General features: G+C 36.5%; 1 long non-coding RNA gene across 3 annotated transcripts; it reads right to left on the bottom strand.

Moving 5' to 3' along the window:
• Window positions 1-4403: 4403 nt before the first annotated feature.
• Window positions 4404-96120, bottom strand: LOC128853820 (uncharacterized). 3 transcript variants are annotated; one of them, XR_008452600.1, is made up of 5 exons: window positions 96003-96120; window positions 95630-95715; window positions 50767-50835; window positions 17465-17542; window positions 4404-4491 (listed from the first exon to the last, which is right to left on the bottom strand). It is a non-coding gene; the product is annotated as an uncharacterized LOC128853820 (long non-coding RNA). The 3 variants fall into 3 exon arrangements; XR_008452605.1 differs by lacking the exon at window positions 17465-17542 and having other exon boundaries at window positions 4409-4491; XR_008452604.1 differs by lacking the exons at window positions 4404-4491; window positions 17465-17542 and adding an exon at window positions 46956-47734.
• Window positions 96121-144179: the final 48059 nt, after the last annotated feature.

The raw sequence follows: 144179 nt of genomic DNA on the forward strand, positions 1-144179 counted from the left end.
GAATTTGGTGTACCACCACAAGAGAGACTACAAGGCTGTGTCATGTCCTGATATGCACTTTATGTCTGCTCATTTTATGCAACATGAGTTATACTGATTCATTGTGGCAAAAATCCGACTGATTTCCTGGATTAGACTCTTAGTGCATCTTTATGAGCCAGAGCAGCAGTAAATCAGTATTATCTCAATGGATTTGGAAGCAGATAAAAAGAGGGGAGAGAATATCACAAAGCTGAACATAAACAAGTCTTCAGTAAAGATCAAGATTTCAGTCCAAAACCCCTATTCTTCTACTGATCGTCCTATTAAATGTTCTTCTGTTTGAATGAAAATCTATCTGAGTTCTCAGTTTTACTCCTGAACATATCAGAACTGCCCCTTTCTGTGATTTCCTGCTTAGGTCTCATTACAAATGCTTTGTTTCTATTAGAGACCCAACTTGGTCTGTGTTTCCGGAAGACACAAACATTTGGAGAAACAGATCATGAATTGTTTCTGATTTTATTTAGAGAAGATCAGTTTGTGTCTACAGACACTGTCATAGCTTAGTAGCTTGAAGACTGTAGTAGATTCATATAAATAATAAGAATGAGAATTTCTAAAACAGAGTTCATTTGAATATCTGTCCCCCGGAATAGAGGAGACTTTCACCACTGATATTCAATGTAGTACTGAATGTATTTAAAAAGCCCTCTTTACCTCCTTAACCTATTTTTTTGAGGAGGAGTGATAGCAAGACATCAGGTAGGTAGTAAAAGTCAGATATTACTTTATGCAAGATTTAAAAAGCCATATAGGAAAGAAGAGGGAAACAAAATATTGTTGCTCTCTCCAAATGACAGTGGGTCTGCAGCCTGGAGAGAGTTCAATTTTCCCCAGACAGGAGTTCAAGGGTAGAGTAGAAATTAATGCTTAAATGCAAAAATATTTCATGAGCCATTTGTTTGCTAACATAGATAAGTTTATCTCAAACACAGAAAAGTAAAAGCAGATCATTTTTTTCTTGAAACCTCAGCTAAAATATCGTTGCCCTTCAGAAAGTTTCTGACCTTTCGGCAAGCGCTATCAAACTCTTAAAATAAACTTAATTTTTCTAAAGTGTATCTTCTTTATTTTTGTGACACCTTTAATCTAAAGTGATCTTTAAAGATTTATTGTTTTAGTATGTGAACTATAACTATTAAGATGAGCAACATTTCTTTGAGAACAGATTTCCTGAAGAGAAGTGATATAGAAAGAAAGTGGGCTGCAGGGAAGAAATATGAAAGTCATCCAAGTCAGAAAAATGTATATTTAGCTTCAAAATAACAATTAATTTTGTTTTTTTAAAAAAAAAATAAAATACTATTAGGAGCACTCCATAGTTGTTTTTCTTCTAAATTCATTAATAATAGAATCTAGGACACCCCCTTCTCCAATGTTACAGTCAAGCAGATAGTGGACAGATCCATTACGTCCTCTCAGATTCTGCTCTGCTTTTATATTCTCTTTGACGAATTGAATCAAGCTTGACTCTTTTAAAATATTCTTTCACTTTTTTCTTATTGCACCAAACCTCAAAATGTGGCTAGCCTGCTGGAATGCAGAGTATTTACAGGAAATATTACATGCTTAACATCACATAGACCTTGTAATGACTGGGTATAGGTACTGGAATGTCCCTCTCAGTTTGCATCTATGGACAATGTCATATACAATATTTATATCTCATTGTTTCATTTTAGTCTTTACATTAATATCATTAGTCTTAACAACAAATTTTCTACAATAGAGAGAAATAGAAATAGAGAGAAAAGCTTCTGAATAGAGGGAAAAAACTTCTGATCCTATGGGATCAGAAGTTCCCATAGGTGGAAAGTTTTCAAGTTAAATGTGATCTATTCTCAAATTTTAAATACAATTTTACATTTTTTTCTGAAAAAAATATTTAGATATCTAATGTAATAAAATGTCTTTGAATCTTAATGCCTTAAAGACAAATGGCTGTTAATTTTATTATTTGTCTAATGGTATAATTACAAGTCCCAATTTCAGGTTATTCCTATGCTTTGAATTGCAGAAATACATAATAATTAAAAGAAAAGATCCTACCACAAATAAACTTATAACATTAAATTACATTGCAATAAATGACAACAGTAAAGCAATGAAAGGGACAATAGTCAAAGCAAAGCTGAATTTTACAGTATATTTTCCTGAAACCAGTGGCCCATGTAAACGCTGAATCCACTTATGTCTCGAGACAGGCCAGTGAGTTCAGTCAGTAGAAGGTTCCATGTCTTCTTTTCATTCAAATATTTTCTGTATTTCAGCAAGTAGAAGAATCTTAAGCAAATATAGGCAGCTTGATGACTAATTTCAAATAACTAGATCCACTCATGTTCAGCAACTCATGTAAGGGAAGAATTCACATCTGATTTGTACATATGAAAGAAATGCAGTTTTATTTATTTTGTTTTCTGTTATTTACTTGTGTCCCTTCTTGCAACTTAGGTTATCATCATACAAGTCATATCTTCTGGGGATATATTTTTAGAACTGCTATTAGAAAAATAACTCTTATGCTTGAAAAGCTTCAAACAAATAAGGAACCCTGACAGATATGACAATCTGCATGAGACAAAGTTGTATAGTGGAAAACAATACCAAACTGAAAGGAAAATAAAAATAAAATAGCTAATGTGAAGAAAAAGATTGTACAAGTTTCCTACAGCTCTACATAATAAAGCTTTTGAGGAAATAAGAACTTCTTTATTCTTTACCACAAAAAAGCCAATTCCATGGTATTATGAAGCTAAACAAATGTTTTTTAACTAGTGAATAGACTGTGAAATAAAAAGAATTAAGAAAAGAAGTTGCTCTTGAGATTGGGATTTGCCTTTGTGTTTGACTGATTCAGTATTACATATGGCATCTACCAAAATTATTTTAATTAAGTTGAGAATATAAAGTCTGATAGAGCCGTTTAGGGATTTTCTGTCAAAGTACAGCATTATCAACCCTAAAGTTTAAGAAAGTAAACTGAAATCTGCTTCCCCTCCCAGTTAATATTTTTTTTTTTATGGCTATATTATAAGGTTTTCCCTGAATAGCTTTTTCAAAATATCCCTGGGCCAACTTCAGAACATGTGGAAGCCAGAGTGGTGCTCATTCTTTCAAATTTGTATGTTAAGGAAAGTTAAACTTTCACTGAACAAGCTCTGATTCATTGCATGATATTTTAAAACATCACTCAAACCATCAATAGAGAGGAACCAGAAGACCCTATCTTCCCCAGCCTCTCCATTGTAGCTCTGCTCCTGGAGGACAAATATCCATCAATATCATCGTCTCTTCACCACCTGAGTAGTGAAATATATAGCTCTGATTTCTCTCTGTTTCTTTTTTCAACTTTTCCTCTGGAAGATATTCACCTATGTCTTCCAAACTAGTATTTCAGAGAAATAAGAGAGAGAGAACAGATTATCTTCACCAGGTTCCCTTTGTTCCCTCTTTCTCCTCTGTGAAAATAGCAATAGACAGTTTCCCTCTCCTGTCTGTTTTCTGAAGTTTTCTTTCAAATGCTGAGGGAGTAAGAAAAATCTTGACTGTTCTTCCAGCAAAATGTGGAAGCAATCATGTAATATCATATGTGCATTAAAATAATGAGTTCTGACAGTAAAGTATCAATAAAATAATGATTTTTAAGTGTTCTGGGTTTGTGCAAGTACAGTTCTCAGCTCAATACATCCTCTCTTGCATTTTTTTCATGTTTTTTCCTCTTTTGTCAGGAGTACTTCCAGCACACCCCTATAACCCTTTACAGTTTTAAAGGCACTTCTGTGTGAAGCATTTCCTCTAACAGTACAAGAATATAGTCTTCAAATTATCACCACAAAATACATTTGTCCTATGAGACAGGAGTTTTAAGAAACCCCAGGTGCAACATTAAAGAGATGTTACAGTTAACCTCCCATAAACTGTACTTATCTTTGATTAACTAAACTAATCTCCTAGGCCTTTCTCTGGAGATATTCGCAGTAGGACTTACTCAGACACTTTCCACAATGATCATCTCCTCCTCACATCAGGTTTGCTTGTTGCCAGTACCTTAGTTTCTTGTCACCTGAACAGATTTCCCTTAGGTCTCTTCATTTCTTGCTCTTCAGCACTGAGTAATTGTCATATAGAACAGCGGTATTAGCTTTCTCTCTTGCTTTTCTTCTGAATCCAGACCTGAGATAAAGTTTCTGCTGCTCTCCTAACCCTAACCCTAAACCTAACTCTTTTCCTGTCCCTAACCTCCTGCCACACATCACGTGAAGTGTCCTGTTTCTCCAGCTTTGACCGTCCGAGGGAAAATCGTTGAGTTTTTTTGAGTTCATCCTAGAAATTTTGTTGTATCCTGTTTCTTACCATGGATTTCTTGCTGGGCCTCACTGGATTCCTTGGGTAAACAGTTTCTTCTGTGCAGTGAAGGATATTAGTTGCATAGAGGGCAAAGTGACAGACCTGGTGGTGAGAAGCGAAATTATAACCTCGATAAAAGGAACTGGATTTCGGTGTGGATCCGTGATTGGGCTTTAGAAAATAAAATAATTTGATTATCATATCTTAGTAGAAAAGATAATTAGTCTAATAATGGATAATAGTTACAGCAAGGTATTTTGATTAAAAGAAGAAATTAAAGCAAAAGATAATGGTCATCATAAAAGAAAACATTTGAAGAGCAATTTTATTGTTAAAATCTAAAAACATTACCTGGTAAAACATGCATCTCACATTAATTTAATTCTGTTTGATAACATTTTCCACTGACTAATAAATGATCAGAATATTCATTAAAAACTGTCAGTTTGACACAAAATGTTAAAACATTGCTGCATGTCATCAATAAGATTATCATTGCCTCCCTTTACGAACATAGCCCCATAGTATTTTAGTACATTCATCCTCAGAAATTATCTTATGAATACAAAATATGGATTCAATGGTCCAAATAAGCGTGTAGGTTGGCAATCCTTGGGTGAACCCACCAAGGTTGGAATTTAAGGCGGACACAAAATTAGTTGCAGTTTTTCTCAAAATTTTCCAATAACTTATATAAAACTAGAGTGACAAAATTCTGACATATCTTCCAAGTTCTTTTTGTCGTTCTCCTGTAGGAGGATTGCACTGAATCACTTTGGAAAGGAAAACATTTGAACCTGACAGTTCCCTTACGTTGGATAAGTCCCCTCTTTTCTGTGTCACCACATGAAATGAAAGTATTCAGTAGGAAGAAGAACAGAAACTCACATTGTTGCATCTACTTTCTGAATCTGGATAATTTTTGTCTTAACACCTACAAAAAGTACCTGAAATATATCTATCAGTTCAGAAGAGATATTTTGCACAGCTGGAAATAAGTTGCTGGACATAAGCCCTGATGTTCCCCTTACTATGCTCTCAAATGTCAAGAAAATTCTTCTTCTTTAATTCTACTGGAATATTTTATCCTTCTTTTTGGTCCCTAACACAATAAAGTTTTAGATTTTTAATTTAAACTCATTGGAATGGGAGTTATATCTTCTCATACACTAGTGAATCCACTACAAAAAGAAATTATACTCTTCGTGGTGTTCCTGGAGATCTACCATTGGAAAAAACAGTGTTGATGAAATTTAACAATTTTTTCAAGGCATGAAAACCTACCAACCTGTATTTTCTTGCTTGATTCCCATTCTGGATTGCGGCTAAAACTACTATCTTAAAATTAGCAGTATTAATAATGAGAGAATTTAAAACTTTTCTTTATCATAAGTACAAAAAAAATATCCATGTACAAAATGCATATGGAACGCAGTAGAGATTTCAGGACAGAAAAAATAGGACGAGTACTGGAGCTTAGTTGCTGCAGGTTTCTACTGCTTATGAGAAGATGCTTTTGCATTGGAATAGTTTAGTAGATATCTCAAATACAATTTAAAAAATACAATTGAAAACAATCTTCACAACAGGTGAATATTTTTATTAAGGGCAAGTATTACATATAAAGACATTACTTCCATCTAACACCAGCTAACAGCAACTAGAAATAATTATAGACTGAGATGCATGCAGATAGACAGTGACCTCATTAATCACCATGATAGAGATATTGGTAGCTCCCTGCAGAGAGTCATTATAAAAGAGCATCAAATAACAAACAATGACAGCTAGCTTGTAGTGAGTGAAGCCTGACAGATGCTCAATAAATTCAGAACTGACATATTTTTGTAACTAAAAGGTAGGTTTGATGTCTTTTGGGGTTCAAACAGTGATTCTACTGATAACCAAATGTGGGTCATAAAAGTTAGCATCCAGTTTAAGGCCTTTAAAGGTAAAGGAAAGGATAAAAAAACAAACCCTCTAGAGAGTAATCAAACCACAGTATGCGTAAGTTTCTGAATATCAGTGACACTGTTTCACTACTATTAGAAGTGTTGCATCATTTCTAGTCTGCCACCACACCATGCTGTGCACCACCACAATGCATTTTATGCTAATGTGATGAGACATCACACAGTTTGATATGATGTGGAACCACACAGTGGTGAAAACTTATGGACCAACATAATTACTTTCAGATAAGAATTATTAACTCAGCTGGCGGAGTTCTGAACTAAATGTGCATGATCTGAGGATAAATAAATAGATTAGATAGATTTACTCAGAACAATTTGCAAGAATGGATATTCCTTTGTGTCTGACTCTGCACACAGTTCTATTTAAAGTGCTTCTCCCCATACAATAGTATATACATGTATTAATCTCCTTCTTGTCCTTTTAAAAACTGCCTTCTTTTATTAATATTTGCTTGTTTTCCTGGCTTTACCCTTTATAATTAATTAAAACAAACATTTTGGTCTGTGTTTGCTTTTTTAAGTAGATGAATTGGCTAACACGTTAATGAAATAAGTTTTTGGAAGCAGTGTTATTGAAGGAGTAATCACAAAACTGGTAATTAAAAATAGATGTCTAGGTCCTCAGCAGGAATAAAGCAGATTTAAACTCTGAAACAGAGCCTGTTTCGTTTTCTGAAGAGTAGTCCCTGTAGTTCTCATGACCTGTTTATTGAGGGAGTTATATTGGCCCAGGGAAATGCAGCAAAAGAAAAATTACAAAGCATGCTTGCAAAGAACAGCGCTTACCAGTTAATTTGGTTTATATTTGCAGGGATTTTTCTTGCAAGCATTGAAGAGGGTAAGATTTTATTCAAAATTCAAAACCAAAAAATGAAGAGAACACTTGTGCAGGCACAAATGTGCAAGAGAGCATATGAATATAGATACTGTGTTTTCAAAAAATGAGAAAAGAAGGGAAAGAACTACCATCGAAGCAAAGAAAGCTAAAGTAAACAATAAGCAGAAGTAGTGGAAGACAGAAGTCACAGAGTGAAGTAATGCCACCACAAGATTTCAGTGTGGTCCCATATCCCGTAAGACACTGAGGACAAAGTGTGCATCTGGTAATTCCACTGATTGCCTGAACACAACTAAGCACTGACAGAAGAGATGACCTTTTGCTTTTATTTGGTTTGGAATACCTAATGGAGCAGTAAACAGTTGTTCTCTAAAAGCTGAAAGAAGAAACCTGGTACTAACACATTCAATATGAGACAAAGACCACTGTGCACATTTATGCTGTTAAGAATAGAGAGTAGCTGGGTGACAGCATGACGCTAAGTAAAGAGCAGAGTATTCAATCTATGCCCTTCTTCGGTAGATATATAAAAGTGACCTGCTGTTTCTAAGAGGGAGAAATGACACAACAGCTCCTTAAACACTGGCGTTTCGTTCCAGCTACAGAAAAAAAACAGGTGAAGAAAACACACACGTAGCTTCAGCTTTCTTATTAGAAATATGCTTGGTGTGAATTGATGGGTTTTAATGTGATGAAAGAAAACTGAATGAATAACTATAGTATTATAGGCTGTTAAATCTGCTTATGAGTTTCATAGAATCTTGGAACCATAGAATCATAGAAGAGCTGGCCTCTTCTCCCAAGTGACAGAGGACAGGACAAGGCACAATGGCCTGAAGCTCCGCCAGGGGAGGTTCAGGCTGGATATCAGAAAAAAATTCTTCACGGAAAGAGTCATCGGGCACTGGAACAGGCTGCCCAGGGAGGTGGTTGAGTCGCCTTCCCTGGAGGTGTTTAAGGAACGGGTGGATGAATTGCTTAGGGACATGGTTTAAGGGAGTGTTAGGAATGGTGGACTCGATGATCCAGTGGGTCCTTTCCAACCTGGTGATTCTATGATTCTATGATTCTATGATCCCCAATCTTATATTGAAACTGTGGATTGCCCCAGTCCAGATATAAGACCTTGCACTTGGCCTTGTTGAACCTCATAAGCTTCACACAGGCCACTTCTCTTGCTTGTCCAGGTCCCTCTGGATAACATCCCATCCTTCTGGTGTGAAAACAACACCACTCAGCTTGCTATCTGCAAACTTGCTAGGGGTGCTTTCACACTCACTGTCTATGTCATCAATGAAAATTTTAACGAGCATTCGTCCCTGTGTGGACCCCTGAGGGATACCATTTGTCACAGATCTCCATCTGGACATCAAGCTGTTGACTACTACTCTCTGCGGCCATCCAGTCAATTCCTTATCCATCTAACAGTCCACCCAACAAATCCATATCTCTCCAATTTAGAAGGAAGGATGTAATGGGAGACTTTACAGAAGTCAAAGTATCAAAGGCTTTACAGAAATCCAAATAGGTCACATCCATTGCTTTTCTTGTGCCCACTGATGTGGTTACCCCATCATAGAAAGCCACTAATTTGGCCATATTGGACTCATCCTTAGAGAAGCCAAGCTGGCTGTCTCAAATTACCTCCCTGTCCTCCATGTGATTTAGCATAGCTTCTAGGAGGATCTGTTCCATGATCTTCCCAGGCATTTAAGTTAGGCTAGCAGGTGGTTCGTTCCCATGGTCATTTTTTCTACCCTTTTTAAAAAATGGGGACAATGTTACCTTTCTTCCAGTCACCAGGGACCTCTCCAAACTGCCATGACTTTTCAAATATCATGGAGAGTGGCTTGGCAACCACATCTTCCAATTCACTCAGGACTCTGGGATACACCTCATCAGGTCCTATAGACTTATATATGCCCAGGATCCTCAGGTGGTCACGAACCTGATCCTCCTCTACAGTGGGAGGGAATATGCCCCCCTGGATGCCTCCTTCTTGTCCATTGACCCAGGAGGGGTGAGGAGAGCAGTTGTCAATGAAGACAACTTCTTCAGTGACTGACTTCTCCTCTTTGTCAGTGAGGCAAAAAAGTCGTTGAGTACCTCAGACTTTACCTCGTCTGTTGATATGAGGTCACCATTTTCATTCATCAGTGGGGTTACGCTTTATTTAACCTTCCTTTTTCGGTTGATATACCTATAGAAACTCCTCTTCTTATTCTTTGCTTCCCTTGCCAAGCTCAGCTCCAGTTGTGCCTTGGCCCTCCTGTCCCTATCCCTACACAACTGGGTAGCATCCCTGTACTCTTCCGAGGTTATCTCTCCCTGCTTGCGCTGCCTGTACAATTGTCTCTTGTTCTTCAGTTTGACCAGAAAATATTGACTCAGTCTCTCTGGTCTGTTCTCTTCCCTGTCTGATTTCCTACATTTGGAGACTGAGCACTCTTGCGCTTCATGGAAAGCATCCTTAAATATTTGCCAGCTCTGTTCTACTCCCCTGTCCCTGAGGACCATGTCCCAAAGGGTCCTACTGACTACCTCTGCAAAGAGCTAGAAGTTTTCTTTCCTAAAATTTAGGGTCCTGACTATACTCTTCACCTGTTCCATATCCCTCAGGACCTTGAGTTCCACCAGTGTGTGATCACTGCAGCCCAGGCTGCCTCTCATCTTGACATCACTGATCAGCTCACTTGCACTGATGACCATCAGGTCCAGTATTGCTTCCCCGCAGGTGAAGGTGTCTTAGCTGGGTTAAGAAATTTCCTTCAATGCACTCCAGAAGTCCCCTGGATTGCCTTCAATTTGCTGTGCTACTTTTCCAGCAGATAGAAGGATGGTTGAAATCCCTGAGAAGGATGAGAACTTGTGAGTGTGAAGTGCCTTGTAGATGAAGGAAAAAGGCTTCATCCATAGGCCCTGCTTGATCAGGTGGCCTGTAGTAGACATCACTACAAGGTTTCCTTTGTTGCCTTGGTCTCTTATTCTGACCCATAAACTTTCAACCTCTTTGTGGCTATTCTTCAGGGACAGCCCTTCACACTCTGTCCATTTCCTCATATACAGGACAATGCCTCCACCCCTCCTTTCCTGGCCTGTCCCTTCTGAACAGCCTGTAGCCATCAATAGCCACACTCCAGTCATCGGATTCATCTCACCAAGTTTCTATAATATCAATCAGATCATAGCTTTCAAGCAGCACAGTAGCTTCCAACTGCTGTTTGTTGCCCAGGCTTCACGTTTTTGTGTAGAGGCACTTCATCTGGGCTGTTGGCCATATCATCTTCTTAGTGGAGAATCCTTTATTTCACTTCAGGTGTTTTATGGAATTTTCCTTGCTGGCTCCTACTACCTCAGCAGCCCTCAGCTCATCTCTACAAAATTTCAGCTGTGTTGCAGCATCCCCAGCACACCCTGCGGCAACAGGTGGAAGGACCATATCAGCACCCCGTCCCTCTAACTATCATGCGTTCTCACATGGCTTGTCATAGTCAAACCTGATATTATCACCCTCCCCCTATACATCTAGTTTAAAGCCCTGTTAGTGAGCTCTGCATGATCTTGAGCAAAGATCCTCCTTCCCCTTTGAGAAAAGTGACTCCTATTTGATGCCTGTAGGCCTGGTGCTGTGTAGGCCATCCCATTGTCAAAAAAAACCCAAAGTTGTTACATGACACCAGCCACAGAGCCATGTATTTAAATAGACTGGGTCCATCTCTTCCTTCTAATATCACTGCATGCAACTGGGAGGAGGGAAGAAGGAGGAGAGAGGAAGGAGTTTCGTAAGATATTTTCTGTATCTGGAATCCATAGAAGAGGGTGTCTTCGTTTGAGCTAAGGGAAATCACCAAAATATTTTGAATATCCTGCAGTACCTTCTGCCTGTATATTACCTCTATCTGTCTTGTCCTATGTTATGAGAACAATCTACTCTAACCACTCCTAATGATGAGGATCCAAACTGCAGGATTTTTCTGCAGGATTTTTTCTTCAGACACAGTATTTCGGATAATTTATTTCATCTCATTAAGGACCAAAAGCGTTGTCATGTGACACAGGTAACTATTCATGCAACACAGAGAGAAAATTACAAAAAACTTTTAGGGAACTGTTGATGAACAATAGATACACAGCAATTTGTCCAAGCAAATGATTCATTCACCAATTACAAATAATAACAAATCCGGGAAAATTATGACTTGAACTAAAAATCCAAAATCAGATAAAAGTTAATGAAACCATAATTTTAAGTAGTGAAGCAAAAACAGAACCAGGTCTTCTGACAATCACTTATCACCCATTGTCGATGACCCTTGCTGACTTCTACAAAAAAGGAGCACTTCAAATGTGTCTGCTTTTGAAAATCACTTCCTTGCTTTGCATTTTATCTTTTATATTTTCATTCTCTATTTGTTTCATTTGTGAACAGTTTCAATAAGAACTATTTGCTTTTAAAGGAAACACTATTTCAAAACTAGACTAGACTAATGGACAGAGAAAAAACTAAGTTGCTTACTTTTTTTCACTCATTAATGGTAAACTTTTTCTTCTTAAATTATTAGCTATTAAAGAAAGAGAAAAGAACAGAAAAATCTTGCCATCTTCCTCCTTCTTATTGCTTACTCTAAGCCTAGTAATATTTTTGTAGGCTATATCACAAAATAACTGTAAGTAATAGAGTGGTTAAGGATTTCTTCAAACAGATTTTTATGAAAATGAGTTGACCTCATTGCCTTTTGTCAATAACATAGGATATTACCAAGAGGTAGCTTTTGCAATCATATCTGAATTGGTTTTCAGGCTTTACAGAAAGGTCAATTCAAACAGTGACAAACACCACCTTGGTAGGTACCATTACCTACTTCCAATTCGGGAAAGCTTTTATTAGCTTACATTCATGCAGAGGGTCAGCTTTTCAGTGCTCTTTTCTTAGAGACCGAGGCATGAAAGCTCTTGAAATCTCCATTTACTTAATGAAAATAATATTACAAAATGAATGATAATCAAGTGATGGTTTCATTATGGCAAGTAAATTTCTGCCAGTATTTCAATGCTTCTTAGCAACACGTGAGTCCCTTTACAGTAACTCTCTCAGTCCTGCAGAGGGTGTCTTAATCAGTATGGGAGGGTTAGTCATTCAAGTAGCTTTCTGGAGCTCTCTCTATTGCTCTGCTCCTCAACAGAAATTTATCTGTAATTTTCATTTTTGATATTTTTTTTGTCTGGAAAGTACTGTGTCTTTTATACAGCCACGTTAAGGGAATAGAGTAGCAGTACAGGAGTAGGGTTTTACTGAGTATAACTCCACTGTTAGGGAGAGACGGGGTGGGCTTCACTGACAAGAAAAGAGCACTGGGAGCTGTGGGCAGCAGCATGGCAAGCAGGGCAGTGACCTGGCCAGCAAGGGACACAGACCTTGTGCAAGGCAAGCACAGCAAGTCCCATGACCAGTAATCCAGTCAGACAACATTCTAATAGGTAGGCAAGTCCATGGTGATGAGATAGATCCAGGGGCAGGGCAGGAATTCAAGTCAGCAGGTCAGGGAGGATCAGTGAGAAGTGTGGCCAGTCACCACAGCTCAGGCAAGGACCTAGGTTGTGTGCCTCAGCTTAAAAACAGCTCCTGAGCAAAGAGGGGCCAGAACACAGCTCTTTTCCCAGTGTTCTGACCCAAGGTCGCAGCTGCACCACTGGCTAAGAGTCTTCTTTTTAGATATCTCTTAGAAAGACACCCATTATCTGTAACATTCACATGTAACGCATTAGGCCCAAAAGAAGGTTATATAGGATCCTAGGGATGGAAACTGGTGCTTCTGGCAAAGAGAGATAGTCAAGAGGATGCATAGACTTAGAGGTTACATCAAAAAAATGAAGAATTTGGAGAGTAATGTTCATGACAGTACTTTGTTGAAAAGAACCGTGTTGATAAAACAGGACTTTTCTTGGTTTTCCATTGACTTAACTGAAAAGAAGTCTTTCATTTCATCTAATGATAGCCTTTCTGAAGCCAAGGGCTTCATTTCATGCATAGGACTTGAAAAATAAGATTTAGTCATGACCTATATAGTATTTTATAACACCATATATTTGTGGAAAGTATTTGGTGTGAACATAAATATTCCTCGAAGAACTTAGAAATGTTTTATGACTTTAAATAGTGTTCGGCCAATAGTTTTACCCTCAAGAATGTAAGAAATTATTTTTACAAAGAGGAAATATTTAATTTCACAATATTTGCTTCTATTTTTCTTTTGAAATATTCACCTAGAAATGTTGTTAAATATAATTTTAAGAAATAATAGATCATGATAAGAAATTTTAAAATTAATTGAAGCCAGCAGAAATCTGTTGTGCAGAGTCTCGCATTTTTATTGGCTTTTCAGCATTGCAAGGAGCATAGAGAATTGTCTCATACTTTCCCATGAAATTTTAAGTTCGGCAAAAAAATCACTTATTCACACCCCTCTAGATAAGACAAAAATACTTGATGAACAATATTAAATATGTTTCAAATCTATAAAATCTTAACACTTTTCTGTTTCACAGTCTGTTTCACAGTTTTAGTCTTAAGAAACAAATACTTATGAAGTGCTAGGTATAATAGCAGACTAAGATTCCCTCATGAATTCAAGAACTAGTATAAGCCTTCTGACTTTTGCAGTGCATTTTAGCTCTGGAAACATTCTATGAATTATATTAGTACTAATCCACTGTGGGATAACAATGTAATAGAATATGAAGTGGTGCAATTATTGTTTTCTGTATATAATTCAATAATTGCAAAATACAAGTGCATCTTTTTACAGATTTAGATATGCCTTACTCCCATAGCTTTAGGGTTTATTGTGAGCACAGAAATGTGCCATAGTATAGGTTACATCAACATCACTGATGGCTCTGTAATGTAACTATTTACATATCAAAGTGTTAATGTGAACTCATTCAGTTTCCCGAGAAGACAAGTTACTTCTACTCTACTAGATAATTTATTTAGAGCTTGTAAAGATGCCTTTAAATCACACTAAAAACTACAATGTGAACATATCAATATACCAGGACTGTTTGGCTGAGCGAAATGGTTGGAGAAACTGTGGTGAAGCACATTATTTTAGGCCGACATGTTCGAAAGCATAATAAATACGGACATCATTTGGAGCGCTGGTCCAAGTCTAGCAGGTTTTTTTCAGGCTTATCCCACGCAATCTTTTAAAGCTCATGTTCACAAAATTATATATGCTACTTGTCCCAGAAATGCTAGCAACAAACCCAGAAGTCAAAGGCTTAGAATAACTAATGTGACTGACACTCTCAATAGGACACTTGAAATGAACTGTGTCAGGGATTTGGATGAATTAGTTAATGGATTAATTAGTTAATATTATACCCCAGGGAAAGTATTACTAGTGGAAACATGGGTGATGTGTCTAAGACAAATGTAATAATTAACAATAAAGATAAACAAGAAATGTCCTTTTGTAACTGCAGAAAATAATAGCTGGCAGTAAAAGTAACTTGATAAAAATGCTGTAATACCAGCTGTATTGTAACTATTAGCATGCACCAGCTCTGTCAGCAAATGCTTGGTGCTGGGAGCCAGCCAGACCATTTCGGCCAATCTCTACACAACACTGTGCAATGTAATTTGGGAACTACCATATGGCAATAAACATGGCTACACAGATACGGCGCAGCCCTTATATCACAGTGTTATTAGGCGCTAAGAGCATTATGTGACAAAAAGAGCGCAGACTGTCTAGGATTGCCTTGCTGCTGCCTATATGTACGAAATATGCTAGCACAATGTTTTGCTTTGCAGCCTTAAGAGAGAAAAGTACCCTTTCTGAAGTTGAATACACAAATATTTCATTACTTTAGTCAGTTTTCATACACAAATACTTTTGCGTGTGGTTAGAAAGAACTGATATGAGTTTGAGGGATAAAGCTGAAATCCTGAAATACCTACACAAAACCTCACAGTTTCTTACGTAGTTAGATCGGTCACATTTTCTTCCACAGAAGAGATCACTTAGGCCATTCTCACGTATTTGGGAAGACTGAAGAACTTGGGTTGACATCTTTAAAGTAGAAACATTTTTAGCTTGACAGAATCTGATGTATGAGCTATTCTTTTTTTTTTTTTCCCTGCCATGCACAGCTGTTGAGAATCTGCGGTGTGCCTCTAATAACAAACTGGCCTCTGTTTTCTTTTGGCTTTCAGTATTGTGCTTAAAGTGCAGCTACCTGCCGAGAGAGTAAACATGAGCTCCCATGACTTTTTAGTAAATGACGCTCACTTCTAAGGCCCCAGGGTACAGTCAATCTAAAATATAGATACGAGGGCTGGAATTAGAAATTTCGTGATCAGCCAAGGGTACTTATAGAAGCTACATTTTGAAGGGGCATTCTTTCATCTTATTAATTATATTCTGCTTCCCCCTCTCACCAATGCTAGCAACTCATCATTTTACATATTTAATGGAACAAGACTAAAAATACATCAAAAAATTAATTAATTTCCAAAGTTACCTTTTATTTCTTTAAGATAGACTGCTAAGTCTTCAAAATCTAGAAACAAAAGGAAAGGACTTACAAAAAAATTATGATGACAAGATAGCTGGAGGATATAACAGAAAATCAGTGTTCAGTGCATAGCGCAGTGCAATATGGAAAGTAATTTCCCAATCTTTTTCTGAATCTTTGACTGCCTACTTCCTTACGTGTCATATGTCACAATATAGATTTTGCAATGTAGATTGCACAGTGACACTGCCAGCCTCCCCAGGCCTCATCTTTAAAGATAAAAAGATATAGAATCGAGAGGGAGAATTCTGTTCATTTGTTTTAGTGATACTTTAATTTTGTTGATCCCTCAAGATAAAGAATACAAAAACTGAGACTAAGTAGAGCAGGGTATACTATAAGAAAAACTCATTATCCTACTACAACTTTCATACTGGATATATCAGTTTTTAGTTAAAAAGGTATGTCCACTCCCTGCATCTGTGGAAGGCTTCTCTTATAAAGTTTTAAAATGTGATTGTTAATTTTGAGGACAAAACCAGACTTAGTTGTTTGGGTTTTTTTAAACAGTAGTTGAAAATTAATCAGGGAGAGTTTTTGATCCTAAAAGTGTCACTAATGTGCAGTCAGGAAACTAGAATATACAATAGCCTGCACTGGAATTAAGACTTGTGGAACGTGAAAAAACAAAGAATTTGTCCATGGTGATTTCCATTTTAGACAGCAAAGTTGGAGCAGAATATGTTCTAAAAAAAGAAGCTGTGCTGCTTTGTAGAATGGTCATTTATAATTTCTGAGTAACATTATGAAACTCTAGCAACGTAATCTCCTATATCATGAAAGGTATATGCACTTTTGCTGAAAAGGCTACTCGCATGCATATATCAAAATTGGAGAACAATAGAAAATATTAATTACCGTGCATGGAATGTACTTTAAAAATTGACTAGAAGTGAGAGAATATTTTACTCTTCTCTGAAATCTATGACATAGTATAGAGTAAAAATGAACAGAAGCTGCTTGAAAAGTGTACAAAATTTGCGTATTCCATATGGTAGGTAAAAGGAAATAGACAATGAGACTTTGGTTGCCCAGATGTGAGAGAAGAGGAAGTATGTAATGTGGTTTTAAAACCAGTGAAATTTAAAGAAATTGTGCAGAGAATGAAGAATTCTCTGGTTTTCTGAAAGAACACATTCTCAAGATTTTCAGTCATCCTGGAAGGTATCATTGCAATCCAATGAACACCAATTACTGGCAAGAAAGCTTATACACTGAAATGCAGGCAAAGTAATATTTTTGCTAGATCTGTGGATTTTCTGTGACTCTTTAGAAACTCTCTTAATAAGTTTGTGTCTTTAATTTACCTGCCATGTAATGTTGAAGAGTTAAATCATACCCTAAATGCTTTTTCTTTTAGCATCCAGAGCAATAGATATAACACAAAGACTAAAGCTTTCAGAAGCAGGTAATTTAAGAGTGAACCTAAAGATCAGAAATCTGCAAAAGAACTAACAATAAAATGAAGTATTATTTGGAGAAGAAACTGGAGCTTCACCTTTCTAAGTGCACCAATCCTCCCATGTTACACTACATAGTTTCTCCTCTGGCTCTAACCTTTTGAATCCTTAACTACTATATGCAAAGTGGAACAACTTCAAAAGCAGGAAGCCAGAAGAACCTTCCTCCAAAAAAAACCCACAAGCTGGGTGGTAGGCATGCAAAGAAGAGATGTTCATACCCTCAGGATCTCCTAGTCAGGGAAGAGACAGAGTTTGAGCCAGCTGCTTTCAGGTGAGCGTCTTGGATACCTGTGGGGCTGTTGGATAAAGGGAGAGACAATCACTCTGTGTATTGAACTATTTTGCAAGAAAGTGCAGAAGCATGCTTCCAGAAGAAAGCCACTTTAGATCAAAGTAAAAAAGTTATGTCCACATTCATTATTTTTTAACACAGTCTTCTGTAAGAAATAATTTTAGGAAGAAAGTCTTCAGGAATCATTTCAGATGTATGGGACTCATTTCCAAAAGCATTTCAGAATTTTCAAAAGTGATGAATATATATTATTCTATATTATATCCCTTAGTATTTTTTTACCTACAACAAAAACCGTACAAAACAAAGCAAAATAATGGGTTGAGATTGGAAATTGAAACAGCAGGTGATGAGTCTTCCGAAGTTTATAAGTTTTTTGGAGAAGACTGCTATGAACATATTACAGAACACAAGCCATATCAGTAAACTTCAGATTAGGTAGAAACCAAATAGGTTATTTCAAGGACGCATAGAAAAGACACATGGAAATATCTGGTTTGGGGACATATGAGTGGCTTAACTCATAAACTGAGGAAACTTTACCTTTGTATTCTAGGACAGTGCTCCGTGGAAACCAGGATGCAAATAACACTTTAGGGTATGGTAATTCATACCCTTTTCTGTTATTAGCATCTAAAATATTTGATAAAAAGATTATAATCCTATAACTTATATTACCATTACTATTATTACTAGCCCAAATGGCATAGGGTTTTAATGTTTATGATATAAATTGCCACCAAAACCAGGTTTTTCTTTGTGGGAAACCTAGTGCATTATCTCATTTATTGCTAAAATTTATTACAATAGTATACCACACACTTACATTTTAATAGGGATAATTAAACAAAATGTCAATCTTGTTATCTATTCCTAAATTGTTTGGAGGATAATCACTAGGAGAGTTACATGTCTAAAGTAGGTTGCACAGGAGGATTTTACATTGAAAATAAAATCATATATTATGAAATACAAATGTTCGGTTTGTCCACTTAAACATGTATCACAAAGTTCACACTATTATCATAAAATTGTTGAATGTAAAAATGTATTATTTCTCTACTAGCAGGTAAATGTCATAGTTAAATTTTCTATTATTTTTTTTCTTCCAGTTACATTTCAGTGCCCCCTTTCCAATTCCTCTCTTTACTATTCAACAAACTATGCCTTCACCACTATCCATCAAATCCCTACATATGCCTGAAAAGGTACTGCAAATGAAACCAGAATCTAGAAACAATAAAACTGAAGTAGTCTCCAGCTGGCCAAACATTTATATTTTCAAGAATTTTGTGTTAGTGCATGAGATTAATTTATTAATTGGAAAACATATCAGAGCTGTGGAAATTTTCAAATAGGAGTATAGTTATAGGACAAGGGGTAATGGTTTTAAACTAAGGGAGAGCAGATTTAAACTGAATATGCAGAAGAATATTTTTACAGTGAGGGTAGTGAAACACTGCAACAAGTTGCCTAGGGAGGCAGTGGAAGTCCCATCCCTGGAAATGTTCACAGTCGGGTTAGATGGGGCTCTGAGCAACCTGGTCTAGATAAAGGTGTCCTTGATCCTGCAAGGGGGGTGGACTAGAAGACCTGTAAAGGTCTCTTCCAACCTAAAACATTCCATGACTTTAAATCTCAGATTTATATTCAGTAGATATTTTTTAAAATTGTCTTTACTTTTGCACATAAAATCTATGAGGATTTATTGAGAGATTTAGGATTTTTTTATATTAACCCAAAATGTTAATGTAAAATTCTGACAAAACTCTCAAACTTTAGGTGATATTCACTCTAAAATATTAATTAATCTATGGCTCCTCCAGTTTGATAATAAGATATATTGTTAATCATAGTTATCTTCATAGTTATTGCTTTTTCTTAGAAAGTTTTCATCGGGCTTTATTTTGAAGTCTGCTTAAATAATCACTGTATTGTCCTCTGGTTATAATAAGAAAAACAGCAAATACAAAATTACTTGTCATGTCTGTGCACTCTACAAACTCTCTGTAATGAAAGCCCACATCACTTAAGTGGATGACAGAGGTTAAGATAAGCGTTTTAGTGAGTTATACTTGAAGTTTCCACAGTGCTAACACTTGACAACACCTGAGATTTAACTTAGACCTACTTGTCTGAATATTGACATTTACTAAATAATTTTACATGAATATATGTTAATACTGTGAACTGCTGTGTGAAAATTTTACATTTAGAAAAAAAAAGAGAGAGAAAAGAAAGCCAAAAGATTGAGAGAATAAAAGACAAAAATCAGAAAGAAAATTGATAAGTAAAGTACTAACTGGATGTCCAATTACTGGCCAAAGACCAACAAGATCTGACAGGAGAAAAAGAAAGTTTTTCTTTAACTTTTTGAAATATGAAGATACAAACTGGCATTGTGCAGAACTAGTGAAATGAGAATCCAAGGTGGTCAAGGTAATCCAGTGTTTAAGAAGTCTGGTTCCCAGAAGCTGCAAAAAATGATGGGATTTAGGCTTTAAGCAAGAATCCAAATGAATCTAACATGAAGTGAATATTTCCAGAGGAAATGTGAACAATTGGAGATATAAGTATGAATTATATGGATAAGATAAAAAAGGAAAATAATGTCTTTGGATGTTTTTTCAACAAAGAGAAGAAACATGGCACTTTGGATTGCAGGCTATGAAGTACAATGTTGATGTTTAAAGTAGACACAGTAAAAACTAGGTCTCGGAACTTCAAGCCCAATTCCATGGCTTTCTAGGCATCATGGGGCCCTTCCTGGAGGCAGATTTTGAAACATTGTACTTGGAATACTGTAACTGAAATACCAAATTCATCATAGTCACACCTAAATGAGCATTTAATTAATTATTTAGTCATAATTTAGCACCAATTGTATAATAAAAAAAAAAAGGAATAATACAACATATGTTACATTTGGCTACTACGTTAAAGTCCTCTGCTATGATTAGAAGTCGTGACATTTGCTACAGTTTTGTGTGTGTATGAATAGAGTTGCTATTCACATATTGCCATCCAAATGAGGCATACTTCTGTGTGCAAATGCAAGTTTCCTAACTATAGTATTATTATGTCTATTTCTTACAAAATTTCACTTTGAAAACTGCTTTTCAAACCATTTAAATACTGTACTATATAAATTAGAAAACTGCAGAAAATACTCAGTCCAGTGAAGGGTTCTCTATGGTCTTGGAAAGTGTGTGTTTCTAGTTGATCATCCAATGATATTGCATTGCCTACTTTGTATGACTGGTGGGTCATTAATAAAGAAAATAAATGGACCCGGAAAGGGAGCTCTTTGACACACCCATGTTAATTATCCTCCCACATGAGTACTTATTTATATAGGTACTTTGAAATTTTTGTATGACTTGCAAGTACTGTTACAGTATTTGATCATGTCTTTGAAGATTTTCACTAAGAATATTGTCATTCCTGATAATTTTCCCAGTCTCAGAATAAAAATTCCTTGCAACTTGACCTTGCTTATACTGAAAAAGAATCTAAAAATTCACTTTTATGACTCTCTTCTTTGACAAAAATAACATTTTTTGCAAAAAGACTTGAAGAAAATTGAGAATCAAACTGGCTTTAATTGTCAGGGACGGCTTGAGATCATTTATTTGAAGACTGGTTGTATTAATATAACTTGGAAGATGAGGGAATTTTATATGATGAAATGAAAAAGTATAACAAATAGCAGATGCTGTCAGAAGAATGGAATAGATTTTACACACTAAAAAATACCACGTTACATGGACTAGAAAATGGGTCACAATGATGGCAGTATGATCAGCAAAATGAAGAGAAACAAACGCTAGATATTTTCTACCTTGTAATCTTCGGGTTTTAGAAATTGTTCCTCTGAGTTTTCAGGATTAAACCCTTTGCCAGCAAGAAATTATAAGTATACCTCAGCCACTAGAGAATAAGCAGTCTGAAAGTCATATACGTTTTTCTGTCAAAAGGGGACCCACAGAGATTTTCCATGCAACCGACCTCCTTAGAACAGCCAGCCATGTGCACTGTTTTTACATAGAGCTACAGATACTTGCATTTCTGGCTTTCAATGCCAAGCTATTACATGTCAAGGGAAGCAGAGGGATGAGTAAATGAATGTGTACTTCAGTGATCAAGAACAAAACATGTTTCCCTAGGAGTGGAAGAACTGTGAGATTTGCCTCCTTAAAGCCTCACATTTTTGCCAAGATTATAGGCAGAATTAATGGATAAAAGAGAACACAGTAGACAATAAAAGACATCCTCTCTACAATTTTCTTTTGCCTGGAGGATGAATTGCTCCAGTGGATGGCCTCCCTGCCTTTCACGATGAGGTCAAGAAACTTGCTGTCACTACCGCTGTTATGATTAATGATCTGACTGGTAGTGACAGTAATCAAACCATAGTCACTGGAGTACAGCTTGTCTGTGCTAGTTTCCCAGTGGTCTGAGTCACTACACTGGCAGGGGATCTATCTGCTTCTGCTACAGGCATGTCCTTGTGTCCTTCTTGAAGCAACTTTTCATGAAAACACAGGCAAAACCAGAATGAGTCATGCCTAGTAAAAAGAATAAAACATGAAATTATTTTTTTTTAAAAAAAAATGACAAAAGCCTTTGTAACAATTGAAAAAAATATGGCATAATGAATAATTAAACTATTCATGATATAATCCTCTTAAAAGCATAAAACTGCTAGTTGAGAAGATTAAGTGTATAACAGCTTTCAGTACAATGAAAGTGTATTAAGGGAAGAAGCTGAGTTTCCTTCTGCCTTTCTTCCTTCTCCTTTTTGGAAACAGATTTTCAGCACATTCACTTTAATTATATTTTAATAAAGGTTCATTAGTTGAACATACAAAAAATCTGTATCGAAGGATTACTACGTAAAAATTTAATATAAAAAAATATCATTTTGGCTAAAAAAACGGCAAGAATTATAGGGTTAAATTTTGAAACTGGGATAAAGGCAAAGTCCACCAAAAAACAGAAGGTGAAGACAGAATACAGAAAAGGAGATGACAGTCGAAAAGGAAGAGACTGATAATAAGGTTATACAAAAATAAAAATGGAAAACTCTATTAAACCCACTGTATTCTTAGAAAATATTTTCAACTTCCATCTGGTTAAATATTTTCTAAATTAAATCAAGAAGAAGATGCAATACTAGAATTAGAAAGTACTTGTAATATTCTTGTATGAGGTTAACATGTCAGGTCCCAGTTTCTGTTTCTCAGTATTTGAAGTTGTCTCTCCAAGCCTATCCACTAGCAGGAATTTTAACACATCATGCTGCCATGAAAGACACTAGGCTTGAAGGAAAAAATGAACTTTAGCATTGGCAACTTGAAGGGTTCACATGCAGAAAATTGTATTGTATTTTTGGAGAGAGGAAGTGAAAGAACATTGGAGGCAGCCTAAAAGACTAAACTTCACAGGCTGCCCAGGAATAGCTTCCAGTTTTGTTTTGCATGGCACAACTTCATTAATACACATTGTCAGCCACAGATGTAACTCTTGGATGGTGAACTTCTCAGCTGTATCAGGAAGGAGCTTGGCTGGATTATAGGGAAGACTTAAGTGAGCTGTATAAAGTGGGTTTTAATTGTAAGAGTGTGGAGAAGTCCATAAGCTGTGTAACTCCCGGTTCAGGGAATGGTCACTCTGATCCCTGGCCTTGACAGAATCAGTTAGCTGCTTTTTATTATTTTATTTTATAATTATAAATAATTTTTATTATATAATTATAAATTATTATTATTTTATTTAAAATGCTTTATTAATTTATTTATAATTACAAATAAAATTAATAAACCCCTGTTCTTACCAGGGCTTAGGGAAAAAAAGGACAAAAAGTTACGATACTCAGATCTCTAGGTGTAACATTCTCTTTCAAGGGCAATCAAGGTCCAACAAGCAGTTTAGCACCAAAAAAAATTATCTACAAACAACAACGGTTTTGATAGCTTTTACTGCCATGAAGAAAAAAGAGTGAGTTAGATTTCACTGTAATTTTAAGCACTTGCATTGCAGGTCAGAAAACAATTTTGTTTCCTCTCATAGCGTTTTACTTGAACAATCATCTACCAGATAGGCATCTACTACCTTGTCATAGAAGGGAAGAACACATGTTTCACTTTAACTTAATCTTATCAGTAAAACATTAAAACATATTTGCTGCTAAAAACTAGCTCAGAGAAGTAGATTCTAATCTCATTATAATTTGACCTTCCTAAGTTTATTGCTCTGTTGCTTAGCCCTTTTTGAATGTCATGGAGAGAGTGGTTGCTTTATGTTCTTAACTTTAAGTGTACTTAAGGCATGCAGAAGAAGACATGCCGAGTCAAGTATTTAGTTTGCCTAGATAAAATGAAGATGGGGATGGGGAGGGAAGTGAAGGCAAGAGCAATAATAAGCTTTAATATTCCTGTGAAAATAGCCTTCATAAAACAAGTATAAACAACACTGCAGTCTAATTTACCCCCACATAAAATGTAAAATAGTACTCCATATCTTTATTGCCAACATAATCTTAACTAATCTTTTCTTACATTATTTCTATAGTTGCAGACATTCATTTGCATGAAATTTGACTGAATAAGGTTAGCTTTGCAATTGAAACCACACAAAATTTCCATCCCTTCTATTCACAAAATCCCTCATTATTATTTGCGTATGTTCCTAAGTTAGTCCCAGGCAGGATCATCCTCTAGCCTCCTCAGAATGTCAGCAGCCCAAAACAGTTTTCTCCTGAACATCCCCTTCCTTTGTAATACTTAAATACAATCTTCTGGGGCTCTGTAATTATCCAAAATGAGCTTTACTATTGAAAATTACAGCAGCACCCCTATGATTTGTCTGTCGTAAATACACTTTATAATATTTATATTCCTATTAGAGCCTCCACTAACAATGAACTGACAGTACATAAATATTTACATGATAGTACATGGACAAATGTTTGATGCCCTTACATTAGTTACATTTCTTGTTCTCCCTATCACATTAAAAAAAAAAAAATCTAAAAATTGGCAATTTGCCATGTTCACAAAAATACCTTTGAAAATTACTCAGAACATTAGCAAAGCTTCACATTTGCCACACTTTTCTTTAGAAGAATGGCATTCCTTCATACTTATGCAGACTGGGTTATTGCTTCTTCACATTATGCATCATTACTCTGAGTAGGTGTCTTATCAGCAGCTCCAGTTGTTGTGGAGACGATTGGAATTAAGCACTGGAAGCTTTTTATTTATCTTACATGCTTTATTCCTACAAGATTTTCAGCATATAAGCTTCTTTGTTCAGCTCAGAATTGGATACATTGCCAGGCATTGTAAAATTCATATTTTTCTTTTTTTGTATTTGTTCCTAAATTGGATTGAAAACAAAGTATAGCTTTAATTAAAGCTCTGCTTAGCAATTGAAAATTTTTCCATGCAGTGGAATTTCTGATCAGTCGTGAGGATTTTGCAAAGGCCTAATAGATGACATTCACCACTGAGCTGCAAGTAGAAATGCAATATACTTACCTGTGCTAAATGTCTGACTTAAGAATACTCACACAAAGAAAAATGTAATAATTCTGTTGAAATACTGACTTAGCAAATAAAAGCCATGGAATTTAAAGTGAAAGTTGCTTTAAACTGTGTATGATACATAATACCTTTCAAGTTCAAAGGATAAATGTAGAGATTTAGAGAAGACAAAGGAAAGAAAGTGAAGACAATGAAGGAAGGACTGAAGGAATAAAAAGAGAAGCAAGAAGGGAGGGAGCGAGGATTACCTAGTGTCTACCATTATCATCAAAACACTTTTATTTAACAAGAACATTCACAAAGTTTGGGAACACAGAACTAAAAATAAATGTCAACCTTTCTTTCAAGATTTATTCTATGGTACATATACTGTAGGTGACAAAATGTTGAAAACCAAAAATCCAATCAAACTTACTGCTCAGATGCATGCAATTGCTTGGAAAAAAATTAAAATGTCTGTTAAAAGCTGTTCAATAAATGTCCTCATTCCAAAGAGTTATTGAGGCATTCTTCCTTTCCTCAATACTTGTCAGAAGTTGTCTAGTTCAAACACAAATTTGCCTTTGCCTGATGGAACTGAAGTTACTTGTTGTTTGAAGTAATTCCCAACAATATTGTACTTATCCTAGAGGCGATAAAGTGTAAGAAAAGAATAGACACTTCCCAATTCTGATTGAAAAAAAGAACCAATGATAATATCTTTCATGTGATAACAAAGTGTATTCTATTGCGTGGAAAAAAATGTAAGATAATTTTTGAAGTATCGAGCACTTTTCTGGTCTGTAACAACTGCCTGATACTGTCTTTTTAACTGGGTTTTACTGCAGATGCTACAGTAAAAAGAAATATCATCATGCTGCTGTATCAAATGAACAAATTTCTCATCAGAGACATAGCTCAACTTAAAATCAGGTCAGTGTCCAGAACACTAGGCTGCACAGGCACTACTGCAAGAATTAAGGACAGGACCTCTTTTCTCTTTCACTATTTCTATGTAAATTTCATGTATTTTACTCTCTTATCTCTGCTTTAACAAGAAAAAATTAAAGAATGTCAACTTCACGCAAGTAAAATGAAATGAGATGTGTGAAATAAGCAGTAAACATGGCTTTACTACATGTTTTTGGTCCAGAGAAGCACTAGAAGTATTTCATTATACAGCAAAGCTGTATAATAATAATAAAAAAAAATAATTTCCACTTAGCTGCAATACAAATAAAACCAAATGTACCTTAAAAAATCACTTCTAAAAAAGTACAAAGCGTGTAATTTTATTTAGAATATTTTTAGATTAAAATATGTATATCCTGCTTCTGTAACCACTTGTGCATCACTTTTACAATAACACCTTAATTTTTCTAAAACATTTAGGGTGACTCCCTCTTTCCTAAAATTTCTTTCCTTCATCCATTCTGCTGTATTTAGTACAATTCGAAGACTAACAGGTGTCATGTTGTTTAAGTTTTATCTTCTGTTCAGATGAAACACCTTGTCTTTCTAGCAAGTGTCTTTTCACATAGGTATTGTAGACCTAAATTATCAAGGTCTAGGAAACTGTTACAAATAAGAACTGCAATATTAAATCACACTCACAGTTCATTTAGTCCTATGTCTTTTCTCCTGCAATGGCGTACATGAAAGTTAAACACACAGTAGATGGAGGTCGTGTAAGCTACTGCACTTATATCTTCTTGAATTTCAAATAGCTACAGATTGCTTTAAACCTTGGAAAAGGTGAATACAGTGGCTACCAATTTCACACGGATGCACAGAAACAAACCAAAAAAATCCCCGTTTTTTTTTAATGTGAAGAGGTTTTTTATTGCTTAAATGCAGTGAGAAAAGATATTGGATTACATTATAGATAAATCAGATGCCAAACATAATTTCTGAAATTGAGAATATTTTTAGATTTTATGACAGAAAAAAATGGCTCTAAAATGGGTAATCTTCTATTTCACTAAATGTGCTCCCTGACTGAGACCATGTATGCCAAGCTTCAGCCTGAAGCAAATTGTTATAGCTGAGCTATTAACTTCTAAAAATAGGGAGCTGTAATGGAAACATTAAGAAATCCGCTACTGGGCACAACCACAGTCCAGGGGAGGATGAAACAACAGTCCTTTTCTTTTTCTTTCTTTACCTCATCACATTACTGCAGTTTATGGCACTGAATTGTGTCTATGCCAAATGTGTTTTGTTTAGATAGTTTCCTCCTAAGCAGTAGCTTATGATGCCGATATTTAATCTCTCTCTCCCTCTCTCTCTCTTGTTTTTAAAGAAACTTAATAGCAGCCAAACACTTCAGGTCAGGCTCTTGCCATTTGTGACTCAGCACTTAGGAAAAATACTACTTCCCGTGGGAGAGAATAGACAGACTGGAAGATTGCGAGAGTGATCTGAAATTAAAATGCTTTGCAAAAGGAGGTTTTTGCATTTTCACTTGAACTCTTTTGAGAAACAGAATAGTAGAGTGAACATTTTGTAACAAAATGTGCAGCAGTGATTTACTTTTCTGTCATGAACTGTGCATTCTCTGTGTTTTATTGCAGTGTACCACATTTCTCATCATCTGCTATTTATTTTACATTCAGCACTGTAAAATGAAAGAAGCACTGACTCACAAGTCAGCAGGTGGGTGCCCCTCTTCAGAGGCTTTCCATGCTTTTTTGCCAAGCCATTTAGCACATCTGTAGCCTTCACTAAATCATTTTAAAAAGTAATATCGGTAATAAGAGTCAGAGAGCCTTGAAAGGTACGTGTGGTATGTGTTCTGCAAACAGGCTCTCAACAAAAATCCCCAGAGGTAGGAACAACAGTAAAAATCATCTCAAAGGAGCACTAGAGAGTGGAGAAAATGGATCTTGGTATAGAGGACATGCCATTTATGGAGGTCAATCTGCATCAGTGCCATAACATTTCAGGGCTATTCAGCTATAAACACATTCTCATAAGTTGTGCAGGGTTTCAAGGAAGAGATCAAAAGATGAGCACACAAAATAAGTGTGTATGAGTGCTTCTATCCCAAACCCTAACAGATTGTGTTTCTAGTCTGCCCACAATAAGGTACATTACAGCAGGGGCAAACGCAAACTGGAAAACAGGCTTTAGCACTTCAGAAGAACTGACTGAATCAGTACACTGGAGTCCCATAAAATGCATTTGCAATGCAGGAATTTTCAGAATCGTCAAAGAGACTTAGAAGGTCTCTAGCACCCATGCTCCTGAGCCACCTGCAGAGTCCAAAAGTCACTCCAAGTTCTCCTGCTGGGCAGAATCCTAATTCTGCAAACATTTCACTGGAGGTAGATACCTGTTTCTGTGCAGACAACCTGTTACAATCAAGCTAAAGTCTCTTGGAGCGTGTATGGCATAAGAGGTTTGTCCTTATGCAAAAGCCTGCAGCACTGCACAATTTAGAATTGCTAAGATCGATAGATGACTTCCTGGAGTGTTTTGCTTGCTTGTGGGGACAAGAGATTAAATTTTCAGAGTTTAAATGCCTAACTCTATTTGAATCCTACTTCTAAATATATCTCAATCCCTTTGGTAACACTTTGGTTATTTGACAAGCAGGGTAATCTTTCGTCGTGCCAGACTCTCCAGTGTGTTTTTCAGAAACCTTACTGGCTTCTGAAAAGACATTTTCTGGAAGTTTTTTAGCTTCTGAGGGTGCTGTTCTCTAACTGCTACCATACTATGCTTCTAATCATCTGGTCATCTCAGCAAGAGTGCCTCATCATTCTCTTGCCCAAGAGCGGAATGTCACACAGACACAGACCAGAAACAGCATGTGAGAACTGTAAAACTTCTTCTCTTGATTTCTGCCGCTACAGTCTAGACAATACATGGAACAGTTCCCCCTCACAGTTTCCATTTCTGCTCAATCTCAATAATATGAATGTTTATCTGCCTCCAGACTGTTTCTGGTTCTAGTCCTTTTGGCACCAGCAAGTTTCAGGGTATCTGAGAGTGGAAAATCACTTCTTGTATGTGACACGGAATTTGCAAAGTTTATCGAAATATTTGTTATCTCCTGTTTGAAGTAATACCGTCCAAAGCTCAAAATACTGCAACTGTTGGCCTGGGTACTGGATTTCAGTAAATATGTAGCCCTCCATGTGTCAAAAAGATTATATTCTATAGACAGAGCCATTCTACTGTTTCAAATACTTAAAGTACTTTGAGTTCTTTAGTGTTTTATCGGCATTTCAGACAGGGCTGCCTCTTACCTGTTAGTCTTGTGATGTCTAAAAACCAAAGTAGATATAACAAAGCAACTAAGTATTTTGATGAATTGAACATTGAAATACCAGATATACTTCATGAGTTTGAATGTGATGTATATGACGTAAGAGATATAGAGTCCACAAAATAGTGTTGAAGACAAAATGTTGAAAAAAAGAAAATAAACATTAGAAAAAAATCCAGAAATTCTGGACAGACACCAAAAAATAACGTGAATGAAAATGGAGAAACTGGAGAAGCCAAGGAATGTTAATGTACAAGAAAAAATGAGTTGATTTTTAAATAAACCTTAGCTTGGCAAGTTTAGTGCAATTTAAACAATATGCTCCAAATTCACCGATGACATGGTTCCACAAGGCAATTTATAACAGATAGGTGTAAATCAGTTTAGTTAGCTGGAAGCAATGGATACGACAGAGCTTATTTAATAAGTCAAAATATAAATAGAAAACTTGTTCTGGTAATAACAGATAATAATTGATAGGCATTTCCCTAGGAGGGATGGGTAGGTAAAATAAAAAGAAAAAAGAAAAAAAACAATAAACCACTTTGCAGATACATTTTCAGAAAGACCAGAACTATGTGCTCCATGTGAGCAAGACAGCACTGCAGTTTTATGGGGCATAAGACACCATGTTAGCATACAGGACATTCACTCTAGTTAGTGCAAACAGATTTCACATCATGTCCTTTTCCTTCTTGCTTCCTCTCATGCAGCAGTGACCAAAAAGGTACAGAAGAGCTCCATTTGTGTGCTGTTGTTGCTCATGATCCTGACAATAAAAGAGTTCACTTCCTGGCAACTGGTTCTGCTCTGCAAGCACAACAGTAGAAATTTGTCTAAGGGAAGAAAGAAACACTCTGAAAAGGATCCTGGAGTAATATAGTCATGAGAGAAATAAAAGACTCTTGAGGCAAGAATTTCTTTCTGTTGCTTTGAAGAAGAAATAGTATTATCATAAACATTTCATTTGGAACACAGAATGGATGACAAACTCAAAGAATTTCACCCAGTAAACAGCCAGTATTAGTAGTGATTTTGCTGTACAGGACTTTAATGACTCTTCTAGCTGTTATGAGACATTTTTTGTTATTTCAAGTTCTCAGGTCATCCCATCAAGGTGCTACCACTCCTCACTACATCCTGTCTTTTTAAAACTGGCTTCAGTTTTTAGACATAATCTGTGTCTCCTTAAAACCTTGCAGCTTGTACTAGTATTTATGTCTCTACAAATTTAGTCCTGTATATGCAAAAAATACCTCAGACTGCCCTGAAGAGATTCCCTCCCTCACTATCATTATATTTATGGAAAAGATATCAAGCAAGTACAATCATCTTGGTGTCACTGAGCAGGATAGCTGCCTTCAGTGATTCCTGAAGAAGAACGGATAGCTTAAGTCTATTTGTAAATTGATTTTGGTGCACAAAGCAGTAGCCCAAGTACAAAATGAATGTACTTCCCATTTGGAAGGTACACAAGCACTTTAGGAGCAATAAGGGCACCTTTCCCTTTCCAGTCAGTTAGCTGATTTGATCAGACGAAGTTTTCAAAAAGTAACTTCAGGGCACAAGCACCATTGAAAGCCCACTGAACTTGTGATTCTATTCTGCTTAGACATTTTTGAAAAACCAACCCTCTTAAATAAGTTCATACTTATCGACTTCGCTCTGAAGTTGCTTTTTGAAACCTAAGTTCTTATTTATGTCAGAGAAATCCGAGTGTCTGACTGTGACTTAATATGTCTAAATAGAGTGCCTAGAAGTTGGTAAGTCTCATATTCCACACTCAGATACTATCTTGTATTGTAGGAGTCTCATATCCCTATGGTACATACACTTCTGATACACAGAAATTTGTCGTATGTATTTGACCAAAAACTGACCTTGCTGAGTGTTTTAGAGCCCTGGGTGTCCCCTTGCACTCAGGAAGATTTCACATCCATCTCCTAATGGAACAGTTTAATATTCTATTGAATATAATGAATCAATTAGGCAAAAAGAGAGAAAGACAAATTCTTAACTTTTGGCTTTCTTGTTCAAACTCTCACCTGATTCTTTGGAGGGCTATGGGGTTTGGGTTTGGTGGCTTTGAGTGGGTTTTGGGGGTAGATTTTCTTTGCTTATTTGATTATTTAAAAAAAATATAATAGCTCGGAGAGGGAATAATCAAATTATTCATTCCGCCTAGACTGTTGTTTTGTGCTTGGTTTGGGTTTTTTTTTTCCTGGGTTGTAGAAAACCTTCTAAAAGGTAGGAAACCTGAATTTATGTTTCTACCTTTTAGAAGGTTTCTAAGATAAGCCACAGAGACTTGAAGATAAAGCTCAACCTTGTCCCAGTAAGGGCTGCATTGGATATCCATAGGTGTCAGAGAAGTCTTTGCCTGCCTCCCAGGAGAAAGAGCTAGCCATAAGTACTTAATTCTAGAAAGTTCATAGCTGACAATCTGTTATGAGAGGGATTTCCACTGGGAAATCACTGCTTTCCTGTGTTCTGGAATATGATGTCTGACCAAATTCAACTCTCAGAGGGTAGGTCCTGTCTCTATTTTCAGCTTCTCAAAACAGCTAGCCTGCTCAAGCAGTTAAGTCTTGCTTATTTATTTTTAAGATTGTCTCTTATCTTGTCATTGTAGGTAGAAAATGCTTGTGGATTTGCAGGAATGGGAAGGGTGTTTATATTTTGAAAGTCTATTGAAATTGTGGGCCTATCACTCTGTACTTATCTATCGTCCACATCTGTCTGTTTTTTTTCAGAAGTAAATACAGAGAATTTCTAAAGAACTCCCATTTTGTACTGCTGATTGACAATTTTGCCCTCAAAACACAAGGCCATATTTCAGTGTATCAGTGAATAGTACTTTAACACTCAGCAGAACTCGGTGATCTGTTGCAGAAAAGAGTCCTAACCTCTCCCAAGAGCACGTTGGGGCAAGCATGGCCAAATCCCTTACTTCAAGTTTAAAGAACAAGTAGGTAGAAGCACCAGAGCATTTCTACCCTAAGGATAAACTTAAAGAAAATCCAGTTAGGTGTACAATGCAGATGTTTACAGTTCATGTAACAGAGACACAGACAACATTTCATGATTGACATTGCCTAGCCAAAAGGTGGATTTCTTTGAGTAGTAAGTCTTTACCACATGCTTCCTCTCCAGTCAGTCTCAACAGAGAAAGACATTGCGATCACCAGGCAGCACTTCTTTGGCTAGGACATTGATATTCAAATCTGAATCTTATATTCGTAGAATCATAGAATCATAGAGTAGTTTGGGTTGGTAGGGACATTAAAGTTCATCTAGTTCCATCCTCCCTGCCATGGGCAGGGACACCTCCCACTAGATCAGGCTGCCCAAGGCCCCATCCAACCTGGCCTTGAACACCTCCAGGGATGGGACATCTACAACTTCCCTGAGCAACCTGTGCCAGTGCCTCAACATTCTCATAGTGAAGAAATTTTTCTTTATGTCGTCTATGATGTCTTTGATCAAAATGTCAAAAACATATCACAGTTGCTTCTGTGTTTCGATTACTGTTAATAGGATTATTCTGTACATTATTATTCTAACTTGCAGAGGATCATATTAACAAGCATCTAATTTAGTAACAGAATTTATCTTACTAGAATAGTATTTAAAGATTTAATGAAGCTATTAATCATTATTTTTCTGGCACCCATAAAAATTTTTTTTTTAGTAAAAAAAATAAACCAAAGTTATACAGTATTCATTATCATCTCTTTAAGTATAAAAGCACCAAAAAGGTTTTTTATATAACATCAGAAGTAATAAAAAAGCAAAAGTGTTTGGATAATATTGCAGAAGAAACCAAATATTGTGAAGCATGGAATTACACACCAGAAACCTCATATAAATTTAAATGAAAAGTTCTAATGGGAGACCTTTTAATCTAATGAAAACATATGAATTTGCAAAGGAAAACGTCTCTCATTTAAGCTATCAAATTTGATAAAATGGTCTCAGAAAGTTTTAGGTCTAACTATATTTTCAAAAAAAATAACACTTGACAGAGGTACATAATAATCTTATTGAAGAGAACCAACAGAGAAAATTAATTAAACCGGATGATACAGCAGAGAAAATGAGGCTGATATGCATCTTATTTACTGGAGTAGAAGCACATTCAGCAAAGTAGATGCTGAAATATCAGACTTATTTTATCAGTGTTCTTTCATCAGTATGTCAAATATTCAAATGACTACTTCTTGAAATATCCTTTCTTTAGTACTCAACAAGTTTAACTATCTCCAAATAATCCAACACGTATATATAAGCCAATGTAACACTAAACAATGACTGCCTTCAGATACACTTCTTTCAGTGACAAATATTCTTATTAGTTAATTAATAAATTAGACACTGTTTGGTAAATGAGCTGACATTATTTATCCTGCTAATAGCAACGATAAATTATACACTTCCATAATTCTATATATTTGGATCCTACTATTATTTCTTTAGGTTTCTGGCAAGGTTAAAAACATGGGTTTTTAATTAATTAATCTTTTCTAAACATGTCTTAACAAAATGAACGCAATAATTGATAACCCCTGATGATGTTATAATGCTATTTATCATGTTTCTTAAATAAGTTTGTATTACTCTGTTTATAATGGACAAAAACTATTTGGGGAAGTGAACAGTTCTGTGTGAATTCTGCACTTATTATGTGAATGTCTCCCTTTATTCTCAAAATATGAAAGTATAATTTTCCTTAGATAAAAAAAAGGAAAACAATGCTCCCTTTAGCATTATGATGCACTAGTCTAGTTGAGACTTTAGCACATGGTTATACATTAACTACACTATTTCCGATGTGATTAAATATATGTTGTTTGCTCCCAGTCTTTTACTATTTTTAAAAAGTGCAAGGAATATTTGGTTTTTAAAGCAAATTTGAAGAAGTACAGGCACTATCCACTTTGTTCTCTAAAACATCTTAGAGCTAATTTTGACTTTAAGCAGACTTCTGATACAATTAGCTATATGAGTTTTAAATATCAAAGAATATTCCAGACTTATTCTGTTTGAATTATATACCAGGTTTAGAAGAAAGTTTTAAAGGACTTAGCTCATTGGAAGTCATTATGCTTTTCATGGGCAGTCAGAACAAATGTTATTAAAATGAATATCTCAGTGAGATTCAATTATTTATCACAGGTTTTGCTTATAATGATACCACTTTCCTTTTTTAAATCCTGACAAAAATTTGTATGAAATAATAGTTATTCAAAAGTGAGTATTATATGACTTCAGCAAAGAAAAAGATTTTCCTTTGCCTTACAGACATTTTTTTCCTTTTGCTGTGCTTTCTAAAGAGGGATTCAGATTTCGTGTTGAAAGGGGTTTTTCAGAATTAGGTTTTCAGAAGCAGGTAGTAGATGTGAGTAATTTGAAATTAACTCTTTCTTTCTAATGCCTATAGCTGGACACATTGAGCTCAAGTCTACAAAATCAAAATTCACTTCAGGAAAAGCGTAGCTCAAAAGCTCCAAGTATGCTTTCATGAAACAAGATACATATGTAGGTTCCCAATTACATATTCTCCAGGTTTAAGGTGACTGAATATGCTTCCTTAAATTTACTCTACAAATTACTTACTAAGAAGAATGAAGCAAAACTATTGTATTTTTATAAGCAATGTTCTTATAGGATTTTAGCTACTTTTAAAAGCAAGTTATATTTTGTAATGTCCATTTCCAAATATGAAAAATAATGCTTAAGCACATAGAATTGCTAGGTTGGAAAAGACCTTTGAGATCATAAAGTCCAACCATACCTGATCGCTACTAAACTTTATCCCTGAGTGATTCATCTACCCATCTTTTAAATGCCTTTAGGGATGGTGACTCAGCCATCTCCCTGGGCAGCCTGTTCCACTGCCTGACAAACCTTTTGGTGAAGAAATTTTTATTGATGTTTAATCTGAACCTACCCTGCCACAACTTCAAGACATTCCCCCTCATCCCAACGTCTGCCACTTGGGAGAAGAGACCAATATACACCTAGTTACAACCTCCTTTCAGGTAGTTGTAGAGAGTGATAAGGTCTCCCTTCGGCTTCCACTTCCAGTCTAGACTTACTAACCCCAGTTCCCTCAGCCGCTCCTCATAAAACTACTCCCTCAGCCCCCTCACCAGCTTCGTTGCCCTTCTCTGGACATGCTCCAGGACTCCACTGTCTTTCTTGTAGTAAGGGGCCCAAAACTGAACACAGTATTCGAGGTGTTGTCTCACCAATGCCGAGTACAGGGGGACAGTCACTTCCTTTCTCCTGTTGACCACACTATTTCTTCTACAAGCCAGGATGCTGTTGGCCTTCTTGGCCACCTAAGCACAGGGCTGACTCATATTTAGCTGACTGTCAACCAACACCCCCAGGTCCTTCTCTACCGGGCAGCTTTCTAGCCAATCTTCCCCAGACCTGCAGTTGAATGGGATTGTTGTGTCCCAAGTGCAGAACTCAGCTCTTGGCCTTGTTGAACTTCATACCATTGATCTCAGCCCATCAATCCAGCCTGTTCAGATCTCGCTGTAGAGCCTCGCTGCCCTCAAGCAGATGGAAACTTCCTCCCAGGTTAGTGTCATTCACAAACTTGCTAAGGGTACACTCAATCACCTCATCCGGATCATCAATAAAGATATTGAACAGAAATGGAACAAACGCTGAGCCCTGGGGAACACCACTTGTGACTAGCCTCCAACTGGTTTTAACTCCATTTACGACAACTCTTTGGGCCTGGCCATCCAACCAGTTTTTTAATTTCCTTTTAGTTGCCCTTAGGTTTCCTGTTGGGATTTCAGTACTGCCTACTTGGAAAATCAATAGGGGATAATAATCCATGGGCCTGATCAGAGTTGGAAGTTTTCTTTCCACACCCCAACCAAGGTTCCAGGTAGGCAGTAGACTTCTCTATGTATTGGATCCAGTCTGCGTATTGGGCCTTCTGTTCCCTTTAGGGGGGAGTCCACCTATGACAATGACCCGTGTTTTCTTCTTTATAGAAGCCTTTTTGATGGATGGCTTAGAGTGTCTTAATCTAGGGAATGTTTCTTAGCTATGAGACCCATCATCCACATTAAGATTTTGTCCCACTTGCAGAGCTTCTCATCTATTGTGCAAGGGAACCTGTGAGGCTGAGATTGAAATAACGGAGACATATCCGCTCCACCAGGCAGCAACCAGCTGCCAGCCCTCACTATCTCCTAAATTTCTCTGTTCAGCTGAATGGAAAGAGGACAGGGACTGCTCTGCTACATAAGGCATGCCTGCCTCTCAGGTCTGAGACAGGGAGCAAGGCTGTTGTTCCAGTGGTCAACCTCCCTCTCACACTCCCTGATGGTCTTCAACCTGCTCACCTACTCACTGAGTTCCACCACCAAGCAAAGGAGTTCCTCCACCCAAGCACACAATCCACAAGTGAATTCCCCACTGGTGTCCAATACCAGTGCAAGAGGGGAGCACACCCTGCAGCCCGGCATCTGGGTGGCAGCATTCACCTATTGAGGCTCTGTCTGGGAGGCAGCATCAGTCACAGCTGGTGCGGAACTTGGAGACACTGTTCTTTTCTGTCAAGCGAACACCACAGATCCCTGGTTCTTCTGGCCAAGATCCAGCACCCTGCCCGCACCCTTGCCTGCTCAGCCTTCCTGTTCAAACTTCCTGGCAAACTGCCTTGCCACAGCCTCCTGATGCTCCACACACCTGTTTGCCTGCTTCTGTTCACCATGCTTCTGTCACTCACATTCTTTAGGGAGCATTTAAATCTCCTGCAGATTCTTCTGGGAATGCCTCCCTACATCATGTACCCATGTGCAAGCTGCCACTTCCACAAGTCAGGACCCGCACTCCTCTAGTTCCTTCCTGGCCTTCCCTCACTCCAGGTACTCTCTGACTGCCTCAATCTAGTGTTCAGCTGCATAGTTTACAATCTCTTCCACCGATTCCTGCCTAATGAGAGAGAATATAACCTTTCTTTGCATTCAGTTACTCTTCCCAGTACTTTACTAAATATCAAGACTTCCTAGATAGTCCCGTTCATCAGATCAAGAAGCCCATGCTTCTTAGCAGACCTGTACAGCTCAGAGTCCTTTTTAACAATCCCAGAAAAACATTCAGACAGAGGATAAATGTGACCTAGGATGAATGGCCACATCCCAGGTTCCGGATGAGTACTTTCTTACATGACAAGAAAGGTTTGGATCCAAAAGCCACAGAAATGAACAGAAGTTTTGCAGTGCGTCTTGAGATGCCTGAACAAATCGGAGGAGAGTAGTGCTTCACAAAACCAATCTTAGCTCAAGGAGGCCAATCTCCTAGGACTCCCACTACAGCTGGTGGAGAGACAAAAGTATTTGTATAGCTAATTCAGGAGAGGATTCCACAATCCTCAGGAGATTAATTTTGAATCTAATTTTAGATTCTGCTCTGCCCTTAGCAGGAACATCCTGTTTCCTGTTGATTATGTTGAACCTGGGGAGAATAGTCACCAGGGACAATGGGTAGTCTGTATGTTAAAACCCCAAAGTTCACACTCTTCCACTGTAACTCAGGTGCAAGATGATCTAAAGTGTAAACTCATATGTTGGTATCTGTAGGAGTTGTCTTATCTTATTTTTGCTTATAAAATTGTATAACTTGTAATATTAAGTATAATTATTACCTGGAACCCACCCAGCAGTGATAAACAATAAATAAAATAACAATATATTAAGACATAGTGTCATAGTAATGCTGTATGTGTACGCATGTATGCAGACTGAATTTGGGAAGAAAAAAAGAATTTTTTGCAGGTTTTTGTTGTGTTGCAAGTAATTATTTTCTGACTTTCATTTTTCCTTAATCAAAGTAGTTTAAAGAGGAATTTTTACATCATCAATGCAGGACTTCTTGAGTAGGATAAATTAAAAAGAAAAAAAAAAGTCCAAGTAGTTCTACTCTTAGAGAATTTCTATTTCTGTTTATTTCGTTCTCTACATAAGACTGGGACATTTAATGGACATTGACAGCACTGCAACAGTAACAACTACACCTCAGCAGTCACCACAAAAGAATTCTTAGTGCTGGAAATTAATTTCTTACAAGGTGACAACTCCATTTTATTTTCATTTCAGCAGATGAAAAACTTACTGCTCAGTTTTGGGTGCACGTAACAAATAGTACCATGAATATTCTGTCACTATGGCATTCCCTGTGGTCTGTGCTAATAACACTGCAAATGGCAGCCAATTTGGCAAAATTTATGAATGATCAAGGTTAAACATGAAAAAAGATCAAATGACTCTCTAACCAGTCTTGCTATCAGTTGATCCAGCCTTGTTCTACAGAGCGTGTTTTCAAGAACTAATGTCTCAAGCAATGTAGCTATCACAACTGCTCCTTGAGGTTACCCACAGCTAAATATGAAGCATTCGTTCATATTTAACCTACATTTTCTTTTAATTCAACTGTTGTGGCAGGTTGGCTTTGGCTGGATTTGCTGACCAGCTGCCAGACACCTACCCAGCCGCTCTTTCATTTCTCTTCCTTAACAAAATAGGAGAGAAAAAAAGATGAAAAATCTCATGAGTCCAGACAAAACCAGGGAGATCATCTATTACTGTCACAAGCAAAACAGAATTCACTGGTTGAAGACTGCTTTATTTCTCATTAGAATAAATTAAGTTGGTGAAAAACAAAGAAAGACAAAAGCTAAAAGCTCTTCCTTCCACTCTTTTTCACCAAGGCTCCACTTCTCCCATTCACCTTCTGATCCTGCAGCTCCTAAAAAGCACAGGTGTTGGGGAACAGCCCATAACACCATGTCTCTGCCCATTCCTCCTCCTCACACTTTTCTTTCCTCCTGTAAGAGATCTTCATTATCAGCAGTTCCTTCAGGGTACAACAACCTGCTCTAGCATGCAGTCGGGTCCTCTGTGGGCTGCAAGTGGATATCTGCTCCACCATTAACCCTCATAGACTGCAGGAAGACAATCTGCTTCACCACGGTCTCCTCCACAGGCTGCCAGGAAATCTCTGCACCAGCACTCAGAGCACGACTTCCCTCTCCTACTTTTCTCACCTTGGAAAACAGTCAACAGGTCTGTTCTCGTTCTTCATTGCCTCTGCAGCTTTTTGCCTTCACCTTGGCTGAGGGGCTCACCTAATGACCTGCGGTATCTCCATTGAAATCAGCTAGAACCGGCTCTGTTCAGCAAGAGCCAGTCCCAACCTCTCCTCACAGAAGCCATCCCTGCAGCCTCTCTGCTGCCAGCACCTGGGCACCTGCACCAGGTATGACTGTACGCCCTTCAAAACTGTAAAAGAGTCTTCAACTCCTTGGTGTCAAATCTTAATCTCACTAACATCCATGGCAAAACTTTAGTAGTATTTTTACCCGTAGCACTTGGCTTTGCTTAATCAAACTTATTTAATGTTTATAAACTTTCCTTATAAAGAGGGAACTTACATATTTTCTTCTTTATAAATTTCTCTTTTCTATTCTTCCAACAGCCTCGCTATTACTGCACTTGGAATTGTGACTGAAAGAATGAAAATTCTTAAATTAGCAACTAGCTATATTACTGTTTATCCTTACTGTCTTTTGCTTATAATTTCTTGGTTCTCATCCTACAACAAATCATTTCTATTGATCTAAATTTGTTAAGTATGATTTCATGAAAGTTTTAATCTAATGCCTTATTAAAATCCTTTTATATCACAGCTAACCTTTCATCTTCAAATTCTGAGCAATTTTGCCCAAAATCTTTCATCTTCTAGTAAAGTACACCCTTTGTATTTCAAGGATGCTCATTACTCTGGATTTCAGTTAGCTTTTTTGGAGTTGATGTTCAATAGTTTTAGCAGAAGTTTCATTTTAAGAAACAGTAATTCAAAGTAACTGGGTAATTTTATGCCAGTAGTACTGGAAACCTTGGAAACTAAAACTACCAACATTTGAGGAAAAGGCTGGTGAGCACAGACAAGAAAGAAGGCATAGACGGAAAGAAAAATCATGAAGATATGAAGAAGAAGAAGAAGGAGAAAATTCCCACCTAAGATAAAGAATAGACTATCAGTGACTTTAGTTAACGGAATGGATAAGGATGACATTAATTTGGAATGCATGAAAAAAGTTGAAGGAGAAAGATAGTTTATTCATGTTTTGCCCACAACTAATTTCAGAGAATAATGCAATTTTGTCTGTAGTTAGATAAATATTATCATATAAAATAAAATAATTAATACTTTTTTTTTTACATTATGAATATGTCTAAAGTCTGTTAAAGAAAAAGAGATGAGAGAAATCCATAAGGATGTATTTTATAATCTTTAAAAACCTGTATTAAGACCAGTGGTTTTATTGTCTTTTGCTTAAATAACTCTACAGGGAATGTTTTTACATGACTTGAAAGAGATGAATAATAGTGGCCACTGACAGAAAAATTGGTTGAGAATTATTCAACTACTAGTCATACATATAGACCTCTTAGAGGACCTGAGTTGTCATGAGTCCTCAAGTGAGGATTTCAGAGACAGGTTTAAGGACTACAAAGCACAGGATGCACTTTACCTTTAATAAACACACATATCATTAACAACCTGTCATGTAACGGTTGTAGGGCTCACAACAAATACTTAGAGACACTACTCCAAAGAGAACAAGTCACCATATCATTTGTCCTTTCAATACACAGCTGTAATTAGAAACCTCGCATTCATTTTATGTGGGAAATGCGGCTTTATGATTATATCTGTTCTAGGAGCAGTGACCTAACTCTTGTAGGCATCATTCTGTGTCTTTTAGTGTTTTACATGTAAAAATTAAGAGAGAGGTCTATTTTCATACAAACGAAACAAAGATGTGAGTTAAAGATGACCTGCCGCTTATTTTTAAGTAACTAAACATGTTTTCTGTGTGCTGAGTGTCCTAAATATCAAGGGTAATGGGAACAATCCTCAAGTAAATAATTTATCTTTCTTTGCACCTATACAGCACAGGTCCCTTGAAATCCAGAGTAAGGTACACATTACCTGATGTACCATCTTTCCTGTGCTTTTCAGTCTCACATCACACTTAGAAAGGAACCTCTGTTAACCATGATGAAAGAATTTGGATAACTAAAGGAATTTTATGTTCATCAAATTTAAGAGTCTCATGTCTACTTCAAGGTCCAGAATGCACTTTGCTGATAAAAAAAAATATGCTTTATGGTCAAGATTTTATATATTTATGCAATGCATCAAGTTTAAAAAGACTATAGAATTCAACCTAGTAAAGTTCAGAAAGTTTCCTGTCTCTCTCATGTTTTCAGATGCTGAATCACATTTCCTTGTGCCTATGACTAGGTTATCAGATTATCCAGACAGAACCTTCATATCCAGTTGCTAATTAGTGTCTATAAGAGTTCATATTATTTCTAATATTTATGAGCAGTTTTCAAGAGTTATAATTACTTTTATTACACCACCATTACCATTTCATTTACCCAGTGGCCTTTTATAATCAGGGAAAAAGAAGAATAAGAAATTTAAAAATCATGAGAATCATGACATCATCTCAACAGTTGTCTTTCTAAAGAGCAGATTGTAGAAAAATTTGTAACAACACTACTATAACTTACAGATATTTTTATGTGTGTGTTAACGGAAGAAGAGCCTAGGCATGCTTACTCACCCTGAATAGGGCCTTGAGCAGTTAAATTCTACCATTTAAGGCCACAATTGGTTTAAGTTCATTAAAACCTTTGAGCAGTAACAGTTTAAATGCTCTTTGCACAAAATACAGTAATTTGATTTTCATACAGTCTGGCAGTTTGTCTCATTATGCTTCCATCACTGTGAAATTTACAACAACTGGCAAAGAAGTTTCCTCGTATACAAAACGCATGAACACTATATAACGTACATGACATTATTCATAAAAAAAGGCTGCAATAAACTAGTATTTTAGCAGTTAGATAAGGAATCTACTGTCTTCCTTACTAAATTACAGTACACCCATTGGCTTTGTACCACAGTTAAAATTATCCACAGATTATATGCATCATATAATTAGTGCTCAACAGCCTTTTGTGTGATTTACTTTACTAAGAGAAATAGTTCTGACAAAGATGGACAGAATCTACAAATCAAAGAGAGAGCAATGACCATTGTTGTCATGTTACAGTGATAAATTAAACTAAAACTGCTTTAAAAGTTCCAAGCTGTTCCGCTTCTGGGATCACAATCTTTCCGCCATGGGTAAAATCTGTATTCACAGTTACTTAGCTAGGAGCAGAGGGATCTGTGCTCTGGTTTTCCAGGAACCGCTTACATACACAGTGGATAAAATATATTTTAGGCACCCAAAGGAAGAGTTGAACACCCAAACATAAAGTCTTCTGGTATATTGAGACACTATCTTTTAACGCCTATTTTTTTATAGGCTATAATAGAGTCATTCTTAATCTTCCATTTGGTAAGAAAAATAATCTCAATATTAGGAGTTTTTCACTTTGCAATCGCTTTCAACTGGTTTAGTCAGTCCTGTGGTACTTCTCTGGATCCCTTCCCATTTATCATCATGACATTTTTTGAGAGGACATTTGAGGATTGTCTTGCATAATAAGAAAAAATTCCAGTAATATTTGAAATGTGATAGCCTGAGGCTTCTACTTTATGCCATTAAGAATGAAGTTCCCTAGATCACAGAAGGTTACTTCAGGTTTTTAAATTCTTCCTGAATTTTATAGGTATTTAAGGAGTCAGTCATCAACTTTACAGCATGATTTGATGATCTGGTATTTATAAATTTGCTTTATTTGCATATCTGCTGAGTTGCATGTATTTGTAGATGCTATTCTTTCTCAACTTTATTCATATAAAGGTTGATTATCATCCCTTTTTTTCCCCAAATTCTCCCTAACTCAAGAAAACTTAGAATTGTTGGGGATTTTTCTAGGGCAAAGTGCCACTCCTCCTACTATTTTCTTAAACGATCCTTCCTAAAAGAAGCATAAATGTTGATTTTACCATTATAGTCACATGAATCATCTCCTCAGATTTCTGTAATACCAACCAGGTTGTGTTTATGCTCATAAATAAGCAATTCTAATTCTGTTTGTTTATTACCCAAGATCCTATCATTGGTGTATAGGCAATTAAAGATTAAAGAATTTCTTCTCTCTTCATCTTTTGGTGTCTTGATTAATAATGTTCTCAGCATCACAATTCTGTGCTGAAAGTTCATGTTTCCTCTTTTCACCCTTCTCTTTTATTTGATGTTATCCTAACTACTGCAGAATACTTCTTTGGTACTTCTCTCAGTGATGTTTTCTAAGGAACATTAGAAGATTCTAAGGACTTCCTCATACCTATGCTGAAATTAATTCTCGTAACTGATTGCCATTTTATGAGCACTGTGACACCTTAACAGAAATACGTCATTGGCTGGCAAAGTAGAATGCCATGCCTCTGTGTTTACTTCTGAAAGAAGCAAATAATCTACTTGAGGGTTGTTGGTATTGTGCCACGTTTCATATTTTTTTTAATCAGAAAAAGTTTCTGGTACTACAAAACACTTTACAGTATCTAGGAATCCACTTGAAGTTGTGTTATCTACTGACTTTTAACTAGGGTGCTACTGGACCATGCTAGGGCACACTGAATCAGATGTCACTTTGTATCCATAAATATCATGCTCAAATTTCTCTTATGGCAAAACAAAATAAGTTGTGACCTGGTGATAAGGATACGGAGCTGTTGGAACAGATGAGAAGGGCTACAAAGATGGTTGGAGGGCTGGAGCACCTTCCCTATGAGGACAGGCTGAGAGGGCTGGACTTGTTCACCCTGAAGAAGAGAAGGCTCAGAGGAGATCTTATAGGACCAGAGGGAATGGGTATAAACTGAAGAGGGGCAGATTTAGACTGGACATTAGGAAGAATTTCTTCACTGTGAGTGTGGTGAGGCACTGGAGTGGGTTGCCCAGGGAGGTTGTGGATGTCCCACCCCTGGAGGTGTTCAAGGCCAGGTTGGATGGGGCCTTGGGAAGCCTGATCTAGTGGGATGTCCCTGCCCATGGCAGGGGGAATGGAACTACATGAACTTTAAGGTCCCTTCCAACTGTAACTATTCTATGATTCTATGATTCTATGATATGATTTCCTTTCACCGAGCTGTCAGGCTTCAAAAATTGCATGATTCACAAAAAAAAAATATGTTCATAGGTAGTCATTCTCAAGTATGTCATTTCTTAGGAACATTTTAAAAATAATTAGAGTTCAGAGTTGAGTTAATGTTTAAATGATCAAAATATATTTCTGCTTAAGTAATGATGTTATTTTATTAACAACTGTTTTACTACCATGAAAATCACAGAACTAGATGATCTTTAAGGTCTCTTCCAACCCTAACCATTCTATGATTCTATGATTCTATGATTCTATGATCTAAACGAACTTGAACTACAGACTGGTCACTATTTTTTTTCATAGGCAAATTCAATTTCTTTAATCATGCAAGCAAGGTTTACAGCACATCTCTTGGGAGTATACAAAGATCTTAATCAACCTCAGTTATGACTTTTAGAGTTAGCAGATATTCTTAGGACTGACACATATGTCCTGATTCAACTTTTGTAAAAGTTGATAAATTATCTTCTCTTGCTGATGTTTGAAGGAAGAAAAAGTCCCTGCTAAGCACGCTCTTGTGGACTTCTGACAGGATATTGTGAATAACATTTTGCAACAATAATGACCATAGGGTATAATTCCTGCTCCATGGAAATCGGTGAAACTTCTCGCTCCTTACTTCACACATGATCTCTGTCTTAAAAGATGTGTTTTGGTTGTCCAGATAAAGCTAAACATTATCATTTGTGTCATGCTTTCATATTGCAAACGATCATCTCTCAATTCAGATGTAGGGAATTGAATCCAAATAGCTCCTGTCCTGTATCTGTCAGTCCCACATGAATTAATGAGATGCAGGATACCTAAAATAGCACTAAATGTCTCTTTAGGCCACTGAATTTTACCCAAGGCATTTATTTACCTGGGACTTATGTATGTAAGTTGTGGGGAAGATGAAAGACAATTCCATTTTTGTATACATATTTGCATTTTAAATATAACTTTAGTATGAATTTGTCATTCAAGCAAGCCTTCTTTTAGCAGCAAATCCTTAGGAAAGAAAAAAGGAATTGAACTGAGAGACTTCCTAAGAAGTCTAAATTTTCTTTTATTTTTCATGGGATGTAATGAATACTCTTTCTTCTATCTTTCACTACCAAATAAAATATTTTAATTTGCATTTATTTGCCTCTAAATCACCTCTATCTATTTTCCTACCTTTTCTTAAAGTACTTATCCTCCATTTTCTCATTATAAGGAGCTAGCCTTTAAATTTGAGTTCTGTTAATCTGATCTTTGATATATATCGTAAAGCAACTCAGAGTTAATTTCGGTCTCAGTAATTTCAATCACATGTACAGATGTCTTTGGCTATAGATGCAAAGTCAAGTATTTTAAAATCTTCCTTTAAAGTGAACCAAAGTTATGCCTTCATGACACAGAACTAGGTGTTTCTACTCAAACTACCTCTGAGTGAACCGTGTGTGTATATGAAGAACAACAAGGTATCATGCAGACACTATAGCTAAAGGCCTAGGAACTCTACAGGCACATTAATGTAGTGCTGGGACTCTTGTTTCTATTGTTGTCCCATCGTTTTTCCAATTGTTATATCTTTTTTTTTTTTCCAGTGGAATTCTGAAACATCTGAGACACTTTCTTTCAGACATCTATGTTCTTCCTAAGGCATTCCATATTATATAACCAAATTTTTGCAGGAACATGGGTTCCCACTATGAACACTATGTCACTCTCTAAAGGGCGAAAGAGACAGGAAAAAAACAACTTCAAAATTGATATCTAGCACTTTTCTGATCTTCTGATTTTGCTTTTGGGTTTGTACTGTTCTTTTTTTTTTTAAAAAAAAAAGATCAACCAGCAATTCTGAATTATCAGATAGCATGCTCCACTGATAACTAGTTTCCTTCAGACAAAGGAGGGTGAAAATCAGCTTTACATTCTAGAAAACACAATTTGAGTACATCAATATGTCTCCATATGAACTAAGAGTTCAAGTTCCTAGTGTAGTTCATGGAGACCTACTCAAAGTAGCAAGTAGAGTCCAAGGAACCAGTCAAATGACCAAATGTAGGTGACTACTTTAGCATGCAAAGACATGCTTTCCACTGACTGTACTGTTCAGTTTCCATACTGGCAGGTGAATACCCACCTATTATGCAGGCAGAGCGTTCTTAAGTATAAGGACTGAAACTGAGTCCTTGATTCAGCTTCCAGCACACAGGTATTTAGTACACTGAGATAACCAGAGTATCCGAAGAATTCATGCGAAGGCAGCAAGCATAACATGCAAACATAACACACAAAGTCTGCACCTGCTGAGAGGCAGGTGGGGCACTGCAAGGTATATAAGGTGGCATTAGACAGCTGTGTTTAAGCAATGAATGGAGCCCATTGCATCTTGCTGCAAAACTTTGACTAAAAATGTTTCTGGGTCTTTATAGGCAGAGCAGAATGCAGGCTAGTCTAGGTTTTAGTTCCATGATTATTATTGTTGATTTTAAAGAAAACTGTCCATACCATGTCAATCTGATTAGTCTCCAATATAGTATAAAAATGTATTATTGACAAACAATACTCGAAATTTACAATGAAATTCTAAAAACAGTGAAATGGTTATTAGTGGCTTTAATGAAGATTTTATATACAGGGAAACAAACTTCCAAAACATAGCAATTTATTTTCTTTCAGCAGTAAAAATATATTCTTGTAAATTGTAAAAGTTCCTGTACTTGTAAAGATTCATTTTTAGCAAGTGTATGTTATCAATAAGAAGCTAGTAATCTCATTAAATGACTGCATTTACAAGCATCCTAGAATGTATTATTCCCATGATCCAAAAATTTTTGAACTAAAAGAGATTAAAAGGAGGCAGAGTGAGGCATTAAAAGGAAAGAAGCAACTGCTTATATTTCAGATAAATCAAATTTGTTCATCACAGTGTTTTGCAATATTACAGAAATGGTGGTGATCTGAAGATATATGCAGTTCAGGGTTTCGAGGAGCTGGTCTTCTTAGTCCAATTGATAGTGTTGGAAAAAAATTTCTACATTACACAAGGAACTAGCACTTAGTTTTCATGGGGATGCTAAGTTCCTAGAAAATGCCCTAATATTTTGCAAGATTCTTTTGAAGGACAAGTGATGACATGTACAGAAAAAAAATGAATTATCTGTTCTTTGTCTCACATTGTTACTTCATGATTAAGTCATGATTAAGAAGAAAGTCACTTTGTTGTCCTCCTGGGATACAGCAATCTCATCTGTGTATTACTAGGGAAAGAAAAATAAAGTTAGCTTTCTCTTCCAGGTCTGCAGTGTGCTTACTTTCTCTTTTTGCTGATTAAATGCTTTCTTTACTTTTGAAATAATATTAAAAAAAACACACTAAAAACTTTAACTTTCTGATTTAAACCAGGTCATTTGTCTTAACATACACAGAAATGGTCATCCACAGCCCCCAAAAAACTTCCAACAAACAAATTCAGCAATAGCTGCCATGAACTAAGAGTGTTTTACATTTCCTTCAGCATAAAGCAGGGAAAAATAAAACCCATCACTAAGTAAATGAAGTGGATCTCAGCGTAACCAATCTATGAGATGAAAATTAGTTTAATTCCCATGGTAGGAAAGTTAAGAGATTCATAGATTAAAGGGCCAAATGGGACCGTTGTGATCAAATTTATAAACTTATGCAGAGATTTTCAAAGGCACAGAAGACATTTGAGTACCTAATTCCCACTGACTTACAAAAGAAGTTGGATTTTAATTGTAACTTCATTTAAAAACGTGCCTTTCAAAAAATAGTAGTTTGACCAATACGCTGAATCCTAAATAATAATGCATAATAGTCAACTTTTCCCAATAATTCAATTAAAACTGTCTCAAAGTAGTTAAAATGCAAACAAACTGTAGCACTCTCAGAGAGTTGTGTTTTCCTGAAGAGGATTTAAAAGAAATTTGATCATTAGACCTATCCACAAGCCTGGGCAGATGGTGAACGTATCTATATATTGAAATCGGAAACACAACTTTTGGACCGTTTCCATGTAAAGTAAGAAGAAGTACATTGAAAATCTTACACTTGAGGGAAAACACATTATTGGATTTATTTGATGAAACTATTCTTTCTGTATGCAAGATGACATGATGACTTGACCGTGTAATTACAAATTACAGGTATTTGAACTTACTAAAGCACAGTCAAGATCTGTTATATTTAACTTGGTAGGGGTTAAATGCAGTCCAGCAACTAAAAAGGGCTATCTTTGAGCAGGAAATGGCACATTCATAAAAAAAATTCAGGAAATTTGTTCATCTCTTAGAACAAACTGCTTCTCCATGGTCTACTTCCTATATTTAAATACAGTTTATCTTAGTTTTAAAAATAGTATGCTAATGTAACAACAGGGAATAGAGGAACAGAGGAAGTGTTATGTGGATAAGACAGTGATCCATCTATTCCTAGTATCCGGTCTCCAACAGTGGCTGTTAACAGGAACTCTTTCTTTTGTTAAATATATCTGTTGTCTCTTAATGGAAGTTTTAAAACTCTAGTTGTATTTCTCTTCTGTTAAGTTTTCATTTTTTTTTTTTTTTTTTTACTTATTTCACCATTACTGGCTATGCTTTCTGAAGTGTTGCCAGAAACGTAACTGCATACTTTTTTTATTCTAACTTTGCTGGCTCTGAAGAGATTTTTCCTGTTGGTCTGAAGGATTCTCTCTAGTTTTGGAGACAGAAAGAGAATTTATCTAAGACTGGGAATACTTACAGAACTGAAATTTTCCTGACATGGAAGAATTTGTTTTCAGTGCATCTGCTGCTGCTGCTTCCTTCCTAAGGTGACTGACGTGAGAGCTCTGGCTGCTAATATGCTGACCTCCCAAAGAACAGAAGAAAATAAATCTCTGCATTGTGTATGGTTTCTAAATATCTGCAATAATCCTATGCTCTCAGAAGCTGAATTGAAAGAATTTTTTTAAGTGTTAGTCAGTTCCTTCTACAGTCTGGTCTTTTTACTTGTATGTGCATTACTGGAATTAAGCTCTGAAATTGTGCGTTTGAGTAGTTCTGGCTAACAGCTACTTTCTCTACCAAATGGAAATAAACAGAAATTGATCTGACTGATGTGTATTAGTAGAGGAAAAAGTAGTGTTATCTTTTCATTTTTTCTGAGAGTCAGGTTTTCGAGTTGAGTATCCTATGCAAAGAAGTAGAATTTACTGGCTCCAGCAGACCATACTGATGCCTATTTGCAAAGTTCATGCATAAACAAACTAACAGTTTTGAAATGGTAATGAAATTACTAGAAAGAGGTGGTGTACTTTTTATCTTCTCCAACAAGCAACAGCATATTGTCTCCCTCTGCTATTGCTAACAGGAATAATGATGAAGAAAGCATAATGCAAAACAGAAAAAAAAGTTGTTCACAGACTTAGTTCTATATTCTTCCATGAAACAGAAACAGTTTTTCACTCAACCTCTCTTTAAATATTCATGCTGAGGATTGGACAAAAAAACTTTTTTTTTTTGAGAGAGAGAAATGATTTCTTATGTTCATTTTAGCTAAAAATTTCCTTTCATTATATAAGGATATTTCATATCACTGATATGAGATTATTTCATTTGAATCTCCCACCATTGATTATTAATACATGGACTCTGTTATACAGCCCAGATAACACTCCCCAAGCTGGATTTTCACCAGGCTGCTGCCACCTTTGGCTTCTGTCATATTGAATTCAAGCCCTTTTAGGCTTTCTTTGTCCCTTTTTTTTTTTTTTTTTCTGATTTCCTTACACACTTCCTCAGCACAGTTCTCTGTCCATTCTGCTTCAGAGAAATGAGATATAAAGATCCGGTTGCCCTACTTTTCCCTTTATCCCACCTCTCTTCTCCTCCATTCACTGTTGACTTTGTGTGGACATTCATGCTTCTTAAGCATCCTTTTTTTTAGGAGAATCACAGAATTGTTTAGGTTGGAAAACACCTTTAAGATCATGAAATTCAACCATGAACCCAGCACTGCCAACTCCACCATAAACCATGTCCCCAGCACCAAATTCACAGGTTTGTTAAATCCCTCCAAGGGTGGTGACTCCATCCCTTCTCTAGGCAACCTCTTCCAGTGCCTGACAACCCTTCTGCGAAGAATTTATTCCTAACATCCATTGTAAACCTCCTGTAGCGTAGCTTGAGGCCATTTTCTCAGAGATCACCATACCTGTGGTAGTAAAAGCATACAGATTTTTCAATGTGCACTTTAGAAGATACAAGTATAAAGAAAATTAAACATATCTTACCTGACTTCATCTCCTTATTGCTCTTGGTCCTCTAACTGTCCTCTTGCTCAGTCTTCCAACTTGCCTCTGCTGAGAAATATTCAGACTAGCTTTATTGTCTGTTGGCTTCAAAATGTTTACAAACATCACAGTTTTTCAAAGGTAACTGCAAGTTTGCATGGAACATAGAAAGATTCAACTCTGAGAAGTCACTCATTTTACACTAGAAATATTTTTGTGATTAAACCAGTATGAGTAAGTATCAAACATTGCTTTGCTGATCTGGAAGGAGTCAGCAACATTCAGGAGGAGAACCTGCTAACAGTAGGAATCTCTTTCTTCTCTCCCCTCCCCCTTGCTTTCTTTCCTTATCTACTTTTTCTCTTCACTGGATCCAAAAATACTGGAGTTTTGTTAGGATGAAATATACGCTTCCAGGCATGCCTTGAGTAAAATGCTATTGTGGCATCAATGTGTCAGTGTCGTTACTTTATATAGATGCTGAAACTTGATTTCTTAGGCCTTATTTAAGCTCGCCATGTAAATAGGTTTCTTTTGATCATCTGACTGTTTCTTGAGAATCCAATATTTTCCTGCTTGCTTCATGTGGATGTAGAAGCTGAGCTACTTCAGGGCAACTTTTGTGCTTACTAAGTAAGATAATATTGTTTCTGGAATTAATTTCTAGAAGAACCAAGAATAATCACAAAAACTGCAAATGTGAGGTTCAAAGGCAAACCCCACTTTTTTTTTTTTTTCACTTTGGTTGTAAGGACAGAAAGTCAATATTTTTGGAAAACAGCCACATAATGGGTAATATTTAACATATTTTTCCTTGGGGAGCTAGGAGATGTATTGATAACAAATGCCCCAGTTTACTTTTTTTAATCATGAAAGGTAATCAAACATCACAGCAACAGCAATAAGTTAAAAATCTCTGAAGAAGAAAAGCAATTAGAAACTTGCAATATACCTTAAAATATATTACATTTCTCTTATTATCATTTTACGTGAGAACAGAATGCACACATTGCAGTGGAAAAACAGCTGCAGCCCATTACAAACATGAACCATAAGGAATAATAGCCTGTTCTTAAACTTTTCAGTATGAACATCGTATATAACCAGTACATATGAAAAATATAATTCTTGTGCTTAGCTCACCATAATGGAATCTTTATTTTCTCACATATTTCCAATTTTCCTCTGTCCATGTATAATCCTTTCTAGGTGTCCAGGAGAGAAGCATCAAAACAAAAATTAGATTGACTTTAGGTCCTTAATGTTACTCCAGAAATACACTACTTTTAACTGTGTAATTATGATAAATCACCACAGTTTGCATATTTGGAAGTATTAAAAGATATTGTTTGAAGGAAAAAAGGATTTTAGGCAATTGAGGTTTTTTTTAAAAAAAAATTTATTTTAGGACATTATTTAATTTCTAAGCTGTCTTTTGTATCAGTGTGGTCCTAAATAAATAAATAAATAACCTTATTACATTTTTCATTGTATATTTCCCAGTAAATATGTCTTTAGCTTCTAACCAGGGAAGAGGGGAAACAAATATCAGTTTCACATATGCAGTGAATGATATTTCAGTGTTTTGGATTCTTCAGTAAATTACATGTTCATCTCTTACTATTCAGAAATGAAAAAATCAGTAGGCTCAATCTTCTAATTTCATGCATTATTTTATTCCATGAAAGTTCCTTTGAAAACTACAATTTTGTCAATTTTTTAATGCTTTGTCACATTGGTCACAACCAAACTACTGCGTATTACAGAACTGCTTCCATAAAGCACAACATGTATAAATGTCTTTTAACTTCATAGGAATAGTGTTGAAGGAGATTTTACAGAGCAGGTTAGTGTCTTGCTAAGGAGAATTGGCCTGCATTTTGAATTAGCATATTTAGTATTGCTTTAGTCACAGGAGAGTAAAATTATGGTATTTTCATATTCTGTTCTATAGAGTGTTAGTGGCACGGTTATTAGTTGTATAATTGAAAAAAAGTAAAAAAGGTAAATTGCAAGAAAGGTAAAATTGGGGGAAATTATGCCTGATTTCTTTGTTGAGGTATAGCAAAAAGCTGTAGCTTTCCCAATTAAGATGGAGAGGTTTGGGGGATCTTTCACACAGAAAGGATTCTTTTCCCCTCCCAGATGATTTATTAAGAGTTTGTACAAAGATTTCAGTCTCCTGTGAATTCTCCTAATTTGTTCATCTTTGAGCATACACAAGAATGTGATAATTCAATATTTTTAATGCAAAAATATGCAGAAAATGCACTTAAAAATACTGTAAGGGCACTTAATACAGCAAAAAGAAATTGGAAAGGCACATCTGCATTTTGTTTTCCTCTCACTTAAGCCACCCTCAGAAATGGTGGCTTGGATATTACCCATATGACATTTTGAATACTTTATACCTTGTTAGTGAAATTTGCCTCAGACATTTTACTCTGCATGCAGTCTGCCAGTATACAGGCCATCTTGAAAGCATCCTTTAAATAATATCTCTATTTGCTCTACCTCTTATTATTAATGTATTTCAGAGGATGGGTTGTGAACACAGCTCTCTCTACTTTCCATGGACAGAACTGCTATTCCTGGAGTTGTCAGCTCCAGCTGTGTCACAGAAGTCTAAAAATAAATGGATATACTGCAACCTGGTGAGCCTGTTATACTCCTGTGGTGCCGATTCTTGCTCCTCAGTGAGTTACACTAGTTCAGCAGGGCTAGTCCAAGGGAAGTTCTACCCTGCTCTCGTGTATTTGTAGAGAAAGATTTTGAAGTCTTTCTTGGGAATGGAGAAGAAACTTGTCTGTTCTTGTTAAGCATATAATAAAACACACTGAAGATCTTTTCAAGTCTGCAGCAGTTCTGACTTTGCATGGTGCCAGCACAGTCTTCCTGCAAAAATCTAGACTGTGAAGGAATATATAGTTAATCCATTCCTGCAAATAAGTGGAACAAGAATCACTCCATGAAAAACACCGATTTTCCCCTGAAACATACTCTCCTTTTTTCTCTTCAAACCCATTAGTCTACATCTTGTACATATAAGAGTTAGCCAGCCTCTGATTACAACCACTGATGTGTCATTTACACAGTTTTCCTTCTTCCAAGAAGATTTCTGTCAGCATTTTTGCTGTTTTCTCCAAACAATGTGGATTCTCAGTGTGGGTTTTCCCTATCAGAGGAAAGGAAAAATACTATGAAATAAAATCAAAGCTCTAGATTTAGAATAAAAAAAGTTAGCCTCCGAAATGTAAAGACAGCACATTAAATGATTAAATGTGTTGTCCTAACAGTTTAAAAAAAAGAATGGAGGAGAGGGTCTTAAATGATTTCAACAAAAGCCAGCAAAATTAGAAGTAAGCACTAACTCCATTCTCTGGAAAAGAGAGATGGTGAAATCAGACAGTACCAGTTGCCTTTATTAAAAAAATGTGTTAAGTCTCTTGTAATAATCTTCAGTATATACAGTTGAAACAAAACCCTACTAAGTTCCAAGCAAAACTGAAAACATTGTTACAATTCAAAAAAGTTGTTTGAGGCATTTAAAATTTGGTAATAGAAAGTAAGACATTATAGATACTGTCAGCTCAGTGATTTGTCTTCAGTTTTATCTACTGCAGAGCAAGAGGTCAAGGTTAAAGAATGACCAAAAGAATTCTGCCTTTGGAGCCAGCAGGGACAAGAAGGATATGCCCTTCTGGACTCAGGGAAGGGTGAAGGTGCAGCTCACTTCTCTCTGGAGCACTAGATGTCTGGCTACAGCAACGAAAATGGAAATTACAATCTCAAAGATGGGAGAATAAATTGAACAGCACGGGGAAGTTTTTAAATAAGGAAGAATCCTCAGAAATGATTGAGGACTCTCTGGAAGGCTAAGCATGTGTGTAGGACCTGAATCTGCTTGCTTTAGAACTTTCTCTTAACAGTGAATAAAGGGATTTAAGATAGCAAGTGTAAAAACATATATTGTTGGAATCTAAGACAGTGGAAAGCAAAAAATGTGAGTCATCACTAGTCATTATAAGGAAATAAAGGGAAACTTTCTGAATACAGATGAAGTCCTTGACAGAGGGAACGACAGCTACTGAAAAGGCAACAGAGCTCTCAAGCCTCCCTTATAATGACGGCACTACAATTGGATTTTACATGAAGAACAGTCTGCTTGCTCCTTAGTTGTCATTGTGAATCAGCTAGGGTCTGGCACATTACTATTCCAACAAATATCACTGAGCTTACAAAAGGTTAAAGTTCTCTTTATTCATAGATCACAAGAGCTGAGGAGCAGTGAGAAACTATATTCACTATTCATGTTTGTTTCTTGAAATTGTGTCCCTAAAATCTGAACTGCAAAACAGGCTTTTAGCCAAGGATGTTGTTAGTACTCAGTCATTGTGGTGAACGTGCAAAGGTGCGCTGAACACATTCTCAGCTCTGTGGAGAGCATAGAGAGATAAAGTTCCCTCCAGCTCAGGAGCAATCTTACATCTCTGTAAGAAATATAATGACAAGCAGAAACAGACTTGCCTACAGGAAGTAAAATGGAAATAGATGAAACAACACCAAAACAAATAAACCCAACCAACAAACCAAACAAACAATCAAACAAAACCAGCAAAAGCATTTTTATACTCAGAATAAGGTAAGTGTAGAACAAACATATTCTGAAGGTGATTTTTAAATACAGTTTGGGCAAGTTATAAGAAAACATTTTCATATTGCCCCTTTCTAGAGTGTGCACTGACCTCAGTAAATTAGACTACAGGAAATTCTCTCCAAAATCTCACCTATTTTCTACTACAGTGATCACAAACCTTTTCAGATTGTTCTCACTGCTCCAGGATTCATAGCCCTGTCCATCCTTTCCCACAGGCAAACAAAAAAAACCAAATAATAATGAAGTTTTTAATATTCCCAAGACAGAGACGGACGTGTCAGTTGTCAAGAGACTTCAGTGTGAAGGCTGCACAGAAATAGTGTAGTTAATAATCTCATTCAATTAGATCACAGGGTTAGATGAGAAGGATTCATTAGATTGCTTTGTCTGACATCATGTGTATCACAAACCCTTATAACTTAGACCATTGCCCTCCATCCCATTTACGTCTTTACAGAGCTCAATAACTTGCATTTGACTAAAACAAAAATTCTCAGAAGATGTCTCAAAGAAATAAAGAAATGTGGAATTTCTCCTTTCTTTGGGTATTTTTTCCCACCACTTTCCATCAGTTCCATCTATTAAAATCACTGTTAAACACAATGGTTTCTTTCCAGTTTGATTTTTTTTTCCTTACTCCAGCATCTTGCTATTGTTTGGGGTATTTTTTCCTTTTTTTTTTTTTCTGTGATATTATAAAGCCCTTAGGTATACGGTGTGTTTGCACAAAACAATATTTGAATACTGCAATCAAACTGCTTGTAAACCTTCCTTTTGTCCGAGAAAATTGTCAGAACGTCTCTCTGGAGTACATCTCTCCACACTGCTTGAATTATTCTTGTGGCTCTTTTCTGTCCCACTTCCAATTTTTTTAACATCTTCTTAAAATACATGAAATCAAACTAAATCCTGCTCCAGTGTCAGACTCCTCACTACAACAACCAGGAACAGTATTAAAAACATAGGAATAAAAGACAGACATTGAGGAATTTTAGATAATAACCTCAAAATGCGCAATGAAAGAGTTAATGTGAACATGCAGGATAGGAATTCAAATTTCTGAAGTTTAGTTCTCATCATATTGCAGACTGTTATGTAGACTTGGGTAAATATTTTTCTAAATTTTCTTATTTTCTTACACCAGATGTGCTAAACCACAAATAAAACCTTCTCGAGGGTTTTGCAACATTTTATTCTTTATAGTCTCTAACGCCTTTGGGATCCCCATCTGGAAATCATTATTATAATTAACATTCGTATACCTTACCACAGTTTTATTAATGTGACATCAGTAAAGGTATTTTAGAAATCATTACTAAAATCTCTGTAAAGACATTATCTAAAAGAATATTCAATAAATTTGAGGAAGGATAGGAACTTTTTTTGATTTCATGTTGAAAATTGAAGGTTTGAAATACAAACTATTCTTACAAAGAGACTCCATATTCTTACAAAAAGACTTCCAGACTTTAACAATATAGTCCAATGCATCGCTACTCATTCAGTATAATTCTTCTTTGTACATAAACAGAAATACATATTTATGTCTAAAATTTAATTCTGAGGTTAGGAAGCATAATGGAGCCTAATTTTATTACACTAGATATTTTTCCTAGAGGTTCATATTGATTTCACACTGTCACACAAACTGCAAAATACATTATAACAAAACAATTAAAACCGATGATAATTATTACAATTAACTCGCTGCTTCATACTAATGGAATGTTCAAGCATCCGAGAATTCCTGATTATCAGAAACTAATGGATGTTCTGAAGAGGATGTCATTTTCTGTAGCTATTTGTTCTTGGCCGATTTAGTGTTCCCTCAAAACAGTTTCCTGTCCCAAATGTCTCATTTGTAGCTTTCCAAAGGAAAGGATTGTGACAGTGTTGTTTCAATGCTTATTTTGTCTTCAGAAGGCTCAAGTCTGTTCGCTTTATTGCTATGCTGAGAGCATATACTCCAAAACAAAAGAAGACACAAATCTTTTCATACTTTCATTTGTTAAGCAGAACAGGAAGATTCTCATTTACAGTTGTGTCAAATATGAACTAATTCTACTCAAAAGTGTGGAATTTTGGCTGAAAGAAGGACACTGACGTCTAGTCCATTATATCTAGCTGTATTTCTGTGTCATGGGTGATACTCTGGCTGCATGAAACCTCTTTACTATATAGCTCTCGATCCCTGTCGTACTGCTGTAACACTTATGATGTTGTTCCAGTACCCGACCATGACACTGCTCTATCTAGATTGCAAGAATGAGCATCCAAGTGGAGTTTGGCTATTCAAATCCAAATTCCGCCTGCAGTAGCCCTTTGATAGAAAGACCAAATTGGGAACAGTGAGGGACAATCCCTCCAAGCTTACTTCTGTCCACATGCATTTCTTGCATTTGCAATGCCAGCTGCACATCAATTAAATGTTGCCCTGAATTGGAATCTATTCTGCAGGGAGTCATAGCTGATTTGGCAACTCTTTTATTGTGCCACTGTTAAAACTCATGATACAACAAATTAGTCTTTAATTTGCTTTATAAAATACTGTTATGTACTTTTCAATAGGGAGCACAGTCACCAAGTGTGGTATCAATTCTATAGGACACTTGTTTTACAGAACAAATTTTTTCCTGTGACTAATATCTTGGGAAAACACATTTCTCAAAAGCTACAATACCTGTAAGCACGAGCCAATTAAATTCCTTTTTGAGATTGTATTTCCAGTATCTTCATTTCATTCTTCGGAGAAATAATATAATTAACAGGGATAGTTATTCAACATCACCCATGTGGTTTTGTGTATTGAATTTACTGAACACAGCTTGTGATGCAAATATCTTACAATCTTTTAAAAATAAAAAATATATTTCAAATAAATAAGCCATCATACACTTATGAATCTTCTTATATAAAACAAAAGAAAATGTGTGAGGAGAAAAGCTCCATATTATTTCATTAAATGTGTTTGAGATATGATACAGTCTGAAGAACAACAAACTCTCTTCGAATTTTTAAATAAAATTCTCAATAAACTGGGGCAGAATTTCCAAGGATTACTTTAAGACCTTTAATCTTTTTTTAAAGCAGGATATATATTAGTGCTTTGCTGATTTTTAAAGCAGGAAATACATCTGTGCTTTGCTGAATCAGGGCCTAAAAGAGCAATCCAGTCACACTCTGGGACAAAAATATTGCAGTGTGTAAAATATTCATAATGTGATTAAGAAGAAAAAGGTCATTTTGAAGCTTAAAAAAAATTAAGAATTGAAGCTCTAAAATCTTTCCACACCTAGGGTAAGCAATACATGGCTTCACTAGTATGTTCATCCAATCATAGAATCAGAGAATCACCAAGTCTGTGAAAGACCTCTAAGATCATCAAGTTCAACTGCCAGCACAACACCTCTGTACCTACTAAACTGCATCCTGAAGTCCTACATCTGCTCGTTTCTTGAACATCACCAGTGTGACACAACCACTTCTTTGTGCATCCAGTGCCAATGTTTCAGCACTCTTTCAGTAAAGAAATTTTTCCTAATATCTGACCTAAACCTCCCCTAGTGCAGCTTAAGGCCATTTCTTCTCATCCTATCACTTGTTACCTGGGAGAAGAGACCAACATCTACCTCACTACAACCTCCTTTCAGGTAGTTGTAGAGAGCGATGAGGTCTCCCTTCAGCCTCCTCTTCTCCAGCCTAAACAACCCCATTTTGCTCAGCTGTTCCTCATAATACTTGTGCTCCAGACCTTCCACCAGCTTCATTGTCCTCCTTTGCACACACTCTGGCAGCTCAATGTCTTTCTTGTACTGAGGGGCACAAAACTGAAGGCAGTGTTTGAGGTGTGGCCTCACCAGTGCCGAGTACAGGGACATAATCATTTCCCTGGTCCCACTGGCCACACTATTTCTGATACAAGCCAGGGTGCCATTGTCCTTCTTGGCCACCTGAGCACGCTGCTGGCTCATGTTCAGCTGGCTGTCAACCAGAGCCCCCAGGTCCTTTTCCTGTAGGTAACTGTCTAGCCACTCTTCTCCAAGTCTGTAGGGTTTCGTGGGGTTGTTCTGACTGTAGTGCAAAACCCAGCATTTGGCCTTGTTAAACTTTAATAGTCCTCAGCTGGTCCAGATCCTATCCTGGAGCAGATCAACATCCCCACCCAATTCAGTGTCATCTGCAAACTTACTGAGGGTGCACTCAATCTCCTCATCCAGGTCGCTGATAAAGATATTGAATAGGACTGACCCCAAAACTAAGCCCTGGGGAAAATCGCTTGCGACCAGCCACCAACACAGCTTAGCTAATTATACAACCTCAGCAAACAGGACTTTTTTTTTTTTTTTTTTTGCGTAAATGAGCAGGGTATCTAGAAATAAATACCTGTATCTATCAGGAACTTTTCCTCCTACTGGGAAGATCCCATAACATCCAAAACATGTTTCTTTCTACTTAGATCATACTACAACATTCTTGTGCCAAAAGGCACGAACAACTAATTAATTACTGTGATCACTGTGAGTACCAGTATCTACTATATATATGTACACTCAGAGTCCAGTGTACCAAATGAAGTCTCCACTTTTTTTCTGACACACAGTCTGGTTATATATTTATTCTACATCTATCCAATAAAGCCATAATCTCAACTACAGACTTTATGTGCTGTCACAGTGTGAAACTTGCATTTTTTTTTCCTATTTCATCTTAATTTTAAAATGGCAAAGCAAAGTAAAATGCTAGTGGAAATTAGAAAAGGCTATAAAGCTTTTAAAGGACTTCAGAGTACCCTGTACTAGAGTACAAAAGCAGTACAAGAACATTCTTTTTCTCAAAATATACATGTGAGCTCATATCTTTAGCAAATATCTGGAAACAGTTGAACTGTACTACAATTTCTAGTATAGTCTTCTTCAATGACTTTTCTACTACATCCTCTTCCCTCCCACCTCTTTTTCAGACTCCTTATCCTGGCTGTCAAAAAGAGTTGCTTAGAATGATTCACATTTTAACAGTTTTATGGATATATAAAACAAGAATTAGTCTTACTAAAAGAATTAGAATCACAATGTAAAGTAGAGAAAATACTTTTGCAAGGACCTGTAGCTTCAGTACTAAATTCAGCTCAGGGGCTTGTCACTCCATGGAAACTACAGAAGCTACTACATAGGGCAGAGAGATCCCATAGTGTGCATCTTTCTCTCAAATTTGAACCAGGCGTATCCTAGGCTCACAAGCTTGGCATGCTTTGCATATTTACATTTGCAAAACAATATTTTGGGGTTGTTTTTTCTTTTTTTTCCATCCTAAAGAAGCTTACCCAAATATTCCCATGAATCAAAGTGTAAGGTACCTCATCTAAGTTCTGACATCTCAGTATGTTTTTTAGACCTGAAGGTCATTGTCATGTTCAAAGATCTAAATGCACATAACACACATTTTAATTCTGGCAACATAAACCAAATGTGTCATCACAGGTGCCTGGAAGAACAGCAGGAGTCATTGAAGGTAAACACAGTAACAACATGTCCCCACCTTAGCTCAATTTCATCCGGAAAAGGAGAAAAAGAGCACAAGTATTGATTGAAGTCCCAACTGAGTCACATGACACCATTAAGTACTTGCTTTTCCTAATATGAAGACAGTTGAAATCAGCTTTATTAGCTGAGTTTTTAATTCTTCATTGTTCATAGCAGAATGTCTCTCCCTGGAAAGCTCAAAATTCTTGGCATGCTAAGTTACAAAAGATTACTCACTGTAGGTAAGCAGGAAAAATCTTTAATTTGGGCATTTTATGAAGGACAGAATAAAATGTAGTAAGACAGGTGAATTACTTCTTGCCTCCTGTAGTGAACTTTAAATACCCAAAGAAATAGAGTGTTTGAAACAGGGAAGTGTTTTCCATTGACACTTCGCTTCTGGAGGCACATATAAGGCATGATTCTTCCGCTCCACTCCATTCTTGTGAGATTGCACATGGAGTACAACATCCAGCTCTGGAGCCCTCGATATATGAAGAAAATGGACCTACTGGAGTGGGTCCAGAGGAGGGTCATTAGATTATCAGAGGGCTGGAGTATCTCTCCCACAAAGACAGGCTTGCTCAGCCAGGAGAAGGCTACAGCAAGTCGCTTTCCAGTACCTGAAGGAGGTCTACAAGAAAGCTGGAGAGGAACATCTTTCTAGGGCAGGTAGTGATAGGACAAGGGTTAGTGGCTTTAAACTGAGAGAAGGTAGGTTATATTAGATGTAAGGAAGGAATTCTTCACCTTGAGTGTGGTGAGACACTGGAATAGGTTAGCCAGAGAAGTTGTGGATATCCCGTTCCTGAAAGTGTTCAAGGACAGGTAGAATGAGTCCTTGAGGAACCTGGTCTAGTGGAATGTGTCCTTGCCTATGGCAGGGCTGGAACTAGATGACTTTTAAGTTCCCTTCCAACCCAAACCATTCTATGATTCTACAATACTTGCCTTTTTACAATAGGATCTTCATCTGCCACTTTTTTTGTGACCAAAATATGGACGTTAAATCACTGTCAGAACAAACGTGATGGACACAAGAGTAATCAAGCAACGAGCTAATCTGATTTCATATCTGAGACTTATTTCCCCTTCTCCATCCAAGGCTGAAGTAACTGTAAACTATTTTAATTAACTTGCCATAGAATTTCATAGTCTAAATGAGTTCAAAAGATTTCAATAAAATCCATAGCATATCAGAAATATCATCTTCAGCTACAGCTACTTCTGTAGTCTTAAATCTGAAAGACATGCAGATAAGATGACAGGTGTAGTATAAAATAATAAAATATGGTAGAAAACAATTACAATCAAGTCATTTTTCTTCCTTAAACAACAAACTTTTATAAGATAAATTACTTCAACAAAAGTGAATGTAATTTCCTTAATGACTGAAAGATCTAAGTATTTTCCCTAAAAACTAATTTTCACCCTTTCAGTGTAAATTATAAATAAATTTTCTAGTTTTCCATGATTGCTACAGTTCATCATATTTGAAACTGTGCCACCTGCACTGAGATACACATTCAATAACTCACGTCCTAAACAATCAAATGTAATTAATATGATAGTCACAACTAATATGATGTTTTCATATCTGAGATGAAACTGGCAGATCGGGACAAAAGTCTCACATGCATCTGGTACCAAATAATAGGAGTCTGGCAAAAGATTTTTTGCTTGACTTGCTATTTATATATTTGATTTTGATTAAGTACTAAGAGATTCTATGTGTGAGTAAGCTAGAGACCAAGATATCCAGTACAAATTCCAGCACAGTAGCCCACAATTTTCCTATTTTGAGAAGAGAGTCAACATTTTCAAACGGCAAAAAATATTGTTCTCAGCAATGCAATAGATTAAATAATTAGCAATAGGAATATTTCATAATAGTAGTTCAATTAAGAAATGAAACACAGAAAATAAACATATTCCTGACACTATTTTTCCGATCTGCAAGTCTATGTTCTACAGAGTTTTACTGTAGTAATCATTATGCTACCAGTGTAAGTAAGACTGTACCATCCTTCCCACCTCTTTCTGAGAACAGCTTTCACAAAATTCATCAGTACAAATTGTATGTCTAAGCATGGAATCTGACTGCCTAACTCTGTCTCCTGTTGCTACTGTTCCAGGCCCATCTTATCTAGGAAAACTCAGCCAGTGGAGGAGGAAATAATAACTCTGTCTTTTAATAACAGGTTAATTTCTGAGCTGTCATGAAATATGAAAGATACAATCTATCCTGTAAGTCCATCTCCTGCATATATTTTGAGTTTTTATGTGAGAGGTTCTCTCACTTATATTGAAGCTATTCCATTTGTATGGAATAGTCAGTATTGGATAAGAGAAAAACTCATAGTGACTCTACTATTCTGTTGACTCTGAAATGGAAGACTTAAGCTACAATTTATTCCTACAATGATTTTAAGTAATTTAGTCTCCTCTTTCACAGACATTTTCTTTGTTTTTATAATAATGTTGTTTTCTTCTAAATATTACTTTGGGCCATAATAAAATTTATGTTATTTGCTAATGCTAGTCTGGGCAGTTCAGATAATGTAGTGGTAGTAAACAATTCTCTTCATTACTACATATCTGTTTTCCTTCAGTTACTGCATCAATTCTCAGTGATTGTTTCCTGGGTTTGGGGCTTTTTTCGGGGGCGGGGAGGTGAAGGAGCTGGGGGAGAGTTATTGTGGGGTGGTTGGTTTGTTTTGTTTTGAGGTTTTCTTGGTTTGTTGTTTTGGGGTTTCTTTCCCCGTGTCATTCCTACAAATCAGAAATAGGATAGGATCAGTCTTGGATGAAGGGCAGAAATGCAGCTAGTCGAGGTTATCATTATCATTATATACACAAGGGCTGCCTGTCCATTCCTCATAGATTAATGTGAATTTGCATTTATTATATTTCCTAATAGGAATTCTATGATAGTAGAGCCTCATATGAGGCACTACTATCAAAAACCCTTTATCAAGTGGTAGTAAATAGTGTAACATTGAATTAAGTGGTTATGAGTGACTTAGCTGAAACAAAGGGGAAACAAAATAAAGTCATCTTTATAATCAAGTTTTTAAATTCAAAAGAGAAAACTTCCAGGACTTGAACAGAATGTGGCAGAGACTTGGGAGCTGACTAAGTCAAAAGTACAGGCATTTTCTTCAATTATCATTATCAGTAAAGTAGAGAAAACTTAGAGAAAAGAGCCTTAGATGTAAGGGGATGAAAAAGTGTCTTCAAAAGTGAGTAAAGTAGTAAGGCTGCAAGAAAAGGACAAACAGTTTAATCAGTAGTGAGAGTTATGTGTTACAGATCAGTGTGTTTAGAGAAGTGAGAACTGCATAAGACAAGATAAATTAGATATTGCAAAGGATATTAAAACAAATACTGAATAGTTGCTTATACATGTAATTAAAAATAGATCAAGGAAAGAAATTAAAAATAATGTAGATATAGCCCCAAAACCTGAATTAATATTTTGCCTCAGTTTTCAGTAAAATTGAAGGCAATAAGTACACTAGAACAAGTCAGCTAGCTTATAGAATTCAGGGTCTACAATTGTACACGGCCATAAGTATAACGCAAAAAATCTCACTAGATATTCAACATACTCAGATTAGGGGACATGACAGTACCTAGCAGAAAGATATTATTATATCTTAGATAATTCTAAAGTGTACCGGTTGTTTTCTGTAGCAACGCTGCAGTAGTGAAAAGAAAAATATGATTCATGCACTTATCGTTACTTTTTAGAAGTAATTTGAAGGAAAGAAGGAGTTAAGACTTATAAATAAACAGATAATAAGATTCAAAAACACTCCTTGAGCTCAAAAAAATTTTGAAAGTCAGGCTAATACACTACCTAGATAGTCTTAGTAAATTATTTTAAATGAGTATCATAGTATAGTAAGGGTTAGAAGGGACCTTAAAGATCATGTAGTTCCAACCCCCCTGCCATGGGCAGGGACAACCCACTAAATCAGGCTGCCCAAGGCCCCATCCAACCTGGCCTTGAACACCTCCAGGGATGGGGCATCCTCAACTTCTCTTGGCAAGCTGTTCCAGTGTCTCACCACTCTCATGGTGAAGAAATTCTTCCTAATGTCCAGTCTAAATCTGTCGCTCTCCAGTTTATACCCATTCCCCCTGGTCCCATCCCCACAAACTGTTACGAATAGCCCCCCTCCAGCTTTCCTGTAGGCCCCCTTCAGGTACTGGAAGGTCGCTATAAGATCTCCTCTGAGCCTTCTCTTCTCCAGGCTGAACAAGCCCAACTCTCTCAGCCTGTCCTCATAGGGAAGGTGCCCCAGCACTTCAATCATCTTTGTAGCCCTCCTCTGGACCCATCCCACAAGCTCCATATCCTTCTTACATTGAGAATTCCAGAACAGTATTCCCGATAAGGTCTCACAAGAGAGGAATAGAGAGGCAGAATCACTTCCCTTGACCTGCTGGTCACGCTTCTTTTGATGCAGCCCAGGATATGGTTGGCCTTCTGAGCCGCGAGTGCATATTGCCAGCTCAAGTAGTAGATAAATGAAATAAGGAAGAAATGACTGATACAGACCGCAACAAAGAATTTGATATCTAAATCATGCTAATGAAAACTAGTAGTACAGAGCACAAGGTCCTGTAATTTGGGATTAATAATGCTTTTTGCTATCAACTGGCTTTTCATCAGTTTGAAGAGAATAAAGGGAAGGAACTGCATTCAGTTGACCATAGAACAACTATCAGGCAGGGAGGTAAAATGGCTGCAAAATAGTCAAGGTGATCATAGAATGTAGTAGACCAAATATTTCAAGGAAAGAGAAGATATCATTAATGCCTTTGTACAGTAGGGTAGTAAAGACCTATATGTACTGTTGTGCACAATTCTTGCCATTCATGTTAAAATAAATATTCATTCATGGTAAAACAGGTACAAAGAAGAATTAATAGGGTCATCAGAGGTATGGAGAGCAACTCCTGGGAGAAATTTCCAGTGTGTATAATAGCAAAATGAAGGCCAGAAGAGGTTATGACTGTTCTGTTTAAATACACCGATGGTAAACACCAAGGAAAGATAAGAACTTCTTAAACTAAAGGATGATCTTGGCTCAAGAACAAATGCAGGTAATCAGGCTATCAATACACTCAGTCTGAAAATTAAGAAAAGGTTTCTAACTCAGAGAACTCCTGTCTGTGGAACAACTTAAATAACAAAATGCAGGGGATATGGAGCAAACAACTAATTTTTTAACAGATACATATACGAAAGTTGTCGTTAAGACAATGCTGCTTCTGTCAGTTGAAACGTTTATCTCTGGATTTTTATGCCACATGCTCATAACACCTATTAGTCTAATGTGAAGCTTAATAAAATTGTATGTCTTTCATTAAATGAAATACTTTATATAGAATGTATGAAATACCCAATATAGAATAATAAATAATTTTTGTTAGAAATAAGAATACCATTCCAGATTATTCAGACAGACTTTCACTCCTGAGAAATGGCAGTATTGGAACATATATGTCCCAGTAATGACATATAAAAAGAGCAAAATGAGACAAACACATGCACAAAAATAAAAAGAATACTTTGGCAATGGTTGAACGTCTACAAGTATGAGATTGATTGTTACTACTCTTCTGACTATATCTTATGCACTGTTTCCCATAGATTAATGTTTCTATAGGGTATGAAACATTGTAATATCCTTACAAATAATAATTGGATTGACCTTATAGCTTTATGTTATTTTTTTTGGATAAAAACATAACATGAAGACACAATCTCTGCTGCAAAGTTTTCAAATCAAGCTTTAATTAAGAGTATTGTGCAAAGAGATCATGTCAAGGTTTGATAGGCAAAGAAAATACCTTGACTACTGTAAAATTTGTTAATCTTATGGGGTTTTTTTTCCTATGACAAAATATGCCATAAACATCTTATGTATTTCTGCTTTCACATTCCACAGTTGAGTGCACATTTCAAGAGAATTAAATGGATGGGGGAAAGGCTGTGGATGTAGTCTTCTTGGACTTCAGTAAAGCCTTCAACACAGTTTCTCACAGCATTCTGCTTCAGAAACTGTCAGCCTCTGGCCTGGACAGGCGCATACTCTCCTGGATTGAAAACTGGTTGGATGGCCGGGCCCAGAGAGTGGTGGTCAATGGAGTTAACTCCAGCTGGAGGCCAGTTACAAGTGGGGTTCCTCAGGGCTCGGTACTGGGTCCAGCCCTGTTCGATGTCTTTATCAATGACCTGGATGAAGGCATTGAGTGCACCCTTAGCAAGTTTGCAGATGACACTAAGCTGGGTGGAAGAATGGATCTGCTGGAGGGTAGGGAGGTTCTGCAAAGGGATCTGAACAGGCTGGACTGCTGGGCCTAGACCAATGGCATGAGGTCCAACAAGGCCAAATGCCGGGTCCTGCACTTGGGGCACAACAACCCTATGCAGTGCTGGGGGAAGAGTCCATACAGAGCTGCCTAGAGGAGAAAGACCTGGGGGTAATGGTTGATAGCCAACTGAACATGAGCCAGCAGTGTGCCCAGGTGGCCAAGAAGGCCAATGGCATCTTGGCTTGTATCAGAAACGGTGTGACCAGCAGGTCCAGAGAGGTTATTCTCCCTCTGTACTCAGCACTGGTGAGACCGCACCTTGAGTACTGTGTTCAGTTCTGGGCCCCTCACCACAAGAAGGATGTTGAGGCTCTGGAGCGTGTCCAGAGAAGAGCAACAAAGCTGGTGAGGGGGCTGGAGAACAAGTCTTACGAGGAGCGGCTGAGAGAGCTGGGGTTGTTTAGCCTGGAGAAGAGGAGGCTGAGGGGAGACCTTATTACTCTCTACAACTACCTGAAAGGAGGTTGTGGAGAGGAGGGAGCTGGCCTCTTCTCCCAAGTGACTGAGGACAGGACAAGGGGGAATGGTCTGAAGCTCCACCAGGGGAGGTTCAGGCTGGATATCAGAAAAAAATTCTTCACAGAAAAAGTCATCGGGCACTGGAACAGGCTGCCCAGGGAGGTGGTTGAGTCACCTTCCCTGGAGGTGTTTAGGGAACTAGTTAATGAAGTGCTTAGGGACATGGTTTAGGGAGTGTTAGGAATGGTTGGACTCGATGATCCACTGGGTCCTTTCCAACCTGGTGATTCTATGATTCTATGAAAGAAGAAATTCACTTTTAGAGCATACAGAACTCAAACCAATGTTTGACAGCACTTAACTTAGCAAAAGGGAGATACAGTGTAGCAAAGTCCAAATAAAACCCATGAAACAGAGAGGGTTGCAGTGTAATTATTTGCTCAGAAATAATTCATAAGTTAAAGTTTTTCACTTATAATCCCTCCCAGGTGTAACTCAGTAAAGAGCATTCTGTTAAAACATACACACAAGGGCCCTTTTCCTGGAATATTAAACTGAAAAAAGCAAAAAAGTCTCAAATTTCATCTCTTAGGCTATTGCTTCTAGGTTCTAGACACCAAAGGCAAACTTGTTTATATAATTGCATTGGCCAGAAACCATTTCATATTTTCATAAAACTTTGAAAAGCAAAAATTGGTTTTCTATACAGAACATTACAAAACCTTAGAAGAAGCAATAGAGCAACAATGGAGACACTGTGTAAGTTTTCTCTTCAGAAAAATCAGGCCTACTTACTGATGTTTAACCACCATACCTTCCAGTATGGTCTTCAGTAAATATAGTCTAGTATAACTTCCTTTGCAGATGAACTACTGTTTTCCAACTACTATGGCACAATCCTATTTATGTAAGCACCTAATTAAAAATCACATCGAGATTTTCAAATATTTTAGGAATAGACATGAGTATGATAAGATAAATGTCAGTCAGTTTGGTATAAAATTTTACACTTTTTTCTATGAAAAATGACTGATTTGTTTTCTATTGTACTGAATGTTCCTTTATTCAAAACAGTTTGTTTATATATTTGGATAGAAAAACATAATTATGTCTCTCAAGAAGAGTTCCTTCAGCTTTTACAGGCTTCCCTGTATTAATCACATACTATCGTTTTATTGTAGCAAGGTTTTACTGAAAATTAAATTGATCTACAATCTCTCACAATAACAATTGCCAAGCAAGGATATCATCATACCCATATAAATGAATAAAAGCACAATTTCAATGTTATTTAGAGACAACATACTATCTCTAGCTCTAAATTAAACAATGACATTATATGCCTTAATGACATGAAAAAAAACCCACACCTTCAAGTCCTTCTTTTAAAATTTATATGACAAAATTAAATAAGTCTACTGTGATAATACCACCACACTGTGAACCTCACTGCTAGATAGTTATTTCAGTGATTCAGATATCTGGAATAATTCACTGCCTTGACATGATGAGCCATTCACAGTGACTTCATGCCTCTTGTTACAAACTCTGAAGGCATTACTTAAAAACTTACAAGTTTTTTTTACTTGTTTGACAGAAGTGATATCCTTAAGAGAAGTATTCTTTCTGAGACTTTATATTCTCTTCAAGTTCCCTTACACTATTGTAAAGGTGATCTAAATAGAAAACTGATGCAATTTGAAGCAGTAATGAAAGAAAGGACAAAAAAAAATCCTAAAATTTAGAAAAACATGGGCTTTTCTACCACCCAATTTTGTGACTGTTTATCCCTGCTCTTTTATACCTGATACTACCCATGGATTATTAAAACAACAGTTTATGTAAAACTAAACTATTAACTGTTAAAAACTTCTCAGTGAGCAACATTGGAGCTCCTTTCCCCCATTCAAGCCAATCTACAGAGATTCCTGTCTACTGCAAATCAAATAACATCTGATTGTAAAGTAAAACCCTGTAATCATGGCCCCAAGAGAATCAGTGGGAATTTTGTCTTTGATTTGAGTGGGGTCAGGATCTTCCCCGTAATCACAGTGCTTGGGGAGGCCGTAAGAAATACTGTCAGGTGACTTACTACCTTTTTACAGCATACTGGTTGTAAGGGATCCTGCCCCAGGAAAGAAAATTCTAATTTTACAAGGTGACATGAACGAAATTTTAGAGACTATTCATGTTCTTTTCACATATATAATACTGCTGACTTTTCCTTAATCAGAGTAAAGGTCTGACTATCCTTAGAGGCACCTCAATATATTTCTTTAGACCAGACTTTAATCCCTCTGCTGATCCATCATTTCTTTGGTCTATTTCGCTTGACAAAGCCTTACTCCAGAACTGTCTAATCAAGAGCACGTAATTGATTGCTCTCAAGCAATTCTAAGACCTGTGCTTTCACCAATGGACCACATGTCATGGATCTTGGCATTACGGCTTGACTGCAGCCAAAATGTCACATAAGTAGACACACCACCTACACTGCATACACGTAATTATCGTCTGTTTAATAAAATCCATCTGACCTCGACTGCGTGCTAGCAGAAGTGTGCATATGATACAAATGTGGAAACAACGAGCATAAACTCACTCATTGTCTTTGGGATAGCAGACTTATTTCTACACTCTGTATAGAATTTATTCATCCAGAAAAAAAAAGGAGAAATCCTAAATTGTATCCTTCTTCCTCCTCTGCCAGAGCTGGATTCTTACTCCTCTCACAGAGCACATCTGGTGCTCCTTGGGTCCAGAATGATGAAGCAGGATAAATTTTTAAAATAAATGTAGCATTTAAGATCGTCTTCTGTCTCTCTGCCAAAAATGTTGACTGCAGTGTTTAATTTTTGGGTTTCATTTCTAGTTTTCCCCCTTTTGCCAAGTATTTTACTGAATTTCTTTTTTAAAATATATTAATCAGTATTAAAAGAGTATTCATTAGTAGATATTGTAAAATAGGTTTGGATGACCAATTAGCAGGAAAAGGAAATTATTTCAATGTAATCCTACCAGGTTTTGAGATGAAAACACTACTTCGGGTTTTATGTTCACTCGTTTTAACCAGTAGTTGATGTGATGTTACTAAAGTGGATCTTATCAGTTTACATACAGTCATCTAAAAAGAACTGTTTTCAAATGTGAAACTGTGAATTCACTGTATTACTTACAGGTGTCAATAAGTATTTTTCTGTCGTAGTTACACATTCATTCTCATGTGTTTTAATTCTATCCCTAATTATATTTTTGTGAAAGGACACGTTTGTCACCTTGTATGTAGTGGACCTTCAACCTGTATTGCTTAATAAAAATGAAAAGGTATTTTTAAAAAAACAGCGTGTTACTCTCAAACTATCACCGGAAAATCATACTGTGTCTATACTCTTTTAGGGTTTCTGGTGGTTATGCAACTACAGTATACATAATTTAGAAGCTGAATTAAGTTTAATATTTAGGGCTTACTTTTAATGACATACAACATAAGGAGAAAGGGTTCACTGTTGCAAATTATTTCCCTGCTACCTAAAAAAGAAGGTCGCTTCCTAAAAGAAAAAACAAATTAAGAAAGAAGTTAACAGGTTAAGGTGTTAACGTCAAGTGATGCTGGTCTGATATAATCTACATTGATTTTACATTTCTACATGAATGAAGCTACTTTGATTTTCGCTCATCGTAGATCAGAATTGCATTCTCTGCCACTATATATGTGCCACTATATCACTATTGGATTTTTTTCCCTCCTTTCCATTTTTCTCACTTGCTGTCAACATCCTTCTTTTGTCACATTCTGAGGAAGAAGCCAAAGGAAAACATCATTAGCAAATACAGAATTCTTCAATGACTGAGCTGCCATTGCTGGGAAAATCAAGGCACTGACATTTAAATACAAATTCCTTCATTTGACAAAGTCAATCTGGCAGTCCTTTACCTGCCAGAATAACTGAACTCCCAGACTTACACAAAAATGAGCCTTTTGGATTGCTGGAGGTTAAACCAAGCTGCCAGGAAAGCCAGGGGAAAGGATCTGACTCCCAGATGCCTCTGCTAGAGAAATTAATCCTGGAGTTTAGCATCTGGATCTTTCAATTGCCAAGCTTGCCCCAGTTGTCTGTTTCATCGATGGGCCAGATTAGACAAGAATGACAAGCAGGAGCAGGTTTTGCACCATTAATGACAAAAAAAAGGAGGGGGTAAGGGGAAGACAAACAAAACCCAAAACCCCAGAAACTAAAAACCTTTAAATGTAACATGTCTTGCCATTGTTCATGTATGCTAATGCACTTTGAAACAATGCCCTTCTTTAAAGCTATGTCAAGAAAAGTCAGTTAGGTCTGTTGGTTTGTTTTTGGAAGCAATCTGGAAGTTAGAGATCTGTGCAGGTTCAAAATCCCACTAGGGTGCCACCTGTCAAGTTTTACTTTGAGTGTACAGGTTTATAAAATGTGCTTTGTTTCAGGGTGATAGAAACCCTCATCAAGCATTCCACTCTTACATGTACTCTGCACACTCTTGTAATGTGATTTCAAAATACAGATGGGCTCCACCTGCTAAACTCAAATCTAGATCTGGGCGTAGTTCCCCATATAAAGTTCAGGCATTATATTCTGGGGATTTGAGCTAGTCCCATCATACTTTGGAGTCCATCTGCGAAGTTGGATGTGTATTCAGATTCTAAAATCCCTACTTCTTAATTCATATCACAATTCTTGTATTTTTATTTGCATAAGTGTAGGAACCCAGGAGGAAATTTTGACATTTTCCCTATCTATACTTCAAGAAAAAAATTATTAACTCCACTATTTTGGAATCTAGTATTTTCCAAAATTCAGTAAAATTGTCCTTTGCTCTTTCCCTTCTCAAAATAAACTTTGAAAGCTTCAATCACATCACTCAGAAAAACAGGCTAAATCATCACTGACCTTTGTACCATTTCTATGGCAGAAATTAAGTGAATCAGCAAGGTGAGATGGAAATGTTACTTCTTGAACACCTGCAGTCTTCTATAGGGAAGAATAATTTCTTTAACTGCATTATAGAGGGGCCAGGATGCATTAAAGTTAGTGGTAAGAAGAAATAAGCACTCAGAGAAGTAGGAGAGTAAGAACTCCTCAAATGCTATTCAGCTATTTTTGCTGATGCTGGAGGAGTATATAAGTAAGCATACATCAGAAATTGTGGTACAATGCTCAGATTAGCAGATAACTTGCTTTCCCCAGAAACATCACACAGCAGAGCACATTACTCTGTCTTTTCCAATACAAGTCTATACACAACCATTTTCTTCAATATAGGTAGTCATGGTTACTAGGTTAAAATCAACAAAGTGCCATGGCTGGGTTTATGCGGCCAAACTGTACCCAGGATACTCTCTCTGTGTTAGACTTTGGCTGGCATAAGATATGTTTGTAAACATAAGAACAAGAGAAAAACATAACATTTTTCCTGCAACTACTTCAGAAAAAAAAAAAACAAAACCATTCTTGAATTTGTCCCTTACTTCATGAATAATGGTTTGATCAACATGGTTAAGACTTCCAAAAGCTTTTATTGCTGCTAAGGGACACAGTTCTTAAGATGACGTAATTTAAAGAAATTACATTTTTGGGAGCACTGGAGTCAAGTTGTTTTAAAAATTCAGTCTTCTTAAGTGAGAAAGCAGAAGATCTGTGTTATCTAAATAGCTACTCATTTTGAAAACACCAGACCACACTACTGAATATTGTTGCTTACATATAGAATAGCTGCAACCTATATTTGTTATTGCTACAAAGGAGATACAATTACAGATATTTGGAATTTAAAAAAAAGGAAGTGTTTCTACATATAAAAAATATTAAAAATACAGCAAAAAAAAACCCACAAACCAATCAAACCTTTAATAGTACAATTTTTGATGTGTAGAAATTCCTTTTTCAGTATTTTTTTTCAGAATTTCCAGCTTTTCAGATTCTTATAAAAAGAATACATGTCCTTTCAAGTCCTCTTTCACAAATGAAAAAGTAGGACAAGTTCTCTGTTATTTTTTTGGCAAAAAGAAAATTGTGTGTGCAGTAGGGCAAATTTAGTCTCTGAGCTCATTTATTCTCCACAAATGACCAGAAGTTAAGTAAATTCACTAGATTTGTAGATAAGTGTGTGAGCTGCTGTAACAAAAGGAATAGAACCTTTTGACCAGATTGTCTCCTGCCTCAGAAGATTTGGATTTTCCTCAACAGTGACTAAACAAGCTCCAATGGAAGAAATATCTGAAGTACACAGTGAAGCAGGCAGTGAAAAATACAGAAAACGGGGAATTAAATATAAAGAGAGCCAAGAGATTTATAAGAAAGACAAGGAACTTTCTCATAGTGGAGGTAAGCAAGAAGGATAAAGACTGTACAGAAATTGTTCAGTTTAAGAGTTGCTGCCTGAAAATCTAGACCCTTTTTCCTAGTTTGAGTTTATTTGGGTTTTTGTTTGTTTGTTACATTTCTGACAAAATACAGTTTCAAGGATTGAAAGATATAAAGATTGATTTAGGTATCTTTTAGTATGTTCTCGTTAAAGAAAGAATGGAACAGTTTCACTCCATGGACTTGGCTGGCTGGGATCCTGTCTCAAAACTTTTATAAGCTCTTTGTCTATCCCATTAAAGAAAGTACAAAAGAAACTCTGGCATAATTTAGGCTGCTGACTATAGACTAAAAAAGAATACAGAAAAAAAATACACCAAAGCAAGAAACTCTGCACAGTTTCATGATGATATAAAAACTAAGTTGATAATATGGGACACCTCAAAGACACAAAGTAATTGGAAAATTACAGATGGTACTAATTCTAGAATTTTGATTGAAAAATCATAAATATGGGCAAGTATTGTTGAATCATGCAATTTAAACCAAGCAATGAAACTTATTAGGTGATGAGAATTGTTGAACAAGTGGCAGGAAAGCTCTCAGAATAGAACTTTTCTTCTAATCAGAACTGGAACACATGCTATCAAGCAGATGATTCAAACTGTAATTCAATAGCTTTAAATACACAAACTTTATGAATCACACTTGACAAACAGGAGGACATTGTCTACCTCCACAAAATCTTGTGCGGGTAATTTTTCCATACCACTTCCTTTGTGTCCTAAGCCATGTTCCAGAGGACTAGATGCAATAAAAGACTTAAGTGCCTATCTAACTTAGATATACTGTAATATTTAATTTTGAGGCCTGGTTCCCAGAATAAAATCCAGATCTCATAGCTTGTGTATAAGGCATGAAGAGCATCTCAGAAGGATAATGAAAAAAAACATGTTATGAACAAGAAGACAAAAATAAGACATGAGGAAATGCTGATCATTAAACTTTGCTGAAATCCAGTGCTATGCCTGGAACTTGAGATCCCAAAAACCTAGGCCCCCTTATCCAGTTTGGATTCATGTCTGAAATTCTCTCCTCGGCCTATATAGCTGTTATTCGTCTTTGAAAAACTGAGATATCCTGCATGTGGCTTAAGGTACATTTGCATTTCGGAATGAGGAACAGTGTTTGCCATGAGAAAAACATGGGATTAGGCTCTCCTGAACCATAAGGAATTCTCTTTTCTTCATGTAGAATTGTTTGTTGGATTTGCTCAAGGACTATTCAATATAAAGTAAATTAAAAAAAGCTGGCAGGTAAGAACGTATGATGAACCCCTGGTAGGGGACTGCTTCAATAAGCAGACTACGGAGTAATTCTTGTTCAGCACATTCTTCATCCTGTGCATTTCCCGTGATTCTGCAGTGTTACAGTGGTACATTATTACAGTGCTACGGCATCAACAGGAACGTGAATTGATATCTCCACGTAACTCCACTTGACCCACTCTTTGCTGTATATTCTGTAAACCAAGTTGTTAGGTGGCACCCCTGGTACATCACAATGTTGGATTTCATTCCTTTGCGCTAAAAAATTAAAAGGACTAAGATCTTCTGTTTCTCCACTGATTGCCCTCCATACCAGAGGAGAGAAAAGTGAAGAGGGAAAGAAGAAATTTTACTCCAGTCAGGCTTTAAAAGGAAAGTGGGTTTAACAGCATTTTATTATAGGTGTAATTTAACTTGTTTAAGCTTCAACTTTATATACCCCAGTAAGGTATAGGTGGGTGCTCTTAGTCTGAACAGTTCTGGTTATACACCAAAAGAAGAAACAAGGACATTAAGGACATTTCAGGCTGCATGAGAACATGGAGTTTTAAGCATTTTTATGGATAGTCAGATGCTAAGCAAATATTTCCGGTACTGACAGTAATGTACATTTGCACTGCTCAATGGAAAGCAGGTCCACAAGGATAATACATGTTCCTTGACAAGCACTCCATACAGTTTAAATCCATTACACTCCATATAACTTAAAAAAGGGCTCTATTGATCAGTTCCATATGTATTCGAAGTGACTTGTAGCATGTAGTATTCAGTTCTTATACAAAATAACCCAAAACACCTTATCTGCTCCGTATTTGCCATATGACATCAACCCAGGACATTTGGGGATTTACATATAAATTGGACTTAAAATTGATGAATCTGGGGCTGTGCCATCACCTATCCCATCAGTGCTGCAAGAAGAGGAATGAAATGGCAAGAGCGCTTCTACTATGTTCCAGAATTTACTCAAACGTTGCACCATGCAAGCTTGGAGAAGCGTCTGGGCCTACATGTAAGTCACAATATACGTATTTTTTGAGAACCCCTGAGTTAGTTTTAGATATCTGGTACTCCCTGAAACTGAACTTTGAGGACTAATTTTGAAAGATTTTAATGTCCAAAAAAAAATTCTGTAGCTAAACAATCATTTATAATCTCTAACTACAGATAAGCAACAGTAGAGACTTCCTTTCACACAAGCGGCATCAAACCATAGCTTGAAAATTCCAAATAAAATTAAAAGATTTTTTTTTTATTTTGCTTAAGTGAAATCAGCAAAATTGGTCTACCTTTAACTGTGAATTAAAATTCTGTTGTTAATTTGCATATACTTCAATATGAAGAAAACGTATATGGAATAACAGGAAGGATGAAGACATTTAAAAATATTGTTCTAATGAAACAAATGCAGCATAAGTAGATCAACATTCTGAAGGATGAGGTGTATGCATTATTCAGAAAAAGCAACATTACTGACATTACTAAAACAGGTAAAAACTAAAGGATATATGGAGACTGCTTAGTTATGTTCTGAAGTTTCTGTTATAAATAAAATATATTTTAAAACACTTGTACAAAATAATGGCAGAACTGGTGAAAATGTATTTAATAAAACACTTAGCCATCTAAAATCCGCCTGTAGACATGAAATCAGTTAATGTAGGAGACCTGTGCCTGCTGAATCTCACCATGGAGGGTCAATTGAATCCTTCAAAAATAATCTCCTCTGATGGTAGTTTATCTCTTTTCTGTATGTTTTTAATTGACTGTTTCTTTCGAACAATAGGATATTGGGTCATCTACCTTCGTCAGCTACAGACCATAACTCTTTTTCATTCTGATGAATCTATTAGTGAGATTCATAAACAGAATAGCATAGAAATAAATCTTATGACTACACCAATAGTAAGGTTTTGATGACAACAACTAAGATCTCATCTTGCCTAAGAGAAAAACAACAGATGTATAAGCTATGATGATAAGAGAGAGGGTTGATTCTTTCTGGAATCCTTAGAAACAAATGAAAAAGGATTCTATTTTACTAGAGAAGTGAATCATTCACCTCTATGCCATTACTAAGTTAAAAAAAAAAAGGAGAGGAAGAGTTGAAAATGCATTTTAGACAGAGAAATATCAATGCAAACCAAGAGTAACAGACTACTGATTTTTATGACGTTTTTGAAGAACATGCCCAAATTAATATTGAACTAGAATCATAGACAGCATCATGTGAAGAAATTAGGAAATAAACTTTGATTTTAATTACACAGATACACGTCCATATAAAGTCAAGATACATAATTAAAACTGTTTATATGACTAATTTATTCCTTAGTCAATTAAAAAAAAATCAAAATTGGTGAGTAAATACAAATGTGTTACATAAGCTTTTACCTATCTCATTTGGCAGAAGTCAAACTGAAATGATCTTCAGTAGCAGTAGCAGCAGCCAAGCAGTGTTTTAACATTGAAGCAAACAGATGAGCAACCCACTGAATTAGCCCTGGGAGTCTCAAAAGTCACAAGAAATGTTCTAGGTTGATTCATGCATTACTGCATTATAAAACAGCAAAGGTACAAATGGAATAGAAAGGACTATTCCTACATGTATATGGATCAACAGTCATTTTAGGAACCATTTCGAACTGCATTGTTACGTCCCTTCTGTGTTTTAAATTGGGATAGGTCTGTTAATTCAATTCATTTATTTCATCTACTTTACACAGGCATCAAAACGAATAAAACCAGTAATGAGACAGGCAAGTATTTCCAAAATTCTTCAGGGATCTTACATATCTATTTACTCGACTTCCTGTTCCCTCTTATGAACAATCACTGTCGTCATCTTTGTCTTTACTTTTCTCCATCAATGCTTCCAGAGCCTTTGGCAAACTCCTTGTTACCCTCTAGAGTTATACATCTTCTGTTGAGGACAGTGCAATAAGTTCCACTCATTTTAATGGTCCGGTGCCAAGGCCTAATTTACTAATGTTTCGTCTCTGTCTGAATCTCTTTCTCTGGTTTTTTAATTTTTTTCTGCTTCTTTAAATTATCTTATGATTCCATAATCATAAGATAATTAGAATATCTCTCTACTGGTGCTGTATTTCACTTATGCTCCATAGTATTTACATTATTTAATTATGTGATGAGTTCTGGGAAATAGTTTAATGAAAGACATTATGCAAGACAAATGTACATTGTATTGCAATTTGGTTTGGTTACTTTAGTGTGTTTATATGTTTCAAGACTCTCTTCCCTAACAGTTAAATTCATTTGTGTCACAGATGTTTGGTTATTGGTCTCCTGCCTCTTCTTAGAGGTACTGTAATTGAGCACCTGCGTATGGGGACAGAGGGAATTGGGGGTTCTTGATTAATTTTCTCCTCTATAAATTATTTATTGTCTTGTACCATTCTCTTATCATCCTCTTTGGGACTCTTTTAAACTGTCAGAGATACCTATTTACTTTTAATTGATTGCTACTGTGAGCTCATTGAGTTTTCCTAGATGACAAACACAGAAGAAATACTAACACTGGTTGTATATAACTACAATGGAAAGGGACTGGAATAAAGCAAGAGTTTGCTGTGGAGTCTAACCTTCTGAAGTACCAAATTCTAGGTAGGAAAATGATATTAACCTCAATAACGAAGAGTGAGTTTAAATTTCCTGGGCAACCTACTGTAGCTGGCCTTGTTTGATCGTGGGGGTGAACTATCTGGACTCGAGACGTCCTCTCCTACCTCAACACTTCTGTGATTCTGTGATGGAGCAAACTAAAAAACAAGTTATCTTTTTCATAGAAAATTAGGAATGTGAATTTGGCTCCTTATAATTCCATGCAAAAACCTGGGCAAGTCCTACTGGTTTTTTGTATATGAAGTGAAGCTAATAGTACTTGCCTTCTTCAGTGTGGTATTTGCATATAAGCTTTTTAAAAAAATAATACTGACATTTTGACTACATTTTATGTTAATATTATAACTGTTTCTGTTTTAACATACTCTGTCTTCAGAATCTGCCAAGCATTTATCTCAAAAAGATTAATGGGACATTTAAAAAAAACCAGCCCCGTGCCAGCTCTTCAGATGTTAATTTTGTCATTCTGGCTCACAAAAAAATAAAACTTGAATAAGAGGAGAAAAAATAAAAATGTTATCTTGTCACACAAAAATATAGTCCACACTGTCATTTGTAAAAACACTCTACCTAGCAATATATGGCAGGCAGCAGTAGCTGTTATCCCACGGTAGCAGAATCATTATAATATACCAAACAAATAGAAGGTCTAAGGTATGGCACCAGAGAAGACAGAAAATTAATAACAGCATTTATAGGAGATGGTGGAACTGTTAGCAACATAACATCCAGGTTCAATATCTGGCTGAAGACTCAATACACTTATAAATAGATAACTGTGAGCCAACATCATCTGTGGAAAACATCAGGTTACAGACAACTCATATTGTAAGTGACTACTTAAGTGACTTAAAAAATACTATAGGGATGTATGCTGGAATCTATAACAATCTTCATCAAGTTAGCTACATCAAGTGGGATTTTTTTAAACATTCAAATGAACTGAAAGTACAAATCAACATAGCTACAATTTACTATATTGAAATTACCAGAGGTAAGAAAAACATCACAATTCACCGTATCTTCTCCATCTAGAACCCTGAAATCTACTTCCTCCCAAAAATGTGCTTGTTGGAAGAGGGAAGTTTTAAAATCTTATGAGTGAGGACACTCGTATCTGCCTTCAAAATATTTCTATAGCCCAGAAGGATAACATACTCAAAATACACATTACCATACAGAATGCTCACAAGGCCTTATCAGGAGGAATACAAAGCTATACCATCCTGTTACGTTTTAGCAGAAAAAGATAATGATTATACAAATCACACTGTGATATCTAAAGCTCTTGTCACAGTGCTTCTAGTGTGCTGTTGCTCATCTTTAATCAAATTACTTTACACCCATATTTTACATGTGTGATGAAAGATCCACAAAAAGATAATTGAAGTCCTTTTTCCTGGACAGTTAAATAAATCCTTGTGCTACATCTCTGCACTTACTATCTGCTTACACTTCAAATTTAGTCAAATGCAACCACTGAAAATTAAACTATATAGTCCGTTCTTTATATTAGTGCTAAACATTATTAGCAACTTTTGCTGAAATATACAGGAAAATAACGTGATGGAACATAAAATCTGCAACAAGGAGCTTAAATGACTTATCCCGATCATTTACTTAATAATCTATTTAGTGTTAAGTATTATCGACTCTCTTCACAAAATGTGAAGGTATTTTGTGGAATACACTTCTGTATGCTTTGTATGAGCCCGGGTATTTGTATTTCTCTTGAATTTAAAAAGATATTTGCAAATGTATTTCTTCGTCTCAACTTATATTCAACCTCCCTTTAAGATGAACTTTTTCAGAGAGAGTTAACTTTCAATTCCAGCAATATTTTTATATGTAAACACAATTACAGTTAAAATAAAATCATCGTATGAGATTACCAGTGTACACATTGAAATTCTTTAAAGGAAGGCTGGGAAGATTCACTCATTTAAATACAATACATGAAAGACTGAGGTTTTCATTTCCTAACCAAGTATATTGATAGTATTTTAACTAAGTCATCATCTTTGTTGCACTTCTACAAAGACCTTATCATAAAGCAGCTATGCTCTAGACATACTAAAATTGTAAGGATTTTCTCTCTCAAAGAATTAACTCAATGGCCCTCTGGCACTGTTTAGAAATTCTTTATTTCCTCTACAAACATTAAAATGCTGGCAGAGCATGAGTATAAGAGAGAACACCAAACCAAGATTATTTAACAGCATTCAAATTCAGTCTAATTTTTATAAATTATTCATTGAAGGTTACTATCATGTGAGGTAATTAGTAACAGAAAATAAAAGGACAGGAAGTTTTCAAAATTAAAACCAAGGTTACAAAAATTGTCAATATTAGTGCTTTAGCACCACGGTCCAACTACTTTTCATTAGCATTGCTAAAGCAATATTATCAACCCTCATAAACCGGTAACAATTCCTAGTGATCAATCCTGTCTTTTCCTCTCTTTCATTTTTCCATTAGCCTGTTGTAGGTGGATATCATGCATACTTTGACAAGTTATTGCATTGTGGGCCATTTTTAATTAATAGTGTGTCACTTTTTTTCCTATTCAGGATAGTTTTAACAATTTAAGACCAATTCTTAGAAGGAAGCTTGCAGCTTCTCCAGAAACTTAACTAAAGGTTGATGAGCACCTGTTCAAGCTGTCTTCTGACAAGGGAGAGTCATGCACTATTTTAACAGGTACTAGGGAGGTCCCAACATCTAAATCTAGAGTGGATCTCAAAGGACAGTATTTTGTGCAGATGGGAGTAAGACACTCTGCTGAGTCTACACACATGTTCAGCAGCAGCTGGCACACCACAAAGCAGAGTGCCCATTACCCACTGGAGCAGCTATTCCAGATCAACTGACACTTCAATCCAGCTGGATCTCCTGAGGACAGATGCAGCTCTGCAGACCTGAGCCACGGGGACACCTAAAGCCTCTCTCTAATACTGGGAGCAAGGATGATGGCCTGCTCACCTGCAGGATGTAAACACAGGGGAAGCTCTCTGTCACCAAGTAAAGGAGCTGTAGAAGGAGGACAACAGTCTGTGCAGCAGATGACAAGAATGAGACTGAACAAATCTTCTCTGGAGCTCTGCAAGATACAAGAGCCTGAGCCCCCATCTTCTCTGAAAGAGGGGCAGTGTGTATTAGGTTGGGAAACAGTGACTCTCAAGATAGCAAAGGCTGTAAATTCATAATTTCAAGCAGGAAATTTTCAGTAAGATGGCTTCTGCTGTACCACAGAATAGGGTCAGTGCATTGGAGGGAAAAAAGGTGTGGGGATATGTGTCCAGTGAAGCCTGTTTGGTGATCACAGATTGTTAGGAAGAGATGGGATGCACCTGACTATGCAAGGAACAAGAAACTCAACCAACAGGACAGTCAACCTGATTAGAGAGACCTTTAACTAGAAATGGGGGGGGGGGGGGATATGATGACCCACAATCATGTAAATGTGGATTTAGATGACAAGAAAAAGGTACCAGATCATGTGGAAAGGATTGAACTTATAATCAACAACACCAGGCTGAAAGAAGCCAACAATGCTAAGCATATGCACTTCAATAAGGAAGTGACTACAGGACTGTATGATAGGGGAAGCTCTTGTATGTTTTCTGGGAAATCAGCAAGACTATGTCCATTTGAATTGCATTTATACTAGGGCAGAAAGTATGGGCAACAAAAAAAAGAGGAATTAGAGGTGTGTACGCAGTTGCTGGGCTGTGATCTTATAGTGTCTCCAACACCAGTGCAAAAGTCCAGAACAGAGAATACTTATCCTTAGCGGAGGCTAAGGGAAAATTTAAACAAACTGGACATTTACATGTCCATGGAGCCTAACAGAATCATAGAGTGGTTAGGGTTGTCCAACCTCAATCTGGCCTCTTTCAGTTTAAAATTATTGCCCCTCATCCTGTCACTACAGACCCTGGTAAAAAGTCTCTCTCCATCTTTCTTATAAGCCCCCCCTTATATATTGAAAGGTTGTAAAAAGATCTCCCCCCAGCCTTCTCTTCTCCAGGCCGAAGAGGTTCAACTATCTCAGCCTTTCTTCACAGGAAAGCACTCTGATCATTTTCGTGGCCTTCCTCTGCACCTACTCCAACAGGTCCACACCTTTCTTGTTCTGGGAACCCCAGACCTGGATGTAAACCTCCAAGTGGGTTTTCATAACAACAAAGTAGAGGGAGAGAATCATCTCTCTTCACCTCCTGGACATGTTTCTTTTGCTGCAGTCCAGGATATGTATGGCTTCCTGGGCTGCAAGAACACATGGCCATCTCACAATCAATCTATTCATCCCCCATTCTGTATTGTTACTGGGGATTTCCCTGACCCAGGTGCAGGACCTTGCACTTGGGCCTGTTGAACTTCATAAGCTTCACATGGGCCCACTCCTCTAACCTGTCAAGATCTCTCTGGGTGATTTTTCTTCCCTCTAGCATATAAGATGCATCTCTCAGCTTAGTATGATCTGCAAAGTTGCTGAGAGTGCACTCAATCCCATTTTATATGTCATCAGTGAAGATATTAAACACTATTTATCCCAGTACAGACCACTGAGGAACATTACTCATTCCTGGTTTCCATTTGAACATTCAGCAGCTGACTTCAACTCCTAGCACGCAGCCACCCAGCCAGTTCCTTATCTGCCTAACATTTCATCCATCAAATTCGTATCTCCAATTTAGTAGCAAGAATGTTGTGGGAGAGCATGTAAAAAACTTTACAGAAGTCCAGGTCAGTGACATCCATAGCACTTCCCTTGTCCATTGAGGCAGTCACTCCATCATAGAAGGCCACTGTATTGGTCAGGCACGATTTTCCCCTGTTGAAGAAATAGTGACCATCTCCAGTCACATCCTTATCTTCCATATGTTTTGACAACTTTCAGGAGGTTATATTCCATGATCTGACTGGATATTGAGGTGAGACTGGCTGGTTGGTAATTCCCACCGTTCTTCTTTTTATCCTTTTTAAAAATGGGTGTGATGTTTCCTTTCCCTAGTCACTGTGGATTTCACCTTTGTATTATGCACCTAGAAGTGTTGAGGGACCTGTCTGATCATATAATAATAGAATATCCATAGAAGAGATCTCATCTGATCCAACCATTATTGGTAAAACCATGGGCAGGGCAAGATGGCCTAACACTCTGTTCAGCTGAATCTTAAGAATGTTCAATTTTTGGGAATCCACCCCATCCCCAGAAAGATTATTCCAATGGCTGGATGTTCTTATTGTGAGAAGTTTTCCTCTTGCGTCCAATCAGAATCTCCCCATAACTTTAACCCATTAACCCTCATCTTTTCTATGTGAGTCCTTGTAAAAAGAGAGTTTTGTTCTTTGTAGCCACCCTTTAAAATATGGTGATAAGATCTCCCCTAAGCTTTCTTTTCTCAAGGCTGAAAAAACTCAGTTCTCTTACCCTTTCCTCATATGACAGGCTCCCTAGTCCTTCACTCATTTTTGTGAAACTTCTCTGGACCCTCTTCAGCCTGCCCATATCTTTTTTGTATAGCAGGGAACAAAACTGAACAAAGTGTTCCGGATGTGGCCTCACAAGTGCCAATGTTATTGTGAAGCCAATCTCAATCACTTTGAAAAGGTTACAATGATCAAGGGAGATCCCCGAAGAACTGCAGTTCAGTCAGCTGCACCTCAGCCTTGGAGAAGGTGATGGAGCAAATAACCCTGAAAACTTTTTCCAAATGCATAAAAGGAAAGAATGTGATTGGAGTAGTCATCACGGATTTATAAAGGGGAAGTCATGGCTGATCAACCTTGTAGCTCTGCACAACAAAATGACTAGCTCAGTGGATGAGCTGAGAAAAGTATCTGCTATTTATTTCAAATTTAATAAAGCTTTCGAGACTGTCTCCTATAGAATCCTCATAGACAAACCGAAGAAGTATGGATGATATAACTGGAAAGTAGTATGGACTGAAACCTGGCTGAAAAGCCGCACCCAGGGGGCTGTGATCATGACATGAAGTCTAGCTGCAAGCATTCTGCAGCATGTCCTTATCTCAATGAAATTTACATGTCTGAGACACTGGTGTGCTTAAGAAAATATTATTTCTAAACACAAATGTTTCAAACACTAGAGTCCCCAGGATCCCTACAGAAAGAAACGCACTACTGCCAAGCAACCATTCATTCAAGCAGTGTAACCATTTATATACAGTATTTCTCAGACATTCCTTCGAGCATTTTTTTCAATTAAATCTATCTTCACAACAGTATGTAAAAATGAAACTTACCCAGAGAGACAGGCATCAGTCTCAGTCTTAAGATATACTGTGAATCAGTTTGAAAATTAATGCCATTAGAGATGTCATGTACTTAGAAGTGAGTTTTAACCTTATCTGTTTTATTTGATTTATCACAAACAGCATAATCCCCAATGAGATCTATCTATTATGCTACCCCCAACAGTGTAAATATACGGCTAGTTGCAGCTGTTTCATAGCTTTCATACATAGTCAAGACCGTCAAAGTAAATTAAATTTTAGTTGTGAATTGGAAAGGCAAAGGAAACAAACCAAAGGCAAGTATCTTAGGAACTTCCAAGAAAACAAGGAAGAGTACATGCTCACACAAGACAGCAGCGTAATGTAGTTCATCTAAACATTTTCAGGTTTTAAGTTATGATGACTTAAGAAAATGAGCCAAATACAATCATATGCAACAGAAAGGACAAGAAGGGCAATAACAGCTGAGATTCTAAACTAATCAGATCATGAAGACAGGTGGAAAGGAGGAGGAAAAAACCAGAAAAATAAAAGGGAAGGTGATCTGCATGGACATTCTGTGAAGTAATGGTTTAGAACAGCAAACCTAGCAGCTCTGGGCTACCATGTCTGAGCTCAGCTCTTTGTCCATATTCTTTAAGGAATTCTGAGATTCAAGATTCTGCTGCAAGTAATTGCTACGTATTTCCAACATTATACCAGCCAGTGCCAATTCTCTCTGTGGTGAAGGTACCTATTGCCCTTGAACATGGAATGTTCTGGGAAATGAGTTCTCCTCCTAATGCTCAAAAGAGGGGATATGGCACTAGTGTAGGAACAGACACTAGCACATGCATGGTCATGGGTAATGCTTCATTTACTTCAATAGCTCTCTTTTTCCCTCTCTCTCTTTTCAAACTCCTTCCCAGTTACACATTATTTCTGCACCGAGGTGTACTAATGGTGCTTTGAAAAGTAGGGGGAAATGGCATAGTAAAAGAGATCTTTAATGTAAAGTATGTGAGAAACAGATTAAATTGAAAAAAACCTGCTAAATTAATAAATAAAAAGAATAAATCTATAATATTAACACTCTTCAGCAATATCTATGACTTAATAATACCAGCAACACATAGCATAGGTTTTTTTTAAAAAAAAATCAATAACTTAATCAATTGATAATAAAAAAATGTGTTGAAACCCTATATGCATACATATAAACAGATTAAGATAAGGAAATATAAAAAGACGTTTGCCATAATCCCAATTACAGTTTGCATTTATGTAATACTTTTATATAAATGTTTGCAGTTATATAATAAATGCTTTCTTTCAGTTAGAATAGGCACATGAGGGAAACCTGAATGTAAAGTACAGTTCTTAGCCCTGGTGATCAGTTTCTTCAAATGTAGCTTGACTGTCTTTTCATTCATTCAAGCATACTTTGGAATAATTTCATTGAAGTTGGAGTTACAGTTAGACACACCTTGTGAAGATGAAGGATCTGCTTTATTGCTACTAACAGTAGATTTATGAATGTTTATGCATTTATTAAACATTAAACAATTATATTTAGTGCTTTCTTCTAGAACAAATGATATAATTCAGCTCAGAGTAGTTTCAGTCATTGCAAAATTGATTCCTTTAACAGGAATCTAAACACAAAGTGTGACTTCATGCACGCATCCAATGTGCTCCCACATTATTGTAGACAAAAAACATGACTCAATGACTAATCCTCTGGACTGCTTTGAACCATATACGTAGCAGGTGTGTCTAGTCTAGAAAATAATGTTAAATGCATTGCAAAGCCAAAACTCCAGACTTTATGTTCTGCAGATGTAAATGCCAACATGACCTGCTTTGATCTGCTGATCCTTCCCCACTGGACTGAATTACTTATTAATGTAAATATAACCAATATTTTCCAGTATTTTACATTCAAACTCCTGCACTTGGTGGGTGTTTTATAACCATAACAGGGATTGCTCCACACTAAAACTCTTCTGTTCAAAAGCTACCACTCCCTCCACCCCACAAATCATCAGATTAACATCTTAGATTCATTTTAGAAATTATCTTTATAGGAACACATCCGCTAATATTTATGTGACAGTAACTGTTCAACTCCTTGCAGTCCGCTGAATACCACTATATGCACCTCATTGTATCTTCATTGATCCAGGCTGGTTTTGACCAGCTTCACCTCTCAGTTTGAAAAAGGAGATACAGGTGTCTATTTTTTATACTAAGTGCTTGAGCAGTGAGGGCATTCCTTAATTTTATTACAACATCCATGACAGCACACTCCACCAGTGTAAAAATCAGAGAACTTGTGCAGGAGAAACCAGTGTAGTACACTGCAGAGAAGTATTGTCCCTGGTTTAGGTAGCTTTGGAGAACTAAACTTTGATTTCCTTGCTCTATTAAGTCTACAACTATCAGACCAAATTTGTTGTGGCTGTATAGTTTTTCCTAATCTTCTTTGACACAATTCTCTTTCTCTTCCCATCTATCTACCGCTATTCAGTCATCCTTGCTCATATTGTCATCAACAGGTGGACAAATCAAGCAAACCTAAGAAACATGTTCACTGTAGCAGAAAACAAAAGCATCCGCATCAAAAAAAGAAAAGCAGAAAAGAAGAAAGCGTGCATTGACTCACAGTTTCATTAATGCACTCAGCCTTAAGTTAAGATTTTATGAGGTAAATGGCCCAAATCCTGCTACAAAGACATTTGGAAATGCATATATATCTTAAGGCTTTATATGGCATTTGGCTTTAAAGCAATTATTGAAGAATTCAATTAATTTTGCAGGGTATTTTATGCTGATCTGTAGATGTCATAGAGGAGAACTTCAGGCAAAAATAGTTCTGTCTTTTGGCATGAACACTGCAAAGCAAAGCAACTCTCCTAGGAATTTCCATAGAGCCAGAATTTCTTGTAGCAGCTTGGAAGAATGGAGTAGAGGCAAAGGAGGGAGGAAGAGTGCTGTCAGCACTGAACACCTTTTAGCTTTACAATTAGCTTTGAGTAATGACTCTTGAATAGCCATCTCAGGGTAGCATCCTTCAACACAGTCAGAGAAAACTGTGTGGGTTCATTGGCAAAGAAGTTGAAACCAACTAAATTGTCATGAATCTTTTTCAATTTAGTATTGTAATTTGCTACATTAGAAAAAGTAAATTAACCTTATATGAAATTTCTTCCTGTGTGATCTTAGACAAATATCTGAACAACACAGCGTTATTCAAATAATCTGGAGGGAGAGATAACCTAAACAAACAAGGCTGATACTTCCAAATTGCTCTAGTTAGGTCCTCTTTCAGTGAACCCAGTGAGGGGGAAGGACATTTGAGATCTCACATTAGCAATGAGAAAAAAGTCTGACCCAATCTGTTTGCCTCTTTCTATAAGCCTTCATAGTTTCAACATGAGGAGAAGACAAGAGAAAGGAAAATTTTGCCACAGTTATCAAAATCTCTGATGCATGCCTTCATCCACTTAAGGAGACCATTTAGCGTTTCAAGACAGATTCAGTTGCCTGAACATTAGTGTTGAATGACTTTTGAGATATTCCAGGGAAGGAAAGATGTGTGCACAGGGCTGACAGACACCTCACAGGACCTACAAGGGACTTACACCCATCAATAGCAGCAGCTGGGAACCAGGCAGGATAGCCTACAGCATCTCCTGATCAAGAGGTTATTTATACATGACCCAAGCACATAAAGTTATCCATGTATTTATAGATAGCCTGACTCTGACAGAGATGCAAAGTATAGTGACAAATCTGATGAGTAGGTCTGAAGGACAGTAAGCATGAAATTAGCCCAGGGAAGGAATTTCCTTCCCATCCTTCCTTCTCTTTCAGTGATGGACTGTTGGCACTATTAAATTTTGTTGATATTTAATAAAAGTTAACATCTGTGCCTTGCTAGCCTCCAATTACAGATCTTTGTCCTAGGGCCACTTTGGAGCTTCTTACAAGCACTGATGCTTGAAGCACATCTACAACAAAAGAATGGACTGACAGTTTTTTCTGCCTTTAGCTACCTCTGCGCTCTTTTTTTATTTTATTTGCCTCAATTTTGATTTTGGTTGGCCACCCTAAAAGACCATCCTGCAGCAACGGCAATGTCGTAGACCATTTGATCAATCCTCTCTCTATGCAAGGCCTCCTAGGAACAGAAAAATTCAGTGAAGGATGCTTCCATGCCCCAATTACATGAAAACACACATCACCACCATCTCAGCACTGTCAGGGCTATCAAATTGGCTAGAGAGAAGAACAGGGATTCTTCATGATAAACCATGATAGATAATGTGAAAGTATAGTTTGTAATTGCTAACAATTAATTCAATATATGAAGATTACTTCAGAACTGCTCTATGAAGCTACTTTAGGGATAAAATTCGCTTCGGATCATGGTCAACATCTGTCAGAGTGAAAAGGCAGGAGAAAAAAAAATCCATCTGATTTAATCTATTCTTATCTCTCTAAGAGTATTCTCTCATAGCCAGATGACTAAGAATAACCAGTTTAGAGACTCACATTTAGAAAGTAGACAATAAGAAATAAGAAAATAGAGGAAAGGAAGAGAAAATGTAAAAAAAAAATAAAAATGTTCAACTGACATCTGAGTTTTATATAACCAGGCATGCCTTCACTATATAGTAAGCAGTTGTTAGTTACAAGAATTCAAATGTTTTTTGAGTTTTCAGTATTTAAATACTCCAGGTTTTTGGCAATGAAGCTTTTGGTCTTTCCTGAATCATCACTGTTACTGCTGATCTTTTTATAAATTATCATTAAGTCAGATATGGTGCAAAACCCCACATTTAGGCCACAAGAGGATTAAAAGTCCTTTTTTCCTGTGTAATCAATTGTAGCTATAATATAGAATTTGTTGAAACTCTTGTACATTAAAGGAATCAATATATGTATCTAAATTTATACCTTTACTGTATAATTTTTTACGTATGCGTGTATTTACATATAAGTAAGAAGTACTAAAGTTGATGTAAACCAAAATACAGTTTGCTAGATAAATTTCTGAAGTTATTTTGGACCGCATATTTTAACATAAACTATAAAATTTGTTTTCTCATTTCTTTCCATACCACCTAAGATACAATTTTCATAATGTTGTGGAAATTTACATTTTAGAAACAAGATATTCCAAGGTACCTAAGCAGAAAAAGTTGAGACATTTAACAGCTCGAGAAATCTTGGATATAATGTTAAGAAAAGAAGTTCGCTTTGTAAACTTCCACGTATGATATCCAGAGGCATTACTGCTAAAACTCAGGAAGGTATATATAATTTCCTGAGCAAACATACAGACAACTGCATATTATTTTTGCCATATTGCAAAATGTTACTCTGGGGAGATGTCTGATAATCCCATCACACTAGTCAAAGCCAGGCTCAACACAAGGTATTGTAAGCAAGACAAATATGCTACTTGCATGCCAAGAATCCTGGTTGGATCCAACAGCGTCTGAGACACAGTAGATTTTTCCTCTTTTCCCCTAAGGACCTCCAGGTTATTCAGCAAATGGAGCTGAACCACTCTACCATTTTTCTGTCACTGCGCAATAGGCCCTAAATGGAAAAGTAGTCTGACCGTGACATACAACTTCAGACACTGATTTGTCATCCAGCTCAACAAAATGCTTTACCAAAGAGAACTGAGACAGTAAATTTCTTTTCATATTCATATCTGCAGTTAGTTACAGATTCAGTCACACCACCAAAAAAGCCCAAAACACACAATCACTACTGATGAGCTCTGGGTCAAAGAGAAGATAAGTGCATGTTACAACAATTTTTTTCCCTTTAACTGAACTTCTTCCTTAATAGCAGCAAATGAAATCTCATTTCTCTGCTCATAAAATGCATGTATATCGGCATCTTCAAACTAATTTCACACAGAACTATATAAGTATGTACACTTTTCATAAATATGCAGTTGATTATAAGATAATTCATATAGCTTTGTGATTAATTAACATGGCTTCTATGACATAGAGTCCCTCCTATAAAAATCAGAACTACAGAAAACCTGTGAAGAACTAGCAGGGATATTATTATTATTATTATTATTATTATTATTATTATTATTATTATATATATATATAATAATATATAACAGGGATATATTATTTCTTTTTTTTTTTCAAATAAGTACATTTTCCTCAGAAAATATGACTTCCTAATATATAGAATGAGCAGGACTCACAAAATCTTTTTTTCATCTAAAATGTCAGGAGGTAAGCCCATTTCTTTGAAGACTTTTAAGGCTAGAAATTAGAGCCTTGTGTTACTGGAAAGAATCAGTTTCCCAGTTTCTAACTTTGGAGTATCCCAAGATGCTGGGTGTTAATGTCATGACATTTTAGATATAGAGAAACTCTTTTAAGCTATTTTTAGAGGTTTCAAAGGCTCCCTCTGAAACTTGCACACAATTGGACCTACAGCAACCAAAGGATCTGACTTGATATTAACAGTGCAAGAGATAATCCATAAACATACTTTAATGCTTTGGAATTCACCTAAACTAGTTTATTTATAACATACGTGGCATGTACAGAAAATATGATGATGTGATTATGCATTAAAGATTTTGTCACCGTAAATGTAGGTCATCCAGAACAAATACTACAGATAGCAAACACTTTTATAAAAGATAACCTAAAGTGAAAATTTTCAATTCAGGTTTAGAGTACTGAAAAAGGCAACCTTTTAATAATTTCTTTGTTAATTTAGTCCACAAAGTGAATATTTGTCTTTAAAGATATAGCTTGTTTTCAGTGCAAAATTCAGACTAGGAAATGCCGTTTGTCCCTTTCCCTCCCACAACTTTCTTGGATCATCCTTCAGCATTGGGAGTTTTGTGCATTAGCATAACTATCTATAAGCCAACATGGGGGTTTGTATAACTTTTTGTATTTTCTTCTGTTGTTTAGCTATGTGAAAAATTTATTCAACAATATACCTTAAACTAAAAGTAGAAATATACTTGCTTTGAGAAAGTGGATAGACAGGAACCCCAGATCATTTCATCTGCAAATTTATTTGTAAAGTCCACCGGTGTTCTATTTCATTTCATTGATATTCTTCAAAATCTTCACCAAACTTATATATTACCTCTCACCTAATTATATAAGAATTTTAAGCTGCAACCAACGTGAAATTTAGAAAAATAACGAATATCTAATAGTTATTTTCATTGCCATCATTTTGTAAGGGGATTACACTGGCATTAAATTCTCCTGTATTCTTCCCTGTGTTCCTGGATGACAATCATTTATTCATTTGTCAGACTAGATAGAAATAAAGAAACAGATATAAACCTAAGAATTTCCCTTAGGCTAATATTATTTCTATGTGATAAATTCCTGTCATGAAATATTAGCTATTAAGCTTGGTATGAATGGTTTCTTTCTGAACTATAATAAACTAAGGCCAAACTCCTTTCTCTGTTAACGAAATCCTGTGCAAAGCAGTAGTGTTTTACAGGTGCAGTGCCAAGAATATTAGCTTGGAAAAAAGCATGAAGTACATCTTTTTTCGTTCTTTTCCCTAAAAACATTACTAGGTCATCCATATGCAAGCCTATCACAACATACATGCTGTATTATAAGTGCTACTACTCAGAAGAATGTCTAAAATTTAGGAAGCAGACCTTCCAGAAAGTCAGCAATTTTGAGATTTTCTTACAAAGCTATGCAAAAGTAGATGTTCACAAACCGCCAATTTTCCCATAAATGAGGTTAATTCATGTTAACAGTCTGTCAAAGAACCTGTCATATTCTATTGTCTTTCCAAGTACAAAAATATTAAACAGATTACAAGACTGAAATAATACCCCAAAGAAATTACATACAATGGAGAAAATCAGCTGGTTTATAACTTCCTAGTTGGAAATTACACTTGCATCTGATTCTAAAGAGCATTTGTTCGTCTAATTGTGTACATAGAAAAATGCTGTTCTGCATTTTTCTTTCTATAATATTTTCTTTAAAATCACTATAATAATAGCAACAGTCTTGGGGAACACATGTGCAAGGCCAAATGTTTCACTCCATTGTAAACCTGAACTAGTAAGGTGATTCTTTTCATTCTCTACATTTCTAATGAAACAAAAGTTAAAACGTCACATATTTTCTGAAAAACAAATACGAAGTACAATTACTAAGAAATGTTAATCTTTCAAATAACTGAAAACACACCGACGTATACTAGAAGTGTTCAAGAAAGCCTCTTCTTGCAACTACTGCAGGCCTAATGCTATTTTTTATAATAGATATGTGATTTTAGAAGTTTTAATTATTCTGTCAAGTGCTTGATGTTAAGAAAGCATACCGAATAAATAAGTGAATACTTTTCCTTTAAAATACCTCAAAATTGCTTCTTTGTATGCAACTTCTGAACACAGCAAATGCATGCTGAAATTGCATTATATTTGCTTTTGTACCACTGAAAAAGAACAGTTTTTTTTTACTGTGTAAAGTTAATGAGTCCAATTAATGAGTCTCCAATACATAGGAAGAGATCTAGGGGAAAATATCGAATTCAGCTGTTTTACCTTAGGGAATAATTTGTTTTATTGTGCCTTTGAAGTATATTTCTCTGTAATATCTACATTAACTAATATTTTAATTTAGTTCTAATATTCAAAACTGAGTCTTGAAAATTTTAAGAAAAAGTGCAGTGTCATTTCAAAACTGAGTCTTCTCATGCATTGTCTTCAAAAATCACTGTGTCCACTTGTTAGCATTCATCAGAGTGATATTTGTAATTTCACATGCCAAGGGCTCTTTCTTATAATTCGCTTTGTAAATACATTGAACTCTTATTTATTACAGGAAATTCAGCATTTTTCAAGAATCAGACAGAGACATATGAACATGCAATCACATGAACCATTTCTCCAGACAATTAAATTAAAAGAGTACAAGCTGTGAATTTAAAATGCTGTAGTCATATCTGCATAACTCTTACATGTAGAAATGCTTTTCTAAATAAAGTATATGCATATATAAGTACAAACACATACATGCATACGTATACACACTTACATATTCACACACATGCATACATATGGATACATATACATAAAAATCTCCAGACGGTTTGGAAGTGGATTAACCAAACCCAAAGTACTGTACTCTGGAATAGGAGACTCCACACAGACCTTTACATTGATCTGGTTCAGCTTACTCTGCCAATACAATTATATCAATATCACCTAAAAACTTCCTTCAATAGTAACAGATTCTTATGATGTAGCTTTAACTGCAACATTTCTAAATGGTGGAGACATCACTCACATGAAAAAAAAATGCAGTGTAATAATCCTTCAATGAGATTTCCTATTGAAAAAAATGTAGCCTCTGAAGTAAAGGTTTAAGATTTTGATTTGCAGATACAACATATTTAAGGGATGACCAAATTCAAATGTGTTTATTATTCACAGTATACTGGTACATATTTGATTATTATGTCCTGAGTAGTTTCATCTGTTTACTAACAAAAAGCTGAATTGAATATATTCCTTCATTTGGACATAAATATATACCATCCATAACCTCAAACACAGACTTATTCCCTAGAAAATAATTTCTCTACCTTGTTTTTATTTTCATCCTTTGCATTAAGCATGAAAGAAAAAGTATTTGAAATCTACATTTTTTGTTTTCCTTCATTGTTGTTTCACAAACTAATTAGGGAAGAGATTTCATACAAATGATTAGCTCTTCTGTGTGCTTTAACACTTGAAAGGTTACAGCAATAGGAAAAAGAAGAGCTTTAATTAAAGAATGAATTATTGAATACTCAATTTTAATTGAAGTAGCCGTCTGCTATTATTTTGTGTGTTTATAGATATTTTATGTGATTCTGTAATCATGATGATGCATACACCCCCAAAAAGCAAGACTTTAACTACTGAGGCTGAAGAAGAAAGGGCTGCTGTATGATCACATTCAGCCATTTAAGTTCAAGAACCATGTGAAGTGTGGTTTCCATGACAACAAGTCACTAATTGCTAACATAAAATAAAGTAAAAATCAACCTTGACGGAATTTGGCAGTGACATGGAAGTTGAAAACCTTCAAAATAATTATATGACAATTTTCCCCTATGATGAAGAAATGCAAGCAACCCCACATTTTGAAACAGGATGAAAGCACTTAAGTGTTCCAGGGTTATTTTAGATTTGGCAAAAGTAGTTGCATACAGCAGTCGTTGTGTATTACACTTGATAGTCAACACCTACCTTCAGTAACAGATAAGGAAAGATGTTTTTGATGAGGTGATGAAGGATTTTTGCATCCTTGGGCTACAGATCAGCAAAGGAAAATTCTGTGGAGAATACATGAAGTAAAGACACAAATAACAGCATTTTAGCATAAATTCACAGGCTAAGGAGAACAAATTAAAGGAGAGCAAAGGGGAAGAAAGAAGCTAAACTTGTACATGCCTCCCATGCTAACTTATTAGTAAGGGTTTCAGACACCTCTAGCTTGCAGACAAAAAGAGTCTTTTGAGAGCAGAGGAAACTATTCAGGAAGCACAATGGTACCATTCAAAATTTACCAGTTTATGAACTGCTGCATATCATTTGTAAAAATTGCCTTAGACCGAGTTACCTTTCACCAGCTCTGCAAGCCGACTCATTGGGTCACTAGGAGTGAACAAGAACATTTTGATAAATTCAGTTTCCATGACAATGAATTAGCCATGGAAAAGGGGGAGGTGTTGAAAGATCCGTGTTCTGTAGAATACTCTTCAAATGTTTGCCTGTTTTCATTTTTAGCCATTTAGTTCTCATGGCTCTGTTCCAAGACTCTTTAATTCACCAGTAGCTGTTTTTCCTTCACAGATTAGAGGAGTAATTCATCAGTGAATGTTTCACTCTGTGGCCCAATCTAATGCAAGAGAAAATAAGAATGATTTTTTCCAATTATGCTTTCTTTGTTTGTTTAGAAAAAATCTTGCAGTCACTTTTTGGTTGTTATTCCACTACAACCTGGCTACAAAATGTTTAATCTTTCTTATTTATAGCCCACTACTGTACTTATGAGTACAACTGTAACTTGCAAGACATTGGGAGTTCATTTTAAACACCTATGAGCCCCCAGAACAAAACAAAACCATGATTTGGAGTTTGCTTCAAAGGCAACAAGCCAATAAAAGAATGTCATATTCCAAAGGCAGCTATAGCCTAGAACAGTGGGAACTGCTGCGAAAAAGATCTCAGAGAGCAATTGGTATTTATTTTTGGTAGAAGTGTTTAACGTCGTTATGCATTTGTCTAACTTATGAAAAGCTAAGCCAGTACAACATTTTCAGTGTCAGAAATAAAGTCTGCTCAAATTTGTGAATGTGTTTATACCATTTTCAGTGAGTCCTTTGTGAGGGCCTTATACTAATCAAATGAAGAGTGAAGGTATTTAAGCATTCACAAAAATATACTTAAAAATCCAGAGTAAAAGGAAGAGGGAGATCAGAAGCACAGTTGCCTCTGACTGTAGGGACTGACAGTTTTCTGCCCAGAGACAACAGAGACAAATTTGGCTCCTTCAGAAAGTAAATCCATTCTTAGTACTTTCAGCAATATGTTCCCCATTGCCATAAATAAAAATTGAAAGAGCAGAACACCTTGCTTTCACTCCCTGTTTGCTGAACAGCATCATTTCATGTGCTGTATAGGAAATGGATGGTTCTTTCTTGAAGTTATTAGTGACTGTGCCAGCCCTGCATGGGCTGAAGTGTCTGAATTATTTGCAAAGGAAAAAAAAATATTAGCAGGAAAAAAAAAGAAGGAAAAAAAGACTCTACACAGAAAAGAAAGAAAAAGAACATAAAGAAGGAAAAAAAGAAAATGGAAGGAGAAGGTGAGGAAAGGGGGGCAGGGGAAGAAGAAAGGGAGACTGAGAGAGGGACTGGAGGGGAAATGAAGAAAGAAGCGAAGAAAGAGAGAGTGTAAGTGAGAGGGGTAAGAGGGAGGAAGATGCAGGTGAGGAGAAGTGGAATATGATCATGGAGGGCAAGAGAAAAGAGGAAGAGAGACAAAAAGGGAAAGGAAATAGCAATTTTGTATGTACCTCTGCAAAACTGTTTTATATGTATTTCAGTAAGAGACCAATTTTTGTTCACTAATACATATATATAGGTATATGCCATGTATTTGCATAGGTATTTTGGTTTCTGTCTGGTTTCTCCACAGGTAATTCACATACTCATGAGTATTCACAAATAAATGGATATATTCACTCATAGCCATTCAATCATAAATACAGACAGGGAAAGAAAGGCTTATTAAAAACTGTATTGCACCAATGAAGCATCTAAAGCATCCTAAAAAATTTCTATTTGAAAAACTATGCTGATTTTCCAAAATGCAAATGCCAATCATACTACTGTATTGTGAAAATACTAAGGGCTGGAAATCAAAGTAACTGTTTTAGACAACCATATTTAGTCATTCTGAAGCAGTCCCTCAGAAAAGAAAAAGAAGTGGAAGAAAGGATGAATCTGGGTTGATTGAAATTCAGTAAATCAGTAGCCTTGAGTCTCTTGGTCTTGATTTAAAATAGCAGGGGTAGTTGCAGTCAGGCACTTGAGTGCATGTGGACAAGAATAAGCCTAATGATTTCTTTTGTTCATCTGCCATGTGGAACTATTTCAACATTCTTATCTAGGATGTGAACGAGGTGTGCTAATAGCTCCACGCTTCTACTCCTGGAACTGAGGAATGAGTGCAGGTAGCATGCACTCAAGACCCATTGATATTAATGATGTCAGATCACTCAGTCTGCTGCTTTCAGTGAAACACAGTGTGATGCCCGCCATAAGACACAGATGTCGGATACTTCTTCTTGCTATCCATGACCTTCAGCTGGCACCAGAGACTGCTGAACGTCTTGTCTTGTTAACATTTTCACAGGTGAGAGATGGATAAACAACGGTTTTCTCAGACCTGCAGAATGCTGATAAGTGTCACAAAATACACACCAGACCTGAGGTACAGATCATTAATAAAGAAGCAAGAACGCGAGGAATAATGACACATCAATCCACCTCAAGTCAAGCTTGACACCCTCGTGATACTAGTCAGCACCATGCAGAGGGAATTTCACCTCCTATTTTATGGAACTTGAACCAGGAACACAACAGTGGAACTTTTACCCAAATGCATTTGAGACCCTGATAAAATTATGAAAGAAAAGAAGAACATTCAAACACTGATAATTCCATTTTTTTTCCTAAATTATCTAAATGACTTAGTCAAATACTGTGAACTTTAACTAATAGTTTCATGCCGCAGTAATGGCACCAATTATTTTAATTCATTTCCCATACTGACAGCACAACTCAGGCATACTCCAGACTATGGCACTTTAAGCGACTGGTGATTTTCAATTGTGCTTTCTACAATACACATAAAAGAACTACAGAATGGAATACATACACATCTCTGTGTCTGTGTAGGATAGAGCTTGTGCTACCTTTACTTTTGCTGTTATATGGAGACATATACAAAAATTCCTCCTGTGCTATCCTCAGATTACATGAGACTTCTCACATTAAATTTGAACAAAATGGTAAATTATAAAGACCTACTTCTTTACTTGTGTTCGTTGTGTCTTGAACATTGTCTGAGTGCAGGACTGTGAGTCTGTTTAACAATGAGAGTGGGATGCGTAGGAGTAGGCACCACTGTCCCAGAACCACCACCCATGGGTGTGCTTTTTTGTCCTGGGCTAGCTGCCACAGAGGTGGGGAAGGAGATGCAGCAGCCGCTGCAGTAGTGCAGGCACTACTCTCCCCTCCACATCTGACTATGCATGTGCACCCAAACTTCGATTCAAGAACCTTCCTGAAGGAGCTTCTTTGCAAACCCTAATTCAAGAACTTTCACAGCAAGACCACTCCTTGCATGTTAATAGGGCTTGTACTTGCCTTATAAATAGTGCCTGCCAAGAAAGCCTGTAGTGTATGCCCACCATCCCATGGAACTGGCCTGAAGAAGGACTGCTCGAATGGCCTGAAGGACTACTGGACCACATGTTCCTGAAGAATTTCTGCTGGAGGAGTTGCTGCTGGGTGGACTGTGTTTCCCTGAGGAAGTGCTGTGCCCAACAGGAGTGGTGACTTTTTTCCTTTTTCTCTGCTACTTCTTTCTCTCTTTCTTACTTATCTTACTCTACCTTCTTTTTTTCTTGGCACTGTGGTACCAAGGCTCTGGAGCGTGTCCAGAGAAGAGCAACGAAGCTGGTGAGGCGGCTGAAGAACAAGTCTTATGAGGAACAGCTGAGAGAGCTGGGGTTGTTTAGCCTGGAGAAGAGGAGGCTGAGGGGAGACCTTATTGTTTTCTACAACTACCTGAAAGGAGGTTGTGGGGAGGAGGGAGCTGGCCTTTTCTCCCAAGTGACAGGGGACAGGACAAGGGGGAATGGCCTCAAGCTGCGCCAGGGGAGATTCAGGCTGGACATCAGGAAAAAAATTTTCACGGAAAGGATCATTGGGCACTGGAACAGGCTGCCGAGGGAGGTGGTTGAGTCACCTTCCCTGGAGGTGTTTAAGGGACAGGTGGACGAGGTGCTGAGGGGCATGGTTTAGGGAGTGTTAGGAATGGTTAGACTCGATGATCCAGTAGGTCCTTTCCAACCTAGTGATTCTATGATTCTATGGTGCATCAGATTGAATCCAAGTTGTGTCATAGTTTGTTTAGTGACCGTAGCTGTGTTCAGGGTATCCAACTGTGATCTGACCAGATCGGGATCTGTCAGAGTGCACCCAGGTATCTATTTTGTGACTTTGGCTGTGTTCAAAATAAATACTGCATTTAAATTTACCCTGGGAGCTTTGTTGGTCTCAGATTTGCTGCGTGGATGTCAAAAGACCTTGCTTCTTCAACTGTGCAGGTCTTGGTGGGCCCTAACACTACTGGTGTTGGGAGTAGAACCAAAGAGAAGTACTTGAGATATATGACAAAATTTCAGAAGTTTTCATTGTTTTAGTCAAATCCACGGTATTCCAGCCTTTATCCTTATTATTGTATCTTATAATCTAGTGATAGGAAGCATAAAAAAATAATAGAAAATCCATTATTAAGCATAGAGCTAATCAAACACTTTTTTTTTTAAAGGATCACACATCTGTCTCAGGACCTCCCCTACCTACCATACATTAGGTCCTTCAATTTATATATAGTGCTTTTTATACAAAATAAAACAAGTCATTGTCTTCCTGCTCTGATGCACTACAAGCAGACATACAACAACAGTTTTGAAAGCTGTACCTCTGAATGGAGAGACTGCTTTGCCACTTGTTAAGCAGAGATAACTGAGATAGATAAAACTGAGAGCTGATCACAGACAATTCACAGAAGAACATGGCAGGAAAGTACTTCTTGCTTCCTCTCTCCTTTAAACTCACAAATACATAGTTTGAATTTCATTTCAAACTAGGGCAACTGTAGGAAAAGAAGTCTGACATTTGTCTGCATTTCCCCACATGGCTTGAGAATCCAACACTGTACAAGGCAAAACTCGTCTTCAGCATGTGTTATTCTGATGCTTCATCTTGTGTTGGCAAGACTGCTTCACCATAATGTGTTAACTTTGGGTTAATTTCAGTTAAGGGATAAATCCTCCAACTCAAAGGTTGGCAGTTTGTTTCTCCCAAAGTTAACATACGGATTCATGTTAACATTTCAGTATTACAATTGACTTGAAGTTGATCTAGAAAACAAATCAGACATGTAAGTTTGCAACCACAGAACAGAGACAAAGTAACTCTTTGAAATGACCAATCTGTGTAATTAGGAATCCATCTCTTTTCTTTTGCAAAAAAAAAAATGAAATCCAAGATCTTTTTAAATAGAATATTTTCTTTAAAAATACACATTTGCAGGCACTGTCATATTAAGGACATCTCTGCATCAGAAGGAAAATTAACGTTATTCATCTATAGTTTTTCATGTCATGTTATGGAAATAAATTGAAAAATGTGAATATGTTTTCCATTTCTCTGCCTACACTGTTATTAACTCCTATATACTCTTTGCACAGATGTGGGATGAGGGGGTGAGGTTTTGGGGGTTTTGGTTTTGTTTTTTTTTTTTTTTTTAATTGGGATTTGTTGATTCGGGGTTTTTTTTTAAGAATTAGGGGAGTTTCTGAGAAATACAAATGAAACTGTTACTAGATCTGCCTTTACAGAAATCTTGCCAGCCTTAAAAATCAGCAAAATCTGACTTCAATAAATGATACTAGGTTCTCAATAATGTCAAAGTCAATAGCTGCTCTTGTAACAGTGTTAGAGTTTAAGCAGCGCTGCAGGCCTGTGCTAGTCTTAAACATGGGATCAAAGAGATAAAAGCAGAGTGACAGCATCTCTTTCACTTTGTATTCTGCCACTCTAAGAATCTTTACATGAGTTCAATTCTCTGTGACAGTTTGTCATTGATCTTTTTTAACATATCTTTTTCATCAATGTTTTTTAAGGAACCTCCTTCAAGGAAAATGACGTCTGAACGAGTTAAGAGCATGTGTGTCTACTGTATGAAAGATTGCAGGACATTTACTCACCATCTTTACTAAAGATCCACAAGTGGTGTGCTAGAAGAAATATCTCAGTGTCCCATTATCTGAATATTTCTGTGCCATCAAGCGTTAATGAGGAATTCTTTTGATTCAAATGTTACAAAAGATGATAGGTACAATTCTCATTCCAGTGAATACAGTGGCAAAATTAACATATCAAAACAAGCATTGATGTAACTAGTGCAGGTTTCATTCAGACTTCTTAGCTATCAACTGTAATATATTATGGAGCCATATTTTGAAGTGAGTGGGTGACTAACATTATAGCTTTTTGTCCAAAGACACATTATGTACAGGTTTTTCCCTAAAGCTCAGCACATTCACTGCTGAACTCTTCTGAAATCTGGCTACTTTTTTGGTGATATAAATAAAAGATGAGCTCTCTTTAAAAAGCTCTTCTTGCATATTGTAATAAAAAAAAATCAGAAATTGTGTTTTTCATTCCTTTTAATCTGGCATGGATGGCTAGGAAACTAAATAAAGAGTGCGCAGCTCAACATAAACAATACAAAAGTTCAAGAAATAGTTTTCATGAAAAAATGCTGATGTTCAACTACTTGCTTTTTGCTGTGTTTTAGGAAGCAACTGGAACGTAAAAAAAAAAAGTCACAGAATAGGCAGTCTTCTACTGCCAAGATGTACACTTAACAGACACATGCAGCTTTTATATATGTAAGCAGAAATCCATCCTATCTATCTATTCAATAATGAGCAGATGATCTCCAGAAATAAATTTGGACTTAAGAGAAATTAATACTATGTTTGAGTTCCTTATATCACATCAGATATATTAAGAGAAAAGAGACCATTAAAATAATAAATTAGTGGTGTACATACTTTGGTTAAATGCCCAGTATAAAAAAGAATGAAATATGGACCACTCTGGTTCCCTGAATATTTTGTTGTCCACCCAAGCAATCTTTACAAGAGAAACTGAGAAACTAAAGAGGTCTGCAAGTTGACACTTCTACAGCTCAAGCAAAATCCACAGGATTTTAACCACACACCAGTTACGATATTCTCTCTTTTCTAGGGTATAAATTTAATCCACCTGTGATATCTAAATTGAAAAATACAAGGAAAAGCAATTTCAAATTACACATTTCTTCACAAGCTTTTTATTTACAATAAATCAAGAAATCTTGGCACACTGAAGTCACTTTTGATTGACGTCACATTTGATAAGAAAAAGAAAAAGAATAAAGACACTTCCTTACCTGATTAGATATACAGTTAGTCTAGATAATTGGTCTTTGCTTTATAAGCTGTAGCTAGTAGGCCTGAGATTGGAAATAGAGGATAAAGTTGACAGTCTCCAGGAGGATAAAAGTCAGTTAAATATCAGAGTCAAGTCCTTTAGGTTTCTAAAGACAGTCTTGTAGTACATGTGAAACTCATTCAGCCTGAAACATAAAAAAATCTTTTCTCTATAATTTAGGAAAGACCCTCATTTCATTTCAGTAAAATCATGATTCATCAAAAAATAATACGTGAGTGCAACATAAGAAATATGATTGGGAACTATCATTAGTAACATGAAAACTTCATTTGGTGCAATCTGAACTAGAAAAGTTATATTATATTCATTAGAGATGTCTAACAATATTTTTTTAACAAGATGATGAAAGAATTTAGGTTAGTCAAATTAGTTGACAGATAAGTCTACATGTCTTAATCCCAAGCACTAATGTTCAGGAAAGCAGCTTTATAAAGACAAAAGCAACACCTTCAATATATTTTGTTATATTTATCATTATATCTAAGCCAAAGATTTGTGCCTTAATGCTGCGTATAACATATGTGTTTCTATTACAAATTTATCTGCAGTATTCTCATTCAGCTCTGAAAACTTAAAGTTTTCTCACTTCTTTTTTTTTTAAATTCAGTGATAAATGTTTTTGTTACAGTCAATTCAAGGAAAGTTCTATTTCTTACAGAGAGCTAGTATACTAGCAAAAAAAATAAAAATACCAGCTGCTTTTACCTCACAAGATATTCTGGTATTTATTAATTTGAGTTTGTGCTTGCACTACCATTTGTATAGTGGTGATATCTCACAATTTTCTCTCTCAGTAAGTAGGTTCCTTTGGCACCACAATCCATTTTTTTTCTTTCAGAAGGCCAATAGCGATACGGAACAATATAACCATATTTTTTTCAACGAGCAAAACATTGACAATGTAACTGATCTGTTGCATATGAAAACTGCAGTGTAAGCAGAGCAGAAACAGCTTCTTGAGATCCCCAAATCCTTCAAGATTAGTTACTTTTAACAAAATACTAGGCAACAATTTCACAGCTGTTGTGATTTAAACATGTAAGAGAGACAAGCATTTGGATTTATATCATCATAACACACAGAATGTAAACATTTAAGTCTTAGCCAGCCTTCTTTACAGCGAGAAATGGCCTCCAAAGTCAAGTTACCTGCCCTATCCGAAATGTTTCCTTTAGGATGAGGTGAACTCCTCTCTGAAGTTGTTTAATTTTACAAAGGCAGTTTACAAAGGCCAACCCAGATGTTGTAATCAAACAGTAAAATTCTTATTTGAGAATAGAGACATCTTAATCAAGGCTGCTAGGGAAAAGCCATGTATTTCGAATGTTCCAATTAAGTTGGAAAAAGCATATGTCTAACCTGTTGAGTGGACTTCTTGTCTGGAAATTTACCAACATTTTTGTGATCCTATAACTGGCCTGAAAAGATGTCTCTCCTTGTAAAGTTTGTTCTTCTACAGACTTTTACATTACCTGACAGTATTTCAGCTTCAGACACTCTTGTTTTCTACTGGACCTGTAGGCACCTTGTTGTGTTGGGCTTTGAATGCTGTGCACTACACAGGTTGTGGTTACTGTGGGAGTTTTCATACTAAGCTTAAAACTTGCTTTCTTTGCATCATTTTGCTTCCTTTGCAGTGCTTCACCTCCTTTCAGATCTGTTTTGCAACGAATATGGTTTTATGCTATCACATCTTATATCTGCATGTCTTTCTTATCCAAGGAGATAATTCCAGTACATCTTAGGCATATTTTACTGAAGGATCTAATAGCATTTATATTGTTTCAGTCCAAATTTAATGTTACTCAGCAACTTTCTCCTTTTCCTGACTCAACAGAACCAACAGCGTCATGATATGTTTATATTAAGTGCAAATGGAGAGAGGGGAATTGAAAATAATTTCCAAGTGCCTCGGAGAAGTGTGGTTATTGCTGCTCTGTAGCAGCCCCTGCTGGAAAAGGACACTTGTCAAACCCATAGGTCTCACCACCGCTGTGCCTGTTAAACCTGCTGCTTAATCACTGGCTAGTTGTGTTCCAGCACAGTCATCAGTGACCTCTAGGTTCATGGAAACCTGGAACCGATTCTCCTGCCATCTGCAGAGTGGTAACTGCTCATTCTTATCACAATGAGCACTGAACACCAAAAGAATAAATAACATTTATGAGCTTTTTCTGACATATTTGTAGCCTTGAACAATGAAGAAACTGGAAAATATTAGTTTAAGAGAGGTAAAGCCATGCAGTCTAAGATAAAGCACCTGAGAAAAGGTTTACTTAAAGTACATGTCATAACATAGCGTCTAAAGAACATTTTTCATTGAGTGAAAACACACTAAATTATGCCAGTGCTGTCTTCTCTTCCATGTGGTTGTTGACAGATGTTTGGAAAAGAAAATCTTCCTTTCTGCTTGACCTTAAAAGCTGTCCCACACAGATTCTGTGTATTTATAATGCTAAAAAGTAAAACAGCAAAATAAAAAAGAGTTGTTATGTGATAGAAACAAAATTATTTGTGCTATGTTACTCAAATTGCATAGAAAAATATCAAAAGCAGTTTCTCCTAATAATATAAATAAAAATAACAACAATGACAAAGATAATACTACTTGTCATTTGAAATACATAACTAGAGTGGAAAAAATGCCAGTGACTACAATTTGTTTTGCCATACATCCATGAAAATTCTCTACAATGGACAGAAAATACCGTAGGCAGGTTGTGGTAAAAACATATCTGTTTTCTTCTATTCATCACCACATTTAAGCCCTCTTTCCAAACAGCTCTGTAAAATGTGTACATTTCTAATAGGAGTAATATCCCCTCGGGGCTAGGCTGAGTGAAAAACAGCAGGAATAATTTACATGGAAGCGATTCAAGTAATGGGGAAAGCTGGAGGAGGTGCATGTAGGAAAGAGAAGGGATGAAACAATGGAAGACAGGAAACAGGACACAGGGGACAAACTGATTTAAAGATTTGGAATGACCAGCTATTTTTGCACTAGGAAAATTGTCTTAAAGAGGAAGAGTGATTAAGTTTTAAACAATGACAGACAGAAATACTAGCAGCCTCAACAGGAACAGTACCTTTCAGTGGAAGCAAGTGCCTGTGGGTTACCTCCATTAGGAATTTAATGTCTTGGAGTTGTTAGAGAAGCAAATGGTATTTTCCTATACTTTCTGAAGTTCAAATGGACAATCAGAATTTTCTGCATTTAACAGAAAAATAGAGGGAAGTGTCTTTTTTCACATTTCTTTGGTACGTGTTATAGAGGCAACACAGGCTAGGGTAATAACTACACTGAGCAACACAAATATAAAAACCAGCAGTGAATTCAGGAAAAGTAAATCTATAGGGCATGTGGGGTTTGACAAAATGCAAATAATTTACACTGAAAAACATTTACTTTTTTATTCTTTAAATCTAAATTTCAAAGAATAAATTGCTTCATTATTTTGCCAATATTCACCTCTTTATTTGGACAGAATTATTTTCCTGACTGAGTAAATCCAAGGAGGACACTACTGCTTTAGTAGACCAAAGTGTCCATAAGCAGTCCAATACCAAATCAACTAGATGAATTACATCAAAATATTTTTACTCCATTTGTCTTGTAGCAACTATTCAATATGGAGTTTAGCCGGCATTACACTGAGAAGTTGTACTGCCAGCTGAGGTTCATCCCTTGGTGTAAGTACTGAATGGTAAATTTTGGGAAATTTTACCCTAAATATTAGGAAAGAACTGAGAGGAATAAACATACATGGAGGTAGAATAAGAGGACAAAGAGCTGGGCACCGAGTCTGTAAATATGACTGATTAAGTTTACATCTAATGAAATTTGATGGCATATTAATAAGATAAGCTATCTAAAGATTTTCCCCACCTGCATGAAATATAGTACTTCTTATAGAATGCTCTTTTATTATCCTTGCCAAGTCCAAATTTTAGGAAGAAATTAAAATTTACATTTTTTTCTTTCTTCAAAATAGGAATATTCAGTAGGCAAGTAGGGTTAACTAGTCTATATAAACAAGATCTGTCAACTTTAGAAGTCATGTTGGGTTCTTGATGCATATCAGTCTCTTTAATTAAGGGACCTATGTTACAATACTTTGAATAGTAATCAATATACCAGAAAAGAAGATTTTTTGCTTAAAAATATAATGGGAACTTAGGATTGAAAATGCATGTCTGGGTGAAACAGGGAACTGTGGATTCATGCAACCCTTTAAAAAGAAGTAGGCTACAAATGAGATAGCGTAACCCCCACTCCCTGCGCCTGCCCTCTGGCTGCCAGTGGCTCACCATGCTGCTACTCAAGAAACAGCACTGCAATAGAGCCATGCTGGAAAAGCCAGTAACATATTATTATGGACAGCCAGAAGAGCTCTCTAGAATTTATTCATTGTTAATGAATTAACAGTACTTCAAGAATGCTTATGTGTTTTCATAGTATCACGTTATCATAGTATATTTAGGATTGGAAGGGACCTTAAAGATCATCTAGTTCCAACACCCCTGCCATGGGCAGGGACATCCCACTAGATCAGGCTGCCCAAGGCCCCATCCAACATGACCTTGAACACCTCCAGGGATGGGGCATCCACAATCTCCCTGGGCAACCTGTGCCAGTGTCTCACCACTCTCATAGTGAAGAAATTCTTCCTAAAGTCCAGTCTAAATCTGCCCTTCTCCAGTGTATACCTATTCCTCCTGGTCCTATCCCCACAAGCGTTTATGAATAGCCCCCCTCCAGCTTTCCTATATGGCCCTTCAGGTACTGGAAGGTCGCTATAAGATCTCCTCTGAGCCTTCTCTTCTCCAGATTGAACAGCACCAACTCTCTCAGCCTGTCCTCATAGAGAAGGTGCTCCAGCCCTCCGATCATCTTTGTAGCCCTGCTCTGGACTCGTTCCAACAGTTCCATATCCTTCCTACATTGAGAATTCCAGAACTGGACATAGTATTCCAGATGAGGTCTCACAAGAAAGGAATAGAGGGGCAAAATCGCTTTCTTTGACCTGCTGGCCACACTTCTTTTGATGCAGCCCAGGATATGGTTGGCCTTCTGGGCTGCGAGTGCACATTGCCGGCTCATGTCGAGATTCTCATCGACCAGCAATTTTGTTTTTTTCACAAAAAAACCAAAACCAAACCTCAAGTTTCATTATATCAATGGGTGTTTGTACCTTTGACAATCTTCTTGGTAACTACTACAAAAGCTTTGTGTCTGAAAAAAATATCATGAGGGGGCAGCTTATTAAATTTTGTAAATCATGAGGCCTGTCGACCTGTCTGCAAATGCAGAGCACTGTGGCTGATTTAGTTGTTGCCCTAGAAATTCTGCTGTTGGGACCATTAAACAGGCCCAGAGTTTAAGTTGCATAGTAAATTATACGCGGAAGAAAGAGTCACAGCAACTTGTCTTGGTTTTCCTCCCATTAAGCCCTGGACTGGCTGCATTGCAGCATTCAGAGACTCTGCTGGCATGTGCTTGTTTTCAGACTCAAGTTTAAATAGTGATGCACTACTTTCTGCAGCCCTGATCAGTCTAAGCAACTGAAGGTTACTCGCTCTTTACTGAAGCCAATGATAAGGATAAAAAGAAATAAACCAGTCTGAGAGCAAAGCTGGTGCAATGCCAGTGAGGGGCCCCAAGCCAACATCCTGTTTATGAGCCTTTCTTTCTTACATCATAAACTACTTAAAAAGCTATTTAAATCAGTCTTGTGTGGTCCCTACCATCATGATCTCTGCAAATGCTGTAGCTGCTCTTCCTTAACACCGGATTCAGTTTTACAAATAAACCACACTGCCTGAACAGTTTGCAAAATACTAAAACACAAGGTAATTACTGGAGACAGCATAACATGATGACAATGCAAACTTTAGCCCAAGACAAAGGAAAAATTACTTCTCTATTTCCTCTCAGATGTTAAAGGTGAGTATGCAATTACCAGAATATAATTAACAAAGTTGCATACTCTTTTGATGAATGCCCAGCTAGATACACGTCAGGTAGCAGCCTCGAACAAAAGAATGCTAATTTAACTGAAGTGCGATATGAATTGTTTTGATTTATAGTTTTTAATGAACTGCTTTCTCCCTTTAGTCTGACTTATGGCACATCATGTTGAAATGCAGTGTGATTAGAAACTGTCAGAGTCTGTGGCCTTTCATGAACAATAGAAGCAAATATGTCACTCAGGTTTGGTTTATATCTACTCAGCAGCTCTCCTGGAGCTTAGTTTTCTATTAACTAGCAAGGATTTTTTTCTTATAGCTGAACACAGGACTCAAGATTTTTACATTTAGCATTGGGCAGGCTGTCCTTTCATGTTTAGGCTGAAATGTCATATGTTCCATATTTTGAGTAAATAAAGTACCATGCATAAATAATGAAAATCTAGCTACATGCTGAAAAATGTAAATCACTGTATACCAGCCAGCACCAGGGGGAACTGTTAATTCATGCAGCAACTTTCAAGGCAAGAGTGATATGGACTGGCACATCATACAAGCACACGAATGTTTAGAAAACTGCAGACCAGCAGCCTTATACTGACGAACTGAATGTTCATAGCACAAAATCATGAACTAACATAGTAATTAAAAACAGGAAAACTATGTATTCTGGACTATTTTACGGATATTGAAGGCCACATTTACAATGCAACTTGACTCTGATGTTTTAAAAAATATATTTTTGCTGAAATCAGTGAAATGTGACTTAATAAAGACAAGCCCATAGTGGCTACTGTAGGATGGCAAAATGAAATTTAGCCATCAGTTACCCATGATAGCTTCCCACCAAAAATTCCCCAATCTAAAACAACGGTGTTTTGAATATTCTTTAACATTATTCATAACCTATTTTGGTAGTAGGATTGTTTCTCACTACACAGAAGAAGACATGAGATATGCTTGTTAAAGCTTCCCAGAGCCATGAGGCTTGTTTGAAAAAAAAGTCAAGGAGTTGTTAGCTCTTTATCAGGGATATTTGAAAGAAAATCATGACAATGGGTTTTAAGGCAGAGATCAAAGCTCAGTAGTATGCTAGTCAGCAGCAGTGGTTTAACAAATTCCACCAAACTCGTCACCATCCTCTCTCATACGCCCTTCAGTCTGCCAGAATGTCTACCAACACATAGTTGATGAAACCTCTTCGAATTCAGATTATTGAGAGGCAGCAAACAAAAACAGCAATGAAAAAAAATAAGGGAAATATATTTACAGGCTCAGAGGTTGCAGAAAATTATAGCATGTTAGCAAGAACATTGCTACATGAAAAAAAATAGCTTTGTTGCATATGAAAAACTAAATATTGTGGGACCAACACCAGGTATATGGAAGATTAATTGGGACTAAGATAAAGCATGAAGCTGGGACCAAATATATCAGAATAAACATGATTAAATGATCAGGTTTTCTGAACAAGACACACAGGATAATGAATCTTGAGTGTGTGAGAAAGTCAGGCTGGGAAACCCCACCTGGGAACGAGAGTGTGGGTGTGAAATAGACAAAACAAAATACCCTCTTTGTCTTCTTAGTTGGCGCACCAAAGAGCTGTATTTCAAGCTGTATAAATCTACTTGAAAGAGAGAAGCCAGTGTACTTTCTTAATTTGACTTCTGTATGCCATGTTGATTAAAAGAATATACTTACAGAAAACTGCGAGGTCTGTGTCTCCTTTATCATAACAAAATATGATTTCACAACAGCACACTTGTTGCAAAGACAAATATATCGAATGGTGTAAATAGACATACCACATGTAAAGCAAGTAGGGTAATTATTTTGTTTTCCTTGACACTGATTCAGCCTCTGTTAGGTCACCGTGTTTAGTCTCTGATACACTTTTTAAAAGGGAGACAAACTGGAAAGAGTTCAGAGGAGAGCAACAATAGTAATAAAAGTTTTGGAAAATAAGATCTATGGGAAAAGGGTAAGTGAGCTGGGAACGTTCAGACTAAAGAAAAGAAGACTGAAAGTAGACTGGATCTGTCTACAAATACATAGAGTTCCTACAAAAAGGACAGGGACAAATTATTCTCATTAGCCAATGAGGACAGAGCAAGAACCAATGGGCTTATGCTGCAGCAGGGAACATTTAGGTTAAGTGTAAAGGAAAAACTTTAAGTAATAGAACATTAGAAATACAACGTGCTGCCAAAGGGGACTGAAAAACTCCCATCTGAGATTGAGATTTTAGCTTATTTTTGCTTTGTATCTGGTAGAAGGAGGATCGCGTGGTGGTTAGGGCTCTAGCCAGTTACTCTTTGCACTGCAGATTTCTTACATGACCTTAGACAAGCCAGTTAACACTGTATTTCAGCTCCCTAGCTGAAAAACAGTAACAAAAGTAATTCTCTCCCTCTCAGAGATGCTGTAAGGATAAATAGTCAAGAATTCTTGGACACTCTATGAGCCATCTAGGTGATTATACGAATTAAACATCAAAACCTGCCACATTGCAGAGGCATCAACTATTTGGCATACCTGCAGGTCCCTTCCAAGTCGAATGACATCTGTGACTGCCCCCATATCCTTTAGCTAAATACATCCAGCCTAGGATGTACTACAATGATCTAGACTCAGACGTATCTGAGAAAAAAGGAGAGTAAAAAGTAGTAAAAAAACAGAAGCTGTGTGGCTGATACACATCTCACTAACAGTTTGACCCAACTGTCTGCTGAAATCAGTGGACTCTATTATTTCACTATCAGATAGATCAAGTCTGAGCACCAGTTATTGAGCGTGAATAACTGCCAGTTATCAGGGTTCTGTCCTAGCTGTCTACAGAGTTCCACCACTGCAATGTTGTTCAGTTCAAACCTGTAAAGCAGATTAAAATCAAGTTAGAAAAACAGAGAACGTTAAAACTAAGCAATAAAGATATTAGAGGAAAATATGTTTATATACTTTTAATCAACTCTTTATTCCTAGTTGTTACTTAACCTCATGTGGTTAGTTTTGATGGTGACAAAGGAACTGAAATTAATTATCAATAAATTATGCTAAAAGCTCAAAAATAAAGGAGAAGCAGCAACAGTCCTTTAAAAGAATTAGGGTTTTGTGGTACTAAAAGTAGTTGAGACTGTAAATGAAAATATTTTAAATAAATATAGCCAGTTTAGATTTTTCATTACTTCTTCTATTTTGCCCAGCAAGGACTCTTCAAAGAGGTTAATCACATTCTGTTTTGGTTTTTTTTTAATTTTCTCATGTAGCATTGATGCATTTTTCTGTTATATCTATGTAGCTTTCCAGATAGATAGGATACACGTTTCACTTACTCTCAGTACAGTGAGACTCACAATAACACAACACTGTATTTCCCAAGCTATTTTGTCTTGTACCTTGTTCAACTATAACCCAGCTATTCTTACCGCCATTTAGCTCATGTAAAGCAACAGATTGAGGCTATCTATAGTGCAGTTATAAGAACTACGTTTCCAAACACATCACACAAATCCAGACATAGGAATAGGTAGTTTGAAGGATTCTTTCTTAAAATATGCAGTGCAAAAATTTTAGTATCCCCTAAGTCCTCCACTGTAATAGAAAATCCTGAATAAGCATCAAAGTAAAAGAAAGATATGAACAAAACTCATTTGCTATTAGCATGTAGAACATAAAAGGCAACAAAATAAATAACAAATCACTACAACCTAAAACACTTATGTAAAAATAAACCAAAACCATGTTAGATTACAGGTGCTGAAGCATAAAATGGGACACATTTCAAGAAAAGAGCAAATCTATCTCGCTATGGGCGCAAATGGTTTCACTGACTAGTACTCACGCAGAAAAAAAAAGTGATGTAAATGACAGGATAATTGGAAATTAAGTCATAAATCCAGGTAGAGCAAATGAAAATCATAGCACAAGATCTCAGGAGACTTTGATAGCACATAGGTACAACAAGGTAACTACCTTTAATCCCAATGCTATTGCACATTTCATCTGGAAAGTTAAGTTCTTAGAGAATGGAATTATGTGATACGTATTTATTCATATGCATCTCTATGCTCACCACAAAAGTCTTTCAAGTAGAATTGTATGAACTATGGATGTTTTTTATTCAGTTGAGATATGACAACAAAAGCTCAGCTTAATATTTGGCTTTGTTTTGAAGTTATTGCAGCCATCTTCTAATCCTCTGGGGGAAAAATTTACAGCAGAATTTTAAATGAAAGTATTTGTTTGAAATAAAAAGTCATGGCGTTTTGTTTCAAAAACTAAAAAGTAGAAACAAGAAAAAAACTAGTAGGAAAGAAAAAATGTCCAAAGGGAAAAGAGAGATGCGAGTCTAACACTGAACTTAGACACTGTCCACGTTGTAATCAAGTGACTTGCCAGAAACAAGTGAGAATGAGACTGTGGGGAGTGTGATAACAGTTCTGCACTCATATTACTTTCATCTTGCAATACATATATTTGTGCAGTTGATACATTTACTAGTTAAATTTTTTCATGTTGCAAATGACATTCTGCCCAATAGCTTGCAGATAGTGCTTTACTAGCAACAACAACAAAAAAATTAAATTGTTTAATACAAACAGCTCTTGTCCACACATTACACAGAAGATGGTCTGTAAGGGTTTTACATATGTGCTCCTTAACGACTCACTTTTAGACAAAGTGCTTTCAGGTTTAAATAAAAAAAAAGCAATAAAGAATTCCTTCTCTCTCTGAAATTTTCTTAATGTTATATCTCTTAGCTCTTCTGGAAAAAATATAGATGCTCTTTTTCAAATGTCAGGGTGCATTGGATGTCATGGAAAAGTAGCAAAGTATTTTCTGATATTATTTAGTATTGAATCATATGGCAATTCATGTTAGTTTAGAGCTACAGTTAAACATTTCAATATTTCATGTATTTATTTGCATTTGCTTTCCTTCAAGCCATATGACTGGAATGACACCAGTAATAGAGGGGAAGCACGTTTGCCTTTCTTAACTGTCACTGATGACACCAATAAGTAAAATGGATGTGCGTATTTCTGGTTTGTTTCTCAGTAATGAAGTTTTTCAAATATTCGAATAATGAAGAATTTGACATTTGAAGCATTTACTTCTGTTGCCCTCATCACGGTATGCCATAAAGAAAAAGCCCAAGGTTTTGCACTTGTGAGAAATACAGGGGTAATCTAGCAAAGACAACAATAGCTAATGATAAAATGTGAACAAATAGGTTTGGTACAGCAAAACACAAGTGAGATTTCACTTTGGCATGGAAATAATGTATTGCACCTATAAAATGGATGGGCAGTGGAATGACATCAGAGGCCACAAGCCTCATAAAAGCCAAAATGAGAGAAGACAGAGGCAAAAAACAGTATTTAACTGGAAACAACTGTTTTCAACTGTACATTTGGGCCAATTACAACTATTCTACTCCGCTGTGCATTGTTAGATTATTTGACTTGATTGATTGATCTAATTTTATACTGCTTGAGAGAAGGGAAAATCAGTTAGAGGAACATATTGATGGTGGCATCAGATGTGTTTGATTCAGTCTTGTCTATCTACAACAAAATGTTTACAGCACCGTTTCTTTGAACACATCAGAATCAGACAAGGCAGTTTCCTTACTGAATGCTCCGAGCTCTTGCTGTGCGGTGTTTAGCTTCAAAAGTAACCATTTCAGCCTTTCCTCTGTTTGGCTTTATCCAAATATTCATACCACAACTGTTCCCTCCTTCTTTCTATGAGCTTTTGTCTCTCTATCACAAGTTCTCAAACTGCTAAAAACAGAATACTCACGAAAACACCTCCACACTGGTTATGTATTTCAAACATCTGGCTGCTGACTGCTATTGTACCAATGGTATGGTTCCACTGGGAAGTTTCACAGTTTCTCACCTTTATCCCAAAAGGAAACAATGCTGTTTACATGCACTAATTAATCTATAAGGCATAATCAACTTCTAACACTATAATTTCAGAAAAAAATGCTGGAATCCTGATGGAAATAATCTAACCCCAAAGATAAGCCATAAGAAGAGGACTGTTTAGAAATACAAGCTTAATAATAGATCAGAAGATCACTTTTCCTAGGCCTGGAAAAGAAATCTGGTGTATGGAGACATGAAAAGTACTTTCAGAAAGAACATTTTTTAGGCCCCTAACCTTATTGCTGTAACACTGACTAAAGTGCATAAGAAAATCTGTTTTAAAATGGTGGCTTATAACTATTTTCTCTGAAAAAAGAAAAGGAGTGCAATTTAAAAATAAAAGTAAATTCTACCTCTCCTTTACTTTCCCTAATATTTTCCCCCAATATCCAATCAAGTTTTGATGCAAAAATTGTTAAAATGTAAAATTTATTTCTTTCCAAATGAATAGTAAAATTTAAAAGAGAAAAATTCTCATCAAAACTTGTTTAGTCAAAAGTTGTTTCATCTTCTATTAAAAAAACGGATAAAAACTATGTAACGAGCTGTATTTGTTCTCTTCCTTCAGCTTTATATGATACTGATGTCCCTCCCTGCACCTCAATAAAAATGAGATGCAGGAGCAGCCTTTCCTATGGCAGAGGTTGAGTTTGTATCAGTGACTCTCATGGAAGTCAATACTAAATAATAGAGTAGATAACAAAGCAGGATTCATATCACTGACTTTCAGAAACCTACACTACTTTAAACTATTACTATTAGCCATCTAACTTTCTTAATATTCACCCTAGTTCCTTTTTACCGCTAATAGAGGGAAACAGGCATTTTTAAGTTGTTTCATGCAACAAAAGTTTACAGTGGGATGAGATAAATTGTACTCTAGTAGTGTTTTATGTTCTCTAGGGGAAGTCATAGGAATTCAGATATAAACGTCTACCTTGTACACCTTCACTATAGAGATCTACACTTGGCTGTATAACTCAGTCAAAAACAGAAGACCAAGGTAGAAAAAGGACACAGACATAAGGAAACATCATGGCACCAGAAAAAGAACACAGACATAAGGAGACATCATAGCACCAGAGTCCCTGGTATGTAATGCACCTAAAATTTAAAAGCTAAGCAGTTATAAATTTAAAGTTAAAAAACATAAAACAGCATCTCAAAAACTACTCAAATATCTCAGTTTATCTTCATTAGGTGGGTCAGAAGCAGCATGTAGTCCATTCTCCTTAATATGAGGCTGAAAGGTCACCTAGCTCACCACACTGGCACTGCAAGTTCGTTCTGCATGGTATGTCTTTTAATGTCCTCATAGGTTTCAAAAGATACAACTCAATAAATGGTACTCTTTTCTTAAGGAAAGAATGTAAGGAAAGAATGAAACTATTTTTAAAAAGCATCCTCAGAGGACTTTTTATTTTACTGAAATTAATTGTGAACAGTCTTTTTCCTGGTTTTGTTCTATTTCCTTCTGATGCCTTCCAAATAATTCTCTTTAGTTTCACACATTTTCACTACTTAAAAGCATTAATTATGGCGAACAGAAAAGGTGTTTAACTCTGTTGTACTACTGCTATAGTTGGACGCAAATCCATAAAGTCAGCAGGGGGGTCAAAGCAACAGATTTGTAGACTGTATTATATCATGATAATAAATTACAATTACAACTGGCGATTTTTTAATTTTTAAATTACCATACAATTTGAATTTTTTTTTCAGAATGAGAAAGAATTTAAACACCTGAGAGTGAAAAATAACATTAAGAAAAGAAATTTTAGAAAAATTTCGCTCTATCAGTGGAGACTGCTTTTTTTTCTTGTAAAAGGGAAAAGGTACACATAAAAACCAGTCTTTTACAGATTTATTTGCGTTACACTTTTTCCACTTTACAAATGGAAATATGGAGCATTTTGTAAAAGACCACAAGTTCTGAGCACTATTTTTTAGATTTTGAAAGGCTTTGTAACAGCAGAGAAGTTTGATAGTGAAGGTATTAATGAGAAGAAGAATTGAGTATGACAGTGAAATTTTTAGAGCATTTCATCTCTTTTAGGCTTGATACATTTCAGTACTTCAACCATTCCTAAATATTTCCTTTCACTACCAGAATTTTAGTATTCCTCTATACAAAATTGCACTTCAGGTAATCTTATTTTTAAATGAATCTGTAGGATTGATGTTCATATGTATTTTAATTTGTTAGACACTATCCTGAAAAGTGATAAACTCACTTTCATCTTTACATACTCTCATATTAAAGAGGTGTAATTTATAATAAACACCTGTTTTGTAATACCAATGTGACAGAAGGTATTAGGCAAGGAAAATTGACTGTGGGTGTGAGAGACACCAAACACAAATATGCACATATATAATTAAACCCTTAAAATATAGCTGAGTTATTTTCTTATGCCAGTCCAAGGATTATTAATACATATGTCAATGTCAAATCTAATAAAGCTATTGCATTAATTGTAACTATGGTGCCTTGTACTAACACCTGTCAAGGTATTTCTGGTGCAGAAAATCTTTGTCATGAATGAGCTAGATAATGTATATTATAAGTGAACTAACCTTTTACCTCAGGAGACCCAAATTCAAATACTGCTTTTAGTCTCAAATGTGTTGTTTGTCGCAGCCCACTGAACCTCCAAATATGGCACAGTTCTGCATGGCTGGAAATGAAGTCTCAGGAGACATGAAGGATTGGAATATCAGGACATATCACTAATCAAGATTATGGTGTATTGGCAGAGAGAAGTAGGAAAGTGAGAGTGTGTGTGTGTGTGTGCGCGCACACGTGTATGCTTGTATAACAATTGCCAGCTCCTTCCCTCACAAGCCAGAACTGTTCGTGTCTTAAATTCCATAAGCAGGAAATTTGTTAACAAATTTTGGACAGAAAAATAAGCTGCTGTTGCTAATGTCAGTTTTTGCAGATCAGCCTCATACAACTGTCCATGTGTTCCCATCAGAAGAAGTGGTATTCATGAGAATGACAGCCAGTGCTGCTTCATCTATGAAAATGCTAAATATCATCTTTTCAAGTCTGAATCTATAAAGACTGAAATTCTACAAGTTTCAGTTTTCTACAGAACCACCTTCACAGAAAATAAAATTTTAGAGAAGTGTCTCATTGAAGAAAAAGAGGAAAAATTCTTAATGGAAAGTCAATAAAAAGCCAGTAACACCATCTATTAACATCTCTTTGTAGAAATAACATACATTAAAATTAATCCATAAAATTTTTATTGGAGATAAGGCATCATACCAAAAGACAGCTGCAGTGCTAGGTCTGTGTAGAATCACAATTCATGTTCATTTATACAAGCATACAGAGCCAGTTAAAGGCAGCTCCTGACACATTCATGTATACAGCAAGGAAACCTCTTATTAAAGGCCAAGTATTTCATATGCAAAGTAGTAGGTTAACTTCCAACAGCCCAAAGACAAACCTTCTGTACTACCTCAAAGAAAGCAAGAAGGAAACAGCATATGCTCAGTATACATAAGGCAAGGTGTAGAGGTTGGATACAAAACAGAGAGGGACTCTTATAACATAGCATAATAAGCCTCGAGTCTTTCATTAGCAGACATTTAAATATATATTCCCAGTTTTGCTAACACAGTCCCCTGGAAGGTAACAAAGAGGAGGGAAGAACCATTTTACCTTTCCTGTCTTTGAAAGTGAAAGATCCCAGCTGAACAGACTGAGATCTCCAAAACAAAGAATAAAAAGGACCTAATTAGCAAGTGTTTTCTAAGAGATTTTAATACAGAAAAACAAGCTCACAACCCTGTGTGAAAATTGGTGGGGAGGGAATAAATTTGAGTTTTGCAATGTTCAGAAGTCAACAATAGCATTTTTTTTGTGTGTTCATTAATAAAAAACTGTCTCACTTCAACCTTAAATACAAATTTTATGATATTAATGTGGGCCAAACTTTGTCTTAATACAGAAACTCTCAAATGGCAGTGTTAAGTGAAAAAGATTACTGAAATTACAAAAAAATTTTTAGAAATATATGTTAGCTAAGAACTATGTTATGATTTATCAGTCCAATAAGCAGTATACATTTTATAATGGGCCCAATACATATATGCATTAATAGACAATGTTTCAGATTGCATTGTTACTGATTAAAAAAATCAATCTTATTTCAATCTCCTTTAAAAGAAAATAAAAAATATTATTCATCCAATTTCTACAAGGATATGAATATGAAATTCAAAATCTGAAACTCCTCAATAATAAACAATAAATAAAAGTCAAAATTATGTTATGTTTACTGTGGAAAGGGATTGTATAGGAAAAAATAAGTCTCTGTAATTCACATAGTCATGCTTGTGTGTTGTAGCTGGCGTAGTCTTCTTGAACAGCATAGAACAACTGGTTTTGTAATGGGGTAAGAAATAGATAGTGAATAAGTAATGTGTAATCTAAATAAGAAGGACAGAAGCCTAAGGAATATAGATCACTCAGACTAAGTTTTCTGGCATTTATCTTCAGATAAAGTAGGTTTTAGAAGGCTACACATAAACACGTGTACACATATATTTATGTCTTTCTTCTAACTAAATGAGGAAATGTAAGTATTGTTTCTCTCAAAAAGAAACTGGTAATAGAGTCAGATGTTTCTTTGATATAATCCTGTTTGTTTATGAAAATGTTCAGAATCCTGCTTTTCATAACAAAGTAGGAAATAAACAAAGGAATTAAAAATACATTAAACATTGCCTTCGGTCACAGTTGCCAGTGTTCTCTTCAATCAGAACTTTTCTTGAAAGATTTTGTCTTTTCTTCAAGCTGCATTCTTAGGTTTTGTTCAAAATACAGCTGATCATTACTTACAGTATTGCCTATCTCCTTCTCCGGACTTGCATTTCTCTGTTACAGATGCACACATCTCCAAAAACAATAGCTAACACAATTCTTTCATACGTATGTACCCACGCACATGCTTGCTCTCAGTGCTTCGGATAATGACAGATGGCTGAATCCGGGATGGAGGATGATATTGTTTCAACTGTCTCGTTCCACGAAGGATCATAACTATACATTAAAATGAGTTTAAGTGGTGTAAAAGGGGATTTTTTTTTTCTAATCAATGAAAAATAAATGTTTGTGGGTGCACAAATTTAGAAGTATGTTTTAAAACAATCTGTGCAGAAACCTAGCATCTCTGCATTACTGCATTTCTTAGAGGCACAAGAGATCAAAACAATTTTAGAAGTTTGAGATTCTCTGTCTAGGAACAAAGAAAATTTCAAATTGGATAAAGACCAATCAAGAATAAATAAAAATCTTTGCTCTGAGATCATAGAGTGACCAGAATGACCACCAAGTGAGTATACCCAGTGCTCATTGAAAGGACAAAAGATCAGCTCCTACTGAAATACAGGCAAAAATAATAAAATGTGTTTTTTTAAAAAAGAAAATTGAAAGAAAACAAGTAGAAAATATTGGAGAATTTAGACAATCCACATATTATTCTGTAGTAAAGATATCAAAAGACTTTTGGTAAACTATTTTAACTAAAAATCCTGCCTTGGTCCATTTACTGTGTATTTTGATTGTGATGACACAGAAAGTTCTAAGAGTGAGAAAGCTTACATTTTGATCTGGAGAAAAAAGACAGAAGAGTATCATCCAAATCTTTGAAAACTTTTGGAAAAAAAACCCAAAACCAAAACAGGGCAACAGATTTCTAATTAAACAATCAAGTATGCATATTCCTGGGACTAATGAATCTGGAAAACATGGTAAGTCAGAAATGACTTTGAGTTTGCTGTTGATGTGATTAAGACCGTGATCATCACGCCAGCCCAAAATGACAGTGAAGAGGTACGAGGTGTCCTTGGAATGGTAAGGCATGATAAAATGTTTCCAATGAAAACAGGAGTGCTACTCTGGTAAAAAAAAGTCAACAACAGTTATTTGCAAACCTTCATAAACACTTTCAAAGACCTTAAGAAAAGAGTCTTTAATCCAAAGGTGCTTTGGCATTAAAAATGAAACAAAGTTGTCTCCAGATTAATATCCAATTCAGTAAAAGCAGTCTGTTCAAAACTGGTTAATGACTCATAAGTGTTAATGGAACCTGCTTGTCAATATAGAAAGAGACTTTAGTCTTAGTAACCAAATTACAATATGCAGAAAGCCAACATTAGTTGAAAACAAACTGTTTGTTTTGACATGTTTCTTTAAAACTTAGGCATGTGAAACTTCAGCAGACGGCATCTCCCTCTGGAGGTGTTCACAGGCATCCACTGCTTTTTGTTGACTGTAGGGAAGTGAAGTATACATATTTAACAGTATTTAACACACTGGTTCACTAGCTGCTAGAATGGTGTTGCCAGCTACGTGACTAAACTGGAAGAAGTGCTTCTGATTCCCCAAATAGAAAAAACATTTCTTTGATTACAAATATCAGACCTGCAAATCAAACACAAGTCTTAAGAAAGATTTGAGGCCTGTGGACTCTCTTTCTAGAACATTTGGAAAAAGTAAGATAGAACAGGTTCAAGTGCAAGATTTTGGTACAAGAAACTGATTTTTTAAACAGTCACCTAGAAAAGTATGGGCACCATGATTCTCACAACAATTGCTTTGCTGATGAAGTTGCAGACAGAAGACTCAGCTCTTAAGACAGGAATGGTTTCCACCTCTCAACAGACTTACCTGAAGTCACAGTTCCCAGGTTTATGTGAAGCTCTTTTTAAAGATACCAGACTCAGGGGCAATATGTGAAAAATGTTGAAAAATACACAAGATCATTTAGGCATAGCAAATTAGAATACAACGTTTGGAAACAATATCTGTAAGGTAAATATCAGTGTTTACCTCATACAGCAAAAATAAAAGCCAAATTAGAAAAAAAAAAAAAAAGAACTCATGTTTGTGACAGGAGGAACTGCACACAAAGCACAAATCAGGCACAGATTTGTTTATGTTAACTGAAGAGAATTATTACTCTTATGCTCATACTCTGCTTTCCCTGAGACAGCTTTGCAAATGGATATTGCAACTGAGTACATGGCTATGGCTATTATTCCAATTCCTGCCAAACTTTCTGCACTTAACACAGTAATATCAAAATATGGACAGAAAGATTTTGGTTACAAACAACAAAAAAAATTCAGAGGAGTTTGATGTAACCATACGCAAGGGTATGTGATTTACAGCCTCTAGATCCAGAGGTTTTACATCTCTTTTTTACTATATTCACTTTTAAAAGTTTAGAGAAGGCTTTTTTCATTTGTAGTTGGAAAATAGTGTCTGAAAATATGTTTCATTCTAAAAATGCTTTTGAAATCAGCCTCTGATAATCTTATTATTAAATTGGAGGGTAATGTCAGCAAAGCATGAGACCATTACATCTTGAGAATTTATTTTTTATGAGAATTAATTATAAAAGAAAATGAAAACAAATCTGTCTTTCGTGTTAGAAACTTATAATAAAGAAAAATATTTGCATAAATATGCAAAGGCAAGTTCAAATAAACAAGTGTGAAGAAAGGCAAGTTGCCAATGATTAATGTAAAAGTTAAATGCATCTTGCACATAACATCTCTTGTATTTATTTTTCCAATAAATTGCTGTCCAACAGCCAGGGCAACAGAATGGGTGAAACTTTTTCTGAGAAGAAGGAAATAATGAACCCTAAGTCTGTGTTTTGTCCCACATATTGTTGGCAAGGGAATGATTTCATCAGAGTAAGGGAAATTTAGAGACCATATTATCTAAATGGGCAGGCTGACCAGTTTTTACCAACAGAACTTTCACATATCCGGAGAAACCTGCAAGTACAAACTATGACCGAGCAACCCTTCTGCAGCAAAAACATTAAGATGAAAAACAAAGTTATGAGCAAACTTAACCTACACATAAGTATTGTCTCTGCGAATGTGTTGAGTTTAGAAAAATGAAGATGCTTGAATGTATTTTTCATTTTGAAATGAAAATTGCATTGAAAAAGGTTAATGCAATTTTATAAAACATAGATATTTGGAAAAGGAATAGAATCCTAATTTTCAGGATATAAATTATTTTTTATCATGAAAAGAAATTTGCGGGGATTTTCATTTCACTCAGATAAAAACTTAAACATTTTGCTTAGAACAAATCCTAAAGTAATTTTTACAATGTTGTAATTTAGCCACATAACTAAAAGAAAAAAAGTTAGTCTTTGAGCTCTTCATATTAACCCTTCTTTTCTTTACGTAGGAAAGGAGCAAGTAGGCATTATATTTTTGAGGTGCTCATGTAAAATGGAGAGGGTTCAAGCTGAAAAACCACAATCATAATTTTAACTGCATCATGGGTGAAGCAAACCTCTGCCAAACACTCTGTTTTAGGATGACCCGCATATACTTCATGAATACCTCAGCATTAGCACTCGGGTAGTGCTTCCAGGTATTTCAATATTTCACCATAAATATTGGCAGAAATATTAGCAGAATATTAATGGTTTCATCGTGGAAGGAATATTTAGAAGTCAACAGTGTGAGTATGAGTGAACTAAGAAATGAAAGTCCTACATCATCTTCCAGGACACTAAAATAAACAGGTTGCTTTTGCACAGGACCTATCATCCTGAATTCCATAGCTTTACAGCTCTCTCTTCATAGGAGGGATTGATAGACAAGTACAGTGTTTGCATGTGTGAACAGCAATATGTATTGGATAATTAAGTAAAAATGTGAGTTCTAACTGCAGGATCATTGGTGGGATTATGTGCATTTGAAAAGTCACGGCCTGCCAAAATCCTAAGTTTTTAGAAGCACTATCACTTAAAGTTTTTTAATAATATGCATCCTTCTTCTCAGAATTTGTCACCACATGAGACCGTAAGAGATTTTTCTAAACAGCCTATAGAACATAGACTGACTGTACTGCAGCTGAGCATAAAGCTATAAATCAATAGATCCCTGCTAGTCCGATCAAGAGTCTATCTTTCAAAAATACCAGGAAAGTCAAGGTCTCTGTACAGAGAAACACTATTTGCAACTTTCCTTCAGCGCTACAGACACTGCTCCCCAAGGCTCCATCACTTTTTAAACAAAAAGAAAGGCAGGTCAATAACACAATGATCAGAAAATGGAAAAGATTCTTCTCTGTAAAAATAAAAAACAACACATTACAGTTATTGTTGTTACTGTTGTTGTTGTTGTTATTACAGTTATGACTATAGATTGTGAGTTTATGCTTTTATAATGAATTCTGTAGGGTTAAGACAGAAAGACCTTACTTACTCTATTATCTTCCACTGGGTACAACCAAAGCCTTATAGAAACCCTGCTTTCTTTTCCTCAACAAACTTTAGTTTCTAATTCTGTCAAACTGCAGACAATATATGAGTATTTAACACATTGAGGGGGGGTGATATGAGCATGTACACTTTTGTGACTGTAGATCTACACCTCACACAGGCTACACATGTGGTCATGTATTTATTATAGAATTGCACACTTCTGTCTAAACAGGTACTATGTGTATATATATTTGTGACACTCACAAGTAGCCAAAAAAACCCTAGAAAACACAGACTAGGCTAATGAAGCAGTTAATAAGGAATGAGGACATCTCAGGCACGTCTCCAGCAAGTGGAGTGTGGTACAAAACCCTTGAAATAGCGACATCGCTGTTATCTCTTGAGCTAGAAGGGGTATAGTCCTGTCAGCAGATTCCGCTGAGAATCTGGATTCACTAGCTCCATCATAGACGTTATTTACAGCAGTGGTTTTGGTATCTGATCTTGTTCTTCTGCACACCTTTGCTGTGCAACGTATGGTAGACCAAGATGAGCCAAGAGATGTCTCCAAAGCAACATGCAGAAGTGTTTTCTGGTTTTAGACGTGACTCTATGAGCAATCTTGACTGTGGTCTCCGGTCACTGTCATGAGCTACATTGTGCTACAGTTCCCTTGTGTTTTTTCCTTGACACCACCACAGACATGAGCCCTAACCCACTTTTCTTGCCATGTAAACTCTTGACAGACCGTATATTTAGATGGTAGTCTTTCTATACAAAGTACAATTTCTGATTTCTCTGAAAGGCACAATGACTATAGAACAAAGGTAAAAATATACGCTTAGATTTTCTCTCACTTGCTTTATAAATTCTCTATAACTACAAAATTAACTTTAGATGGGAAAAATGCACTATTTGGACTTAAGAAATAAGAAGGCATTCAGAAACATCCCTTTCTTTCACGTTTCTTAATTAATTGCTTCTAGACAGAATCTGCATGCCATGCTACTTACTGTAAATACATTCTTCAGGTGTTTTTCTCTCCTCACACATTGCACAAAGTACAGGTGCCTCAGAGAATCTTGGATTGAAATCCAGGGTCTGAAGCATAAGAGTTAGGCATTGTAAAGCTCAACATTATATCTTCTTTTTTTCTTTTTTATTATTGAGCTTTCTAGCCCCAGGCATGTTCAGTCTGCATTGACACCTAACTCGTAAGCCATTGCAGCATCTCAAGCAAGAGCCTTACAGCATTTCTCCTCTATCACTTTTATTTCTTGCCTGCAGCATCCCTATTCTGTAACCCCATCACATAGCCCTACACAGAGTAGTGTCTGACCTCAGACAGGAAGAATTCAACAGGACTTTTGCACTTCACTCTGCAACACCTTTTTGACTTGCTTCTTGAGCTATTAAAAGAGAAGAGATGACACATTAATAGCAATGAAACCACGAAAAATAAAATCTAGTAGGCATATTTGTCCACTCTCTAAACCTTTTAGTAGCAACAAGACAGATTCTCACCTTTCACTTCTGACCTTGCTGTTACTTGCACAGAAAGAATCATATGTAGGTATGTCACTACTAAACCTTTTTCTCAGCATTGTTTCCCAGGACTATGGAATCAATACATCCTTTCTGAGGCAATAGTACTGAAATTTAATATATAGATTTCTTAGTGTTGTGGTTTGAGCTAATTAGAGTCTGTTTTATGACTAACTCAGTAGCTGTAACATCATTCTCTGAAAACTAACTGCATGCTTTTGGAACAGTGTTCGTCTCTAAAAGGAATAACAGAGGGCATTGATACGAGTCTGTTCTGCAGTACTTGTACATGTATAGTAATTGAGAGGCGGTGTATGGCCACAATCTCATGTATTTGTATATATTTTATTGCTTTCCAATTATTTTCATTATTATTATTATTTCATTAAAGCTGTAGTTTTAGTTTCCAAAGTGCAAGTCTTTTTCCTCTCATTTCTCTCTCAACTTTCCACGGCGGTCAGGGGGCTGGGTACTTTGGAAGGTCAACAGCACAATTTTAACTGTTGAAATTTAACTGAGTGGGGCTAAATCATAACAGACAGTTCACAGTTTTTCCCAGGTTTTACATTTTCTTTTGCCTATGCTTATGTGTTCCATACATTATTGAAAGGAAACACACAAATGAGTCTTCAGACTGTTCATAGCAATAGATCAGAAGAATTCTTATGTTATTATTAAGAGAAACTAGGGGAATTTCAATCTAAAGTGTATCAATATCATACATCAAACTACCTCCTTCAGAGCAGTTGCAGTCTATAATCACAAAAAAAATCCACAATCAATATAATACACCATGAAAATGCAAGAAACCTGCACACTAAACCTTTTATTAATGCATTCACATCATATGCAAGTTGGCTGCTTGGTAAGTGTCACTGTCAAATGTATTTACTTTTTCAACAAAAATATTCAAACTTTAATCATATGGTCTAGTACAGAGAATGTTTTGTCTTAAAACAGAAAAATGAGCTATAAAAATACATGAAAATATGTTTTACTTCTATACAGTTTCTGTTCACTTTTCAGACTAGGGTATTAATTCTATTTATAAGCACTAATGAAAACTTTCAACATCGCTGTAAGATAGTAAGACAAATTATTGTTAATGCACAGACAGGGGCTGTGAGTTGCAAGACCAGCAAGTCATAATGGGTCTTGATTTATTATTGTCAAATCCAGATGCAGATTATTGCATTATCCAGATACACATTTTTATCCAACTGTTATTGAATCCTCTTCCAGATTGGTACAGATTATTGAATTCCTATTACTCTTGCACCTGGATCTCATATTCATATTTCTTATCACTAAGATAAATAGCTTCCTTACAGAGTGACCTTATACTGTGATCAGTAGGACCTTACAGAACTCTTGTTCCAGGAGGTTATTAGTAGGAAACAACAGCTTAAGTGAAGGAAGAAATAAGATCTGGAGGCACCACTGGCTCTTCTATTCTCTTCTCCGCCCCCTGCCCTTTCCTCTCTACTCCTTCATAACTGTGCCAGGAATGAATTCCAACAGAAATGTAAAATCAGACACAAAAAGAATAAGAAAAAAAAAAAAGGGGGGGTACAAACTCAGAGGAAGGAAAGGTCACAATTCAGCTGCATAAAGCTGCAATTCAGCTGAGCATGAGAAGAACTTCCCTGACTAAGTAAGAAATCTTTACTTCACACAGGAAAAACTGCAAAGTAATCTATTTAAAAACAATGCAAATGAAAACTGTCTTTAAATTGGAGACCAAGTCTATGCCTCCTTGTCCTTTCCCTTGGTTGCTCAAGCTGGAAGATAAAAATAAAACACACCATGCACCTCCTGCAATTTCAGGGTTTTTTTCATACAGGAGCAAGGGAACACAGAAGGGGAGGAGACAGACTGGACTGCCAGTGCAGCAGGTTCTTCAGGGTGTCAAACTGAGCAACACTGTTATTCTCCTCAGTGCAGACAAGCCTGAGAAGATATTCTATAAAATGCAATGCATGCCCCAGGCTCTAATGGAATTTACATATTGCAGTGAAATTTTCTCAAAAGCTTTATGTGGACACAAAGATATTATATGCATTTTCTCAATAATTTAAGAAGAATGCAGATGAAAAAAGTAAAAAAAGTATATTGCTAAACTTCACAGGATGGTTGACGCATGATTCAAAAATTTTAGGAATATCCTGGATCTAGTTGAGATGAAGTTAATTTTTTTCATAGCAGCCTGTGCAGTGTTGCATTTTAGGTTTGTGACCAAAACCAGTGTTGACCAAAATACCAGTGTTTCACCTGCTGTTAAGAAGTGCTTGCACAATGTCAAAGTCTTCTCTGTTCCTCACTCTGATGCCCCCCAGCAAGTAAGCTGGAGTGTGGACAAGAAAGTGAGAGGGAACATAGGTGACACATACTGACCAAGCAGATATTGCATACTGTATGATGTCATATTCAGCAATAAAACTGAGGAGGGAGGGAGTTTTTCCAATGTAGTCATTGCTCAGAGATTATCTGGGAATCCAACTGCAGGTGGGAAATGTTGTGTGATTGTTTTTGCATCAACTCATGTATCTCCTGGGATTTGCCCCTTCACTACTTAAGCTGTCTTTTTCTAGACCCACAAGCTTTTCTTCACTTTTACCTTCTGTTTATCTCCACCATCTGTTTATCATTCTCCTGGAGGTGGGGATGAGTGAATGACTGACCTGCTAGCTGGGGTCATCTCAACATGAGAAGACAATTTAACCTGTGATAAAATTGTAATAGAGATGGAAGATACAGCTGCTGAAATGTAAATGCTCAGGAATCCTGAAGAAGCTCTATAGAGAGTAACAGACACCTGCTATCCAAAAGAATAAGCATACCAAGTGCAGATCTTTAGTGGAGCAAGCAGATAAGTAATTTACTGATCAACATTGAGAGAGTATAGAAATAGAGAAGAAATGCCAAATTTGGCCCAAAATAATCAAACATATATATAACTCAAAGAAATACTAAGGCTGCAAGGGAGACTTGAAAACTTAATGGTGTAAATGCTTTACATATGAGTTGCATATGCTACTGTTGCAGTAAAGAGAAATAAGTCTGCTAAAAAGAATAATAATAGTACTATTTCAAAGAATTGATTTTTTGCACATATATCACTCTAAAGCAGTGGAAATTAGCAAAGAAATCATTTGCATAGTATAGACAATCATCAACTGCAAAAACAAAGAAGTAGAAAATATAGAAAATGTAAAGGTAGATAGAAAATTCACTACATGAAGTGTTCCTTAGCATTACATAAACAAAACTGCAAGCATAAACCTGAAGAAAAGCACAAATACTGTAATTTCAGGCCTCTTGCTTAACACAGGAACGTTTTCAGATAGAAGAAGGTAATTTATAAATGTAGTAGAGTTCAGACAGGGAATGATAGCTCACATTCTAATCAAAATTAAAAAAAAAAAACAACAGCAAGCAAATCCACTCTGCTATCTGTCTGCTAAAGATTGCCAGGAGGTTGTTGAAAATCTGAGATGTCTTCTGCTGTGTTACATGTGAAGATAGCCAAAGAAATGTGGCTGGAACAGAACCTACCTTTCAAAGTGTCCAGTACATAAGAAAAACAACATATACAGAAGAAGAGCAAATAAGCACACAATAGATAAAGACATCTTTGTGAAAGTCACACTGCATATATGTTGGCTAAATAATGTGGTGACAATTGAAATGTCAGGCAAGAAGCGCATTTGTATAGAATCAAGCTATTTAAATAAAACACAGAAAGTGCTTACTGTCAAATGAATACGGTCATGCATTACCTGGTTTGGCAATAGTGAAAATTAAAAATTATGGGAAAAAGACCTAGTGCCAAATTCCAAAATGCAAAAGATAGATATTGGCAAGTATTCCCGAGTAATAATAGTGGCCACCTCACCACATTCTGCACAACAGAAGTGAATCCAAATTGTCTGAGGATATTCTTTGGAATGAAAATTAGTCCAACTATATCATAGGTGATGTCAAACAGACACACTGTGGGACAAAGTATGGTAGACCTCAATTGTATCATCTTTTGTGTGACATAGGAATCGAGAAAATCAATCGCACACTCTGTAAGTACAAGATGACTTCATAATGAGCAATACAGATTTCTGTATAGATCACGTATAACAGTTCTCTTTTTTCCCAACTTCTTAAATTCTACATTCTTAAATCTATGTAAGTAAACACAAAGTGAGAAATGTCCATATTTGAGATACTAGTTACTCAGAAGCTACTAGTAATTACAAAATAAATTTGTGGGGAGGTGATAACTAATCTGTGTGTGTAAATCCTTGAAGCTACTGCTGAATGAAGCTGTCATATGATAATTAGTTTAATAGAACACAGCTGTTGAATGTATCAATACAGGAATGTGAACAATGCAACTGCTGTCACTAAGATGCTAGTGAGATGGGACACAGGGCAGTATTCTTAGAGAAGAGACAGACTGAAGTTCTCATATCTAGGATTACTAGCATGACCCAAATCCAAATAAGTAAAAATTGAAAAGTAGTTTCTTATAACAGTGTTTACGTGCAAAAAAAAATGAGCAATGTGGTCAATGTAGGAAGTACTCATAAATCAGCATTCTTTAAAAAACAGTCACAGAAAGCCTCTAGTGTATGCTACCGAAACTGTGAAGTGTAAGCATGAGAGAGACTGACAAATACATTGCTGATTTCTTACCCAGAGTAGCCTTGCAGTGCACAACTACAGTGGCTTAACATGGATGTGAAATCTCTAGCCTGATATTAATGCAGAAAATGGGTAGAGACAGAAGCATCAGCTAAGTCTGTTATGTGCCAGTTTCAAGGTAGGGGATATGACATAGCTAAGAACAAATGATACAAGACATAGATTTACAAGTGCTTGCATCTATCATTCTGTCACACTGTCAGGACAGCCAGCTGCTGCGGGAGAAGCGTTGTCTGCTTCCCAAGAATACCAGAACTGCCCAGATGAGCTGAGAATCCCAGATAGTATCATACATAAAGTCAATTGAATCATAAACTGAAGGTCAGTAAAAATAAATTCTTTCAGGTATACACTGAAACCTTACAGGAATAGTGTCCAGAATGCAGTGTCATTGCTTATGCTGAAGCAATACTGCATCAAGCCAAGATATTTCAGACCTCAGGAGCAGCTTTGTGATGCCTGTGATGAAACAGAATCTAGACTAGAGGACACCATGCCTGCTAAAGGTTTTTATTCTAATGACAAGAGTTGACAAAAGGCCATGAAATTACACAAAATCCCAACAGGCTTTGGAAGAGCCCACAGTCATAACTATAACTGGGCATTTTGTAATAGTAACTGGGTACACCAACACAGATTATTTCTTTGTCGCAGTGTGCTACTTGGGTATCAGTGGCAAAATTCTGTTATATGGTTCTCTGAATTCTGTTATCTGCAAATGTAAGCACCTACATGTGAGTTAGAAGCATAAGATCCTATTAAGGTCACTGGAAATATAGTCAACACAGCCAGTGAAGTCCTTGAGACTCATCAGTTGACCAAATATATCTGACCTATTTACAAGGGAGAGCTACTCTCCAGGCTGATGCATTCATAGGCCACTACCAACTATGATGGAAGTTTAGATACCACATGCACATATAGATGTATAGATATATTGCACACAACTAAATTTAGATATTTTAACCCTGAGCTGAATCCCACACTAGTGACGTCGTTCACATCACTTTAATTTTAGTGATCTAGAATTTAGTGTTCAGCCAAAGCATCTTGTCAGCTTCTTTCTGTAGTCAGCAGAAGCTTGGGAGATAAACCTCTCCAGAAGATGAGTCATCATACATACTAAGGCACCTCTCTTAAGATATCATATGTCTGTTGAGATGCTTTTTACTCTCCACTGACTACAGAGACAGTCTACTGAAGGAGACTAGAGAGCAGTAATATGAGATGACACAAATCCCACCCCACGACAATATCATAGTTACTACCGATACTGTAATGAAGTATTTTAGCAAGCATGCTACCTCTAAATACATCAGAGCAGGAACAGTGCAACTTTGGTTCGCTGCCATCATCTGTGCCCACGTGCCCTTTGGCACACTCTCAGGTGTGACACACAGGCTTTCCCTCATGCACTACCATTTTCTAAGAAGCAGAAAGTAAAAAAGGACCCATAAAATATTCCTGGTAAAGAAATAAATGAAGGTGAAGGGAGAGTGTGCTATTGAGCTGTGATGGTATGAATTGTCAAGCTTGCTAGAGAGAAAGGTGCAAAGCAAAATGTTCAGCGAAACCACATCAAAGAGAATGTAACATTCCACTCTGGGAATCTCTACTTAGAATTTACTAATTGCAACATTCTTTCATTCATTAAAAATGAATAAATAGTTTGCAAAGGTTTATTAAGTAAAATGGTTTGTCATTTTTGTCTGTCTCTACTAACAGAATAGTAGAGAGCTTGTATCTATCAATAATAACTTCTAATGAACAGATAATAGCCATCTACAAAGTATTTATTAATAGTTTACCAGTATATTATGGACATTTGTACCATCTGTCACGGACAGTAATAACCATGTTAGTAGGTGTTTGAACTGATTATAAGACACATATGACTAAGTTAGACTTTATTATGAATGATTAACCATTTTAAAGAATCATTTTGTAAGCTCAATATAAACTATTCATAAATTAATCTTCATTAAAAGGATTACAAGCCTTGTTTCTTTTTTAAGACCAGATAATATACATCTATAAATGCATAGTTTCTGGTAAAAAAAGGCTGCCAGGCTAAAATATAGCCATTTAAAATATGTATAGGGTAACACATTGAATAACAATTGCCCCAAATACACATAAAAGACTGAATTCTGGAGTAGCCTTTCATGATATTTGCAATCTGATATGCTGCTCATTTAAGTGATTGCCATGACTAATTTATGTTCACATTTAGCTTTTGTTGGCATTCTGTAAAATGTACTATTAAAAAATTACACAAACCAAGGGCATACAAAAATGTCTAGGCTAAGACTATTTATGCCAAGCTTTGTTCTGGATTGAAAAAAGAACTTAAATTATAGTCTTCAGTTCTATTACATCACAAAAGCAGTAAGAAAATCAGGTTTTGTGATAAATACACTGACAACAATGGCAGTATAAGTGAGCACCACTGAAATATCCACATCTGTGGAAGAAAATGCTCAGTACTTATACATGCTTGTACTACAGATGGACGCAGCTTAGCAGAGACATTCTTGGTGCTTTAGCTGTTTACTTAGGTAGCAACAGAGTTCTAAGAAATAGTTGCTATGCCAACCCATCACAGGACTATATATATACATTCATGAGCAGGGCTTATTTTGTGAGCTCTGTTACCCTTTCTTTCAAAAGTTTAAATACACTAGTGTTTCCATTAAGGCAAAACTTCGTAGTCTGTGGACAATTAACGGCCCTTGTCTTTTTAAGGTAGGATGTGGAGTATTTGGAAATGAGATTTCCAACAAGGAGCAGAACAGCCCTTTGACGTCACATTTCTACAATCGCTGAACAGACTGTTCTATTTGCAAGCCTCTAAAGATTTGGTGTTTAGATGATAAAGGGCACTGCTTTTTATAATCTGTTATTAACTGTTGTGTGGGTATACTGCAGGAGTTCTCCAAAGAGAAAGTAAAGCATGTTTTGGTGGTGCTATGATGAAGTGCATTTTTGTACTATTTACAAGAGCAATTTTCCATATTAACTCCAACCAGTCGGTCTTCTTTTTATAATAAAGGAACAACACATAGTAATCCCCTGGAGATCAGAAGTGATGTATTCAGATAAATATGCACTAAAAGACAAAAAATCATAGAAGGACCACTTTAATTACATTTTTCTGTGTGTGTTACTTTAGGGGATGTTTTTTCAAATGCATTTGAATTTTCAGTCTGTTTGTATCATAATTATTGGATGTCTACAAGAAGCACTACCATTTCAATTAGATTTTGATGGCTGATAACACCACTGTTGACAGTAAGTGCATAAACAAGTGAAAGAAAACCAGGTTAACAATATTTGCACCATTGCACTTAAATAAAACTAAATGTTCTGGCAGCAATGCAATCAAATCTGAAATCTGAAGAGAGAAGAAAAATGGTAAATGGGATGGGATGGAAGAGATCGTGTCAGAGATAATCATTTTCTTCAGACATAGGGTTTTCTGAAGAAGAGCTATTTCCTTTTGACACTTAATATTAATTCCTGGAGACTGTAGCCACTTCTTTTTCAAAGAGGTTAGAAGTCCAAAACCAGTTATATAATGTCTTCTAACAAGACTTTTGCAACTAGACAGACTTCCTGAAATGTGAGAAAAGCAAGAAGATAGGAAAGATCTCCACGCAGATACAGAGAGCTCAACCTACTAGAACTGATAAGGCAAGAAAAAACATTGTGATGAATTCTAAAGGGTAAGACTTTCTGTCTATTGTAAAGATCAATATGAAGAAGAGAGGAGAGGACGAGTGTGATAACACCTTCATGTCCATTTAAGAATGAAAATATGCATACCATATGAGAATCTGCATCAGTTCTTTTTAAGAATAAAACAGCATCGCTGAAGCAACTGTCTCTCATGTCTCTCAGGTTGAAATGAATGACATATATTATATTCATACAAATGTCCAAAGAGAAGATACATAAAACTGAGGACAAGTAAAAAACCTAACATATTAAATGCTCTGAATTCAATTTGATCAAATAGGGCTGCCACAGGCTGAATGCAGTTCTATCCTCAGTCTCAGAGCCTGATTTTATTCAGTGGTTTTTAGTTGCTACAGACCTTTTAAGAATATTTCTCTGGGAAGCAACAAATTAAGCCCATTTTCAGTGAACTAACTTAATTTTAAAGATTTGCATATTTTAATTATTAAAGAAATCTTGCATTTCTTGCTGGAAGTCTATATAAAAATCTAAAATTTCTTAGAATTAATTTACTTTGTTTAAATTTCATACAATTTCATTAATTTACTGACTTTGGGATTCTTTTCTTCACTCATTTTCTACACAACATTGATCTGCTTTTTGCCATCCTTCCATGAGGCCATATAGACTCTTTGCAATATGCTTCCAAAAGGGACCTTACTCTGTGTCTAAGATACCATATTTCTCATCCAAATACTCTTCACAGTCACAAACTTCAGATGTGATTCCTCACTTAGAAATGGATGTAATACAACTTTGAGGAGTATTAAAGAGAAAATATATAGAATTATGCATCTCACACAAATGAAACATGAGCTTACTTGCATGGCAAGAGTGGAAAGTACACTGAAATTGACTGTGACACTACCACAAAATCCATAATATTCACTGGAGAATTATGGATGTAGTCTGTCAGAGAGCAGAAAGAAAGTACCATTGAAGGTTAGCTGTTCAAAATCCACATGTGATGCCTTTTGCATCTGCGGATGTTCCAACAGTAGCAACACAGAGAAAAAAGAATTAGCTCAAGCAGTACATCATATCTCCGGCCTGGCCTGCTAGAGTCAATTCAAATTCTGCCATAGTAACTAGTCATCTCCCAAACATACTAAGGAACAAACATTTCTGGCTGCCAACACCATCATGGTACTTGGGTTCAGAGCACAGCAACAAGTCTACATTTGCAAGAAGAGTTGCAGGGAGGATCCAGGAAACTACAGGCCTGTCAGTCTGACCTCAGTGCCAGGGAAGGTCATGGAAGAGGTGGTCTTGAGTGCTATCATGAAACACATGCAAGAGAACCAGGTGATCAGGCCCAGTCAACATGGGTTCAGGAAAGGCAGGTCTTGCCAAACTAACCTGATCACCTTCTATGACAACGTGACTCAACTACTAGATGGGAGAAAGGCTCTGGCTGTAGTCTTCTTGGACTTCAGTAAAGCCTTCAACGCAGTTTCTCACAGCATTCTGCTTCAGAAACTGTCAGCCTCTGGCCTGGACAAGCGCACACTCTCCTGGGTTGAAAACTGGTCGGATGGCCGGGCCCAGAGAGTGGTTAATGCAGTTAACTCCAGCTGGAGGTCAGTCACAAGTGGGGTTCCTCAGGGCTTGGTACTGGGTCCAGCCCTGTTCAATGTCTTTATCAATAACCTGGATGAAGGCATTGAGTCTACCCTCAGCAAGTTTGCAGATGACACTAAGCTGGGTGGAAATGTGGATCTGTTGGAGGGTAGGGAGGCTCTGCAAAGGGATCTGAACAGGCTGGACCACTGGGCTGAGACCAATGTCATGACGTTTAACAAGGCCAAATGCCGGGTCCTGCACTTGGGACATAACAACCCTATGCAGTGCTACAGACTGGGAGAAGTCTGGCTAGAAAGCTGTCTAGAGGAGAAGGACCTGGGGGTAATGGTTGACAGCCGACTGAACATGAGCCAGCAGTGTGCCCAGGTGGCCAAGAAGACCAGTGACATCTTGGCTTGTATCAGAAATGGCATGAACAGCAGGTCCAGGGAGGTGATTCTCCCTCTGTATTCGGCACTGGTGAGAAACCACCTTGAGTACTGTGTTCAGTTCTGGGCCCCTCACCACAAGAAGGATGTTGAGGCTCTGGAGCGTGTCCAGAGAAGAGCAACGAAGCTGGTGAGGGGGCTGGAGAACAAGTCTTATGAGGAGCGGCTGAGAGATCTGGAGTTGTTTAGCCTGGACAAGAGGAGGCTGAGGGGAGACCTTATTGCTCTCTATGACTACCTGAAAGGAGGTTGTGGAGAGGAGGGAGCTGGCCTCTTCTCCCAAGTGACAGCGGACAAGACAAGGGAAAATGGCCTCAAGCTTCGCCAGGGGAGGTTCAGGCTGGACATCAGGAAAAAAAACTGCAGACACTGAAGCAGTGAAGAGGGAAAAGGCCTTTTCTTGTGATTAGTCCTACCTTGAAAATAATTTTAAAGTCTGGATGACTCTCAGGGTATACTGTAGAGCAGGAAGGGAAAAAAGAGGAGACAAGTTCTGAAGGACATCACAATCCTCTTTACAAGATAACAATAGCATAGATATGCACATTTTAGAGAATATAATCAGAATGTATAATATCCATCCATAGCGTCTACTTGATCTTTGAATTCCTATTTGTGAGAAACTGGAGCAGTTAATGTGAATGTCTCAAATATTGTTGCTATGAAAGTGAAACTTCTAAATAAATTTGTAATTTTCAAATACAATCTCAGCACTATGAATTTGTCATGTATGGAATCATAGAACAATAGAATCATGAAGGTTGGAAAAGACCTCTAAGATTGTGAAGTCCAGCTGTCAGCCAAACACTAGCATGCCTACTAAACCATGTCCTGAAGTGCAATGTCTACGTGCTTTTTGAACACCTCCAAGAGAGGAGACTCCATCACTTCCCTGGGCAGCCTGTTCCAATATTTCAGGACTCTTTCTGTAAAGAAATTTTTCCTAATGTCCAATCTACACCTCCCCTGATACAATTTCAGACCACTTCCTTTTGTCCTGTTGCCTGTCACTTGGGAGAAGAGATCGACACCCACCTCTCTTAAAGGTAGTAGTAAAGAGCAACTCTCCTCAGCCTCCATTTCTCCAGACTAAATAACGTCATTTCCCTTACCTCTTCTGCTAAGGTCTGTTCTCCAGATCCTTCACCAGCTTCACTGCCCTTCTCTGGACACAATCCAACATTTCAATGTCTTTCTTGTACTAAGGGGCCCAAAACTGAACATAATATTCAAGGTGTGGTCTCACCAGTGCCAAGTTACAGGGAAACAATCACTTCTCTATTCCTACTGGCCACATCATTTCTGATAAAAGCCAGAATGCTATTGGCCTTTTTGGCCAACTGGGCACACTGCTGGCTCATGTTCAGACAGCTGTCAGCCAGCAATCTCTGGGCCTTTTCTGCTGGGCAGCTTTCCAGCTACTCTTCTCCAAGTATGTAGAGTTGCACAGAGTTGTTGTGACCAACTTGGAGAACCCGGCACTTAGCCTTATTAAAACTCATACAACTGACCTTGTTCCATCAATCCAGCCTTTCCAGATCTCTTTGTAGAGACTTTCTACCTTTATCCAGATCATTGATAAAGATGTTGAACGAGACTGACCCCAACACTGAGCCCTGGAGAACACAACTTGTGATTAGCCACCAACTGGATTTCGCTCCTTTCACCAAAACTGTCTGGATGTTCACATCCGGACAGTTTTATCCAGTGAGAGTATACCTAAGTCATGAGCCGTCACACTCTCTAAAACAATACTGTTGGGGACAGTGTCAAAGACTTTACTACAGTTCAGGTAGATTACAACCACAGCCTTTCCTGCATCCATTAGACGGGTCTCTTGGTCATAGAATGAGATCAGGCTAGTCAAGCAGGACCTGCCCTTCATGAACCCATGCTGACTGGGCCTCAGTCACTGGTTGTTCTGCACATGCCTACTAAGCACGCTCACGATGAATCACTCCATGATCTTCCCTAGAACCAAGGTCAGGTTGACATGCTTATAATTTCCCAGATCCTGCTTTCTGTCCTTCTTCTAGGTGGGTATCACACTGGCAAGCCTTCAGTCATCTGGGACCTCCCCTGTTAGCCAGGATTACTGATACAGGATGGAGAGAGGCTTGGCAAGCTGCTTTGACAGCTCTCTCAGTACCTGGGCAGATCTCATCTGCCCCATAGTCTTGTGAGTGTCCAAGTGGTGCAGCAGCAGGTCATTGACTGCTAAAAGTAAAAATAATGAAAATTATCTGTTCTTTTTTTTTTACAGTATCCTACCTACCATACATTCCATTAAATGATGAAATTCTCAACATTCTGCAGGATCTCATCCTAAAGTTAGAATAAAGTAATCAACAATGGAGCAGAATTACTGCAACACAGGAAGTGGGGATATTTTTTCCACCTTTTTAAATGTAACATAGCTGACTTTCCTAAATTATTTATGGCACTGGGAGTCCTGACTCTCTTATCCTTTCAAGAAGAATCACAGTAGGCTGGAATGGTTTGAAAGGCTGAGCTAGGGGAGAATCTTCATCCTTTCCCCTATAAGACTCTGGTGCTCACTGATCTGTTTTCTCAGGCTTCTATTTGCAACAAAACTGCTGATCTCAAACCAGCTGCATTATTTCTGTTTTAGCACTCAATCTGTAAAAAGACAAAAACCTGAGAGATTAATGAGATCTTTTTCTCCTCATGTTGTTCTGTTTTTTCACACAAATATATTTCTTGTATCTTTCTTTCAGGATCTCCCTGCTATCTCTTTGTATCCTCCAGCACACCTCTCCAGGTCCTCATTTTCTTTCCCAGTGCTTCCTCGGCAGCTTCTCAAATTACCGTGTTATGGGAGAAAAGGTAATAATAATTACTCTCATATTTCCTGATGGATTATGGGGTCACAAATATTTAACTACAGATCAAATATGAAGCAAAAAAAATTTCTGCTGTTTACAAACCTCTAGAAAATTCTTGCAATCAACCATTCTGTGTCAGGAATTTGAGTTTTAGTTACTCATAAAAAGAATGTAAGGCAAAATGGTTGAATATGAAAGTCTCCTCAACGAGTCTTATACATTCAAAGCACTTCTTAGCATGAACATAAAAATAAGAAATATAATAATATACAGTCATTTTATTCCCCCTTTTTTATTATTGTCTTATACTGAAAAAATTGTTAGCATTGCTGGATTTTGCTAACCACTGTGATAACCCATACTTCATATATTCCTATAATGTAAATACCAGTGACACACTGCACTATTGCACAGCAAAATTCCTAGGATACTGTAAATAAGATAACGGTACTTAAAAACAATACACGTACACACATACACAAAACAAACAACTATAAACCCCAAAACAAACCAACAAGCAAACAAAACAGCAGCTCTACTCTCAAAGACAATATGTTTTGAGTAAAGCTGTCTGTGGTCCCCTCTCAAAGTGCAGAAGCAATCCCCAGATACAATGCTTATTACATGAATTTCAACAGTTGTCATTTCAAAACCAGGAACAATTTTCTTGATCTTACTTTCAGTCACAAATATCCATAGTATCTCAGGCATGAATTATGTAAGTGTATGCAACTTCCTAGATCAAAAAACTTCAGATAATATTCCACTTGAAGGAAGGCAGTGACATTAAGATATGACAAATGGTAGCCACATCAATTAATGATCTTCTGGGATATACGCACAAATTACACTGGTGAGGGTTGTATAAGAAACTAGTTAGAAGAGAGCAGAAAATTCCTATGTAAGTGATTGCATTCAAACAAGATTCCCTGTCACTGTCCTTCAATTAGATACAACAATCTTCTCTACTCCCCACTATGCATTTTTGTAGTGGTGCTGTGTGTTCTTAAGCATTCACTGAATATGTAATACAAATGTGGGACTATGTGTGCTTAGTTTATAGAATCATAAAATCCTAGAATAGTTAGGGTTGGAAGGGACCTTAAAGATCATCTAGTTCCAACCTCCCTGCCATGGACAGGGAAATCCCATGAAATCAGGCTCCCCAAGGCCCCATCCAACCTGGCCTTGAACAACTCCAGGGATGGGGCATCCACAACCTCCCAAAGTTTGTTAAAACTATTCCCGAAGTTTGTTAAGCTATTTTACATGTTCATTTTATTAAATCCATGTTTAATCTTTCTGGATGAGATATATGTTTATACATGTAAATAATTATCATTCAATCTATCTTTAGAATGCCCAAAAGTAAAAATAGTGTGCAATATGTTATCTGTATGGATTTTCTTGCAAATCTTAGAAATTGTACAAGCTATTCAGTAGAGCTGTCATGAATTGCAGCTTATCTTCCATTCCAACACAGTTTTGGGGCCTTTCTGATAAATTAAAACTGGCTTCCGATGGCATAGATGGTTCAATGCATAAAATCCAAGCAATACTTTGATTTTAATTACAATGCAACAAATTACAAATGAGAATTATCTTTTTTTTGTACAGCAATAATGGATTTTAAATGAGATAGTCTTGGTACGGTTAGAAACTGCCTCTATGCTTTGCCACCCAAATACTTGTCAGTGCTGTTTTATTTCAACAGTCAAATGAAATTACTCTCACATTTCAGCTGTGCGTCTTCTAACATTGCTGCTCTCAAGTCTTCCCTCAAAAGCAAATTAAGGGGAGTTTGAGGTGTGGGGGAACCTCTGTTGCCACGATTTGAGTTTAGTATGAATTAGTGTATTTCGCTTATTTGATTCACTGAAACAAAATGGATTTGTTTTATTTGGTGTCACTCAGAAGCCTAGAATTCAATTTTAAAGAAATACTGAGATAGAAACCATATTAGCCTGCTTTAAAATACTTACTGAAAGTACTTCTTTGGTAAGCTATGCTCACGTCAACAAAAAAGGATGCACTAGAGATCTCACACACAGCAACAGGGACAGAAGAAGGATGGAAACTTGTGGTTCGACTGTCCCTGTAGGTACATAAAATTTTATTACAGATATCTTGCACAGCAACTGTACAGCTAGCGCCAGTTGGCACCAGCAAAATCTTGGCTTGTAAGGCACATAATTCCCATTTTCTATGGAAGTATGTGAGGTTTTAGCAGTCTATGAAGCCTTTGAAGTTCAACAAAAAAGCTCCTGGGAGTTGCTTCTGATAGCTGATTAGGAGAAAAGTAAAATGAAAATCCTTGTTTTATTACTAAGTGTGATGTTTAAAAATATATGAACTCAGGGGAGATATTTTTAGGTACATATATTTTCTTCCTTTTCCCTACTTCTCTGTTCTGATATGGGCATGCAAACTTAATAGTTACATTTTCTATACACAGCAAATAGTACAGAGACAAACGTGTTTTGGTCTCCATGCTAAAGGGTGAAAAAGATAGCATTATATTTTCATATCTGTCTCACATAAATAAAAACCAATCAGAACTGTTAGGAGTATGGACTACCCCTTCTTTGCTCTTCCAGAGTCTCGGTGTTCCTAAAGGAAGAGATACGAAGAATGGCATATAGCTAACTCCCACACTAAAATTGAATCCTTTACATATCTGAGTGAAGGCAACAGTAATTTTCAAAGATAATGCGTTTACAATCACGTATTCTATACACACACTGAAAATTTTGAAGAGATTTATACTTTCCTGAGGTGGTGCAGGTCAGCTTTTTTTCAGAATCAGTCAGTTAAAACAGAGTCACAGTGACATTAGCAGGAACTACAGAGGGGTAATGGGAGGGTGGGAGGAAATAATTTCATCATGCTCCTGAAAAGAATCCATTTGGCACTCTACAATAATTAGCCCTAATTTGCTACACAGTCAAAAAAAAAAGTCCTGACTCAAATTCTGAAGCTTTGGCATATTTTGCTTGTTTTTTTTTAATTTTCCATGTTATTTTCTTGATAACAGAAAAGTCTAAATAATATTATAAAGAAAAATCTAAATAATGTTAAAATGTGTATTGTAGCCCTTATCTCTCATGCTCAGACAAGATGCTTATTGAAGGAGTGAATGAGTGAGCCCTTAGTATCAGCACACCAACAGAATATGGCAAGCAGAAGATGACCATTCCTTAGAAAGGCACAAAGTCTGCTAGCAACCATTCTATCTCACTCAGTTTGATTTCAAAATTATTACTGAAATTAATATTCAGGTTACTGTCTTGCTCTAATAAATTTTTACAGTACTTTCAATGGTACCTTAGAATATCTTGAATGCAATTTACTACAAATTCTAAATGGAATGAAGCTCACAATTTACATTGAAAAGTAATAGAACTCTTAGGTGTTGTCAGGTGCTCTTTAGCATTCTACCTCTAGATGATAAATTTGGGGAAGTTTTTCTATGCCAATTGTAGCACTGAGAGAAAAGACCCTGGTTGGGAGATTGTGAGGAATCTTAGCTTCAGCAATATTCTTATTTTATGGTGGATATGTGCTCAAAGAGGAACTAAGTTCTTCCTGGGGAAAAGAATTTCTCACTTTGTTGTAACTGTCTAGTAATTGCACATCTAACTGAAGTTTGATTTAAGAGTCAAAGAATAGAAATAACCATTATTAAAAAGGTGAGATTCACCATTAAAAGCAAAATTCAGAACTACTAGCCTAAACCTGTCAGGATGGAAAAATATGCTCCGGAAGTAAAGTGTGTTGGCTGCAGAAGGTGGTATTTAGCTCAGACAAAATATTTGACTTTCCCTGTTTGAAATATACAAAACAAGTAACAGCTGCTTGCAAGATTTCTGATATTTGTTTTTGTGTCTGAAGCACATTGAGACAGAAGTCCTAAGCAACTTGAACTGTAGTGTGACTGAGATCACAGAAAAATTTGAAGATGTAATGATTTGCAGCTTTGAACTATATGATGCTGGGGCTTAACTTTACTCTTATAGGAGTGAATAAAATCCCTTTTGTTATCAAAAAAAGTATCATAATGACAACAACATGTGTTTTGGAAAATTTCATGATAGGATGAATACATAAAAATTGGAACAACAAAAAAAAAGTGTGAAGACTGACTGAATTGGGACTGTTGACTACATGAGGTCATGTGTTCAGGCAACGTCACAGGACTACTGGAGCAACCAAACCATGGTGCTGTTACAATGGGATGAAAATGCACATTTACATGACCGAATTATTGACTTGATGGATAGTTCTGAGTGATAAGTTTGGTGAGTACTTGAATAAAGCGTTTCTAAAAGAAACCATTTGGTAGCTTATTTCTCCCTCGTGTCTTTTAGGGAACTACAGTCAGAGTTACCAGCCCAAGATAAAAATATTACTGCTTGCCTTTCTCCCACCCCCTTCCCTGATCACTAGAAATAGTCCACTTAGAATAACCTAAGAGGAGTAACCACATAACAGAAGTTCTTTCAGTCTGTCTTTTGAAAAGAAATGGAAACCCAACCTTTTTTCTAATACTTCCTACCTTTCTATTATTGCACTATCCATCTTCTGTGTTCCTACTTTGCAACTTTCTCTTCAGCTTTCTTAGAACTTTGACTTCATGCTAAGACAGATGCTGAGAATTATCTGCAACAGACTGGCAAAAAATAAAAACAAACAAAAAAGCAAACATTTTGAAATACCTTGGAACCTTGCCATGGTAGAAGTGGCCTTGTCACACATCCTTGTGGTCTTGGAAAATTAATTGACATACATCTTCAGAATCCACTTTTTTCTTATTTCCTTTATTTTCTCCTGTCTTCATCTGTGTATATATCTCATTAGCAGAAAATGTAAGATTTCAAAACAAAAAAAAGTATAGGAGCAACCAATTTAAATTAACTCTATTCTTGTCTTCAA

This window comes from Cuculus canorus, chromosome 1 (assembly GCF_017976375.1).
Source record: "Cuculus canorus isolate bCucCan1 chromosome 1, bCucCan1.pri, whole genome shotgun sequence".
Taxonomy (NCBI): domain Eukaryota; kingdom Metazoa; phylum Chordata; class Aves; order Cuculiformes; family Cuculidae; genus Cuculus; species Cuculus canorus.